At 43.3% G+C, this 144179-nt stretch overlaps 1 protein-coding gene across 2 annotated transcripts; it reads left to right on the plus strand.

The window, feature by feature from the left end:
• Positions 1–4792: 4792 nt before the first annotated feature.
• Positions 4793–108566, plus strand: fat4 (FAT atypical cadherin 4). 2 transcript variants are annotated; one of them, XM_076738995.1, is made up of 17 exons: positions 4793–10251; positions 58359–58490; positions 64868–65129; positions 65844–66194; positions 68490–69412; positions 71396–71570; positions 82940–83120; positions 85060–85310; positions 86001–90350; positions 91893–91997; positions 92291–92598; positions 96102–96187; positions 97304–97483; positions 97927–98051; positions 99540–99757; positions 102515–102776; positions 105381–108566. In XM_076738995.1, exons 1-17 carry the CDS (start codon positions 5149–5151, stop codon positions 107288–107290), a joined length of 14922 nt encoding a protein of 4973 aa, XP_076595110.1. In that variant the 5' UTR covers positions 4793–5148; the 3' UTR covers positions 107291–108566. The 2 variants fall into 2 exon arrangements, with proteins under 2 accessions (XP_076595110.1, XP_076595111.1); XM_076738996.1 differs by lacking the exon at positions 91893–91997.
• Positions 108567–144179: the final 35613 nt, after the last annotated feature.

The following is a 144179-nucleotide window of genomic DNA, read 5'->3' on the forward strand; positions in this document are numbered from 1 at the left end:
CACTGTCAGCATTAGTGGCTGGCTGTTCGCACACTCATTATTAGAAAAGAGGGCAGTGTTGTTTTGCTGGCTCTCACTTCCCTCGAGGCATACAATAACCTTTTTGTAGCTCACTTTTTAAAAGCCTATTCAGCTAAACTCCTGTTGCCTGAGACTGAAACCAATGACTCGCTTGTAAAAAAATATATATATATATACCAATTTACCCTCCTCTTTAGCATTGTTTCTCCAAGACCCTCCAAGGATGAGACAGGACTGACCCTGAAAGCTGCACTGAAGTGCCGCAGAATGGAAAGCCGGTGATTAGCATCTCATTATCTGTCCTCATATTTAATTTAGCTCAAGTTCAAACCTGATTGTCCTTTTTTGCGTCAGTTCATTCAGGTCAGATCCCATTTCCGCACACTTCACAGAAGACAGAACATGGTGCATGAATGGCTGCTTTGGATTACTGCAGCCCTTCATCTTCTCATTGACTCCTGCATTTGATCTTCATGACCGAGCTTTGACTTTACAATATGTTGATAGATTTTATGAGAGTAGTCACTGTGCTTGAACCGAGCTTTTTCAGACTGGGGGAAGCAGCCTTTGATGGTCTGAACTAATCTTATTGAGGGGATTTCACATTTCTATCTGACATCTGTCTGCTTGGTCCACGTTTGCTTATCAACAGAGCCAAAGAGCATTTCATTTCACTTTCAACATCCTCATAAACTTGTTTTGCTTTCTACATGGCTTCAGAAAAGTCATGTCCCAGTATCATCAACAAAAATCTAAATCTCTCCGTTGGTGCGTGATTGATTTACAAGTCAGTGTGCTGGTATTTCATTCAGCACTGCCTCTGAACTGAAAGCAGAACTGTTTTTATGTCATCGGATGGATTCACAAGGTGGGCTGCAGCGAAGTTGCCTGCACCAAATGTTTGTGGAAGTGACATGACGATGTGTATGAGTGGGCTGCTGTAGCTGAGCGAGAAGAGAAAATCGAACATATATCGTAGAATTAATCCGTGGCTTGTTCAGTACACGTCAAAGTGTTCTTGAGCAAGACACTGAACCCCTAAGCTACGAAAGAGGTCAATCAATGTCAGATCCGTTGACTCTTTTGTTGATAAACCTTCTGTTTGCAGTTTATTGGCCGACTAGCTTCTCTATTAAAGCAGGTGGTGGTGGAATAAAGCTGTGGTCACAACATACAATAACTGCTGGTGATCATCTCACCCTCCAAACAATCGTACTGTGAAGTGTCTAGATGGCTGCTGTTCTCTGTGTTGTCCTCCATACCACTGTGCTAGTAGCAGCATGGATTACGCTCAGCCGCTCTAATGCACTTCCTTCACTCTGGATTAGACGCTGTTGTTGTGTGTCGCGTTGTGAGTGATTGCAAAAGACACTTTGAAAGCTAATTTGAGCAGCCAGAGCTTCCAAGCTGAGCCACATCTGTAGAAATCCCACTGGAATTTCAAACCGCCTCCAAATGTAGCTTGAATTCAAATTGATTTGGACTTTCTGAAATCAATCTGGATGCAGTCTGGAGATGCCAAAAAACGGATTTGAGCTGGCTGTCTGAACGAGGACGTCATGTCTGTCTATTCGTTAAAGAAAGAAGTACAGTATCGTGTGTGCATCGATGATATTTCAGCAGCTTTAAGGAAAAGCTCACAGACTGCCCAGGAGAGAAGCGGTACACCATCAGAGGAGCACGAATCTGAAACTTTGGATTATATATGGAGACTATGCACATCCACGACAACAGATCTAATAGTTATCTCATGATTCAACATACGTTCTCATGGACCAAAGTGTTTGTCAAGTAGACAAACGGTCACGAGTATCACCAGAATTATAGGAATCCTCCTCTAGGGACCTGGGTAGTTGTCAAGATGTTGTGGTTTGGACAGAAGTGCTGAGTGGACGGATTGACCCACTGATTCACTGACAAGCTGACTTTACCATCATTAAGTCCTGGCAGCAGCAAGGAAAAGAGCCTATTATACCAGAGCAGATGCAAAATGGCTGTCACAAAGTGGAAAGTAGAGAATTAGGAATTACATGAATCATTCTTGACAGGTATTTGATGCAGAGCAGCAGCAGGCTAAGATCCATGCCAATCCAAACAATCTCAGCATTTTGATAGTATAATAAGCAAGCGGGCTAAAAACTCATATACAAACAGCTTCACAAGTCGTCTTAACTTTCATTTTGCTACTGTATTTGCAAATGTTTTCAATGTCGGTGCAGACCATGGGATCAGCATCTCATCCACGTCAAAATTAGCGCTCGGATCAGTGACAGCACGTGAAAACATCCGTCAGCATAAGGGAATTAACTCAAACATAACAACAACTTGATATTTATATCAAAAGCATCCTGAGAGCTCCTGGCTTAGCTGGAGTAATCAAGTTAGCGAAACGTCTCCTGTGGGGAAGTAATCTACTTTGATGCTCTGTCTGCTACCAAAACATTGAATCTGTGTCAGGCTGCGCAGGCTGAGCAGCTACCACCCGTCCAGCCCACTCCGTAATTCAATTACATTAGTTGACTCATGTCCTACTTAACGTCCAGGCAGCCAACAGCCTGATTACAGAAGCCACAAATTGTCAAATACCAAACCTGAATAAACATTTATGTCTCTCAAAACCAGGAGGGTTGTAATTATCCTGGGTAATGTTATTTCACAGGACAGATGAAGTGCTGTGCGGAGTTCACTTCCCAGATCAGCGATGTAGAAACTCATACAGTTCTTCTGAGTGTAATTTGACTTTTCGATGAACTCGTTTGACCTGGACCCAACCTCGTCCCACAGCAAGTGGACATTTATCAGAAGTGTGGGTCTGGAAGTTATTAATGCCTTGACTTCCACCTGATCATGTCTGTTTCACATTGCAATAAAATGCTCACATGCAAACACTTCATTTTTAATGTGTATCATTAATGTATTTTAATGTCTTTTGAGGGAAAGTGACTGAAGACAGTACAGCAGAAGTATTTTAATCTGCCTTATTTCCATATTCTCATACTTTCTGTGGAATGTTACCTTATAAAGCAAACAAGGACGTGAACACTGCTGGAAGTTAAAAAGACAATATTTTTAATGAATGAAATAATAAGACTCCAGCAAGGTAAAAACATTCTGTTCATCAAGCAGGAATGGAAAATGACTAATTTAAAGTGACTGTAAAATGTTTGATTGTCACTTCAGGCAGCTTTGTAAATCTAAAATTGCATAAATTAGCACAACAGAAAAACATTTATATGAGCAAAAAAAGTGCAACATGTTGTCACCTGAATGATCAAATTTCTTCTTACACAGTTGCCGGTAATCACAAAATAAGTCATAAAGTTATATTCAATAAGCCTAAAAAAATACACGACTTCTGAGGTTGTCTACAATGTGTTTAATGTAACCTTTAATTTGTCTAAATACTGTTTTTTGACTAATGTATTTTCTGCACAAACAGCTGTGTTACGTGGTTAAAGTTTATTAACATGGAGCCAAGAAAGCTGGATAATATAGTTTTTATATTTTGTGGTTTTTAGGACATTTAATCACTGGTTTTCATTGAAAAAGAACATTTGAGAATGATGAGACATGTTGTTTGCCTCAAAAGTTCTTAATAGCTGTAATTTCGTGTTAGCCTTTGTTTACCAAGCTGAAGATCTGATGCCTCTGCAGAGAAAACAATGACGCTTCCAGGATGTAAATTAGGATTCAGTTTTAGATTCAGACAGATTGTTGCTGCAGTTCATCTCACATTTCATCACATGCAGGGTGAACTAATACTTTTGCATGTGTATAATTTTACATTAAATAAACTTAACAGCACCAAATGTTTAAATGTGTGCCTCCTGCTCTCTGACTGAAATGTATTTTGGTTGGAATTACCACCATTCGGCCACTAGATGGAGCCACTTAACCACGTTTATTAGGCTTCCTGCAGCTTCATTATATGCAAATTTCTCACAGCTGTAATGAATCCTGGAAACGACACTAAACACTGAGCTTTATTAGACAGCTAATTATGATTGGAGAGTCTTAATTTTAACAGCATTTGCCTCTGAAATACCCGAGGAAACCACACTGGCATATACAGAAGACACTAAGTTTCAGTGAGCAGTTTACAGAGCAAAGAATTAAAATTACCTAACCCAAAACACGGTTTTATTTTTAGAAAGGGTTGTTCCTGCAGCAAATGTGGCGCAGAGAAGTCACATTTTTCTACTTTAAGGGGATCATTATAACACTTCTACAACATTTCTAATAGGACTTTGTGTTACTCTAATATGCTTTTAAACTCGTTTTTTTCCACATTTTATTTCCATATTTATTTCTCTGATTTTCCTTTATTGTGAGTACACTTTGATTTTGTGGGAAGTATTTCTATCATAGACTCTGCGCGTTTTCTTGCTGGTTTTTGAGTAAATTTCATATCCCACACTAATATTTAAAGTAATCTGGACCCTTTTATCTTACATTAATCTGTTATTGAGGTAATTAAGGGCATCGTTACCTGTCTTATTTGACTGACAGCCTTCCACGGGCGGGGACAGCGGGCTGCGCTGCACAATAGAGGGAGGAGGGTGGCGGGAGGCGGGCAGGAGCGCCGCTATCCAATGGGATCAGTGATGGGAGGGAGTTTGCCGAACTCCAGCTTTGTCCCAACTTACTGGGACTCCTGAGCACAATATGACTGAAGCGCCTGCACCGTTATTCCACGGGACGGTGCGGAGGCTCAGCCGCCTGCACACACTCAGCGCCGCTCACTTGCGCCCTAACTTTGGATAAACTTTTCTCCGCGCGTCTTTAAGGAGCCAGGAACTTTTGTTTTGTTTTGTCTTGTCTGTGGAGGGATGGACAGATTCCGCTCTGAAAATGCAGTTTGAGGAGTTGAAACGAAACTAGGGATCATTCTCTCCATTCAGAGGATTTGGCTGCAGTGAAACGCAGCGCTGCGCAGGATAAAACGGCACTTCTGGAGTACTTTTGGACACCGAATAAGTGCGCAAAGAGTCGTTGCTGGGTTTCTCTTTTGAGTTTTCTCTGCACATTTGCTGGAATACAATGCTTTAGTGACTCGTCCAACCTCACTAAAGTTGATGCATCATAGGCATGGACTCTGTCTGAGAAAGGTGGACTGGCTAACTGACCATGGCGCTCACAGGTAGGGGCTTAGGCCGGTTTCATTTGATTTTACTGATGTTATGGACTCTGTCGCAGTACTCAGCATCCAGCCAAGTCCGTCAAGAGTTTCAGGTCCTGGAGGAGCAGCCCATCGGTACCTACGTGGGCACGATAGAGACCAAGCCCAGCTTCACGTACCGCTTCAGCGAGAGCCACAAACTTTTCTCAATTAACGGCACCACTGGAGTCATTTACACCTCCTCCGTGATTGACAGAGAGGTTTTGCAAAGTGATGTCATCAACGTCGTGGTGCTGTCCAGTCAACCAACCTACCCGACGGAGGTCAGGATAGTAGTTTTGGATATCAATGATAACTCCCCGGTGTTTCCAGACGCGTCGATTGTCGTGTCTTTCAAGGAGGACGCCAGCAGCGGCAGGCAGGTGATTCTGGACACCGCCACAGACTCAGACATTGGAAGTAACGGAGTTGATCACACCACCTACAGAATAGTGAAAGGCAACGAGCAGAGGAAATTCCGCTTGGATATTACAGTCAATCCTAGTGGAGAGGGGGCATTCTTGCACCTTGTTTCAACTGGAGGCTTGGACAGGGAAGTTACTCCTTTCTACCAGCTCATGATTGAAGTGGAGGACAAAGGAGACCCGAAAAAGTTTGGCTACCTGCAAGTAAACGTCACCATTCAAGACATAAATGACAACCCCCCTATTTTTGATCAAGATCAGTATCAAACCAGTGTTTTTGAGGATGCGGCAGTAGGCTCAAGTATTCTGCAGATCACAGCATCAGATCTTGATGAGGGAGCCAATGCTGAGATCAGGTACTTCTTAGATGAAGGGACACCTTTCCAAATTGACCCTAAAGCTGGTATTATTATTATAAAAGAGGGTTTGGATTATGAGAGTAAGAAAGAGTACTCCCTGACTATTCATGCAGTAGACAACGGCGTGCCCTCGCTGTCAGGCAGAACAGAAGCCACAATCAAACTTTTAGATGTGAATGATAACGACCCAGTGGTCAAGTTTAGGTATTTTCCCACAACTTCTAAATTTGCTTCTGTTGATGAGAATGCACAGATTGGCACTGTTGTGGCTTTGCTCACTGTTTCAGATTCAGACTCCCCCACAGCTAACGGTAACATATCTGTTTCAATCTTAGGAGGTAACGAGCAGAGGCACTTTGAAGTGCACACGTCTCCTGTGCCCAATTTAAGTCTGATCAAAGTGGCCAGTGTATTAGACAGAGAGAGAATCTCCTCGTACAACCTGACTGTGTCTGTGTCAGACAATGGCAAGCCTATCGCTAGGTCCTCCTTTGCCAGTCTGGTTATTTTTGTGAATGATATCAATGATCACCCACCCATATTCCAGGAAACACTGTACAGAGTAGATATCAGTGAAGACATACCAAAAGGCAGCTACATTAAAGGGGTTTCTGCAACAGATGGTGACTCTGGGCAGAATGCCAACCTGCGCTACTCCCTGGTGTCTGGAAATGCTTTGGGCTGGTTCTCCATCAGTGAAAACAGTGGTCTGGTTACTAGCGCCGCTTTGCTGGATAGGGAAATAGCATCTGAAATTGTGCTAAACATTAGTGCCAAAGACCAGGGGCTGCAGCCCAAGATTTCTTACACTAAACTTATAGTCAACATCACTGATGTGAATGACCAAGTGCCCACATTTACCCAGAGCACATTTCATGTTTCCCTGATGGAGCACGCTCCTGCCGGCACTGAGCTGGTGGTGCTGTCTGCCTCAGATGACGACCTCGGGGCCAATGGAACTATCCGGTTCTCATTTGATGCAGAGACTCCAGCCGCAGTCCAGGAGCTGTTTCGCCTGGATGCCGTGTCAGGGCGATTAAGCACAGCCGTGGAGCTAGACAGGGAGGATCAGGCCTCCTACTTACTGCACATCCAGGCAGCAGACGCAGGCAGCCCTCAGCTGCACTCTGTAGGAAAAGTCAACATCACTCTGAGGGATATCAATGACAATAGGCCAGTTTTCTACCCTGTGCAGTATTTTGCCAATGTTAAAGAGAACGAGCCCTCGGGTTCTTATGTAACCACCGTTTCAGCCACAGATCCTGATTTGGGTCGAAATGGCACAATCAAATATATAATTACAGCTGGAGACGCTTCCAAATTTCGCATTAATAGCAACACGGGGAGGATTACCACGCTTGTTCCCCTGGATAGAGAGGAGAAAACTGCTTACCAGCTGCAGGTGACAGCAGCAGATGGTAGCGGCCTGCGCTCACACACCCAGGCCATAGTGACTGTAACTGTCATAGACACACAGGATAACCCACCGGTCTTTAGCCAGAAAGGGTACAGCTTTGTCATGTTTGAAAATGTGGGTGTCGGGACAGTTATAGGGACCGTGTCAGCCACCACTGTGGATTTAAACACAAACATTTCATATCTAATCACTTCGGGGGACCAGAGGGGGGTTTTTGCTGTGAACAGCGCAGGTCAGATCACAGCGTTGAGCCAGATAGACAGAGAGGAGCAGGGTTTTTATCAGCTGAAAGTTGTAGCCAGAGCTGGGGAGATCACAGGAGAGGCCTTTGTTAACATCACTGTGAAGGACTTAAACGATAATGCCCCTCATTTCATTCACGCTGTGGAGCATGTGAGTGCGGTGGAAAACTGGAGCACAGGTCATGTCATATTCCAGGCCAAAGCTTCAGATCCCGATGAAGGCACAAATGGAATGGTGGTTTACAGCCTCAAACAAAACCCCAAAGGCCTTTTTCATATTCATGAGAAGCATGGCCTCATCACACTGACCGGGCCGCTGGAGGTCACCACAAGCTCTTATGAGGTCGAGGTCATTGCAGCAGACATGGGGGTCCCCAAGCACACCTCCAGCCTCATCCTCATTGTCAGCGTTTATGACGTCAACGACAACTCGCCAGTGTTTGACCAGCTTTCCTATGAGGTCATCATCCTGGAGTCTGAGCCTGTCAACAGCCGCTTTTTCAAAGTGGAGGCCACCGACAAAGACTCTGGTCTTAATGGGGAGATTATGTATGACATCGCTGGTGGCAACACAGGTGATGTGTTTGGCATTTTTCCAGATGGGCATTTGTATATCAAAGCAGAGCTGGACCGAGAGATTCAGGACAGATATAACTTAGTGGTTGTGGCCAAAGACCGGGCTGTGGAACCACTTAGCGCCACCGTCAATGTCAGCGTGATCCTCGATGACGTAAACGACAACCGTCCCCTCTTTAACAGCACCAATTATGTGTTTCATTTTGAGGAAGAGCAGAAGAGGGGGTCGCTGGTGGGGCGTGTTTTTGCCGAGGATAAGGACTTTGGCCCAAACAGTGAGGTCAGATATACATTTGAGACTCCACAGCCCAACTTTGAGCTGAACGCCATCACAGGGGAGTTGACCAGCACGCTGCAGTTCGATCGCGAGTCACTCATGAGACAAAGAGGCGCCGCCGTCTTCAGCTTTGTGGTCGTCTCGTCAGACCAGGGACTCCCCAAGCCCCTCAGAGACCAGGCGAAAGTGCAAGTTTACATTCAAGACATCAACGACAACCCGCCTAAATTCACTAAAGACATTTACCAGGCTTCCATCTCTGAGTCAGCCCAGAACATGACACAACTGCTGCGGGTCTCCGCCTCCGATGTGGATGAGAACAAAAATGGACTGGTTCATTATCACATCCCTGAAGGCAACGAGGAACGACAGTTCACCATTGATAGCAGCTCTGGACAGGTTACTTTAGTAGGAAAGCTGGACTATGAATCCACATCCTCCTATTCATTGAAAATAATAGCTGTTGATGCTGGAGCTGTGCCCTTGTCCTCCTCCTGTATGCTTAGTATCAGCATCCTGGATGAGAATGACAACTCCCCCTCCTTCCCTAAATCCTCACTGTCTGTGGATGTCCTGGAAAACATGAGGATAGGGGAGCTGGTGGCCTCTGTGACCGCCACAGATGCAGATTCTGGTCAGAACGCAGACATAACGTACAGCATCACAGCCACAAATAACCACGGCACTTTCAGTATCAGCCCCAACACCGGCAGCATCTTTTTGGTTAAAAAGCTGGACTATGAAACTCAGTCATTTTACAAACTCAACATCACTGCTAAGGATAATGGCAGACCACCCCGCTCCTCATCCATTCCTGTGGTCATTCATGTCAGGGATTTTAACGACAACCCTCCCATATTTACCCCTGGTGACATTTTCAAATCCATCCCAGAAAATCTCCCCATCTCAGCCTCAGTCATGACAATTACAGCTCATGACACAGACGCAGACATAAATGGGCTGCTGGAATACTCCATTGTTCAACAGATTCCCCGGGGAAACCACTTCAGCATTGACCCAATCACCGGGCTCATATTCACCAACAAGGAAGTTGACAGGGAGTTTTCAAATCTGTTCGAACTGACAATCAAAGCGACTGACCAGGCTGTTCCAGTTGAATTCCGCCGCTTTGCCCTGAAAAATGTCACAATATGGGTCACAGACCAGAATGATAACATTCCCAGTTTTGTGTCCCAGAACGCCCTTGTGGCTGAGCCCAACATCGTCATCGGCTCTATCCTGACAACAGTGGTGGCCTTTGACCCTGATGAGGGCGCAAACGGGGAAGTGGAGTACGAGCTCGTGGAAGGGGACGCTAACACTTTCATCATGGACAGGTACAGTGGAGATATTCGCCTGGCCTCCCAGCTGGTACCGTCCCGGCTCATGTACACCCTCACTGTGTCAGCCACAGACCACGGCACAGACCGCAAGACCTCCAGAACTGAGCTGACCATCATCCTTCAAGGGATGGACGGGCCTGTTTTCTCCCAGCCGAAATACATCACTATCCTCAAAGAGGGCCAGCCGCCAGGCACCAACGTCATCTCCCTGGATGCCTCCAGCCCGCGGGGCTCAGCGACCAAAGTGGAGTATTTCATCGTGGCGGTTCGCAGTGGCGGAAAAGCCGTGGGACGCCTTTTCACCATCGGCCGCCACACTGGAGTGATACAGACGGCAGCAGAGCTGGACCGAGAACAAGGCTCCGACCTGTACCTGGTGGATGTGTATGCCATCGAGACAGACGCCAGCCAGCCCAGAACACAGCGTGCTGAGGTTAGTACACTGCTGACTTCTCTATTCTCTACAGGTACTGGAAAGCCACCTTATATTTTGCTCTATTGGTCTATTTGATCTGTTTGGCAGGGGGAGGGCATGAACTCACATGCTGGCATTTGCTATAGACATTTGGATGGAATAAGTGTAATGAGATCAAGCTTTGAACTGGAAAAAAATGGGGAGCGAGACTGTCCAAGTCACACATAAAACAGAGCCACCTATTGCATTTGTCTGCTCATTAATTAAATTCCTTTTTTACGCATAGCTCTGCGTTATATTAAATCATAATTTTCTTGGACACGGGTAAGAGGGCCTTGTTCGTTGGCATGATAACTTTATTGTTCCCGTTTCCAAAAACATACTAGCCATAACAATTCATCATGAATGTGCCTCCTCTAATATTTGAGCAGTCTGGCAAAGGGAAATGAGTGTTGCATGAATTCTGCACAAGCTCTTCTCCTGCTCTCATGAACTGAGATATTCTTATCAGCGGATATGAACTGCACAAATCAAAAAAAGGACCCCTTTTTAATTTCCCCACTGTAGACATAAATCATTCAGGGCTGCTGTTTCAGGTTCAAGGCCAGTGATGGCTTCTACAGTGCCTCAAGCAGAAATGAAAAAAGAGTAACTCATAAGGTCTTGTAGTGCAGGTATGCATCATCAGTGTCAGTATTACTTTGAGCCCCTGAGGCTGTTTGGGCACTGGGGTGGTCTTGGGGTACCTTTATACCACCGGGAACTGCTCCACAGGCAATAAGTGACCATTAAAATTGGGTGACCCTTTAAGACTCTGTGAAAAGACACTGAGGGCAGGGGGAGTGAAACTTAAGCTATCCACTGAGTTTGCATTCTGCGATGCACCTTTTTCAGTCTCTCCTTAAAGAAAGAGGGGGTTAAATTCTCTGTAGTGTAATGCGGGAACCCTAAACCCAGTTATGGGTGGCTAAGTCTTAGCCGCTAGTCAAATGAAAAACAAATGTGAGGCTATATATGTTTTTGGAATTTTTTAACCGGGACTTGAAATGCCATGTTATTACAGACTTGATGACACACATACTGCATTTAAGTTGTACTTTTCAGAGAAAAAACAAAAAGGTGTAAGCTTCTCCTCCTCTTCAATATGTTTCGTGTTAGTGATGCCTGATGTGAAATGATTTAACAGTTTAAGATTAGCAGGATGCCTTTTGACAGTTGTTATTGATGCCTTTTCAACCTCTGCAAATATTGAAGCTGAAATCCAATACAGCAATCAGTTATTTGGAGACACGCTCACATATTATTGAAATCAAGGATTACTTGGCAAAATCGTGTTAGCTAAGTTAACTTAAAGGTTTGCCTGGGCCAAATGGGAATATCAAATGTTCTCTCACTTTGCCTGCAGCGAAGATGGCAATCTGCTTTCCTGCAGACTCTACTGTCGGGCTAATGAGAGAATATAGTGCCTCAGTGCTCCATTCCCAAACCTTAAACTAGATTGGTTTCATGCTAAGCTTGAACTTTCTCACCCCTTGGAGAGATGACTTTACCATACCACCTGGCTGAATAGTCAATCTCTCCATTTTGAGAAGCGTGAGATCTAATAACTTGGAGGAATTCAAATGACCTTCCACATTTGGAAATAAGGGCTGCTTTTGAGCTGAAATGCGATGGGCAGTGGTCTTTATGGCTTTATTTTTAATAGCAGAACTCAACAGGTCGTATTAATGCTACGTGTGTCTACTCTTTCAGTGGGATCTCAAAGGACAGCGTGATACAATAGTGTAAACTTTCAGACTTAGACTAATGTTTTTCCAGTGCAGTGTTTATATACCAGATACCCAGTAGCAACTGGGGGATTATATCCACCCCTGGGGTTGTGACCCTTTCACATTCTCCATTTCCCATTTTCCCCATTGATTGGATGCATGAGGGAAAGCTGGCATTTCTTTCCCTCTGCTATGCACCGTGTGTGATGTTTTGGAAACGCTCAAACAAAGAGAATTTGGCTGGACATGCTTTATCGACAGTCGTGATCTTAAACAACTCAGGACCCTGCTGGGCCCGCAGTGGAAAGAGTGGAGAGAGGGGATTCTGGGGGTTTTTCCTGACCTTCTTGGCATCTCATAAAGTTTCATTGTCAGTGATTGTTGATCACGTCTGTCATTGCAGGACTGTATGTGCCCTTTGCCTCACATCTGGCTCTTGTATGATGTGCATTGGTCGTGAGTTGACTTAGAGAAATTTAGATGATCGTGTTTGGTCGTTCTGCTTCAGCAGCTTCTAAGTGTCAGTTTGAAATGCCATGGGAATGACTTCATTACCCAGAAGTCTTTGTGTTGCTTCCTCTCAGTAGCTGCACAGATAAAGATGCTGATATAAAATCTCTTGGCAGCAGATTCATTCATTGTTAGCGAACCCAGATTCCATTCATAGTGTTCAGGAGGATGTTTTTTATTTCACTCCAAGTTTTGATTCATCACATCCTGCGATGTCCTCGTTTAGAGGTGGAGAGAAGCCCCCCTCCCCTAACTTACACTGACTAAATTCACAATCAAACACCTATGACAGGTTTCTCAGTATCGATTCCACTTGTGGCCACAACTTGATCAGTGAAGCGAAGCACCTGCATCATCACTAATTAGGGTGTTTGTTAGAGAGAAGCACAGATCTGCCCTTGAGATGTTTTTTTTATTGCTTGTGTTTTTATATGCTCGACATCTTGCAACTGGGACTGCAACTAACGATTTTTTATAATCAACTCTTCATTTACATCATAAACGACGTGGAAAAGCTGCAAATTCTCACATTTAAGAAGCAGCAGCAGCAAGTTTGACATTTTTGCTTGAAAATAACTTGAACCAGTAATTGATTATCAAAATACTCTGCGATTAATTTTTTCCATTAATAAGCTAATTGTTGCAGTTCTACTTGCAGTTACTGCAACTTTATTTGACTTTATAATTTTGACACTGTCCAGTTCATATGTTGATTTTTAAGAGCAGAATAAGGGAACGGGCGCACCTATTACGTACGATGGGTGAGTCTTAAGGAAATCATCGTTTAGTATCTGAACTCTTCAGAGTCGTTGGCTTTGGCTCGTCAGATTGTGGCAGGTTGAGTCAGATCAGATTCATCACAGACAGTTAGTTAAATGTTGATATGTTGATTTTTTTGGCTGGTATCAGTAAATCCATAGAAACTTCTCAAGTCCACCAGTAGGTCAGGCTGTTTCCAACACACATTTTTAACAAAATATGTACAAATATGGCCTTTTGCTCCTTGTGTTTTACTAGTTTGACCTCTGGAGATCAGGTGTGTTACACTGCTGACAGTATGTTTGTGCTTAAATGAATCTAATGGCTGCAGATTTTTTGTGATCCACTTTCAAAACCTATTTTAATTTTTTTGTTGGAGTACTTGTTAAAAGAAAGAAATGTATCCTTGTGATTTGAAAGAAATCGCAGAGAACAAGTAGAAAAGATTTCTCTCTCTGGTTGACGTCCTCTGGACTCTTTCCCTTCATCTGCCTCCTCACATTCAGACCCTGCAGCCCCTATAGACCGGACGGCTACAACTGTTTTCTTAAACTCACTGTGAATCAAAATGAAGTGTGTTTTTTTTTTTTTTTTTTTTTTTTTTTGGAGGGGCCCTCGAGTGCCACATCAGTCCTTGCCCCCTCCCCTTAAAGCCATTGTTCCCCCTTGAAAGTAAACACAGCCGGAGTGTTCAACAGGCCTTCCTTTGTTTTGCCTTCGCAGATAAAGTGTTGCGCTGCCCCGGCCGCGGATCGGGAGCCTTTTGTTATTTTTTTTGTCTGTGCCAGCGTCTTGCCTTGGCAGATTTAGGAGTGCGTATGGACGCTCCCGTCAGCCAGCTTTCCTCCCTTCTCCTCACCCGTGAGCGACGTACGGCGGAGCTGTTTGGAGTGGTGAGATTGAAGAAAGAAGTGTTTTTGGGAGGGTTCAGGACATGTCAGGCGGTGTTATCGGGAGCTGTGGGAATGAAGGAAGAGGAGGGGTGGAGGGAGACATTTTTGTTTTTTGGAAGTAGCAGCATTGCAAGGAATCATGGGAAGGAAGAGGCAAGGCCAGGGCTCCTCATCATGTCCTAAGCAGGTGGGAGCAGGAGCGTCTGGACGTCACCGTGCAGACATAGAAATGAGTGTTGGGCTGGTGCTGCGTTAGCTTGAGCTCTGTCATATTCATCCTCCTCTTTGATCGGCTGCGTGTCTTCATGCCTTTGCATCTCTTTCTGTGCCTGCCTGCCTGTTTAGCGTCTCTGGGAATCTGTTTGTGTCTCTCTGTGTTGTGGATCAGCCTGATTCATAAATCTCGTTGGCACTTCAAAGTCGCTTTGCTTTTCTTTCCGTCCCTCTTTCATTCCCTCTTTTGCTTTCTCCGTGTTTTGGTGATGGTGAACCTCCTCTAACATGGACTCTGAGGGGAATGTGATTACGGCGTCAGAGGCGGGGTTGAGGTTGTCGAGGAAAGGAGGGAAAAAAGCCTCTCTGAAAATATGTAAAACCCGTCAAGCCAGCCAGGCCAGCGAGGCAGGGAGGAGAAGGTCATGTGCGGCTGGACGATGCGATGCGAGTTCTGCTTTTTGATTGTGTTTCTGTGTCTGCGTGTGAGAGTATTAATAAAAACTGAAATGTTGATGAGTGCAGTTTCCAGAGAAAGGTCGAACAGCGATACTGATATCCCCCCGAGCGGAGCATTTATTGTTCTTTGTCGAATCAAACTGAACAGAAAAAACCCCAAAAACACTGTGATTACATTCAAAACATACACAAGCTTAATATTAAAATTTCATGTTCCTCAGAAGAGATATTTTACAACAACTGGAAGAGGAATGACGCAGAACAAATTGGCTCCTCGTGTATTGTAATTCATGGTCTAATTGGGATTTTTTTGAGTGTCTCTTTGCTTGTGCACGTGTGCTGGAGACGCAGTGCTGACGGTCCAGTCCAGTCGTAACTGACCTTGTAATTCACGCCGTGATCTGGCTGGTCACGCGTTCGAGGAGATGCGCATCTGCCGGGCCCTCCTGGTAGGTGGTCGCTCCAGGTGGACCTGTGGGCGAGCCGGGGCCCGGGAGGCCAGGTCGTCCCAGAGCGCCTGTCCGTTTTTACGACGAGACCGTCGCCATAAATACTGGATAAATATTCGCTCATGCATAGATGCATGCAAGCAAATGCTGCCAGATGCACACACACACGCGCACACACACAGTGACCACACTCCCTCTCCACTGCAGGGGAACTTTAAATGGTAGCCACAGTCAAAATAATTCAGTTTCATGTAGATTATTATGATTACATTACTGTCAAATAAGATCATTGGGGTACTTTGTGACGTCTTCTCTGCAGATTTAAAGTGAGCCTAAATGAAGCTGGTGGTTTCTGTCTTCTCCTTTTATTACATGAGACTGTTTGTTAGTGTTTGCCTTGTTTCATTTATTTTGTGGCACAGTTTCACTTTGTTTGGATAAGTGTTGAGCAGTTACGGCTGCTCTCCAGCTAGTTTGACCACTTCAGATGAATATTAAAGTGGCGGTGCTTTGTGCTTTTCTATAGCGCCCTTATAGCTTTCAGTCTCTGAAGTTTTAACCGGAGCTGTATAAGCAGCGACTGGCACCGCTCGTAATGCACAGTTTGTCAAACTCTGGGCCGAGAGGTTGGGACTGGGGTCATATTGTTCTGCTGTGTCATGTTCTATAAAGTGAAGCCAAGCATCATGTTAGTAATGAAAGAGCAAAACTAACTTTTTGGCCACAAGCCCCAAAGGCTGTTAAACTGCACAGTTCAGCAGGATTTTCAGAAGAGATTCAGACCTTTATACAAATTCATGATCGGTTGCACAGTTTTTCACCAGCATGACGTCACCTTAATGTGTTTCTTGCTTGTTTGTCATGTTTAGCATTCAATTCTAACATTATATTCCATGATACTTGATGATATTTCATCTAACATCAGTGGTGCCCAACATTTTTGTATTGTGATGTCTTGTCACAGGTTGCATTTGTTAAACATTTGCAGCTAACGATAGCTTTCATTACCGATTAATCTGATTTTTGTGACGACTAATTGAGTTACCATTTAGTCGATAACCTGTCACAGTTTCTTAGAGCCCCATGTGAAGTCTTCATCTTTCTTCTTTTGTCAAACCAACAGCTCAAAACCCCAAAACTCTTCATTTACTGTCATAAACGGCAAAGAAACGTGTCAAAATCTGTCAGAATTTGGTTTAAATCTGCAATGATCTGATCAAAAGAGTGGGAAAACAACATCATGTGGCATTTTTCTGTCCATGTCACATTAACTGTTCAGCACCCAGCACTGGATCTGGGTCAGTTTTACTGCATGAGGAAACTCTCAATATTGTTAGTAAAAGTAAACTGATGTAAAAGTACACTAAATTAACTTTTTCAGTGGCATTGTCTTAACTTTTTAGCACTCATTGTATTGTCTGCTGTGGCAAACTGAATTGTCCTGGTGTGGTAACTCCACCCAGCTGCTACTCTAAACAGGTTAAAACACAAATTATTCACAAACTCTATTTTTCAACTCGGTTTGCCGCTAAATCATGTTTATAAAGGGAATGTGCATATACGTATATTAAAAGAAAACTCTCTCAGCTCTGCGGTTGCGCATGCAAAGTCAATGCAGGACCTGAGGTTAGAATAATAAGTGAATGCGGCCCGAGCTGTGCACGCTCTGCAGAGTTTTGCATCATCAGGTTTATTTTCACATCAGAGATACATTTCTCTTGTTCTGTGACTTTGATTGTCACGCCTCATTTGGGAGGGGTCACTCCTCTGTCTCAGGCACACATGCTCGGACCAAATGTGCGACTGAAATAGCATTAACATCCGCTGGGAGTGCTTTCCTCCTGCAGACTCAGGCGTGATCAAAAGGGAGCCGTTTACCGTTTGGTACCGACGGGGAGGTGCAATCAGAGGGGTCCATCAGAAGCTGAGATCTTAAGTTTCCAAGCTTTAGGCTCACTCGACCGCAGCAAGGTTGATTGGGAGCAGTCGAAGTGGGGATGATCAGGTATAGCTGTGATCTGGGTCGTGCATTTTCCCTCAGCAAGTGCTACACCGGGAAGTAAATCTTTCCCTGAGTATGACTACATCCTGGAGATTTCTTCATCACTTTTCTCTGCTCTCCTCTGACAGTGAAGGGACCATAAAATATACCCAAGTCTGTCCAGGTTTAAAAAAAAAAAATTGTTCCACTACTTTCACTTGTAAAACGAAGGGAGTAAGAGAGAAAGAGGGAGAGTGAAGGGTTGATTTTGGCACATATTCTCTGCGGTAATAATGGATCCCAGCCACAGAATGATTTGTTCGTACACGTGACTTACCGAGCTCTCTAGCATCAACAAACACTCGAACACATCCACATGCAGAGAAACACACAGCAAAGTTCCATTGTTTCCAGAGCTCAAGCTTCACCGTGCTGCCTCGCTGACCTGCTCCTCCATGCTTTCTGCTTTAAAACAAAAAAAAGGAAAAAGAGCTCGCTCCTGCTCTTTTGCACATCTCACTTCCCGCTGGCCGTCCATCAGCGGCACCTCCAAAGTGACATTTAGTGCAGTCGCCTCCTTCACAGATCCTCCCGCCTCCAGGGACATCAAACGAGAAGGGGAGAGAGGATGTGCATTTTCTGCATCGCATGCACTGTTCTCACGTGCACGCACACACCTCATCTCCGCAGTCTGCGGTAAGACAAGCGACCCCGTGCAGGAAGGGGTATCTCCTGCAGCCCGGCCAGATAATTTAGGAGCTAGATGGGAGGAGGAGGGAGGAAAGGAAGGAGGGAGGAGGGCAGTGAGGTTTGAGCTGGGAGCAAAGGGAGGGAGGGCTGGAGCAGGGCTTTAGTGTCAGAGGCAGGAGACAAGCAAAGATAGACTGGCACCAGAGAGCGAGAGCCTGTGTTATTGTTATCTCCCCTCTTATTTTATGAGTTTTCCATCAAGAGATCCACTGCAGCTCCTGCTCTGTGTGCAGCACACACTCCAGCTTTATTAAGAGGCTTACCATATTGTGATTTAGCATTTGTCCAGAACTTATTTTTTAGGTTTTCTAGTTGTGTTGTTGTGATTATATGACTTTTCAGCCTTGCAAAATCTTGCTTTGTCTTGCTTGCTCTGCTGTGCAGGTCTTAACTCAAAAAATAAGCCAAGCCACAGTCGATTTGCAGCTGTTTTCAATTTTGAATTGAAATATTTCAGCTTTCAAAATGTCCCTGCATGACTTTTCCGGCACTCAAATTCTGTGCAAGTTGTTAGATTTTCAAAATCACGAAGAGAGTGTTAGTCGTAATTCTGTTCATGCTCTTCACTTGACAGCGAGTTGGCCTCACCTCGAGCCTTGAAAATCCACTGGCCTATCTAATGTAATCTAATGGGTTTTCCCCTTGTTATAGCAGTTTTTAAAGTGTTGTCCCTTTTTTTTTGTTCAAATCCCTTTTCACCCTTTTTTTGTAAAGAGGTAATTGTGTGGTGTTATGTACCTCTAAAACCAGTAGTGGGCAAAGTCATGCTGTGCAGACAAACATTACTCAAACCCACAGAGCTTTATTTTAACTTCTAGTGGAGATCCCAGAGTTTCCAAAAATACCAAACATATCAGGCACAATTTGTAGTGTTTGAAATGATGTTCTAATCGTCTCAAATGTTCCCATGTAAAGCACTGATGCAGCCATAAAAAACATGTAGTCCTGGTTTGAAATATTTCACTCAATGTAAACATAGTGCATCACACAGTATTTATTGAATTTACAGAATATAAATGATACACTATTGTTTTTAAAACTTTAAAGCAACCAAAGCGGGAATAAGAAGACAAACTTAAGGTTAAAGGGTCACTTCGCTTAAATTTCTGTGTCCAGTTGAATTCAAATGAATGCAGAGTTCTCAAAAACTGGCCAAATGATGCCAAACCAGGTATCATTAGAGGTGACAATGAGAGGTTTTCTTTTGTCGTTTGGGTGAACTGACCTTTTAAACTTTTCTTGAACAGGCAGGTGCTTCTTATCAGGTGTTTCTGTGCAGCCCTGTTGACTCTGAAGCACCTTACAAACCCTCCTCAACACAAAGGCTTCCCTACTTGTTAAATTGCCTGTACACATCATCCTCCCATGGGTCGTTTTGCAGAAAGGTTGCGGTTGTTTGAGCAAGAAGCTGAGTGGAACGTCTCAGGAAAATAGCTTGTGGTCACCGAGACAATAACTGCAGAGCATGAGCCTCACTTTGGAGGATTATTATCTCATTCAAGGAGATTCTTGGATCAGAGTCGGCTCGGTGTTGGCGCGGCTGCTCTGTGTTTCCAAAGCAATAATCCTGAAGCATCTTTTTCAGAATATCATAGAGCACACTGGATGCAAGCTTTGCGTTCAAACATTTCCATCTTGCACGGTATACTGTGTGGCTCTCGCATGGCAGCAAAGCAAAGGCTGGCCCTCGATAGCAAACAAAACACTGTGTTTACACGAAGTTTCGAACAACTGATCTGCTGTCAGAAACGAAGAGCAGAAAGAACTCCTGGCTTGAAATAGCTAGCCATTTTGGTGAATGCGGCCTTCCTCTCCCCTCTCCAGTCGGGCCTGTTTAATTGAAACCAGCTGGCGAGGGTTCTGGGCAGAGATGTGCGGATCCAGCCAACGTGACTCAGGCTCTCGCTCGCGATCGGGGTACCTGAGCTGCCCTCCCCGCCTCTGCTGTCAGACAAAAGTTATGTTTTTATTAAAGTTGGTGATATCTCAAGCTGCAAACGAAAGGAAAGTCTGACTGTTTTGAGCTCTCGGAGGGCAGAAGAGAAAGCTGTGGCTCTGGTTTCGATTACATTCGTTGACAATGTGCTATTTTTACCCTTTACTTCTTCTCCTTTTTGCCCACTCTGTGATTTTCCTATGCAAATGGATGAAGTGGCCTAATTTCACCAGGCTCTATTGTGTGTGGATGTTGAGGTGTAATTTAACAAAGTGCTGTTCTGAAGGTTGACTTTATGGTCTTTCCTTTCAAACACTGGGCTATTTTGACTCTGTGTACATTGCTTGCATTGTGTGTGTGTGTGTGTGTGTGTGTGTGCGTGTGTGTTTTTCCTCACATGTATATCTCTTTGTACATGCCTTCAGCTTTTAACAGTACTCTTCTTGCATACTTTTTGCACAATCTACCAAATCTTGGCGCCCTCTCCTCATTTTTCTGCAGTTATCCTGCTCGGCGTCTCTGGCACTGACACGTAGCTCCCTGAGATGAAGGAGAAAAAAAAAAAAAAAAAAGCCCACTGAAAAAATGAATCACCCAAAACTTTGTCTAAACTTGGCTGGCCTGCTGTTGACGGACAGATCGTAATGAAGTCTCCCTCCCAGGACATTGTGTTCTTATGGTATTACATGGAGGGTGATCAGATATTACATTATGTCTCTATCTCCTCCAGGGGGCCGCTGATATTGGGGCTTCACTTGCACTGAGGTCTGCAGACTGAGTGTAGATGCCTGTGGGTAGAGAGAGGGGTGTGCAGCAGCAGCAGCACAGTGCATGAAACTCGCCCTCAAAATCTGCCTCAAAATGCTTTGCACACGGCAAAAGGGCAGTAAGTATAAAGGGCAGTAAGAACAATTTCATCCTGTTTCAAATACAAATGAACCTGTTTCACGACTTTTCCATAAAATAATATTGGCATCTGTTAGAGAAGAAAAACTGAGGAGCTTCTCTAGAATCTTGTTTTGAGAAAACACTTGAAACCAGTTGGTTTGCTTTGGAAACATGCTGGAATATTTTCAGCGCACTGGCAGATTTTTTCTGTTGTTTTAATGAAATGAGATCTTAAAGGGAAACCCCACTGACTGTACGCATCGAGATCAGAACACTCATCATGGGGAGTACTGCTCAGTCCATGAAAACTGTTATCTCTGATGACATTAATATGTCCTCTGTGGCTCCGGTGGAGCTTTGCATGGCTGAGTCTTTCATTCAGGGTAATTAAGTCTAAATTTAAGGGATGTATTGCTGTATTGTGTGCACGGTGTAGTATTTTAACCCTTACACTGCCAAACTCTTCATCCCACATGAACGTTTCTTAATGAAAAATGCTCTCAACTTCCATTTTGGGAAGAAAATTTATCATTGCACCATATTATGCAGCAGCCTGCATGTATGGGTGCCCACAGGAGGAGTTATAGTTGTTGACAGATGCATTAATAAAGGCTTATATCTCCTTACAATGACATTCATTATACAGGTCATTGCAGACCTTGATTAACCTGCGCTGGCAGTAATGTGCTGAACGACTTCTCCCAGCTAAGGTGGATTTGAGTTTGAGAGTGAGAGCAGCAGAGGAGGAATCCCTGACATCTGCACGAGGGAGCGAGCAGGCATGTGTTTGTGTTTGTTCATACTCGGTGTGTGTGTGTTTGCATCTTACCCTAAAACCGCTGCAGTCCTCCAGCCCGCCAGCTGCCTCCGTGCTTATCCCTCCTCCTGCAGATTTACACATGATCTCGCAGAGGCTTCGTGCCATTTGATGCGGTTATTTGATAATGAGTGAGTGATCCAATGGAGAGCAGCACTCTCAGGACCTTCCCAGTGAATCATGTGACCTTTGACCTAACTTGGCAGAACTCAGGCGGAAACACTGCCTCTTGTCTTGGCAGCTAAACAACCAGCTGTGTGTCTCCAAGTGTGTGTTTGTGCATAAACTCTTTCAGAAAGTGCAATTGTGTTTCATCAGGCCGATAAATGTTTGCGCATATGTGTGAATGAGCATGTGCATATGTGTGACAGGGTCCTACAGCGCGGTAGACTGGCAGACCAAGAGTGAACTCTGCATGCTTCCTTTATTCCTCTGACGTCTGACAAGGCTGAGGCGCTGTTGGTAATGATGTGGTTATTACTTCCCATCATGCCTCGCTGCAGGCTGGGCCGTAAAACAGTGCGGTATATTCTCTTTGTCCCTCATCTACTGCCCATGGAGGCCAGTGCTTTGCTGCTCTTTTATGAGGCGTTCTCACTCTTTTGCGACACTGACACACTCATAGCAGCATATTCACATGTGATTTCACCATTTTATCCTGTCAAACATGACGATATAACCCCGTTTCTCTCCGGTCTCTCATGTGTTGGGACAGTGGTACCGTTTTCAACATTTTGATATTTGTTTGTCAATTCTGTTTTCTCCATCAGCAAAAAAGAATATTTTTTATTTATGTTTTGTTATTTAAGGCTAAACCTGCATGAAGTGAAGGAAAGCGTACCTCTTCAAACACTAACCTGGAAGTATGCGAACAAACAAAAACACCAGTGATTCAGTACTTTCCAAAACGCATAAAATCATAAGGTCTTGTCATTCATGGCTAATGCTAACATCTGTGCTGCCAAATTACCAGAAACACGACTCTGAATGAATGCAAATGTTGCTTCATGTCTGCCTGTAAAGAGGCAACTGTTTGCTAACATGTTAGCCTTGTTAAGGTGACCCCATGTGCCAAAGCAAATACATTAATGCTGCTTTAAATAGCCTGTGCATATTGGAAAAACATTTCTTTTAAAGCCAACTGCTTTCAGAGAGTATATTTACTGGTTCAATCGAGCATGCTTTAGTGTAGAAATCCCATCTTTAAAGCCATTAACTAACTAACTTTGGCACCCCCCAATGGCACCATGAAAAAAGACACTGTGGCAGAGAACAATTTACACTCAGACACTGAGAATAAAGAGCTAAAAGCAGCACAAAGACAGGACCTATTTTCTCCAAGTCCACCAATTCAAAAACAAAACAACACTTAAGCCATCAGAGTACTTGAAGAATGCCACAATCACATAGAAACTCCACACATAGTAGCTTTTATTGTTGGAGATCAAGACTTTTTTACACTAAGAGGTTTTTCCTTTTGAATTCGGAGTATCCTCTGTGGGAATTAAACTCGCCTCATGGAAATCAATCAGTTGTAGGGCAAGGGCATCAGATTTCAAATCGTCTTTGAAACTCAAGATTTATTCTCAGGCTTTATGCTCGACACCCGCTGTTGAGTTTGCACGAGCCCTCAGCTCGGGCTGTGAGGCAGGCGTAGTTGCCCCAGGCCTGGATGAATGCCAGCTGTGGTCATATGGAAACAGTTTGATCTCCTGACTGTCAAAATGCCCCGTCTGCTCCCACTGTACGGCTCCACATGGAGGCTGCGTGGACATGGTGCTGTTTGGTATTAACACAACAACGGCTCCAGTCTCTCACAAGACCTGGAATTGTATATCTACCTCCCTTTTCCCTACTTGGGGGGGTTGGATGACTGAGAGGGCAAATGTTGAAGCATGAAGTGGATTTAACATTGATGCCAAGTAAATATACAGATCTTAAAGTTCTTGAATTTACTGTGGATGTCTGTTGGTGTAGCTATGGTCATTTAAATAGTCTTTTACTGAAATAATTTAACGCAATTTGACCTAGAAACAGTTTATTAGCCATTGATTTCCATTCATATGATACAAAAATCTATTAGTAGACTCTTAGAGTGACACAAATTATTGTGAAGAGGTATGAAAATGCTGCTAAATTTCATTGCAGTCATGTAACATTGGCAGAAATCAAAGCAGAACTGATGGATTACCCCACTCAAATCAATGGAAGTCAATGGCTACGTGGAATTGAAGGAAAAATAATCCAAAAATCAAAACCGTGCAGCAACCTTTTGAAAATGCTTTGCAAAAACTAAACCCAGTATTAGGAAAACTTGTAAATACGAAAAAAATTGTGATATCGGTTGTCAAATTTTCCTACTAGAAGTGTTCACAGCGGCAAAGTTCAGTAATTCTTGCACAATGTCGAGTGCATTATTCAGGATTCACGCCACGAAGCTGAAATAAGTACCAACATCCCTTCCACACCGTTTGGAAACCCCTCATCTTCAAAAAAGCATTTTTGTTTCCCCTCATTAATCCTGCTCACTTCACAAAATCAAATTCAAATCATTATGACACAAATTAGCCCCCTGCAATCATTACCCCATTGTTGGGGTTGTTTACATTGTTGTTTTTCCGCCGCTCTGCATACATCACTTCGCTCTCGCGTTAATTAATTCTTGCACTGAAATTAACTCGGGAGAAGTCCCAGGATGATTCATTTAGGGTGTATATGATTAGGACCAGCCTGGAAGATCAGAGGCTCTTTTTAATCTGTAGCACTAATGCTAATTCATCTATCTACCCCCCACCCCACCCCCCAAACTCCCCTCCTCCTCTCAATCCTTTCCTGTCTTGTTGCGGTTTTATTCTTTCCGATCATAAGACCCCCAACCCTTTCAGGCAGTGTGTGTCGGATGGAAATGAGGTCTGTCCATTTCTTTAGGGATGGGATGGATGGGTCAGCGGATGGATGGATGGAGGGGACAGAGACCCCCGTGTGGAGGCTCTCTCTCCAGGTCTCCATTGAGTGGAGATTACATCGCCGGTTGGTGGCTGTAAAACGCAGCTCTCCCCTGGCAGACACCAAACAGGACTCACAGGAGTCTTTTCAAACCTCACCATTGTTAGCGAGGGATTATTCTTTGGGTTGTTATCCCATTACGCTGTAATGGTAGCAATTTTCTGCTTTGGAATTTGGCTTTTTCTGGGGGGAAATACATGCCAGAAAGTTTTTAAATCAAGCATATATCATCGGTAAGAGGTGTTAGATTACATTTCTACTGCTGGTGACCTTTTAGATGGATTTCAATTGGGCAAAAAGTCCGTGCTGCACTTATAAAATCACAAAATGAGACGAGAGGCAGGTATTAAGTGGTTGTTTTTATAACTCTGTTGGCCGGATGTCAGAATTCCTCAACACAATGCTCAGGTCAAATTCTTGGAATATTTTCTGTATTAATTTTTTCCCGACGTGAGCAACGGTACCTTCTTTATTATGGAACGGGACATCAACAAGGCTTTTCAAAGTAATGCTCTTAACAGGTCATTAAGCTTTTTTTTTAGTTTTTCTGTAAGTTTGCCCAAACACTAAAACCTTGTGTCTTTCACGTCTGATTAGTGACACTTTAATAAAGTCGTTTAAAGTTCAGCGGACTGAATTTTCCACCTTTTCTAGTGTTTCTATGGTCACGGGGAAACGACCCGCATTCAGGCCTGTACGCAATCTTTTAAATGCAAATCCTTTAAAAGTAACTGTGTAATTCTGTCTATGGAGACTCTCCCGACTTGGCTGTGAGAGAAAGTGTTTTTTTATATAAGGCAACCACGGCTGTTTTCCTTTCTGTCTTCTTGATCTGACAGCAATTGACTAAGCCAGTCCTTAAGGCGTGACAAAAGCTTGGCAAAATCTTTACATTTCTTTTCCTCCTCTCTCCCCCCTCCCTCGGCCGACTTTTCTTGGATGGGCCAAGGTGGACAAAGCCTGTCTTCTCTTCCACTTGATTGGGTCAGAAGGCTGAAGTTAGATGTTTGGTTCAAAATTGTCTTAGCATTCCCAGCATCATGTTTTTTCTTTCTTTTTTTTATGGTGCTCAGGGAAGCTCGGAAAACTATGTCGAATCGGCCACAATCAAATCATTTACGGTGAGCTCACAGCGAAGGAATTAATGCATTTTATATGAGGATGCCGAGTCTGAGGCGAAGTCCCCTCAGCAACATGTGAGAAAACTCCCTCTCTCTCTCCATTACTGGCCTTGCTCTCTCTCTCCCTCCCTCTGTTTTACTTATTGAAATTATAGCTGTCACCCACTTCACAAGGAGGAGAGCCAGGGGAAGCAGGTCATTGACTTGATTTTCATGGGAAGGCTGATTCGGCCATTCAGGGTCTGATAGGTCCAGTATTGACAGCCCTTTGCGCGAGGGGAGGGGAGCATGCCGCCTTCATTGTACCCACGGTTTGCTGAGGAAAAACAAGAGAGCGCCTGGGAGACAAAGACCTCAATGGGAACAGTAGCCCCTGTGTCCCCTTGCCTCTGACTGCTGCTGCTGGGAGGCTTGTGTCTTCCATTCTGGCCTCAAGTGCTACTCCCACCCTCTCTCAAACACCCCGCCACCCCTGTCTCCCGCTCTTTTTTCATCCTGTCAAGTGGCTGCAGAGGTGTTGCCGTTTCATTCTCTGACCCCTGACACCCTCCCTCTGAGTCCCATCGCCTCTGAGTGCAGAGGTTGTTTGTCATCTTCATTTGCAGGAGAGGGCTCTTCACTTGTATCTGTCGTGGAGAATACAGGGAGCCTCGCTGGTGTTCTCAAGTAGCTGTTTGCCTTTTGCGGTAATACAACATATCCGGTCATTTCTTCACCACTAAGGATGCACTAATCCCACTCTTTTCTCATAGATCTCAGTATAGATCTGCAGTGAGTACAGTTTCATCCATGAAGTGCAGTTTGCACACAGTGTTAGCCTGAAACCAGCCTCTTTTTACCACCTTTCATGAGTTTGATTGTCTTATAATGCTGTTTGAAAGGCTTCATTCTGCAAAGAAGAAAGTTCTGGATCAACTCTCTGAATATCTGCTATTTGTTAAATTTCTATCACATGCATAGGTGGCGCTAGGGTGGTGCTAAATGGGTTATGGCCCCACCAAGAATCACATTAGCTGCACCAAGGCATTACCAGATGTTTGACAAACAAAATCCAGTGTGATTCCCTTTGTTTGGCTGCTGTTTCTCACGTTCTCCTTTGTACTGTGTCATTCCACATCTCCCAGATCTCTGCTGTCGGCTATGTAATGCATAAAATGCCCCAAAACATTTTTAAAGCCTTTGTAGTTGGCACATGATACTTGAAATTAAGTATCTAACAACTGAGCCCAGGCCTGTTTATTCCTGTGATTTAACTACACGTTTCATAGCCTCAAAAATAAATAAAAGGACCTAACAACCCCCTGCAAGACAATCTCTGGCATCACCTGTGATCACATAAAAAATGTCAATTAGAAATGCTGCAGGAGGCGAATAAAATATATATAAATTCTGAATCACGGCTGAAAACATTAGCAGCTGTTGTCCAGAAACATTTGTATAAAACCCAAATTCAATACTGGTCAACTACTGCCCTTAAGCACTTGCACTTGTGTTAACAAGTTCATGTCAAGGAGCTCTGGCTACTCATCGGTGTGTAGTAGACCAGTCCAGGTTTAAGGTTATCGGGTCACTCTTATCAAGGCCTCTCTTTGAAGTGAGCTCTGGCTCCGTTTCTCCCCTGATAAATGCTGTATGTGGGTTTAGTCTGGGCAGGCGTCCAGCATGTGTGAAGGATGGAATAATTTCTGGTGGAGCGTGTTCCAAAACACCAACTAATATATTGCCAAGGATTGCCAAAAATAATTTTGACCCTGATTTGATGCTGAAGAATGCAGCGCTGCCTCGCTGGATGCAACCTTGGTCCACTTCTTGACCTCAGAGCGTCATTGTTCTGCCGTTTCTACACCAACACATACAGAACTCAAGGTGAAAATGACATAAACAGACATTTGTCAGCATCTCAAACCCTTTCACGGCTCAATTTGTAATCTTAAGAGAGAAGGAATTGCATGTGATATGAAAGGCAATCCCGCTGGTTTTTGCTGGGAGTGTTTTTAACAGAAAAGGGGGGTTGACCCTGTGGTTTTATGAGCAGGAAAAGAAATACAACTGTGACGGCTGAACTCTAACCCCTCCTGACTTGGCTTCCAACCTTTCTGAGCACTTTTTGACCTCTAACCCTCAGGCTCTTTGGCTAACCCTGGAAATTGCTGCGGCCGCCTTGACGTCCAGTCAACGCTGCCTTTAGCACCATCTTTCCGACATTTGGTGAAAGGGCCGTAATGAGAACACAATGGAGAGTCTAACGCTCATGCAGTGTTGACAGTGGGACATCACAGTCCATGAATTTTAGTTTTAAGACATCAAAATGATGATAAGCCAACTGGTAACCATTAGGCTGTTTGAAACTCGGGCCTGCATCCTTCAAAGAATTTCACGAACACGAACATTAACATCTTGGTTCCCTTCAGATTTTTTCCTTTGCTTTCTCTTCTCTTGGTGACCACAGTGGATTGGCATGGCAGACTTTACAGAGGGACTCTATCCTCCTCACACACCCCTCCTCCTCCTCCTCTTTCTCCCCCCCTCGATCTAATGCTGGCTTCGTTTGAAGTGTGGATTTTCTGGAGAAGTGCTTCGCAGCCCCTCCCTGCCGCCCCACACCCAAATCTGTCTATTGATGTATCAGGGCCCCGGCTTTCATACGGGGATATGGTCCCTCGATTTTGGGTCGTGAGCTCTTTATCGTAATTTACTGTATCAGGGAGTGCTTCTCTCCTGGTATGTGGGGATTGAAAGGAATGGTCATGTGCTGAACTGATTAAGAAGTTGGTGGTGACCCGAGGTTAAACCCTTGGGGAGGAGGCGGGGGTGGTAAAAATACAAAAGCAGTCGGAGCGAGCGTATAGTGGATGGATAGAGGTGGTAAAAATGGGTCGCACAAAAGGAAAAGACATCTTGTCCCACTTGAGAAGAAGTGAAACTTTGCAGAAACCGAGGTCAAGGATTCATCTCACCCGCTGCTGCCAAGGCCTCCGCCCTTCAGGAGGTTGAGATAACGCCGTTAAAACCAACCTTTCAATTGTCATCTTGACTTGTTTTTGTAAAGACACTTTTTCCTTATCGTACTCCATTAACTGGAGATTACCTCAGCCAGTCTCTCCCCTCTCTGTACCCTCACTCCTTCTCATGATTCAAGGCACCACCAGACTGTTTTTGTAGCTGGCTTGTCTCTTTGGAGGACTGGAGTAAACTGAATGGTGACAGCTTTGCCTGCCAGGCGAGTTGTGTGGTGCAGTGTCTGTATTGAGTCTGGGCTTGAGTTTTTCCCCCCTCAGTCTCTCCCCCCTCGGCGTTTGATGAGAATCAGACAGATTTAGCCGAGGTTTGAGCAAGCACAGGGGCCGGCCGGCTCTCCGCTGCTGCCATGCTAATAGTGGCACAGCCTGGGACCGCTGAGATTACGTGTTACCAGGCGGAGATGTCACAAGCCCAGGAGGCTTTTGTTGCCTTCAAAGGGACGCCTGGTCAGTCTTTTCCACCATTAGTTATCACACTGGCTCAGATGAAACAATACAGGGCAGAAATGGGGGAAGGAGTCATGAACTGTGACACATCTGCTCACCCAAAATTTTCCATCTTTCTTTTTCCATCCCATTTTATAGCCTATTGACCGTCCTAGAAACTCTTATTGCAGGATTTCCGCTTTTCCTTTTACAATTAATTGAGGGCTGCTGTCCTTCCTGGCAGCACAGTTACATTAAAAAGCACTGACCCGGTGTGATGGCTAACTTAACCCAGCTGAGCAAAGCTCACTCCAGCAATCAGATGTAACGGCATATTGCGTTTAATTTGGAAAAAGTGTGTAAAGGACTCCTTCCTTTGAGCCGAAGTTGTCGTAAGGGGAGGCGGATCGGAAACTCTCCTCTGCCAAATTGGTGGTCAAAGTCTCTGTTTTTTCAGCTCCAGCAGCGTGACAGTAGCCTTATCGAACGCTAACGATTTTCACCACAGCAGTGAAGATGTCTCAATGCTGTCTTTGTAGGAAACTCTGTCACTCAATGCTCAGTGAAAACCATGCAAAATCGAGCTAAGTGGAATTAATGAGCGAATTTTGCCCTCGAGACCTGAGCTGCCTCTGTCTTTGTTTGTTAAACTGAGTGTTTTCACTGCAGCCCTTTTGCCCTGGCATGGGGCTTGCCAAGATCTCTTGGGTCCAACAGGTAATTCCCAGGCATTTCCCCTTGTTTGGCTAAGGGAAAAAAGAAGTGTCTACCCATTCTACCCATCCGTGTATGTTAAAGTCATCAGCCAGTCGGAAAAAAAAAAAAAGAAAAAACATTGAAAAAATGGAGGTCGATGTGCGCAGGAGCGTGCTTAATGCTCATTACTTCATTCAGAAAAGATGTGTCCCGTCCTGGGAAATGTTTTAAAAGCGAGACATGAAGAAAAGGGAAGAGGAAGAGGCTTGTCATCTGACTGGTGCATTCTTTTTTACATCTGTCACGATGCATTTAGCCTCCAGAAATGGGAATAAAGTTTACTCAAGGAGGAGACGTGTATGTATTAATTGCAAGCGTTTCCATTCGGTTCTGTGTACATCTGAAGGATAAACAGCACTTTTGGTTGCGCTCAGATCTATTTCAGCTCAAAGATGACCCCTCTTAAAATGAAATTGTGCCATCAATTTTAGCTGTCGTCTCCACAGACGTATCAGAGTTTTGTTTGTATGAAGCTTTGATGGTTTGGCTTGTTACAAAAGTTCTGGATGTCTGCAGCAATTATGTTTGTAACTAAACATCCTTTTCCCATTGTGAAGTCAGAGAAAAGACAGAAGTTGTGTCTTAATCCTGTAGTACATTGGACAACATATGGTGTGTGATGGTATACAGAATGTGTATGTACAAATGTTCACCCTCTCTTTTTGATATTAAAAAAAAATCTTTTGAACACTGCTGACAATTAAACAGACTGAAATAAAAATGGTTTCCAATCGTCCTCGAGCTTCAGCTAAGCATTATTTTGATTATTATTTAATCTGCCAGTTATTCTCTTTTTGGTCTGATGAATGTAAGAAAATAGTAAAACAAACACACGCCACAGTTTCCCAAAGCTCAACGCTACTATCATTATCAAACGTAACCAGTTTGCTGTAACATAAGATAAAGAAAAGCAGCATAATCTTTGAATTTTAGGCACTGTAAATAGAATATGTTTTGCTTGAAAAATTACTCTTAAAATAGGTGGCAGTTAGTTTTCTGGCAGTCGACGTATCAATTAATCATCTAATCTTTTTGGCTCTAAACACACCACAAACTGAAAACCTTTGCAGAATTTGTACGTAGTATGAAGGCCGTCAGTAATCACCAGATACGGTAAATATGTGGATTCTCGCGTGTGTGCCGTGAATGTGTGAGTGTGCGTGCATGCGCGTGCACGAGGTTGGTGTGGTGCTTTGTGGGTCTTAGTGGGGATCGTCCCGGGCCCCTGTGGGATAACGATAAAAAAGCCTTGTGTGACACTGAATCACTGGCCTTTAGAGGATTTCCACGGCCCTGAAAGGCAACTGTGATAATTCAGGGACAATCCTACTCCGGTGGTCTCCCCATTGGCGTCCCTAAACAACTGTATTAGCAATTAAGGGACGAGGCCGAGCCACAATCGGAGCCCACAGCCGCCCTCGCAAATTGCCCCGGCTTCGCCCGTCTCGTCCGCTTGCGGCCGCGCTTAATGGGCTGCGAGACGACATCATCTGTGTACTCTTTAACCCTCATTCATTATGGTCTTACCATAATAGATAACAGGCTGGAGATAATGTCACTTGACGATATAACACCATAAGCGGTGTTTATTTTCAGTCGCCGTCCCTCGACAGTTGTGTAAGATAATAAATGAGCAGATCGAGGAACAGCTGAGGTTACAGATATGGGAATTTAACCCCCAATTTCAGCACCTTCAGGCACGGTGAGTGATGTGGGGCCCGGGCTCCTGAAGGATTCTGGGTAGCATTCTTTCAGACAGGCATTAACACAATTTAATTTTTACTAATTCACCAGGAGGATCACCCAGCTTTCGTTCCTTAATCACAGTAAACCTGACATGCAGGTTTTCTTCAGGCTGAATTAAAATCCGCCCTCACGGCTGCGATGATCTGTCAGCTTACGTCCTCTTGAGTCTTCCCTCGGGGTTCTTAGTATGTTGGATGTTGTTGGATGAAATCCACATGTACTGCATAGTACTGGGCACTATCATTTACAGTGTGTGTTCAGTACATATTTAGAAGTAATGTCTACTGGCGAACCTTCGTCACATGTGTGTTACACTCCAGTGGTAAAATCCTGATGACATTGTTGAAAAGGTGTATGTCCAGTTAATAGTTTGGCTTGATAACAGTTGCTGAGTGGCAGCTTTTTCACATTCAACTGGACTTTTAACACTGGTGCATATCTTAATTTAGCCTCCCTTTACAGACATTCATTAAAGTTTTATATAACATGTTCGGCGTTGTTTTAAAGGCACATTCTTGGCTTTCATTTAAGCTCTGTCAAAGAAACAGGTTGATTTATCTGCTATAAATTACTATTTTCTCTCTTTTTCTAATAATTCTGTACAAACTTTTAATTTCTGGCTTTGAAACATCTCAGACACAAGGAAATATATATTTATCCTTATTATCATATTGTGAGGGATAATTTGGGGCCTTCAGTTACATAATTATGTTTTGCAACAATCTTTAAGCACTTCAGTGTAAAATAAAGCATGCAGGAGGAGAAGATCTTACATTTAGCCTTAAATTGACTGAAGGTTATCTAATATTTCACAAGAAAAAGAAGCAAAGATTAGAGAAATATTCATTTTTGCCTTTTTTTCCCCCTCTTCTGTTAATGACTTTGTGACCCCTTAAAGGGTCCTGACCGTCAGGCTGAGGCCTGGCTTTAGTTCAGTCTCTGTTTTCAGATGTTAGTTGATTATTTATGGTATTCTGTTTTCTCGCCTTTGTCTTTTTGTGTTGCTTTTGTATTTTGAAATCAATACCGTGACTTTAGTTTCAAGCGTCATTAATCTCAGCGACATATCAACAACCTTAAATTCAAGTAATAAAAAGTTCAGTAGTCAATATTACCCTTCTTCCTAAAGCATGCGGCCTGTAATCAGCTCTATCTGTGGAGAATCGTCTAAATGAGCTTGTGCTGTTGAATTTTTCACAGGCTGTAAATTTCTTTTGGACAGAGCTCTGCTTGTTTCACTGCTCCTGGAAGAGAAAACACCCTCTGAATCATTTAGCCACAAAAACATAGCAAAATACGCCACAAAAGTTTGGATGATTTGGCGCATTGCTGTTTTTTTGCCTCTTTCTTTTTGGCGCTCGCCACCCCGACTCTCCTCCTCCTCCTCTCCCAGCGTCTCAAACCCTGTGGTCAGCGAACGTTAAGAAGTTATGGATGAGCATACTGATTCCTCTGATGAGTGAACCCCCCCTCCTCTGTGCTGTCCTAATAGGAAACAGTGGAGATTCATCCTCCAATCCGCCGTCCACCCCCGGAGGCCCATGATTGGGATGTGTATGGTGGGGAGAAACCAGGGATGACAAATAAAGGCTGAACTCTTGAATGGCAAGGTTCTGCTTCCCGTGGCTCTGTTTGCAGCGTGGACCCCGGAGGCCATAGCCCCTCCGCCCGGGGGGTTGTCAGTTACTGATGGCACTGTTGTTGGTTCCAGTGTGAAGGGGGCCGAAGAAGCCCCACCACAATCCCGCTTGTTAAATAGCATGAATTAATGAAGTGGCGGAGCTGGGAACTTCCTACCCCTGAGCGACTTGGGGGGAGAAAAAGAGGGCCACTTCCTTAGCATTTCTATGGGCCCCCAACTTCTTTTCATCCTGTCGGCTTCTTCCCCCCCCCCCCCCCTTTCACCCCCCCATCCTCCTACACCCTCAAAAACTTCTTTTTTTGAAGTCCTTTAATCCTCGGGATTTATGCCGGGTTGGCAACGGCAACTGATAAGCGGCCTCAATAAGCAAAAAATAAGATGGCTTTTGCAGAGTCGTATATGTAAATGCAAATGTGAACGGCGGTCATGGCTAACGGCACGGAAAGTTGAGATGAAAGAAAGTTGCAGACGTGAATGTTTGTGTTTCGGCTTCTTTTTTTTTGCACCCTCACTGAAACACATCCTGCAAACTTTTTTTTCCTCATACCTCAGTTTACTTTGTCTTAAACTTTGTTCTCAAACTGGGACTCACCTGGGAGAGCGTGTCCCGTGTGTTAGGGCTGAGTCATTGCCCCTGCCCTGGACCGTTTGCTGCATCGTCCCCCCTGCCTGTCTCCAGCTGTCACCATCGAAGTAATAAAGCAGAAATGACAAATAAAAATCTTAAAAAAAAAAAATTCCAACTAAATGCAGGACAAACCTTTGTGCTCCTCTTCATCCTTTCCACAGAGACAGGGAACTAAAACATATCCTCAGCAGCAGGACAGCATTCCCATGGTGCATCAGTCTCCATTTTTATTGCCACCTTCCCTTTTTCATATACATTATTTATGAAACTCCTTCAGATTTAGTCGCTGCTTTATTAGTCTTATGTTACTTATGATGTCAGTCTTCTGCACACCTGATTTACAGATAGGCAAAGACACAGTAACACTTTTATAGAACTGTAAACTGCTCTGGGGATGCTGATGGATGGCAGCAGCGGTACAGTACCTCTAGTGTTGCACATGAGCACACGGAGGGGTCGATTTAAAATCCCCTTCAATACCAAACCCACGAGAATATTTATCAGCCCTTAAAGGAAGCTGCTCAGAGACAAATGCCACCTGAGGGAAATTCAGTCTTTTTCGGTATGTCTTGCCGTTTCATGGGAACGCCGCAGTCTCAGTGGTCTGTGAGGCTCATACTCGTTGATTTAATGCACACTTAAAACGCAGAGTTCACACGTAGCAGGTCTAGGATGGCTTTTAGAGAGCATACACATGGATTCAAACATGCTGACACCCCTTGTTCTTTCATTTCGAGTGAACAAGTCAATTTTATGGAGACAGATTAGCCGCAAGGCCGCGGCTGCACCTAGACCTGGCTCGTCTCAAAGTCCTCCGCAGCGGTCCCAGCAGTGAATCACTCGGACGTAGACCGAGGCCGCTTTGCAGATAACACAGATCCCTTTGAGGTAAAGGCTGGTTGGCCGCCAGTTCCCTAATGGGAGCGTGTTTATACTTTGAGTTTTTATCTGCTGTGAAGGGCCCTCCGCCGTACAAAGGCTGGAATTCCTCTCGTTAAAGCGCGATACTGCAGTGCAAAATCATGTAAATAAATAAATGAAAGGAATAATCAGTCGAGCTGGGTGGAAAGGCAGCGCTACGCCCGTCACATGCAACAGAAAGAGGCTTCGATGGTATCTCCTCCCTGGACCAGACGTGCATGCAGGGTCCACCTTGCCGTGGAGGGGGGGTGTAAACACGGCCCCGGAGCCTCGGCTCGCGTGCTCGTTTTAGGGGCGAAACACTTTAAAGACTCTGATCCCGAGCTTTGATAGGGAGGTTTCCATAATGCCTTTCTCGCAAAAGAGCAACATTTGCGTGGCGACTCCTGCTTGCAGAGTAACTGATGTAGACGTTTGAATGTCTGGCTGCACCAATTTCACAGGCGGCCATTTAATACAGTTATTATTGAGTGATTATAGTTGGCTGTTTTGGTAATGCACAATTATGCTTCATTCATTGAATGTTACTTCAAGCGTATCAAATCTATTTTCAGCCTCATGTAGAAGAAAAAACTTCCCTGGTCGGTTGGCAAACAAACATTAACACTTTTTGTGCATGAAGCCAAATGACTCCCTGGCATGAAAATAATGTAGCTGGGCCAAAATTAAAATCTGAGTCACTTCGGTTACCAAGTGAAACAGACAGACAGACATTTACTGTGGCGACAGTGGAGCATGGACACGTAGTCACTAAGATGTGCATGTTAAATCCTGCACTGGGTTGCACTACTTATTTATCACAGTTTGTGTGTGAAGCTCTTTAGTTTCAAGCTAATGATTTATAAAATTAGGATGCACCAATAGAACCGGCTAGTGGCAGTTTTAGGAGTTCCAGAGATACATTACACATAACTGCTAATCCTTTAGAAATGTAGGTATGACTTTATTTTATTGATTTATAGAAGACACGCGTGGAGAAATAGGTCTGTGTAGTTGTGTAGTTTCAGGTATACTTTGTTATTGTTGGCTTTTCTTCCACTTTGCCTCATTATTAAACAGCTTTTTGTTGAAGGTCAGATATGGTGACCCCATGTCACAGCGCCTCTCTTCAGTCTGAAAGGTTCACAGTATAATAGCAAGCTAAAGTTAGCTTTGTTCACTTAGCTCTGCCGCCATAATTGGATATATTTAACTCATCTCTGCATAACAACTGTTTTTCTGTGGTGCACCCCGTTTTAATTCACTGATGTGGAACTGTTTGAACTCATGAGGAGCTAACGCAGCCAGACCTGAACTCAGCTCAATGAAACTGAGTATACACGAACTGAACACGTTTCAGAACAGTCAGTGTGGCGTTCAAAGGCGCCTTGCAAGGCGCCGCATCTGATTTGCTCAATTCCCCGGCCGGCTTGTTAGCTATGATATCAAGGCAGCACCCCAGAACGCAATAATGAGCAGGTCATAGACTCTTCCCATGGACAAAACACTGGGAAGTGACCAGCCTGTCCTCCCTCCCCGTCTGGCCCGAGCGACGTGCCCATTATCTCCCTGCTGTATTTCCCTGTGAAGGAACCCCGCGGCCGCCGTCTCACTCTCGCCCCCTTCGGCAACAAAGAGCGGAGGAGCTGCAGGTAGCGATGCTGAACCGGTCCTGTTTTTCCAGCCAGAGGGAGGGAGGACTTCAGCGAGCTCCCCTTTGAGAAGTTTATGAAATTAACCAATTAGGGCCTGCAGGGTAGTGAGATAGAGACGAGAAAGGAAAATAAAGACCCTTCTCTTTTTCTCTCTCTCTGTCTGTCTTTCACACACACACACACATGCCCACTCTCCCAAAGCCCAGCATGGATTAATCACTCTGTCTGGGCGAATGAATGGTCGTTCACATCGCCGAGGCCTGTTATTTACAATTAAGTAGTTAGACAATAAAACTCACGCCGTGGAGTCTGCTCAGTCCTCCACGGCTCGCTCTCACTGCACTGCTTTGTTTTATTTTTCCCTCGTCTTCTGTCTGCTTTTTGTAATTTTGTTCCTTTGTCACTTTTAGTTCTTTACCTCCTTTTTGTGATTGTTTGTTGTTGGTTTTCCGTAGTTGTTTTCCTCTTCCATTTCTCGTGTCCATCTCTTTAAAATTCGTTCCCCCCTTTCTATCTTACTTTGCCGAGAAGCAGCAGAAGCAGATAATGAGGCGAGGAAAGGTCTCGGCCCATTAGCTTTCGATGGAGGGGAGCAGCAGATTTGTACGACTGTTACGTTTTTATGGTGTGGAGTCAGTCGAGTCAAACTGGTAAACATATTGATATGCTGGCTCATGCAGCCACATGCACACAAGAATATGGACCTGCATTCATTTCATGTAAGGTTGTTTGCTTCTCTTTAGGCCTGTTTACATACTGTTATTTTGCAGTGCACACTGTAGATGCTTTTATTTTTAATCTATTGTTTTCACATTCCTACAATCCAGATATTTTGGGAAAACATCTTAATACAGAGGTATAATTGAGAAAGTGTCGTGAAGGCATGTTTACTCTGATCGGATTTTTTTTCCCTGTGGTTGTTGTTTTTTGTTTTTCCAGAAGAATAAATGCCAGTAAATGGCTTCTTCTGAAGGGAAGGAAACATGCTCTTAAGTCTCCAACTGTGCCGTCTCTGTGACAACAGCAGCGGGAAAGAAAAGGGAAAAATTAGGCTTTGGATGACTGGCATCAAATAAAAGACATTGTTATCCACTGATACTTCAGAATCTGTGCAATACCACAGTACAGAAGACAGAAACAGCACAAAATATGTTATGACAGTTGACCTTTGGCACTTTTTCCAGTGTTAGTACACTGGCTTAAACAATCCACCATGTAGGTGCGGTTATGTAGTTTTGGTTTTGTTTCAAAAACACCATGAGAGGACTGTAAGACCAGAGGTGCAGCGCTGTCGAAAACACTTTTCTCTGACCTCCGTGGAAAATGTCGTGTCAAGCAAAGTGCTCGGAGAATCAGACTAGACTGATGGATGTTATTGATGTAGTCTTGACCTCTGTCATCGTGAGTTGAAGCCCATTAACTCTCTCACATTCTTAGATTTGTGCCATTTTTGCAGAAAGTGCCATTCATTGACCTCTTCTGCGTCTGCGTATACAAGCTGGAGTTTGGAGGTCAGACTGAGGGAAAGCAGCATGATCACATCACTTAAAATTCAGTATTAACTTTATTCTCACAACTCAGAAGCATGAAATAAATGACGTGGAAAAAATCAACACATCCAGTCACGCACACAGTAAACTCACATTCAGACCCATGCAGTCACACTCAAAGGCGTGCAAACAACGGCGGTCAGAGGACAGACGGCGACTTGTGTCCAGCACTTTGGTCAGTCGTGTCCCCCCGAGACTCAGCATTTACTACAAAACAAATAACAGGAAGCTGTGCTGGCTGCGCCGGGAGAGTTCCAACAATCCCCACCCTTGTGTTTCGCTCCTTCCCTTCTTCTGCTGACTTAACTTTACGACCTCCTCCAGCCTCGTGTCGCCTCGGTCAGATGTGGCCTGAAGTGGTTTGACACTAAGCAGTACCACTGGGTATTGTTTCGCTGGCGTGGTGACTCAGGGGTTGTCTGTCTGTCCACCTTTTTCCTGATTTAGAAGCAATGACCAAAGAAGGAGAAGTATTGAAGTATTGGTTTCCACAAGTTCTTCTTACAAAGGACAATTAAAAAAGAGAGAAAACATAACTGCGCTGTGCAGGTTTGTGGTTTATTTCGCGGCGTTTCAGCCCAGCTGCTCTTTGTCAGGCTCTTTTTTTCTGCGCTCTTTATTCCTGCTGCAGAAGTGCTGTAGACTCTGACTTGGAAACTCTTGGTGCCATCTCAGATCTTCCTCACTTGAGTCAGAAGCATATTTTTTTCCACGTCGAGCTCGTCCAAGTAATTTGTAAAAAAGTGGTCTGCTAAAAGCTTTTCTTCCTTTGAAGCGTTTTGGCCTGAAATGGAGAAAGACGGCATTTGAAAACTGTCACATTTCCTCTGAAGAAATTGCTCTTGACATGTCAGTAAACGGATGAGTTAGTAGGTTATTTTGTCTATCAAAAACATTCCTCTGTTTGAGCTCTTGCCATGAATTTCAAATAATATTTTCTTAAAAGGTTAAGTGTGGTGTTGCAGCATTTAAGCCTTTCTTCTCTGCTGTCAGTCTTCACACATATAGCATGTCTTCTATGAGCGTATAGCTTCCAGTGGTGAGTAGCATTGGTTAGGTAGTAAATCCCACATACTGGTTGTAAAGCTGATTTACAGCCATGATGGCCACAGTCGATTACAGTTTGAACTAAATCTGGCTCAGCTCTGTTTATCTTCTAAATCTGGATGCTGGAGAACGTTTAATTAGTGTCAATAGTGGTTTAATTATCCCATTCGTTTTCATGTCATAGGTTATGGGCAGCATGCTGCGCAGCATAAATGCGCTTGTGTTACACTTGTGGAATGTGTGGAAAATAACCAAGATGTGGTACCCTTAAACCTGACAACCCCATACTCAGTGAATAGATCTTGATCATGCTGAGAGAGAAAGTTAATTTTTATGCTCTGTATTTATGCTGCGTTATGTTTAATCTGTACAAAAGGCAGGCCTGTTCTGACATTGTTTTTAAGCAGAATGCAGCAGCGTGCATATGGAAGTCCTGACGTTTCGTACTTAAGCATGAACCAACTTTGGACAATGTCATCAAGATAGAAATAAACAGCCTGGCCGGGCGAAGGCGGGGAGGTTTGGAAAACTGATTACAGGCCTTCGATTTCTAGCCCACACTTGACCAAAGAATCAACATATTTACTGTATAACATTTCAGGAATAGATGAGACGAGAGACCAAACAAAAAAAAAGAAAAGAGAAAAGGAAAAGAAAGAAAGAGGAGAGTGTTTAACAGAAAATAGCATCACTCTTTTCGATTGCCAGCTCCAGGGCGTTTGCCAATAACAACATCGAGGGGAGTCTGCTGCAAAGAGGAGCGCACTCCTTTTTGGATGGATTACATTAACAACCTTTGTTGAACTCTGCCCAAGAAAAAGAGAAAAAAATGGATTGCTGTCACTCTCTTGGAAGTCATGGCAGCTCGGTGCAAACACTCGGCAGCTCATCGCTCTCAGTATCTCCTAAAAGCAGACTTAACCACATTTAGGGTATTTGGGGTAAAGGTTTTTATCATCTGTACATACTCTGCCCTCAGTTTGACTTATGGAGGATAAATGGCATCTGTAATCTGTGTTTGTTTTTATATGTGTGTGTGTGTGTGTGCGCGCATGCTGGTGTGTGAGTGTAGGTGAGATAATGCAGAATACGTCAGCCCGGGCTTAGATTAGCTTTAGCCCATGTTGAGTGATTCACTTCTGGGTTATCTTAATTCTTGAAGATAAGGTGGACGCTTCTCAGACTCCCACACTCTCACTATTTCACCCCACTCTCTTGCTTGGATCCTACCTGTAGTCTGCCCAAATTAATTTAAGTGATGGGAACTTGGTATCGACGCAGATAATTGGGCTCCAAAGTGCAAGCGGCCACACACGCTGTAACGCGACCCATTTAGTGATTTAAATGATCCGAAGCGAGCCTGAAAGCTCGCAAAGTACACAGTCTTCATCAGGCCAACATTACGTCCACATTTGGGTTTGCATACACTACAGTGGCCTCAAATAGCTCATAGTGAAAGCCTCAGCCAGTGATCTATTCTCCAAAGACAAATGGCAGAACTGTAATACCACTTATTTTCTTAACCCTGGCCAAAGCGTAATGAACATCTGCAAAAATTACACATCTTAATAAGATTTTCCAAGCTGCTCTCCACAGTTTTTTTTACGTCACTTCAACCCCCTTCCCTGCCATTTTTACCCCAAAATTCACATCGTGCCCCTGAAAACTTTCCCACCCAGGCGTCCCTACTCACAATGACAGACACCATTCATTAGTGTCTCCATATTTGTCCGTGCAGTTCAGCTTTTTCTAAACAATGGAGATGAAGCAAACACCCAGGAGTGTCTAATGGTCTCCCCAGCTGTTGATGCACTAATTGCAGAGGCCTCGGAGCGCTGCGTATCTGTCTTTGAGGCCATGATGGATCTCAGAGAACAGTTGCAGATGAAACCGGTCGCATATGAAACGACGCAGGCAGAGCTGGGGTTCGCGCGGAGAGGCTAACATATATCACTCCCAGTTTTTGATAAATTGTTTCCTTTCCCAAACACAGCTGCTTAGTCAAATTTGGGTCCTTTTTCCCCTCCTCTTCACTGCTGCCCCAAGAAAACCGAAGACATTGTGGATAAATGTTAGTGTCCGGTCCCACCTGAAATCACTCAGTGGCGTTCGGGGAAGTGCTGCATGGGACACAGTGCGGGATGTATTATCCATATCCGCCTCTGGAACACTGTTTGACCATCCTCAACTGTAAATTATCAGGCAGTAGTCCCATCTGTCGACATGCCTTAAAGCCTTAAATTATTATCCGAGAGAGACGTGAAAACATGCACAGATGTCTCAGCTAAATACATAATTTTGCAGTTGTAGCTTGTGGTTAAATCTTATTGTGTTATGGATCAGTACACCAAAAAGTGTCATGTTAACTAACTCGGAAAAACTCTAAACTTATATTTAAAGGCATATATTTAGTATAGGATCCCTCTGTATTATGTTAATGTAGGTTTGCCTCCATATACTTTACATTCTGTGGCTATTACTGCATACCAGAGGGGGCCAACTAGCAAAAGAGTTAACATACAGCACTTGATGCCATTTGTCATTGTTCAAGAGATTAATCCAAAGCGCTTCACAGCGCCACGGGACATTTATAAACCTGGCAGTGTGCATGATATCCTCTAATCACTGAACTGTGATGGACCACAGTGATTTAAACTGACACAACAAGGCAGTAAAGCAAGTTTATTCATTAATAACATGAACATCAGACCATTCATCCACATACAACCCGATTCTAACAATATATTTAATGTTTGAGCTTCATTGATTTTTGTAAATATCTGCTTTTTCTGGACAATTTACCTCAATAAGGAAGTTACATTTTCGAAGGTGATCAACAGCGATTATTGATCAACACCTTCATCCTATTTTGTGGATTTTTCTTTGTCTTCAAGCTGATGTGTATAAGAATGTCCCAGCTGTATTAAAGCATTCACTTGTTATACTTTCTCACACTTTATCGGTATTCAGTGAACATTGTGTGAGCCGACCAAATGTCCCGCTGTTGCATTGATGTGTTGAACAGAAATGACACAATCTTGCAATTTTCTCTGAGAATGGGATTGTCACCAGAGCAACGGAGAACTATTTACAAGTTTTGCCTGTCAGCGCTGCTCATAAAGATATGTTTCTGGCCCTGAGTGAGAGAAGATAAGAGGGAGGTGAAAGAGAGATGGTGAAATGCAGCTACACTTTGGATTTGTGTGTTTAAGACAAAGTACTGAGTGAGAAAGTGTGTTTGCGTGTTTACAAAAGATAAGACAGTGAATTAGTGTGTTAGCAGTGAAAACCTTTGCCATCAAATAACCCTCCGTGCGCTCGCCTCTCACACATAGCAAGCCTCTTGTTAAAATTCCATTCATGGATCAGTCCATTCACATATTTCTCACACTGATCTTTTCCTGATTTGGATCCTTAGTTTAGCAGACAACAAACAAACAGTTGTTGTGTCATTCATGTGAGATTATGTCAAAATCTTCTCACGCCGCGACAAAACCCCTCCGGTCCGTTCGGCGTTTGTTTCACGTGACCATGTTTGGCTTTCTAGTAATGAGCCCGATCTTAAAGGTACCCAGAAGGCCAGGGAGTGCTTTCGACAATTCCATTCCCCGTCTGCCTGACCTTAATCTGGATTAGTTGATTTTCTTTCCTTGGATTAACAGCTTGTGGTTCAATTAAACATCATGCAGCCCAATGAGTTTGAATCATGGTGTTACAGAGTGCAGCACGGAGCTCAGAGTGTAACTGAAAAAGCTCCAACTCCAGTGTTTCCTCTGTGGACGGCCTCCACTGTCCGGCCAAACCATCTGGCCTGGAGAGATTTTTTTGGCCTACCAAGACTTAGGGCTACCGTGCTTTGCAAAGACATTCTTAGACAATGTGGAGACATGCAGAGAGGTGATGGCTAAAGGGTTAGAAAGACTCTGAAAGGCAGTTAGGAGTCTCAACTATGAAAACATTCCTCAGAAGTGCTTTTTTTCCCCTTGATTTAAAGCTTTATGGATAGAGACAAAGAAGCATTTTACACTGGATAGGCGAAGTAATGTTAGACCAGAGCCCTGCGAAAAGGCAAAACAGGAGAGCTCGCACTGTTTTTAGGTAGTTTTGCCAGCTCAATAAATGTCCAGAGTTCAAAAAGGGCCAATCTAGCCCACCGCTGTCAAAGTAAAGTATGTAGTTAGCTTGCTTTTATTCCAAAATCATCAATCCCATGGTTACAGATGCCTTGATGTTCACATTTTCAGTTTATTTTTGACTTGACTTCTACAGTATCATATGAGATTAAGTTCCCAGTCAGCAGTGACAGGAACAAAACATCATAACTTCTATTAATTTTTCACTGTTTTAATTGTTTTAGCCAATCCAGCGCTATTACTAAGCCTACCAGAGCAGCTTAAAACTTGAGCAACCAGAAAGTCTACTGTGGGCAGGCTGGGAAAACATGGAGAGAAGAACTTGAATGAGAAAGTCCTCCTCAATAAATAACATTTAGGTGCCCTTGAGAAAGGTACTTACCCACTCATTCAAGCCACAACCGCTCAAATAGAGCCAACGGTCGATGGCTGTGCTTGCACTGAGCAGCTCCCAGGTGTGAATGTGCGTAATTGCATGAATGTGAAGCAGACTGCTTTAATGCCTGCTCAGCAAAACCCTTCCCTGGGTAGAAAGATGAGAATGCAGCGGTCCACTGATGAACCGAGCCTCATGTCAGATGGAAATTATATCATCGTAATGGAAAATAAACCCCTTGCTGTGCGACAGTCTGGTGTGCTGAACTTCACAGAATGGGGACATGTAGTCACATTTATTTTGTTAGAAATATCTCATTATTTTTCTTAACTTGTGAGCTATTGTTTAAACAGGTAGGAATAAACAGTGATGGCCCAGAGCTGGAAATCTGAGCCACATGTCAGAGGAATCTCAAATGAAAGAGGAGCTCGCGGGTGCAGTGGAAAAATAGAAACAGGAATTAAGACCCAGAGAGCGAGAGACTAGAGGGATGTGCATGTGGATGGGATTTGACTGACAGTGTATATTGAAGGCTGATATTGTTGAGGCATTTCGGTCTTTCATTAACGTGCCCAAGTTTGGGACTCATTAAGAATTAAATTTCTGTCATGCATCTGAAACAGCATCTTGACCACCGCAGAGCTCTGAAATAGTATTTCTTCCTACTGTTTAAACAGGGTGTGCAGGCAGGACTCAAAACAATGAAGGATCAGTCTGATGAATAAACCAGTCAGTTTGATCGAAGGCAGGGAAGGTGGGATTGTTTATACGTGAGCAGTGTGGCTGTAAAAATGGCACTGTTGGTCTGTTGGTTGGTCCGTCAGCCTCTTCGGTCCCCACTGAAATATCTCAGCAAACTGTTTGATGGATTGCCATGAAATTTGGTCCAAACATTCGTGGTCCCCAGAGGAATACACCACTCTGACTGTAGCGATCCCCTCACTTTTCCTTGAGGTTGACATTTTTGTTTTTAGCGAAATACAACTTTGGGATGGATTGCCTGTGGGATGTACTCGACTTTTCATTGATCGTTGTCGTCAGGTCAAAATTGCAATTTGTTCTTTAAATTATTCCCAAATACGTTTGTTTATTGGTAATACGCCAATGATGGCATGCTAATGTGCTGAGCTAAGATGGTGAACACAGGAAACATTATACCTGCCAGCAACATCAACATTAGCATTGTTAGCATTGTTAGCATCCTGGCATTGCCAACTAGAAGAGAGCGGCTGGCGTGACTGGAGACTCCTGAGTCACCTGTCATGATTTTTCATGAGGCTAGCATTTTCCAGACAGCTCACAGGACCTTTAAACTGTTCCTGCAAATTCTTTGAGAGTGAACAGATATTTTAGCTGTTTAGATTGAGGAGAAACACACTGAATCATTTCTGTCGCTGTAAATTATAAAGGACATCCGTCATATCAGCACTGGAGCGCTGATATCTGGTATTTATTGAAAGGCCAACAAACTGTATCAGTCTAACACCTGGAGACACTGTAGAACCAAACCAGTAGCAGCTGAGAGAGGGACTCAAAAAAAGTGTGCAGGAGGGGTTCATGACAAAAGGAGGGGGAGGACAAGAGGAGGGGAGGGCAAAGAAAGAAAAGGAGCAGAGAGGAGAGACAAGAGGCCCAATTGACTTTAGGGCCTCACGTGTCTTTTTCTGGTGTCTCAATTGCTGCCCTCATTCCCCTTTTCCACTCCCTCGCCCCCCTCCTCTCTCTGTCTGTCCCTCCATGCCAAACGGTTGGTTTCGTCCATGCATACCGGGCCGTGGCGGTGGGTGTGTGTGGGGGTGTCGGACGGGTGGAGGTGGAGGTGGTGACTGTTCCTGTCGGTGACTAGATCATATGTGACACTGTAAGCCCTTTTACCCCGGCGCAGCCCTTCTTAAATCCTCTTCTCTGCACTGACTGACAGCAGCCAGACGTCCTCCAGCTTAGACATTAAAAGCTTTTTCCCCCTCGTGTCCTCGATGACGTGCAAACTGTCAAACCAATGTTTTGATTTTCTGACTTAGCATCCGCGACCGGTCGTATGGTAGTGATACTGGCACGGTTTGCGGTCGTACGGATGTTTTTCCTGAATCCACAAAAAGTCATGAAAGTGGAACTGACTGTTTGTGGGTAAATATTGTTTTCATTACGAAGTCTCATCGTTGACATCCTCTTAAAAGTGCCCCAAACATTAACAGGAAAATAAAAGCAGATCTGATGTTATAACGTCGTACATGCTCGGGGTAACATCTTGCCCCTCTGCTTTTTTTCCCCAACAAGAAATTTGCGTATTTGTGTTCTCCGAAACGGTTCAGTCTAAACATATCTCATAAAGATTTGGTTTCCGAACATAATGCGCCTTCCCCTCGACATATTGTTTAAAATGTTGTGTAAATGTTGAATTAATATGTCACTTGTCAGGGATCTGTTTGTGTGTTTGCTTGGGTGTGGAGTGAGTTTGGGTTACACTGCCCATGTTTCATCCCTGCGTTGTTTGCTACAGATACTGATAATGACTTTTGATTTTTTTGTTGTTGCTATTGCTGCTAGACTAAACAATTTCCTGGCGAGTAAACATCAACTTTGTCGGACTTTGGTGTTCACCGTTTTAAGAAGCCCTTTGTTTGAGAGTTTGCTGATTGCTGGTTTCATTTCCCAAGTCAGAAGGGGAGAAGGACAGCATTGCTCTTTTGTTGTCTGAGTATTTCTTTCTGTCAAATTCCCACATGCCCACAAGTCTTGTTGTCTGGGCGGTCTGTCTCTTTTTTTATTGGTAAAAGTCTGGAGGATTTATTTAAAAAAGAAGTGATAGAAATTAAGTACAGAAGTTGGCTCCCTCCTTCTTTCCTTCGCCAGATCCACAAAATACATGTCAGGGCTGCAGGAAAGGTCAGCTAACAAATGACACCCTTGTGCTAAACTGGGGTTTTGACCCCAGAGTAACCAAGAGCTCCCACAATGCAACTGCTCCGAGGAATTAATCATCACCTTCTGACCTCGCACGCTGACCCTCTAAACCCTGGAGAAAACCTAAAGGTGTTATGGATGATAGTAGAGACGCAGAGAAAGGAGGAGGAGAGTGAGAAAAAACGTCTTCGAATATGAGCTGCTTCCTCTGTCATGGGGCGTCTATGGGGCCTTTATGAGTTGACAATTAATAGTCTCTGTAGGTTTCCTGAATGCTGAATTGAGACGAATTGTCTCTTGGCTATTCAGCTGCGTTCAAGCGTGCCGCCAGACAAAAAGAAAAAAAAGAAAAAAGCCTCGGCTGTGAAGGCGAATTACCCATAAGGCTGTTTTTGAAACATTTCCCTTCTGTTTTGCAGACACAGGCCCGATGGGAAGACCTCCATACCCTCATGTGCACTCACACACAATAACACGCCACCCAGTGAAGTGACCATTTCCAAAAGCCAGAAATCTGCCAAAACAGAGCCACTTGAAAATAGTGATCTTTCAGTAGCTCTTCTTATTGCAATCCATTTAGCAACGGGGCTGGTGAAAGAAAACAGATCATATTGAGCCTGACGTTTGTTTGTTCGTTCTTGATGTCTGAGGGCAGAAATTATATTCACTCATTTCAGTAGCCACAGAACGACATGCTATACGTCAGCCGCTTTTCCTATACAGACAGTGAGGCATTGATGTTACGGCCGGATCGTAAATCACGAAGAGAGTGCCTCAAATTATGTAGAACTCCAAAGGAATGAGAGGCGAGGCTCTTCCTCCATGGAGAAGGTTTTGGATCGCGTCCGTAAAATGCAAAGGATGAAGCTGGGAAGTGCCGTGAACAGTGGGAGATAATGAAATGTGCAGGCAACATGGGAAGACCATTGAAGTTTCTTTAATCCACTAATGATGTCTTAGAGGCCTAGAATTCGTCTTTGGCCACAGGATTTCTTCCCATGCTATTTTGTCTTGGTGGCTGAAGTGCATACAAATGGCTTGTTAATTAAGATGGATGGTACTTCCAAAAGGCCCATCTTCATGATAATAAGAGAGAGTTAAACGTGAAGCCTTTTAAGAACTCCTTGTGGTGTGGAAGTGCCTGTAGAGGTATGTGTGCAGCAGGATGGGGGAGGGGTGGATTTACCATCACACATGTATGAATGAGCATGTCATAGCCTACCGTGTGAGTGCTGCACAGTTTGCATTTTCATCCATTTGTGTGTGAGAAGAAGGAGAAAGAGAGCCAGAGCTATCACAAGGCCCTCCAGTCTGTTTCCATGAATGGCCTCAGCAGGGGAAACTGTCCCTCATTGTCGAGTTATTTGGCAGAAGTCTTTTTTACGCCACCTCATGTTAAATTCATCAACATTTCTCCGTCATTTTTTTTTTTTTTTGCCCCTCAGAATGTCTTCAGATCAGGTTTTCTTGCCAAGCTGGTTCCTGCTGAGGCCTAAATGACCGCGGCAGATGTATGGTGCACCGAAAAGAGCCGATAGCTTTTAGGATGGTGAAGAGGTTGTTTCTTGGATGAGAATTAACCAAGATGGTGTGAAATAGTATATTTAATAACTTGATTAGGCCAGCCGCTGTGTTTACTATATAAAACTGCATCATGCAGTCAAGAAGCAGACTGATAGATGTTTCCTAATGAAACTGTTACAGCTAATGAATTAGCATCAAGCCTACTGGCATAGAGCAGCAGTATAATTCATATGGAGTTGTGTTATTCTGTTATTCACACACCTATCAGGTCTGGTTCAGTCTGCTTTGACTTCTGGGAAAAATATCTGGCTCTTAAGCTTGCTAACATATTAGCTGTGGCTAGTCGCTAACTTTGCCTAACTGGCAGGTAGCATACAGTGGGGTCATGCTGCTGCAGGTGATGACTGGTGAGGCTAAACCAAACTGTAAATGTGGCAACTATGCCATGAAAAAAGCAGTAGGTGGATGTATAAACAGTTGTGGGTCAAGATGTAGTTGTAGCACATAACTCCCTTTAAAACCCCAGATAGCCTTTTTATGCTAAGATAAGCTAAGAGCTTCTTGCGGCTCATGAGATTGGTCTGTAGTTTATTTAATTTCAAGGAAGTAATTTTGATCTTTGCACTAGCAGATAGTAAATTGGGCAAAATTGTGGCATCATGGGAGCTGATTTTTTTTTATATGAACAGAAACACTTAACTTCATCAAAATGCAGCAAACTGAAATCACTTAAGCTACTGTGCTGTTTTTAATCTGATGAGCAGGAGCTTGTGGGTGGCAGTTGGGAGCACAGGTCAGCCACTAGCTCGACTACTGCATGACCTCCACCCCCACCTCCACCCTCTGTCACTCCGCTGCTACTCCCACCGTTAATGTTTGCAGGGGTCTCTCATATAAACAGGGGCTGCAGGGGGTGCCTGGAGCTTTTCACACAACAATCCCAGTCCTGTTTTGGATTAAAGCTGGTCTCCACACAGACAGGCAGACCATACACACATGTACGTACATTCCAGTCCTCCACTCCTCCACTCATGCTTGTTTAAATGAAGTAAACAGCAGTTAAGTATCATCTTTTTTCAATTCTCACCTCAGCCTTTTTTTTTCCACTGAGAGCTCTGCCAGCCAGTGATGTGTTCAGTTCAACTGAAGTTCAAAAGTTAAATGTAAAACTAATTTTTATGACCTGGATGGAAACTGGCATTCTTTTGTGATTTGCAGTACGTTCTTTCTTAATAATGTGCAAATATAGTACCTATAATACCCTCCAAAGCCAAGTTTTTGTGTTTTTCCTGAATTGTTAGAAACAAAAGGGGGCAGATTTCAACCCTGAACCCTGTCACTTACTAACAAGAAGGCAGGAAAAGTCTGGGAACAACATTTCCTTTGATGCTATCTGAAGTCCTAAACACGATGGAAACCAGATCTAATGAAGTGATAATAAAATCAGTCGCTAACATCATTACAGTCGGCTAATTGTGTAACCTAGATTTCTACATTAAGGAACTAGCTTACTGCAGGGGGGAGATGTCATCACAGACATGACTTGTTAATAATTAGGGCAAATCCAGACAGAGATCTTTCGCTAATGCTTTCTTCGTCCCCTCAGCTCCTGTAAATCTCCTGCATTTATCATTGGTTGACAGGAACTATGAAATGGATGCCCTAATAGTCTTTAAAGCCTCTTGCAGCCCTTCCAGAAGTCTTGGAAACCAACTTTGGCTTCAGAGAAAAATGCCTGATATCTACTGTATATCACTGCGATCTAGTCTTTATCTGTTGGAATCCCGCTGACATTACGTACTGGGCCATTTGGAACAATCCCTCCGTCTTATGTATATTTATGATGGCTCCAGACAAATCAAATTTGCATCAGCCGAAGACAATTATATTACTTTTTTGGACACCACCGTTGGATGAAGAAGTACTCAAATCTCTTATTTAAGTAGGTAGCTATACTGCTTTGGAAAAATACCCCATTATATGTAAGATCTTAATCATGAGTATATTTCATCAAAGTACAAGTATGATGAAGAATGGTCCTTTCAGTGTGTTAAATTAATGATTTATTAGCCTGTAAGCTGTATTTTTAATGTTGTAAGTGGTCCAGGTGGCGCTGACTCTGAGCACTCCATTCCACTCCTGGGGAGTTTATGCTGCGGCAGTGTGTTATATTGCAGCTGTCGGATGAAAGCTGAATCTTGTATCTCCAATTTTGGGGATTTTCCTTCCTTGTTGTATCAGTTGATGGATTACATGCTTCACTACAGGCTGGAAAACATCCTCTTACCTCTTATCCTTTGTGAAAATGCCATCAAGTTTAACACTAGGCAGCTCTTGAAAAGTTGACATCGTTATCTGAAAACTGCAAATGAGCTTATCTAATGTTGAATGTAAAATATTTTTCAGTAAAGAAAGTGGTAACTGCAGCCGTCAGAAGAAGAAAAAGAATAAAGAGTACAATATTTCAGTCTGAAACAGCCTCCAAAAATGGTAATACCCATGTGAACTATTTAGTGGTGTAACGCAGTCACTAGTAATTACACGTAATTACTTGTTCTGTCGTGGATGTTGTATTTCAGCTCAAATCTGTAGGTTTTTCTTACCAGAAATGGTTAAAAATCACAAAATCTTGTGTGTTTTTGATCTATTTCGATCGTTTTTATGAGCAGTTACAAAGTGCTGTGTTTCTCACTTACTCTCCTTTCCATGGTCTGCGTGGTTTGAAAGCCGTAATTGGAGGTAATTGTGGAGAGAGCGGAGTGATAAGGCCGTAGAGTCACGCAGAGTCAGTGGCACCAACACGGATCCTGATAGACGACTGATTCCAGTTATGGTCTCCCTCCATTTTTTAAGAAGTCCTTAAAAAAGACAGACAACTGATAAAAAGAAAATACATTTCTTTTCTTACCTCTTCAAAGCATACTTCTCACAAATTGGCTAATTATTTTGTTTTTTACCTTTCATCTTGCAAGCAGGAGAAAATGCTTGTTTTGATGTTCTTCTAACCTTTTAATCCAGGGATACAGAACGTGCTGCATTTAATAGGCTATGGCAATTTCGATGATGGCTTTGAATTGTGCTCCAGCTTCAAGGAGAGCTAAATCTTGTCTCGCCTCCATTAGCTCTGCTCTGATCTTGCACAAGGTCTAATTAAACCTTCCATCTAACTCTCCCAGGTAGGAATAATAGGGAAAGAGTTATGGCTGTTTATGGTGAAGAAGAACCGCAGTTTGCAGCACTCATGGCCGGATACAGGACCATTAAAAATTGCAATCCATCACGATTTGTTTCCACTCTCTTGTGTGCAGAGATGTAGATGAGCCCAGAACCTCTGTGAAACAATACACTGGTCCAGATGACCTGGTGGGTTATTCATTCTGTCGGATTATGTGTCCCACCAGAAATGCTCAGAGGGAACCTCGCTTGGCAAAGGTTTGCAGGGGGCTTGAAGGGGCCTGCTGTAGACAAACAATCTTTTAACAGTTGGTGAAGTGGTCCACCGAGAGGACAGTGATCCCCTTTATTAAAACCACTTGTCCAACATTGTCTCTCCTCTCTCTCCCCTTGTTGGTTACATAAGGCCAAGGTGCTTTGTGATCGTTTGCAGACTCTCCTGTTTTGTTTTGTTTTGTCTGTCTCTTTCTCTTACTCACTCATGCTTTTTTTTTTTCTTTCCATGGGACTGCAGTGGATTTTTGGGGGGACTTGAGGGGGATATGATCGTATCCTGACTTCTCTCTTGCACAGTGCGTTGAGGTTTGGCCGACGTCCAGCTTTGTCTGCTTTTTCCCGGGCACATTCCCATCTCCGGCACGCTCAAATTCCTGTCTCCGGAGCGCGCTTGCACTTTGCCGAGCCTGATGACTGCGGTTGGAAGATGAATTACTCTGCAGGCATTTGTTTGACAGATCGAGCCAGTTGCGATTGTACACGTGTTAAAGAAGCCGTACGGAAGAGATCCGTTTGACCTTGTCTTAATTATTTAGTTGTGTTTCCTTTTGTTGTTAAAAGACAGAGCCAAGATGGCACTTCTACCAGCGTCCTTGACCCACAAAATCCATGAGTTCTTACACTCCCCATAAATCTGGAGCCAAGAGTCTATGACGTTCCATCTAAACAGCTGAAACAACCACAAGGAGAGGTAGAGAAGGAAGTGAAGATAAAGTAAAATAATGATGGTCTTTGTCTGCATATCTACAGAGTTGCAGGAAATGAATTATGTTGAATGTGGCGTTTTATCACTCAGGTCCCACTTTTACAATTTCTCTTGCACAGCAGGACGTTCATCAGATGGATCACGCCATACGGTTTTCAGATTAAGCAAGGCAAACACAGACCTGGGTTTTTTCTAGATGGTCGGTAATCCATTTTCAAAGTTGGAGGATGACAGATTCCTCTGTACAACGCAGTGGCTCTTAAATAGAGCAGGGACTTTGGGGAAAGTATGATTTTCCGATGTGCAGGAAGCTCCAGGGAGTTTAACGCTTTGGTGAAGCGGTTGTTGGAATCAGCGAGGACGCCCTTACTGACCTGCATGGGTGCGGTTCTTCGAAGGTTTCTTAGTCAGCGCATGGAAGGGATGTAAGCACTCTGTCTGAGTATGAGAAGGCTCAGTGACGACTCTCCTGCTCCTTTTGAGGAGCGTGGCAATGGGAGCCTTTGTATTTTTCTGCTTCTGTTGGAATACTCTGCTGACCAGCCCAAGCTGTACCAGCCTTTGACTCTTCTCAGTCTCAAAGCACTGTCCTCACGTTACACAAGGCCTGGCAGAGGCCTCGCACCAATGTAACCTTAGATAACCATCATGTCATTGTCAACAAACAGTGCATTACACCTCAGATTGGATTGGTTGGGGTTATTTATTTATTACATGTCAATGGAATCAACACGTTTCAAAGGCTTTTAGTGTTGACTCTTTTTTATGGCATTGCAAAAATTCCTTTGTGCCGTTTAGCTGTTTATACTGCGCCAAAGCCTGAGTAATTTCTTTTAACAGCATATGATTCTGGCTCTGGCTCTCTGATGAAGTGTTATATTTGGAATTGCTTTGTGATCCCAGTTTTTTGTCATCAGTAAAAAATGGATGATGCAAAGTGGAATCATTCAATCTCAGAGGCCAAGTATAATGAGAGCTGGAAGTCGGTGCTTCCCCCAACCCTTGACCCCAACTCGTCAACAGCATCTAATCAGACATTCAATCATTTTGAAATGATTATTTCCTGCAGGAGGCGCACCCTGCTCCAGTTTTTATGATCAGATGAGCTCAACATTTACAGGCCAACTGTTGCATCAGTTGCACTCAGAGGTTACATTTTCTCTGCAAGGTCTGCTTTGGAAGAACTGTTTGTGCTAATGATGTGAATTTTAACCTTTTAACTCAGAGGTTCATGGTGTTCAACGGAGCAAGCATGCACTGTATCACTCATCTGTAATACAAACCATTCCTCACCTAATTAATCAGACCCTCTACTGGTTATTAAGAATTACAGAGTCGGTAACTGACAAAATATGTGCACAGCCTACACGGAACTGTGCTCAAATCATAGATCTCTTGCTCCTGCAGTGACTTTTCCACCTGTCTGTCTGTCTGTCTGCAAAGGACTTGGCAGAACTGCAACTATGAGGCATTTTAAGTGGGAAACATATGAAAACCTGTGCTACCTCCAGTTTTTAGATGATGGGAAAGTGGTTGTTTGCTCTCAGGGATGCAGGTGATGCTTTTACCTTCAGCTGTAACCAGAACTGTTTCTTCTCACTTTGGATATTACAATGTGGTGGGATGGGAGAATTATTTTAGTATATTCTGTTACTCTTGAGGTAAATGTCTGTACTTTGATGTCTGCTGTCTGCTTGGCTTCCACAAGCAAGTCTTTTTAAAGATGGCTGAAAGTGGAGTGTCACTGTTACAAAAGGTGAATGAACGATGTGCCCACACTTTGATCATTCAGACTACAAATGGACATGCAGTATTTCTCAACTCGCCCTGGCCACACAGATAGTTTTAGTATTTGAAATGCCTGCCTCCACGCCAATACAATGGAAGTTAATGGGATTTCATTTGTGCTCCTCAAAGCACTGAAATATGGATTTGAAAAACTCGACAGCGGCACATCTTTCCAGAATCAGTGCTTTGGTAACTGTGAATAACCCTGGCCGACTTCTCCTTCGGCAGTTTTCATGCAGACTATTTCTTTGTTTGAAAGTAGTTCCAGTGAAATCTGTGATTTATTCAAAATAACGGGGACATTTTTACTGGAAAGACAAGTTGTTGTTGAATTTTTAATGCGTATTTTTTCCATGCTTTGAGCACAAAAAAAAAAACCCATTCCCCCATTTGTATCAGGGTCGCCACAGAAATTCCAGATATCTCAAAATCTCCGCTCATAAAAACAAAGCTATCTGCATGGCTAGATGTTATTAGAGGTTAGTGGAAAAATCTGTCTTTTTGTAATATAGGCGAACTGATGCTTTAAATTTAAGTTCTATGAGTGAGAATGGAGACCAGATTACATAACATAAGCTCAGACATCTAAATTATCCCACCTGTCATTCCCGCGTATGTCATATAAGCTCTGGGAATTTTGCAACAAGATGAATTTATCACTGCTGAGTACGAGCTCTGGTCTCAACCTCTTGGACAAATATATTCCATCACTTAAGGTCTCATAATCGACAGTGCTCAGGAACCACTTGACACGTGAATCATTCATACCGCCCTATAAATAATAAAACCCTGGCAGCCAGTTAGCAGCACCTGCAACTTGAAACAGTAGTTCGTGAAACACAATCTTTTACCTTGTAAACTAATGTGTTTCACCTGCCTCGGCTGGGGCGTCTGGGTCTGCGGCAGACAGGTAGAGGGAACAAAACCCCTCTTCCTGCATCTCCCAGCCTCCTGACCTTGCTTCCTCTTCCTCCAATGAATTTTTCACCAAAGCTCTTTGATATATTCCTGTCCCGTGGGAATCTGGATAATGCAAACTGGAAGCGTGCGGCGTAATTATTTCTCAAAACTGCACTTCTACCCTAATTAGTTCACTCCTCAGAAGTGGGCCTTGCATTATTTACACATCAAGGGGACACACAGGGCGGGAGATAAATATTCATTGTTTGTTGACTTTGCCCCGGTCCCTCGGCTCAGGCGCAAGTTGAGTCGAGAGTCGCTGTCATTGTGGCTTGTTTATGCGGCTTCTGCATCGCTGGTGCCCAGGACATAATCTGTCTTGTTCTTCTGTAATTATCTCCACTCATGCAGACACACAGACACCAATTCAGGGTCGGTTTAATAAGTGGACAACAACCTCATCCTGGCATAAGCAGATCAGATGAGTAAGTGCTCAGTGATGAGATATGTGTGTAATTGTGACCTTGCGCAGATTTGCTCGTCTGTGGTCGGTGTCATGGCAGTAAACAGCAAGAAGCATATTTTATTCAGCCAGACTCTGACACCATTTCAGCCGTGTCTCCCTCAAGCTTTTTGTTGTGGATCATCTTTAATGAACTAAGTTTTTTCCCGAAAGGACTCAGTGGAAGCTGGTACAAAGAGTTTCCTGCTACTGTTGGTTGCAAAGCAGATTTGTGGGACATATGAAGTCTGTTTTCCTGTCCGTAGCCTGGTATGAATAGGCGGCTGTATCTGACCCCCCACCTCGGTGGTCATACGGCCTTGAGGCCCATTGTCCTCTCTTTAAATGCCTGCTGGGAAACTCTTGTTGCCTCAAAAAGCTGCACCCATTGTTGACTTTTGACAACTGTTCTTTTCCCATTTCCTATTTCATCTCACTAATGCGTAGCTTCATCTGTGTGTGTTTCAGGGGGTTGTGAAAGAGAGGTGGGGGCATCTTGTGATGCCTAGCACAAGAATTACCATAATCACTGTCAACATTAATGGAGATCCTATCACTGGAGAATTTAAACATGGCTTTTCCATATTTATAGAGGCAATAAACAGAGAATGCGCAGCAAAATGTCTGTTATGATTCAAAAGCGAGCAGTGTTTACTGGCTTTGAAATGCATATTTGGGTTAGTGGATGAGGTGGAGGGGATCGCAGTTTAAGTTGTGGGATATGAGTGGAAATGTAATATCGCCACACTAGACAGAGAACATCTGAAACCATAAATGTCTCACTCTCACTGTCTCCAGGGTTTCCACTTTCCCTCAGACATTTGCATAGCTGAGCTTGTGTAACTGCTTCTCTGTCGTCCTATAGGTGGTTGTTTGTATTTGATTCCCGCTGGCACTGTAGCAGTAGATGTATTTTGAAGTACAAACTACTGCTCTTATATTGCTTTTAATTCTAGTGCTCTTGTGGTAAGCTGGTCTTTATTTGTTTGTCAAACATTTATGAGCCACTAATGTTGGGTGTTAAGGTCTGGGCTCACAGTGTTGCAGTTCAACCCAAAGGTGTTGGATATTGTGGAGGTCAGGGGTCTGTGCAGGCCAGTCAAGCTCTGCCACACCAAACCGGGGAAGCCGTCCCCTCATGGACCTGGTGTTGTGCATGGAGGCATTGTCATCACATTCTCCAAATTGTCACAAAAAAAGGTGTCTAAAACACAAAACATCAATATTTCCCTGGATTGAAATTAATCCACTCGTGCAAAACCATGAAAAACAAAAGCACAAAATGCATGTGGACAGGGCCGTCCATATACTTTTGTCTGCGGAACGTGTTACCCGCAAGATAGGACTGCGATGGAGGGTTCTCCAAGTGTGGTGGGGAACCATTGGGCTCACATGGTCTTTTGTAAGATGAGGAAAAGTTAAATGTCACTTTGATTTACTTGAAATCACTTCATTTATATAAACAATTGATCTAATCATAGGTTTCACTCTCACCACTGCTGCATCTGTATTAAATTTGGATTATCGGAGCAAGTCTCACTACATGGGACCAAGTTTATCCACATGGGGGGTCTGTGGTCTACAGTAATGTGTGTTTATTTTGGTTTCTAAGACATGAAAGTGAAAATCCCTTAGCTGCAGTTAGTTTGCTCTCCTGTTACACTCACTGTAAGTCTCTATGGAAAAGAGCCTCCAGTCAATTTGTATATTGTACACTTTCCATGAGCTCCAGTGACAGTGGGGTACATGAGGTCTACCGTAGACCCACAATGCAGTTCTCCAAATATGCTAGTTTACGGTAGTTGAACATGAGTGAGTATTTTATCTGGAGAGGTACTAACACTTTTTTTTTTTTTTTTTACCACTGCTGCTACCATACTGCTAAAACTAATGCTACATGTGTGATTTAAAGGTAGCTTAAACACCTCAGGTCACATGAATTCAATAGTCGAGGCAGAGACGGCAGTGACTGCTGCGCTGCTAAGCTAATGCTAGTTGCCTTTTAGTTTGTGTTACTTTTTGATAGTATGATTGTTTAACTACTGCTTTATGCATGTGGTATAACAAACCCAATTACTTAGATGTTTGAGCATCAAAATTGATTATTCAATAAGAGAAAACAGTTAGGAAATAGTGCGTAAATTATCTTGAGCTAAGGCAGTTTCACCAGCTAATGTTAGCTTAAAGATAACTTGCCCGAATGCAGTCACTGCAGTTTGGTTTTTACACCTGTTTTTTAGTTTTACAAATGTTATGTGCTTTTTCACCCCCAAATTAGAATATGGAATAATGATTTTAGACGATATACTTTTTCCTCTAATGTGATCGCGTTTGTCTACTGCTTTATTAGTGTGCTAAAACTCAGTTACTTTGGCATTGGATCATCAAAATTTTATTTCCAATTACAGGAAGCAGAAAAAAATGTGTGAATTAGCTTGAGCTAAGTCAGTCTCACTAGCTAGCCATGAGTCCAGTCACAACATTTTGGTTTTTGCCTGTTTTTTAGGAATTTCACAAGCTGTTTGTCGCAAAACCGTCGCATGTCAATGGCATGATAATTTGCATAGATTAAAAAATGTCAAAAAAAAAAAATGGTTTTAATTCATTGTTGACCAAATATATCAATAGTCTTTGAACGGAAGACTATTACATCTAGATAAATGATCTTTGGTTAGTACAAAAAGTCTCTTTACTTTCTGACCTTTCAAGTCAATATACTACACTTCATCAGTTCACACTTTTCCATTGGTGCCTCGCTGGAGTCGGAGAATGATAACTTTCCCCTGCTTCTGCAGCGTCTTCATCATCTGAAACCCAAGAAGATGGACGTGTTTTTTTCTCTGCAGCGAGGATAACAGCTGTAGCAGCCCCAGTTTGGCAGAGCTTTAACGGAAACTGTGGTGTTTATTCTTCCTCTGCAGGTGGAGATCACGCTGCAGGACGTCAATGACAACCCTCCTGTTTTCCCTAATGATATTCTTGATGTGACCATTGAGGAGAACGTTGGAGATGGCTTCAAGATAATGCAGCTAACAGCCACGGATGCAGACGAGGTAATGGCTCCCCAAGTTTCTATTCTGTCTGACAGTGTTTTTGTACTTTTCTCTGCCCGTTTTCCACTCCACTGCTTTCAGAATAGATATCCTGGGAATGATTTGAATTAAAAATATGCTCTAAATTTTTGTTCCTACAGCGTAGAAAACCACTATAGATTCAAATGGGCTTTTGAGGCCAACACAGCTGTCAGTGTTGAAATGGAGTTAAGCCGACATTTAGTATCTTTACATTGGACCATTTTCATGCCAAAAAAAATTGCAGATATTCAGGGCAGAAAAGCAGTTGAAACAACATTAAGTCTGTGGTAGGAAACTGTAAGGCCCCGGGGAAACTTAACAAACCAGTAATATTTATTACGAAGGTGAGAGTGGTAGCTCATTTATCATGATTCTGATAAAGTTACCAAGCAAAGATGTATTTCACAGCACTTTCCAAACCAAAGTTACATAGTATTTCACGATTATAACATTTTAGTTCAAACAGACAAGTTAGTCAGAGCCACAACAACAGCAAAATAGAATTAAAATAGAAATAACATAAAAGTTAAGAGGAAATTCATCAATCAAGTTAATGTAAGGGGTGTCTTTATAAAAATGTCATTTCAATTAGCCGATCTGTTGGTAAAGAGTAAATTATCCAGAAATTTATGGGTAAAGACAGCAAACTAGTTTTATGTCTCACTCTGGAGACTTCAGGTCTTGATATGGACCCAAAAATTTGAAGTTTTTACTGTGTAGTGCCTGATAGGTGATAACTGAAGGCTCGTTAGCCAATACGCTGCAGTCTGACGACAAATTTTTAGATTAGAAAACGTGACACTGATTTCACAGGATTTTAGGATCATAGGAGGATCATTTACATTTAATAAAAGGCCATCCAGCAAAATGATATGTGCATTCACCCTGATTTTGAAGTAGTAAAAAATACATCTTTGTGGGAATTACATGCATTTGAGAAGTCGAGTGAACAATAGATAAAGTCTGAAACTACTGGAGCCACAGAAGGAGTTTTAGAGGTTTTTAGCTGGACTAAAGATATGGTGTTAAACATGTTATACATTAAACACACTGAAATGATGAATTACTTGATTAGTCAATGGATAGAAAATAATCAGCAACCTTTGTGAGACATCTTGCAATCTAAACAATTAATCAGTTAATTGAAAAAAGTAACCAACATTGCTTTAGAGCGCCGTGTGATGAGCTTAACCCTGAACCTCTTCAACACACCTGACAACACACGGTGACGCAAAGTGGCCAAGACAGATTGTGCTCCTTCACCTTTACACAGTAACGCAAACATATAGACCACCACTCAATCTGTCCTACACACACACACACACACACACACACACACACACACACACACACACACACAGAATCGTCCTTTTCTCTCTCATGTGTTGACGTTATCTGAGACGTGTTGAGGCCACCGGTGTCACAGAGCCTGAAGCAGAGCGGCCAGCGATTGATTTTTCAGCCTGCTGCTCTGATAGTCCCTCCGCAGTCCCCATAGTTCACATTACATCACTGGCTTCACTCTCAATTAGTTAAAGGCTCCATCTTTAGCTGCTTTAGGCAGGATATGGACATTAAATCCTGCAGTGAGCGAAACGCAGGCCCTGCAGGCATCTCCAAGGTCTGCAGTCCCTCGCCAAAGGACACAGTTGAAGTGAATGGAAAAAGTCAGGCCATCGAGGGGAGAGAGATTAGAAAGAGAGAATATGGACTCAAATTTAATGTTAAGTTATGAGGCCACACGTCTTTTATTGCACAGCTGTTACCTCACCCCCTTCGCTTCACTCTGAATGTGAGAAAAGTCGTACAAAGTCTCACTTCTGGCCATTTTTCTTTTATCGGTGGTCTATATTGACTGTAAATCTCAGACCTGGAGGCAGGTCAGTCTTTTCAGTTGGGGGGTTTTAAGGACATTATTTGATTATTTTCTTTTTTCAGCGCCAGAGTACTCACAGCTTTGATCTCGAAAGGTTTAGCATATGTTATTGAAATCAAACTGTGCAGTTGTTCACTTTTTCCTCGGATCTGAATTGAAGAAGCGCGTCAGCCTGAGCTGTGGCCGTGAGATGAAATTTAAGCTGTAAGTCATTTGTAGAAAATGATTCATCTTTACATGCACATATATGCATATAAGTCTTCCAAAATGATCAATTTAAAGGGCTTCCATTGAAGAGAAGGCACATTTCTGCTTCCAGGCAGGGATTTTAAATGAGAGAGAAAACATAGACACTTAAAGAGAATGTAGAGGAGCCTTTTTAGGAATTACAGATTCTGGAGATGTTTACTCCAAACTTCAGTGCTGCCATGAATAGGTTGCTAAATAGAAGCCTGTGCTTCATTCCAGCTCTCACTTGGAGCCAGATACAAGGCCAGCCAAGTCTTTGCCCACATCCTTACGCAGGAAACTTAAGTTGCGCTGACACTAAGCGTACGGAACGTATTTGGAGCCCATGTTGAGAAAGCCACATGTGTGAGCCAGTTCAGAGTAGCCAAGAGTGCAAGCTGTTGGCCAGCTGACGGGCTGAATTCAGACATCATAATGATCCCATCCAATTTAACAGTGCTACATGTGGGATTCATGTGTGAGGGTATTAAAACGCTGTTTCTATGCATCCGTTTTTCACTACGCCCATTTCCACCCCAAAAAGAAGGAAGAGGTTGCATTTGGGCTGAAAGAAAATCAATATAAAACTTTGCTCTTTTGTTAAATGCAGGCTAGGCCTCTCTGAAAATGTTTCTCACCTCATTTGAAAGAAATATGCTGCCTTTTGTGCCTTTGGAAAGCCTGTGAATGTTTTATTAGAATTCTGACCTTATGTGGAAAATATGTCACAGGTAAAAACCTTTTCTTAATGAAGAAAAAAGTGCAACAATGGGTGTTTTAGGAGAGGACTCCGAGAGTAAGTGTAGCCTCAAAATGAACAGTAATGTGTTCCAGAGGCCTGCACGCCCACTGCAAGCATATTTCTGGACACGTTTTGCAGTTGTGAATGCATTCAAGACAGATTTCCTAAGCAGCAGTGCAGCCGGTTGGACCTTTATCTTTGAACTCTCAGTGACAACACGTTGCTTGTTTTTCAGGAGTCTGTGTTATGATTGGCTTGCTCGTTCGGTGCTGTTGCATACAGGAAGCTCGCTATCCCCGCCGGCGCTGTCTGCTTCACACCTCTCACTTCTCATAGGAACTGCGTGCTCCCAAAAACCACTCATCTGCTAAATGAGTTTCCTTCTGCTCCAGTCTGGTACACTTTGCTCCCTGGAATTAATTGGTCAGCTCCCCGCCCCCCCTTCCCAACCCCAACAACCCACAGTGTCTTTGGAGAGCTGTAAAGTAGTCAAACCCTTGAGTGAAGGTCAAGAGGGCGAGCATTGTGTGAGTGTGTGTTTGTGTGTGTAAGATCTTAACAACTTATGCTAGTTTAATAAAGAGAGATGGGACTAGTCAGAAGAATTACTGCGATAAAATGAGAGTTTTTTATGTGTATAAATGCTTTCCCCCGTTCTTAAGTTGTATACGTATGTGTGTGTGTTGGACTGTGGCCTAGATGGACCCCCTGCTCGGCCTCTCCCACCTCCCTCGCTCTGCCTTTGAACCCTATCAGAAAATTAATTGGCAGACCGCGGGTGTTGGGTTCCGGACTGCAGCCCAGGTGGCTGATGGGATTGCCAGATCTGGAGCCACTGATTGATGACAGCAGGGTCCTTAGATGAGTAGAGCCTCACTCCGTCCTCCTCGTCTCCCTCATTTTTTACTGGGTTTGGATCCCTGACCAGTTCTCTGGTAATGCAATGAGAGACGAGGTCAAGAAGACGGAGGTTTTATCCGTCATAAAAACAGGCCACGGGAAAGAGATAAGAGCAAGTCATGAACTTGGCCTGAAGATATTGACTCCGTCTGAAACTTTTGGCAAACGACAGCCATGTCCAGACTTGTTGGAGCATTAACATTAATGCATAAAGTCTGTTAAAGTTAGAAGGGAAAGAGAATATTTGTTTGTTTGTTTTGTACTCTGGTCTGTTCCATCATCACAATGAGTGAAATACAGAAATATGTAATGTTTTCCTCACCCGCTGCCTGGCACTGGGTAAAACTTTCACATATTGGTAATTCTATCAAAACTTCATGAATATGAACCTACAATATCTCTATCTATAAATTGGACTTTGCCATCTCAGACATTGGGTCATTTTTAGAAAAAAGCCTCGACGTAATCCAATATTACCTCACCTTTTGGTCTCCACCATCTCCTCAAGGAAATAATTATCCTGTCCTCTGAGCAGTTTTAGGCTGCACAGGGGCCATACAGTGAGTTTATAAGAGCTTTTCAGCTAAAAACAACTGCAACTGTAAACAAGGCAAATGAGAATGAGACAAAACAATGAGCTGAAAGACGCTAAAACGCTCCGTAGAGCAGAGAGGAACTGCAGAGTCTGTGGGTTTTAGATTGCACATTTTTTTTCCAGTTTCAATGTTAATTAGTGCATCTTCATGCAGCAGCAAAGACACAAGAAGCTGAGGGATCTTAGTCATCTTCACTGGAAACCTTTTACATGAGGAAGCACAAGCGTCAGAGGGGCAAAGATGCTGAACAGCAGCGATCAGCACAACAACAGGGAGCTGAGAAAAGTTTGACTTTATGCTAATATCCTAAAAATAGCGCTTGTGTTCCCACAGAAAACTGCTTAATTGCTCAGGAGGGGTTGAATATGTAACTTACGTGCTCAGCAAGTGCGCTGCCTGAAAGCTGCAGATTAGGCGAGAGGTGAGAGACGGCGTGCCTCTTTGTATCGCAGCGCACAGCTCGCATACTCTGCAGCAGCTAATGTTACCCTCCAGCATTGTTGCATGCTTAAGTTAATGCAAAATATAGTTTGTCATGTGAGCACCATTGTCCACCGAGGCAGTAAATGTGTCAATATGCAGATACAGCAACAGCTTAATGCAACGCCTCCTCACATAAGCCTTTCCATTGTCCTGGCGAGATCAAAAAGCATCACGCAAACATCAGACATAGCTGCGAGAGTCTCTTTTAGCTTCGCTCTTAACCAGCTGTAACCAGAGCTTCGTCTCACTGAATAGCAGTAGCTTTTTGATGTTGCTTTTTCTTTTTGGCAGAAGACACAGAGTGAGACAGTTGTCTGATCTCTTATTGTCCCCGGCACAAAAATAAATGTCAAGCTCTGTCGTCAGGCCCATTCAGTTGTCATATCGCATTCAGTCCTCCTCTCCTATTCCAAAGCCTCTTGCTAAAGCTATCACATGTGTCATGGTGCTTGTACTTGTCCAAGGTAACAGGGGATCTATTAGTTGCATTTATAGAGGAACACTATAGCCCCAGAAGTTCAAAGACTGAGAGGGAATCCCACTACAACGTCGCCATTCAACTTCTGTGTTTCTTTTTCTTCTTCTCTGTCTAGTGTGGCCTGACCTCGTCCTTAAAGGTCCTGCGAACGCTACATTTTATAACTGATTAAAAATTGCTAAAATCTCTATTATTTCAAGTATTTTTCTGTTCCTTGAGTGCTAAAAGACATTTTCCTCAAAACAAGCCGAGACATCTGTCCCTGTACAAAAGTATTTAAACAAGTTTGTTGAATCCATCATTTGTACTTCTGCAGCAAGTTTTTTCATACTGTCTTCTTTCAAGATAATGATAGAAAATTCTTCAGTTGTGCAAACAGGTTGATTTTCTTTTTGGCAAAGAAATAATGTTACTACACCGACAGATTTTCTTCACTTGTTTAAAGAAAACAAGACTTTGAGGGCTGAATGATTGAAAATGACATTAAGGTTAAAGTTTTCTCCCTTTGTGACTTTGTGTTTCACCAGAGGATTCTTGCTAATCAAAGGCTTTCATAAAGTTTGGAGGTTGTCTCGTGTTTGCACTGGGCAGCTGTGTAGAGCCCCTTCCGTTGTCTTCTTCCGTCAATGTCTCCATCTTGATTCGTGATCTATTGAACAGTCTCTTTGAAACCACAAGCCTTTGCTTTATGTCGTGTCTCCACGAAGAAGCCTCTCATTCATGCCAGACGAGTAGGTAGTTTGATCTGGAGACGTGACACGCTAACGTGTGGTAAACAATCTGATTTCCTCCCGGCTAGAGTCGCTTTGATGCTTGTAATCATGATGCTCTTCCTCTCCCGTGGCCTGAGAACTCACAGAGTTGAGCAAAGAACATCTGACCTGCTCGTCCTGAGAGAGTTGGAACAATCTTATAGAAATCATAGCTATCAAATACTGACTTCATAGTAGAAGAACATGCACAAACATTGCAAACAATGCACAAATCCGTTAAAGTTCAGGTTACTGTATTTGCAAGTCAGAAAGTTGCATTAATTCTCTGTCTTCTCCTCAGGGTCCCAACGCTCTTGTGACCTACACCATCATCAGTGGGGCCGATGACAGCTTTCGGATCGACCCAGAATCCGGTGATCTGATCGCCACAAAGAAGCTGGATCGGGAGCGCCGTTCAAAATACTCCCTGCTGGTGCGTGCAGACGATGGAAAACAGTCATCCGACATGAGGCTGAACATCACCGTCAAGGACGTCAACGACCACACGCCCAAGTTCTCCCGTGTCACGTATTCGTTTGATATCCCTGAAGACATGGCGCCAGGTAAGGCCTCAGTGTCACTCAGTGAAGCATCCAAGTGCAAACTGATGATTGTAGACGTAAAGTAGAAGATTGTAGACTCAGACAGGCGATGTTTTGTCTTCTGCAAAAGCCCTTAGACTGAGCTGAGACAGCTCTGTTAAGGTCATCAAGAGCCTCAAATTATTAGGAGCTGCTTCTTTGTAGCAGTTTATAAAAGTATTTTTACTTTTTTTGAACATTTTTATGTGACCGTTGTAGCTCTCCAAAATCCTCCGTATCTTCCTTAAGGGGAAAATTAAGAGTTTAATAGGTCAAAGGGACGGTAACTGATATTTGATTTATGTGGAAATCTATCAGCAACCAGCAAGATTTATAACAACACTGACAAATGTCTGGCACGGCTCCCTCACCCCTCTCAGTCACAAGAAAGAGACAAATGAGGTTATCCAGTGAGGATTTACATTTCTCATGTACAGCACTAAAAAAAAGCACTTAATAATTAGCTTCATCCCTAAGTGATCGGTTTAAACACCAATGAATTCAGGAGTTTTGGTTCCATAAGACTACAGGCCAAGTGAGTCTGTTATTTTAGCTCCTGGCCGGGCCGTCACTGACTCACTGTGATTAATAAACAGCCCTAATAACCCCCTGCAGATAAATTAAAGGCATTTTCTTCTATAAGGCTGTAAAGTCTAACTTCTCGCCTCCGTGTTGAAACCCGTCTGATTCTCGCAGGCTCCATCGTGGCGGCGATCCTGGCCAGCGACTCTGACTCAGGGGCGAACGGAGAGGTCACCTACTCGCTGGAGGAGGACGACGAGGACGAGACGTTCCTCCTGAACCCGGTGACGGGGGTTTTCAACGTGACGCGCCCGCTGGACTACGAGACTCAGCAGTACTTTATTCTGACAGCGAAGGCCCAGGATGGAGGGGGGCAGGCCAGCACAGTCCGAGTCTATTTCAACGTCCTGGACGTGAATGACAACCCGCCCATCTTTAACACCAGCGTGTACAGCACGTCTGTCTCAGAGAGTCTGCCGCCTGGATCCAGTATCGTCACTGTTGGGGCCAGTGATGCTGACGACGGTATGTACATGCAGTAAAATACATGGAAGGTGGAAGAAATACATGAGAAGTACTGCCTGTATACTAGGTCTGTATTTGATCAGACAAATAAATGATAATGATGATGCTTTGCATAAAATGATATATATGACAAACAAAGATCGTAATATTTGGCAGAATAACATGCAGTTGGACTGTCAGTTGTTTTCATAGATGACAGGCGTCATAATTACAAGAAAACAACAGCATTAAACTCAACTGAAAACTGAGACAAAAACATATTCAACAGCAACGTAAGACACTTAGATTGTGTAAAATGCTTCATATGTAGATAAAAAAAAACATCTAAACCAGTTACTGGCAGTTCATGTTAGATGTATAAATTGTCATTTATCATTTTCTCAACATCAGAGACAAAACCACAAATAGCATTTTGGCACCAATTTGACACTTTAACCAGATTCTCAGTTCATTGATTCAGGTGATGATTTTTCTAGTGATTTTACCACTGATCACAGAAGTTTTTTAGCAAAATACTATATTTAGAAATACTTGGCAGTACTGCCAAGGATGTATTAGCGGAAGAGAATTGCATTTATCACAAGACAGATATTCTAAACTGTACTTAAATCCTAGTTAAGTCAAAAGTATCCCAGAGATTTCAATATGTTTAAACAGTTCTGTGGGAAAGTTTAAATGTAATTTCATTCTGTATAAATCAAGTGTGAGTTAGCCATAGCAGCTTAATTTAATGTAGGCCTGTCATTTTGTTATGACAGTTGGTTACACAGAAGCTCTCAAACCTCCTTTTTATTTTTCATTTTTATTTTGCGTCATGCTCGAGTGATTTGGTGAAATACGTCTTCACCGTGTGATTAAGTGGCTTGAGTTATTTCTGCGTTTCAGGTGGTGGCTTTCGTGTCTGTGAAGTGCCGTGTGGTATTTGAACAGCCACCGCTACTCTCCTCTGCTGTAATTACCGCTTCACCCAGGCCTAGTGTGGTTATAGTGACCTACATTCCTGGGAAATACGCTGCCTAGTTCTCAACCAGAGTCTGGCTTCTTTCTCCGCTGTCCACATAATCTGACCGCGTCGTCCTCTCAGATATATAGCTGCCGCTTTCCACTGTCAAAATAAAACACCGCCATTGTTAGCACTTCCTAAGCCCTGACCCCCGACCCCCAGACTTTGTCTCGAGACGGCGTAGCCTAAACTCGGATGGAAGTAGCACTCAAGCTTTTGATAAGGGATTACTTGTGTACTGTAAATACACGCTGGAGTGTGGGAAGGTGCCGGCACTTTCCACATGAATACCCCGTTGAGTTGAATTACAGACGCTCAATTTAAGCTCATTTTAACCCCCAGTTCTAGGGGAGGCTGCAGATTAGGCCAGATTTCAAGGTTAGATAGTTTACTGCACCCATCCACTGGGTCATATAGTAGGTATCTCATTTGAATTTAAATGTTTGAGTTGGGAGGAATTTTCCTAAATGGCACAACCACGTTATCAGTTTCGGAAGTGGTTTTCAGTGTTTCTGTTTTGATAGCCATCTGTCATTCGACATGAACGCATCGTCAGCTTGGAGGACTGGAGTAGCAGCCAGAGCTCAAGCTGTTGCACATGCACAATTTGTGGAAATGGATGTTGATAATGCATGTAAGTGCCTAAGTCAAACATGTACAGAATATTTAACAGACATATCTGAAACAATGGATGTCAAAAATATCATCATTCGACCTTTGTGTTATCTGGTTATTTTTTTGATTCAAGGTCATATTGAAAAGTTCCTTGCAGATTAATTTATTTTTGGCACTGTGCCTGTCAGTTGACAAGATTTTGAGTTAAAAATACACCCTAACTTTTGTTGATTCCTCACTCTGGGAAAATAACCTTGCGAGCAAAATGCACTTAAAGATCTTTCGTCCGTCTCATTGTTGTTCACTATCTGCTGATTGCATTTTCTTTGTTTTACCTGATAATAAACACAAGGTTTTGGAGTGTTATTCAGACAAAACAAGACTTTTGAAGATGTCACCTTGGACTGGTGGGAAAGAACAGGAAGTTATTGCTAATTCCTGACATTTTCTAGACAAAATTAATTGAGAATACAATCTGCATATCAGTCCATAATCAATAAAATTGTAAATTTGTGGGTGAGGAAGATCAAAATTTTCTATTTGTTACTTTTTATTGACATTTGGAACAAAGCCAGCATGTGTAGATACTCTGTATAGCTTTAAGAGATCACCTTGAAAGAAATCAAAACAGTAATCGTCATCATTGTCTTCTGATTCCCTCTTGTTATGTCTTCCAGGCCCAAACGCCCAGCTCCTCTACAGAATTGCATCTGGTGATCCCCAGGGCCACTTTGTCATCACCAAAGGAGGAGTCCTCCAAACCAAGAGGGGCTTGGACAGAGAAACCCAATCCTTCTACAACCTGGTGATCACAGTCAACGACCTGGCTCTGCCTCCCGCGACCCGCTTCACCAGCACTGCCCAGGTGTCCGTCATTCTTCTGGACGTCAACGACTGCCCTCCGACCTTCACCTCTCAGAAGATGACCTACATCCAAGAGAACACTCCGGTGGACACGGTGGTGTTCACTGCCCACGCCGCAGACGCTGACAGTGGACCCAACAGCTACGTTGAGTACTCCCTCAGAGGACCCTTTGGTAACAAGTTCAGCATCGGTACAATCGACGGAGACGTCAGGTTGGTTGGGGAACTCGACCGTGAGGAGCTTTCCAACTACACCCTCACAGTGGTAGCTACAGATAAAGGCGAACCGCCTCTGTCTTCAACAATGGAGGTGACTATGATGGTCCTGGACGTCAACGACAACACGCCAAGCTTCTCACAGAATATCTACGACATTGAGATCGAGGAGAACACCTTGACTGGGACTGATGTCATCCAGGTGTTTGCCAGTGATGCGGACGAGGGCACCAACGGGCAGATCCGGTTTTCTATCTCCGGAGGCAACACCAACTCTGATTTCAGGATTGATTCGGTTACAGGGGTGATTTCAGTGGCCAAGCAGCTGGACCGTGAAGCGCGGTCTTCCTATTCGCTGGTGGTCCAAGCCGCGGACCGAGGCAGCAGCCCCAGGGTGGACCGAGCAACAGTCAACATCGTGTTGCTTGACGTCAACGACTGCTCGCCTGTCTTTGAGCTCTCTCCTTACACTGTCAATGTTCAGGAGAACGTGGAGAACCTACCAAAAAACATTCTGCAGGTCAGTATGTTTGTTTTTTCTCTTGTGAAGACATTCATTGAAATTTAAGCCGATGTCATGAACATTCACAGACAGGACTTACTGAATGAAAAGAAGCCAGTGTTTTGAATGACAGTTCTAAGGCCTTAAATAAGCTAATGACTTAACCACATTTGTAGTAATACTAACTTAATCAGTGCAGGTATGTGAGCAGTATCAGTGCACTGAACCAATAACCACGGCGGTCTTATTTTGCTAAATGCCATGACAAATATCTGACTGAAATGATAAAGAAATGATATATGACTGCAATTTGCTCTGCACAATTAGGGCTTTATGGGATTTCACTGAAATATGAAACTGGGCTAAATTGCATGACAAGGCCATTAACATCCCAACTACCCTGATGACTAAATGAACCATATATAAAAAATGGAGGGGAAGGACTGATTTCCAGTGACGGCACAGTTTCATTTTCTTTCGCTTGTGTACCTTGTGAGGAAATGAGGGTACAGTTATGTGGTGGGAAGGGGTCCAGACGTGGTGGGTTTTGCCACACAAGAACACACATCTGTACACTAACCATGCACGGCAGGGAGGGCTGGGGAACCCGCAATGCATTGTGGTAGTTAAATGCAGCAACATGAGGGGAAAAATCAAACCGACTAATAGTTTCATACTCAGAAACTATTAAATGTATATCTGTCCTTAATCCTCACAGCAGCCCGGTGGAGGCTTTTCTGGCTCGGCTTGTCTTTTTGCGGACTCCCTGGAAAAGTCAGATTAGACAAAGTGAAGTAGTAATGATCTTCCTTCCCTCAACAATTACCTTCATGGTGTCGCTCAGCACCGTGATGGTAATTAACAATCAGCTGCTTCAGTGGAAAGACTGAGGGTGGTGGTTATACTGGGTTACTCCCAGCTATATTTGGTTGTGTGAATCGAGCTTCTTTGAGAAAAACAACAGTGAAATGTGCAAGAATAAGGTTTTTTGATTTGGGAAATATGACACCTGGCTTACTGCTGTGGTGTTTCTGCAGTGCTCTTCCCAGACATCACTAGTCAGCTAACGTATTGTTTCGATACACTGGAATATCAAGTTTATTTATATAACCCAAAAGCACACGTTTGTCTCCAGTGATGGAAAGTAAATAACTATGTTGATTCAAGAACTGCACTTAAACATCATTTTGAGCTACTTTTCTTAAAGTAGGACCAAGGTCACCTATAAAACATATGATCCACAGCTCTAATATGATGTGCTGGTATAGATTTAACTACCTAACGGTATGCAAAGCAGTTAGAATTAGCACCACCTTGACAAGCTGCAACATTAAAAAGTTGATCACACTTTAATGCATCATTAATGTAACCCAATTATTTAATATATATGATGATAATACTCTTGAAGGCCCATTCTGTTAGTATTTTGATGTTTGATATTGTTGATTAGCTGTTTGTACAGAAAATGATAACTCCTATCCTGAGGGTTTTATGAGAGTATGAATGAAATATACTTAAATTATTAAAGTAAAAGTACTCATTAAGGAGTTCTGTCAGTATCACATTACTAGTTATTACATTATTTGATTATTATCGTTGATGCATTAACATGTAAGCACTAATTTAATGATGCATTGTAATGTGCTGTATTTTATGTGCTGATTATAGTTTTTTAAATCTTTATCTACAAAGTAAATTTAAGCTTAAGCTGCCAAATGAACGTAGTTGAGTAAAAAGTACATTTCCCCTGAAACGCTGTGGAGAAGGAGTGTGAAGTTGCATAAAATTGAAACATGGCTTGACAGTGTTTGAGTAAATGTACTTAGTTACTTTCCATCACTGCTGCCATGACATTAAAGCTCCCTCTGACATTCCAGTTCTTCTATTTATTCCAGACAAACTGTTGTTCATCTGCTGGAAATGAGAAACACATTTCTTGTACAAGAAGAAGAAGTTTGATCCCCAGAAATCTCCTCAAGAGCTTGTTTCTGTGTTTTCCAGGTTGTCGCCAGAGATGACGACCAAGGTGCCAACGGCCAGCTGAGCTATATGCTCAGTGGTGGGAACGATGAGGGCGCGTTCAGCCTGTCGTCCAGCGGTCAGCTGAGCCTGACCCAGACTCTGGACCGCGAGGCTCAGGGGAAATATATCCTGCTGATTACAGCCACCGACTCAGGTAAGACCGCAGTGGAAGTTTGGAGCTGTGAGGGCGGCTGATACCATCTTGAAATGTTTGAAAGATGATTTTATGCTGGCCTTGCAGTATTATGTTTCAGTTTATAGTGTTCCAAAATCAGTTGTTTATGTCTGAACTCGTACCACATTCAACTTGTTAAACTTTATCATCCATGATCTGGTGTATTTGGTGAGGACTGAGCAATGTGTTACACTGCATGTCCTTACACGGACATTGTTGAATTTCAGCAAAGCTCGAAACATGTTTTGTAATCAGCCAGCAAAACCGAGCTGCGAAAGAATATTTTCAAAAACTAACAGCAATGTCAACAAACAGCATTTTGATTTCATAGTGTGCACACTGCTCTTTTTGTGTGGCACAATAACCTAAACATTCGAGAGTTTTTAGCTTGCAAAATAGTGGGTGTTTTTTGACCTATTCTCCAGAAGTCCCTTCCGCGGGTTCAATTGAACAGCATCCCCTGTTTATTTGGATACGGCGGTAGAGCTTGTTATAGCCAGATAAAAGGTTAACTTGTTATTGCATAGAGGCCAGTTAATGTGCAGTTAAAGGAGTACATGCGTATCCCTGTTGCAGCCAAATCACATGGTATCCCAGTTAAGTATATGTTTCCCCGAGCTGCTCTGGCACAGCCGTCATGGTCTGAGGGTGGTTCTGTTTCATTCCTGGACTGACCATGTGACCATTCATAATGCTGTGTATTTTTGACTGTGCGCAGGCTTTGGTGAGAATTGGAGCCATGTTGCATGGAGCGTCTTGTTTTTGAAAAATAGAAACACTTTTGAGCACTGCATCCGTTTACTAGTCAGCGAATCATTTGCATATTTGTGGGATTGTATTTGTTGCAGTTTGGGCAACATTTTCAGTACAAGTGCAGGTTAATCAAAAACTGTGCAGCGTCACATCTTCATATAATCACGTCTGAGTAACAAAACATGTTTTCTTCCTGCTGTGTTGAGATTTTCTTGCTTCATACAGTGTTCAGAGGTTTGTGCCACATGGACAAAGTTGCCCAACAAGCGAACATACTAATTAGGATTCGATCCCTTTTTGTACGCTTCACAAGGAGTCCATATTTAGAGCCCTGACAACAATTCCAAAATATTTTGACAGGACTTTTCAGTACAATGTCGGTAAGAGGCAGAAAGAGGGATTTTGGGGTAGAATATCAAAATATGAAAAACCCCATAATCATAGTACCGGCCAAATTACCCAGAAGCATTTTCTCACATTTTTGAGGCCTCGGCTGAGACAGTGGGGGGAAATGGTTCTCCCAGGCGCTATCTGGCAGGAAATGTTGAAGGTGGATGGTGCAGACATGTCTCCAAGTCTGCTGTCTACCATGACCCATTTTCAACCACAGACATTTATCTTAACATGTTACAGTCTGCCTTTATACTCCTGTACTGCTGTATTTGACTAGTTCTACTCCAAAACACTGTGTAAGAGAGAGGAAAAAAGACTCAGGAGGATTTATCACCCTCAGCCTTCAGTCTGTGAAAGTATTATTCTGCTAGACAAGGACTTCAGCTATCTGTCAAAAAATTATGTTGTGTTGTCAAATTTGAGTCCATGAGTCCTGCAGCTGCCACTGTGCCCCACACACACACACATCATCATCTCAAGTGTTACGTGACTTGATCAGACAAAGCTTGTCTTGTGAACGAATCATCGGCTGGCTTCCATGTATTTCGCGTAGGACTGCGTGCCTGTGCATTGTGCTATAGTCCGTGCTCCTGGGACGCTTTCAGTCATTTCAGTCAAGGTAAACTCATTAATCGCAGCCTGAGCAGAGCTTCAGGACGCTCTGTGCTGACTGAAATCTGTCATGAAATGGATGGAAACAAAGGAGCTCACCGGGTGCTGGTTCCCATAATGGCTTCTGGCTCGGGAGAACAGCAGAATTTGGCAAACGTCTGCCATTATTTGAAAATCTGAGCGCAGCCCCCTGAAATGTGGCATCCATACAAGCTGCTTAAATGTGTTTTACAAGACGTCTTGTTGAGAGGAAACTTGAAGATCAGACCTGGGATATTTCACTCTTTTTTCTCTCTCTCTCTTCCTTGTTTATGGAAAGTTGTATGCAGCATTTCTGAGTTAACTAGTTATGCAGATAGCTGGAGACAGTAGAGGCTGCAGGGTCTGAGGCCGATCTTAACGCTGGGCCAACATCTGGGATCAGCTGCAGGCAAATCAGATTTGTAAGCCATTGCTTACCAACATGCCCCCATGGAGGAATGTTAGACAATAAGATTTCCGGCAGAGCCGCACAGTAAAATACTTTTGCCACTCAGTGTTTATGGGGTGGCTTTCAGTGAGCATCTGTGATTGAAGAAAACACATTTTTATGCATCTGGCAGCTGATCAGGTGTAGGATTTTGCAGCTGATTGGTCTTTTTGTAGAAATCTGTTCCATCCTTTTCCTGTCAGTGTTCATGAGCTTCACCACTTTACATCATATGAAGATGCTGGTTTCACCTAGTAAGTAAATAATGTTGCCAGAAGCTTTTTTATATTAGCGTCCTAATACAGAACAGTTTGTTATTGTTGCATTTACATGAACAATCATCTCTTTCATTTGTGGGTTAGTTTGCGCTTTTCCTTTTAAGGATTTCACTCTTTAATTTCTCATTTCAGGTTCTGTCTCTGAGTTTTTGACATTAAGGGTCATGTTGAAAATAAATGCACCCATTTCTCACCCTTGTTTTCAATGTGTTTTGTAAATCCTCAGATAAATCAAATAGGAAGGGAAGTATTCAAGCTAAGTTAGAGAAGCCTGTGATAAGTTACATTGTGGGACTTAGCTAAAATTAACCATAATTGATGGAAAATGTAGATTAAACCACTTTGTGTGACAGTGGTGTGTATGCACATGCTCGTGTTTGCATGTATTCTTTGTTTTGTTGCGTGTGCTTGTGTTGTGTGTTTTGTCTCTTGCCTCTGAGTTCGTGTGAGTCTGCATGTGGTGGTGAGAGCATCCTCGGGGCGCATTGACATGCACCGTGTTTGGTCACATTTATTAAAGAGAAGGCACAGTAAATCCCTTGGCCCATGCCTATTATGGCGGATACGGTCGCATAGAAATCCCGTGTCTTTCACATGCCTCCAGCACATCGCTCCATAGTGCCGCACTGTTTGTATATGGTCTTTTGGCTGGTGGGTGAGGGGAAGTTTTTAGGGGCTAAACGACCGCTTAGCAGATAAAGAATTTTAATGACCATCCCTCTTTAAAAGCAGGAGCTTTTATTCTCCTGAATGGCTCCCATGAATCGGGTGTATAAACCCTCCAGTCTTCTTGAGTTTTTTCCCCCTGACTTGATTAATTGATTGAATAATGATCTGTCAGTCTCCAGTCCGTCATCAGAACAACAAAGAAAATTGGAGCTGAGCATGTATCTATCCATCTCTGGCACCTCCAGCAAATAGCATAACACTGTGGAGCAGAAGAAGTGCTGTACGAACACTGATAACGGTGTTAAAACAGGGCCGTTGCGAGATCACTGTCCAACGCTTGCCACAATAAATCTTTAATGGGGTCCATTTCTGAAGGTTTCAGCCAGTCTGCAGTCTAGTGGCAACACAAGACTTAGCCAAATAAAATATCAGGTTCCTCAAATGAACTTTAACAGAGCAGTAACATTCTGGATCAGCTCTTAAAAAACTTTGCAGTAACAATGTGGTCTTGCAGAGTTTTTTCCTATCGCCTGTTTTCTCTTTTCCACTCCCTGGTACACTTTAACAATTGCTGGATTTGAATGTTTGTGTAAATAGCTTTGGTAAGAAATGGAAGGGGGGCGTTTAAAAAGGTGGTGTTGGTTGGATGATTAGTGCTTCAGCCTGGCAAGATCCACTTTTTAATGATGTTTATTTGCTTTGTTTCTCTTAGGAGTCTGGTTAGCACATCACGTTCTCACACAGCTAATTATATCATAACTAGTTGTAGCTGTTCATGACTTGCTTTTCTGTTATGAATAACTTGCAGTGTGTGATGTGTGTGCATGCTTTCACTCATAAACACTTATCCAAAGTCATATTTCAGATTTATATGGCCCATGTATGAACATTATAGAGTTGTATTATGAGCGAGTTACACTGCCAGTGTATGCTTTCCACCTCTCACACTGGTTATGATCTGTTGGTATTGCTGTGTCACCATAAAACGAGGAAACAGTCACTAAATGGTCCGCAGATGCACTGCTAAATAGGGATTTCCAAACATTCAACAACACAGCAAATAAAAGCGCAATTGTAGTAAAAACACAAAAGGCGAATCACTTTATTAAATTTCACCACAGGCCCTAAAATATGAGGAAAAGCAGCACTTTGTGTCTGTCGATATGCTTTCCTTCACTGCCTGCAAACCGCCAAACCCTATCCGTAACATATGGTGAAGAAATTATGCAAAAGCATTCAGACGCAGCACTCCATAAATAACTGGCGAGCTGTATAAGATTTTAGGTTTAATTTGACGAATGCCTCTGAGATCGCTGTATTATTAGAAATATTCTTTCCCCCTTATCCCGTGTAGCTGCTTTCTCCGACTGAGATATCCCTTTCACTCTGTTGCTTGTTAGCTGTGAGAAAACCTCTGTTTACTCTGTTATGTTTGGCAAACTGTGCAGTGGGACAGCTCGCACCCTGCACTCAGCTCCTCCGACGCCATTCATGGGTGCCGGACGGGGTCGCATTAAAAGAAGCTTTGTCGCAAAGCAACAGGTTCTCAGAGGCAGAAAAATGTCAATTTTGTCTTGATGGCAGCCAGTTCTCTCCCCGCCCCCCCCTCCAAGGTAATGATGTGTCTTATTTACGCTGTCCCTTAAGAGCATAAACCGCAATTAACCGTTTAGCCTTAAGCTTCAGGCTACAGATGGGCTGTCTCATAAATTTACACATTCATCCGTCTTCCCTAAGTCAACCTGTCCTGGACTTCTCACTTTAATGAACCCGGCTGTTTGGACATCTCAGCCTTATCCTTGTTTGTCTGTTTATCAATGAAACATCAGTCAATATCTATTGAAGGAAGAGATTAGCTCTTGTGCCAGCAAAGACACTCAAACCTGCTTCTTAGCACGGCTTAGACTGAGCAACTCAGGGCAACTCGCAGCCTTTCCCAGGAGGTGGGTGCTGCTGTTCCCTTCAAATCAGCCCCCCGCTAGGCTCTCGCAGCAGAGCGCGCCCTCGTAGCAGCTGCAGCGGTCAAAAAACACATAGCTTAATCATCATTAACACATGTATTTGTACCCCCTCCAGTTCAGAAAGTATGGCCACGGCACCTTCCTGGAGGTTAATGTGATTTGTCTGGTGGTAATGTACACTAATAAGGTGCTTAGACCCTGCCATATGTTTATGCTAGACAATACTTTCTGGGTTGAGAGGCTTACAGAGAAAACTGTCTGTGGAACTGTAGGATGGACGAGGAGGCAACAGATGGTCAGCTGGTCCTGGTTTAGTCTCAGGGTCCTGAAAGCTTGTTATTTTGGACACAGATTCTTTGGGGTTACTCTGGGCTCTCGCATTTTCTCCAGGCGTGATCCACACAGAAACAAAGCACTTAGATCTGAGCTCAGATGCAGCAGTGAAAAATGAGCAGACAGAGTTAAATGTCGCCCCCACCGCCAGTTTAACAGGCACTTTAAGTTCTTTGGGATTATTGTGAAATATCAAACAGAGGGCTGTGTTTTGGTTGTCACTGCCCCAACTGTGTCATTCCCAGATCTGAAGGGAATGTGCTGCGTTTAATTAAATGGTAATGGTGTTTCTATATTCAATTAAAGCAGGGAGGAATCCTCATGTGGTTCGAGCGCTTTGAGCTCCCCGACGGATTCAGTCGCTTTGTGTGAAATGAGGTGCACTGACGCCAGCTACTTTATCCCACAGTGTAATGGCTGCTCATTGGATAAAAAGCAGTTATCTGAATACCATCAGTCTGATGTGTTCCCATGGAGAATACCCTCAGTCCTGGAGACAGGGTTATCACCAGGACTTAGCTCGGACTTATCTTTTATGATATCCATACCGCTTCAGAGCTCAGTGACTGCAGCACATCTCTCCAGGGCAAAACCACCTCATGGAAACATGGTGCCACAAGGTCCAGTGTTTTCTTCACCGGCTGAGGGAGCATGCCTCTCTGGAACCAAACCCCATTTCCTGGTGTGCGATAATAACCGAGATGAATTTGGATCAAATGTACACACAAGCACTCGCCTGGGCTGTAAGCGATGAGTGGCATTTGCTTCCAAAACAGTTTTCTAGCCACAGTAAAATTGCTCGTGTAAAAGTACACAGTTTATCTTGGGTCTTGAGCAATGATGTTGATAACTTCTCGGCGTGAGGTAAATACAGATGATGTGAGGCTGTAATCTCCAGGAGAGTAGTGTCGGGTCATGGCGGTTCGCTTTCCTAGCTGGCCTAAGATTAACCCCTGAAATAAGATTACGCTCACAACACAAGACGGAAGTGAGGTAGTGTCTTGATTGCCTTATCTGTTTTTTTTTTTTTTCAAAAAAGATCTACAAATTAGAGGTCTTTAAGCAGAGTGGTAATAAGAATGCAAACACAAGCAGTGACCTGGACATGTTTTGGTCTTGTTCAGTGATCCTTTCAGTTAATTGTACGTCCTTTGCACGCGTTTATTTCATGGAGTCCAATGACATAAGTGCTGGATCAGCTGATACAACAGGCAAATAAAACAGACTCAGGTTGTATGCAGTGTAAAATTTGCAAAACTACAGCAGAAAGAAAAAGAATAAAGGGTCTGGGGACGGATTTGCCAATGGAAAAAATACTTTTGCAACCACAGTGCATGGCAGCCTCCGGTAGGTAGCTGACTTCCCGCAGCAAATTTCCACCAGCTCTCTTTCCATGGCAAAATGATGTCATTTGTCGTATAGCGGTGGGCCAAATCGTGCACTGCCAGATTTAGGCATATTTCCCTGCCGTATCCCCGCCGTCACCCCTCCCCCTCCTCGGATTGAGCCACGGTGCATGAGGTGACACCCTCCGCGGCGGCAGTCGTCTAAATCATTGACCCTGACACTCTTCCCCGAGCTTTTGCCAGATTCCAGCGCAGACTGTTTGGAGGAGATGCTGGCATTTCTCAGCACTCTTGGAGAGCATTCCTCTCCTGTTGAGTCACTCCCAGCTAAAAAAAAAAAAAAAAAAAAAAGAAGAAGGGGATGGAGGCTATTTGTACCTAATAAACTGACCTGGGTTTGTTTTTCTTACTATTAAAAGTACAGTATTCAGAGGAAACTTAAGAATCGGAAACAGACGACATGCTCAGCTGCGACGTCGACCCCGTTGTTTAGCAGCCGCCATCGTATGAATCCTAAGAATGTCTCGCCCTGACCCTAACTATTTGAAACAACTGTCATTTACATATATTTGCATACCTGCCAAGATATAGTGTTCCTTGATGACTAAATCTGTCAGCCCACGTGATGTAACAAGATAGAGCTGAACTATTAACACATTGGACAGCAGGTTTGGAGGGAAACAGCTGCCAGGGGTTATGTGATATCAGTGAGCCCCAGGAGGCTGAGAAGGCACGTCCTGAGGCTGCACGGTGGCACATGATGCTGTGGAGAAGTGATACGCCAAGAAAGATGTGAAAAATGCTCCGTTTGAAGCCACACTTGTCAGCGAAGGCGGGGTCAGCACAGGTTCAGGGTCGCAGAGGGGAGCATCAGGGGGCTTTGGGAGTATTTGAGCAGTTTAGGTCCTCACTGATGGGGGTGGGGTGTCTTTGTGCTTTGCGTACGTAGGATTAGCTTGGGTAAGTGTGTCCTGTGCCTCAGAGTCCCCGGTGCAGTTGGTGACAGAGGCAATGCAGGTCAAAGGTCACACAAGCGGCATTGGAGCAGTTTGTTCGTTCTCCTGAGGCAGTAAACAGGTTGTGATGTCACATCCTGTTCAAAAGTGAAACGCCTGGAAGGAGGGCAGTGTGCTCTACACACACACACTTACACACAAACACACACACACACACACACACAGGGCTAGCCTTGTAGCTTGGCTTGGATCCGCTCTGAGTGGGGAAACAATGCTATTGAAAAGCAGCAACCGCACTCGCTTGTAACAGAAGTCACTTTGAGTTCATAAAAATGTAGCAGCTGGCTCGATATTCAAAACCAAATATTTTCTTCATTCACTCAGTCTCTGGGCAGGAGCTAAAGACAAAGCCACTGAGCTCCCAGAGCCACTAATCAGCCCAGAATCAGCTCCTGCACAGAACATCTTTGATCAACAGCCGTCTTAGCGAGTTGCTGACGGTCAAACACAATTCGCCTGGAAACAGCAGCTGCACGCCGTTTAACTTAAAGTGACACCTTGCTGACTTGGAGCGCTCCTCAATTAAGAGGATCAGCTGAGGAGGAGCTGCTCTAATCTGTTGCCATGACAACCCCCCAAACGATGACTCACCCACGTCATGCACTCGAAGGTGTGACACCGCAGGCTCGAGCGAAGGCGGATTAGAAAGCCGCAATCATGTATGATATTGATGAAGTAATCCTGCTGACTGCATCTGTTTGGCCACTTAGCCGCATGCTGTGGTCCTTTGATTACATAACAGCCTTGTGATGATATCGTATAGACTGCATGCATAAAACAATTTACATTTTCCGCTTGGAGCGCGTTTCTGCTGCTGTTAATTTGTGCATTTGACACCAAACGTGTCGTCGGCTCTCTGTATGAAGTGCCAGTGATTTCATACTATTTTGTTTATGTGCAGGATTCTCTTAATCGCAAATATTTGAAAAGGTGGAAATACATAATCACCTCAAAATTCAACATTGCCTATATTTGGTTATAAACACGAGATACTTAAAAAGCCAGTGAAGTCTTAGTTGGAGCTGCAGAGGACATGACTCATTTTGGTAATGAGTCAGTAAAGATTAGTGTTGTATGGTTTCTGGGCCTCTTTTGGGATAAAAAATGTTTACTGTTACCTCTGTTTGTATCATTTATTTTGCTCCTGGAATTCAGCTCTGTTTATTCTGAACGCGCATGTTAGCCACTTCTGTTCTGACCAGAAAACCTGGATACGTGACAAGCTTAAGGTCGAATGTCTGTTTATTATCATAAAGCCATGATGTTACAGTAAACCATCTCAAATCTCATTTTGTGAGGAATCCCCTGCCCTCCTGAAAGAAGCCGCGGTGGTCTCCAAACTCCACAATAATGTTCAAATTTGTTGATCTTCGTAAGGAAATTTCTCCTCTCTACCCACAGGGAGGTCACAGTTGAGTGTCAGCACTTTAACAGCAGCTGCGCAGCTTGTAGGGAATTTCATTTCTTTCCCAAGGACACTTCAGTCGGTTGGACACTGTGTAACCGCTGCTTTAAATATGGCAGCGTCTTAACCTGCTGGCAAATATGCATGGATCTCTTCACCTCGTTTTCCTCAATATTTTTTGGGTACCAACCAAAATCTGTCCGAGCACTGCATTTTGTAAATTGTCAAGTACCAATATTTTGTATCTTTTGAGTCTATAGCAATGCTAGCAGCTCTTTATGGCTTATGTGTCTCTTTAGCTGCTAAATGCTCCGCTTCACCAGCTAGTCGCTATCTGTGTCTGTCACTGCGGTTTGGTGCTGAGCAGGTGCTGTACGAAGGGTTTTTAGAGTTTTTCACTGAAAACATCTGCACCAAATATCACCGCTGTCCATCCAGTTAATTCACTCAAAACCAAACATTGTGAACCTTAAAGGTAGATTGAGGAAAAGTCAATAGATTCATCCTCTGGGGACCATGAATGCTTGTAGTAAAGTTCATGGAAATACATCCAGCAGATGCTGAGATAATTCAGTCTGGACCACAGTGGTGGACTGACACTGCCGTCCATACAGTCATGCCACCAGCTTGGCTAAAATACTGCAGATCTGAACCTGGAACCTCGACAGGTCTAAAAGCAAAAGGTTCTCGGCCGTGCTCCTGCTCCTCTTTCTCTTTGGTATATTTTGGTGGCATACAGTGTGACAGAAAGGAGTCATTGTGTCAGCAGCATTCGTGTGTCCTCTGCTGAGGGAAAGATAATTCATCTGACTTTCAAATGAGAAGACTTGGCATAAAATATAATCAGCATGTTGCCCTGATTTTATCATATTTTCTCAGATAATCCTCACAGGCTGAGCCACAGTGTCCCTCAAGCGTTCTTTCCTGACCCTCCACCACTCGACGCTCTTCTCTCAGATTCCTTATGTTTTGATTCTGCACAGCTCTGCATTAAGAGAGAATTTTGGTGGCCACCGTCCAAATGTTTTTTATTATCTCTTATTAATCCAGGCCCCTACGGTACGCAAGTTCAAGCATCTGATGTTTTCAACAGCTGAGTACACAGGCACAGGAGACACAAGCTCTGAATTGTGTATGTTTTTATTTGGATGTATTATAGTTGACACATTCGCATAGATTCCTGAAGGGAGCTACAGGAGGGAACAGCTACATGTTAGAGGTGGGAAAAGTGCCTCATACAGCACGCTCATCTCAGCTTTTATCAATCCTCAGGTGCTCTCTGTCCCTATACACAACGTCAACATCTGCAACATACCTCCAGGCCCTTAAAGACGTCCCCAAATCCCATATTGTGACGTTCAATAACAAGGCTGAACCTGTGTTTATGTTTGGAGTATATATCAGGCCGTTCGGCGTGCCATTTAAGGAAGGATTAGAAAGGCCAGCTCAAGCGAGGCAGATGTCTGATTTTTTTTTCTCCTCAGGTTTTTCTGCATTGCGGCTCGTTTTCATCTGCTATTGATTTAAATCCATCCCCCGGGGCCCAGCAAGCCCTGTTTCGTCACCCGCTCTGGGAGGAAAAACGGTCAGATTTTTGCTGAAAATAGCACTTCTTCTCGCTCAAATTCCACAGACTAACTCGCTCAGTGCCGCGCACCTTAAAATAGATACCTCGCTGTGGAAATTAAATCTATGAGTGTCCAGGACCCCAGGAAGGACGCCTGAAAGATTTGGTTTCAGAGACACGGAGCCCTTTTGATGTGTTCCGTGCTGGTGTGTGTGGATGTGGCAGTACGGCGGATGATGGAAATCCAAACCGATGGCCAGAGAAATTTGCTCGATTAAATGCAGCAGGAATATTGTGGCTGAGTCCTCACAGGAGCATGAATGGTTCAGTGTAAACCTCCCCGCAAATGACAAGTCATGTACAATAACTCACCATGTGTCTAATGGGGTTCTTAATGGTGCTCACATGTGACTGACCAGCTCGCTGTGGCACAAAACGGAGGTCTGTCACGTGAATGGAAAGTGTAATGAGCTGCTTCTGTCCAGGACATGGAGACAGTTTCACTGCTGCTGTCGCTCATAGATATTTTTCTCTTTCTTCCTTCAGGTTCTCCGTCTCTGAGCGGAACGGGGACGGTGACGGTTCTGGTCAGCGACGTGAACGACAACGTCCCTGTGTTCACTTCCTCCACCTTCCACACCACCATCATGGAGGACGCCCCGACAGGGACAGATGTGCTACTGGTCAACAGCTCTGATGCAGATGTTGGCGTCAATGGTGTCATAAGGTATCCTTCAGTCCTCTGGTTCCTTTTCGCACATTGTCTCATTTTGTCCGAAGTCTTTTCTCCTAAAAGATGTGCTTCATTTCTGCACATTTGTTGCCTCATTTCTATTGTTAGAGGTTTTTTTTCTTTTTTTACTTTATTTCTATGTCTTTATAACTGAGCTTTTCCAGGATGTGTCTTTGTGCTGTTTTCAGTTGATCATATGTCAAAAAGGATTAGCAAATGATCACATTCTGTTATATTTATGTATTATACAGCTTTCCAGTTTTTTTTTTTGGTTTTTTTTTTTTAATTGGGGTTGTACACCAGTAACAGATTATAGAAATTACCTCACACTTTAACAAATTTTTTCCAGGAACTTCTGAAGGAAATTTACTTAATTACAGACAGATTAATGCAAGAATAAAATCTTTTGTGTTCATAAGACTAATGAAGCCATTTTTAATAATCCAGAGGAGATCTATGTCGTTCTGAACAGTTCCAGTAACGACTGCGAGTAATCAGGTCAGTCTTAGTTTGCCTTGATTCCCTGGTGTGAAAATACCCTTTCAGGGCCATATAGGACTGGGTTTTGGCTTTCCTCACGCCTTCAATCAAACGTTTTACCTCATCACCGGCTTTGTGAAATTCCAGACTGATGTTGCAATTGAGTGTAGAGTTTTAGTCAACACCCGAAGTCATTGTTAGGCCGCGATTTCTCAAGCTGGACGACAGCTTATTCACACTCACAGCCCCCTCCGTGGGGGAGCTTGTAAGAGCTTCTGACCGGCCTCTCTCAAGCCGGACACTGACTCAAGTCCGACCCCTCCTCTCTCCTCAGTAACCCCACTGGTTGCGCATTGGGGGGTACCGCAGTGCGCTCCAGTTTCCCAAAACACAGTAATGAGGATGTTAATTGTCTATGACAGTGCAAGTTGTGCCCATCAGGGGCTCGAGGGGGTTCGGGGCCCTTAATGGAGACCAGAACCGGTTCCCCTCAGTTATTAGTTTTGAGTCTCACAGCCCATTGCATGTAAGTCCCAAACCTGAACTTGTTTCTGGACTGTGTTGAGACCAGAAGCATCTGTGGACAGTTTACATTGATGATGTCCAAATAAGCTTCGCATCCACTCTGCTTTCACGCGTTGTTCTGTGATTTGTCGCCCCATCTCTGGAGGGGGATGCTTCTTCTGAAGCCTTTTCAAAATATGCACTGGTGTGTACATGTATGTGTCAGTTTACATTTATGTCTGGGTCCTGCTGGAGGCTTGTGAGATACAGACGGAAACGTGATATTAGTCTGAAAGCCGAGGACTGCGGCCCCTCAGACCTGAAGAGCTTTATGTTATGTGATGATATTCAGGCGTGTATTTTATGTTTTCTTCAATTGTACTGAGAGTGACATTTTTTAAAGCTGTTGAATCTTCTATCTCCTATAAATACAATGTTCCACAGTAACATAAATTAAATTGAATAAGATAAATCAAATAAAGGCTCCTGGAGCTCTCCAGCTTCGACAGCCTGAACCACAGAGACTCTGTGAGCAGTGAAGCAGAAAACAGTGGCTGCATTTGATGGAATATGAAGCCGGATGCCTCAATCAGTTAACTGATTTGATGTCTCGCCAGTACAATGTGGTGACCATTATTGACCATATTTTTCTATTGAATGTGCATTGGTGATGCTTGAAACAGTGCCCTCTATAGACCACATTGTGACAGTACTTAACAACATCCAGTCATTGAAACAATATGTAGAGACTTATAACACCTCACAGTCAGTATTTAGAAAAACCTGTAATGGCACAGTTAGCTCACTGTTACATAAGATGAGCTCATGATGCAGGAAGTGAAGTAGCTCCATACCCACTGAGTAGGCCAGAAACACCAAAACCTCTAAATATGTGCAGGTGTAGTACAAATGACAAAGTTTTCACTGCCCTTGTTTATCTTTCCCACAGCTACAGCCTGACCGGAGGACACGGCCAGTTCTCCATCAACCCGGCTACAGGACAGATTATCACCAGCTCCCTGCTGGATCGGGAGGACAGGGCCAATTACCAGCTGCTGGTTGTGGCAACAGATGGAGGGCAGCCCCAGGGCTTGTCCAGCTCCGCCACCGTGTCTGTGACGGTGGCTGACATCAACGATAACCCTCCTCGCTTCCACCACCACCCTTACGTCACACATATACCTGCCTCTACTGCAGCAGGTTAGTACGTGCCTCAAAGGTGCTGAAATAATGGGATGCTTTGCACCTGTTCTCACTGTCACTGCACTTTTGTTCAGATCTTTAACTTTAGTGTCAGATTCAAGAAGAACACATTAAACATTTTGAAATTAGACTTTATGATTCGGGGAAATTATTGTTAAAGCTCCTTGTTTTTTATGTTTTTTTCATTTCCACTTTTATACTCTCAGTATGTTCACTCACCACCCACTTCATTAAGCACACATGTACAATCTAATGTGATCCAGTACAACAGCTCTGCCCTCAATTCTGCCTCTACAAAGACAATAATGTTCAGTTGTGATATTGTCAGTGATGGATTTATTTCATATGTTTATTATTGAAGTTGTTTTTCAGCTGGATTATATTGAATATATTGAAAGATGTTTCTAATATTTTGTCCACCCCATTTACATATGAGAGGAGCAGAATATGACAAACAACATTCAATGTAATGCAGTCCAGTACAACACTGTGACCTCAATATTAAATAGAAAGTAAACAAAATCTAGAATCATGGCAGAGCTGCATTGGATCACAGTAGATTACAAATGTACCTACTGAAGTGGGTGGTGAGTGTCTATGTTTATGTGCAGGTTTATGCATTGTTAGCATCTTTAAAATAAAACCTCACTCAAAAACTTGAACAGAAAAACTCTTTTATGTCTTCAGGCTCCCTGGTCTTTGCTGTTACTGTCACTGATGAAGACTCAGGCTCCAACGCCCAGCTGCACTACTCCCTGATTGGACGCAACTCGGAGAAGTTCAAGATCGACCCCGTCAGAGGGGCCATCACCGCCAATGAGAAGCTAACAGGAAGCTCAGAGGTTACCCTCACAGTGCGAGTAAAAGACGGCGGCGCTAACCCCAAAACGGATACGACCACCGTGACTGTGCGCTTTGTTACGGGGGGAAACTTCCCCGTCATCAAACTGAAGGAACGTGCATTCACCTTCCCTGAGAGCCAGCCAACCAATCACGTTGTTACAACAGTGACTGGGTCTTCTATGAGGGGTGGGCCATTGTCATACTACATCGCCAGCGGCAACCTGGATTACGCCTTTCATGTTGACCAGCTATCAGGCGAGTTATCCATCAGACATCCCCTAGATTATGAACACATTCAGAAGTATGTCCTCTGGATTGAGGCCAGAGATCAGGGCTTCCCACCTTATTCCTCTTATGAGAAAGTGGAAGTAACAGTACTGGACGTGAATGACAATCACCCAGTCTTTGATAAGGATCCCTTCCATGCTGAGATACTGGAGAACCTTTCACCTCAGCGGGTGCTGATGGTCTCCGCTGTTGATCTGGACAGCGGGCCTAATGGACAGCTTGAATACGCCATCATTGATGGCAACAAGGAGAACAGCTTCAGCATTAATAGAGCCACTGGTGAAATACGAACCACCAGACCACTGGACCGGGAGAAGGTGGCTCAGTACGCTTTGAAAGTCAAAGCCACTGACCGGGGTTTGCCACCCAAAAACACAGCAGTGAAAGTGCTTATCAACGTACTGGATGTGAATGACAATGCTCCGAGGTTCTCCAAGATCTTTAGTGCTACAGTGGCTGAAAATGCCCCAGTGGGTTACACTGTCACCAGAGTCACCACCACAGACGAGGATGCTGGTTCAAACGCCATCAGCCGATATTCAATTACAGACACCAGCCTTCCATTCAGTATTAATCCAAGCACAGGAGATATAACAATAAGCAGGCCACTCAATAGAGAAGACACAGATCATTACATCGTCAAAGTGTCTGCCCATGACTCTGGTTGGACAGTAAGCACAGATGTCACCATATTTATAACAGATATTAATGATAATGCCCCCAGATTTAGCCGTCCCTCTTACTATCTGGACTACCCTGAGCTCACTGAGGTGGGCTCCCTGGTCACAAAGGTGTCTGCCACAGATCCCGACGAGGGTTTCAATGGCAAAATTTTCTACTTCATTCGCTCCCAGTCTGAGTATTTCAGAATTAACGCCAGCTCTGGAGAGATATTTGTGAAGCAGCAGTTAAAATATCAGAACTCAACAGCTGCTAGCAGTATAAATATAAATCGCCACAGCTTCATTGTCACAGCCTCAGACCGGGCAGTCAAGCCTTTGATGAGTGAGACGACAGTAATTGTAAACGTTGTAGACAGCAATGATAATCCCCCTGAGTTTGATTCACCTAGCTATTTCACTCCTGTCACGAAGAGTGTCAAGGTTGGCACCAGACTGATTAGGGTTGCAGCTCATGACAAAAAAGACTTTGGCCTTAATTCAGAGGTAGAGTATTTAATAACAGGTGGAAACAGCTCTAGTAAATTCAAACTAGATAAAACAAGTGGATGGATTACTGTTGCCTCTTCCCTTACATCTGATATGAACAAAATCTTCCTCATTGACACCACAGCGAACGACAAAGGAAACCCTCCTTTGTCGTCACGAACGTCAGTGCGAATTGCAGTCACGGAGGAAAACCACCACACGCCTGAGTTCTCACAAAGCCAAATCTCAGCTACTGTACCTGAAAGCCTTGCTGTGGGCACAGCAATAAGGACTCTGTCTGCCAGAGACAAAGATAAAGGAATGAATGGCCTTATCGCATACAATATTACGTCAGGCAATGACAAGGGTCTGTTTGCACTTAATAGTAAAACCGGAGTGTTATCCCTCGCTCACCCTCTGGACTTTGAAGAGAAGCAACAACATGAGCTTAGAGTTTCAGCCATTGATGGCGGTTGGATTGCAAAAACAAGCTATGTCTCCGTCACAGTACATGTGAATGATGTGAATGACAACCCTCCTGTGTTTGATCCCGATGAGTACTTCCCCATTGTTCAGGAGAACGTTCCCAGTGGCACCACTGTGGTCAAAATGAACGCCACAGACCGTGATTCAGGAGCTAACGCAGTCATGGCTTATGTGATACAGTCATCAGACAGTGACCTCTTTGTTATTGACCCGAACACGGGCACCATCACCACCCAGGGCTTCTTGGATTACGAGGCTAAGCAAGTCTACCATTTAACAGTAAAGGCCTTTAATGTCCCAGACGAGGAGCGCTGCAGCTTCGCCAATGTCAACATTCAGCTAAAGGGAGCCAATGAATACGTACCCCGCTTTGTCTCCAAACAGTACTACTTTGAAATCTCTGAAGCTGCTCCAAAAGGCACAGTGGTCGGGGAAGTGTTCGCCAGTGATCGAGACCAAGGAGATGATGGAGTGGTTTACTACCTCATTTTTGGGAAGAGCAGAAAGAAGGGCTTTGGCATCAACAAGAAAACAGGTCAGATTTATGTCACAGGTACTCTAGACCGTGAGAAAGAGGAAAAGGTTTCATTGAAGGTGTTGGCAAAGAACGCAGGGAGCATCCGCGGGGCAGACATTGATGAGGTGTTTGTGAATATTACAATTCTTGATGCAAACGACCCTCCTGTTTTTACACAAGAACTGTATGATGTGCAGGTCAGTGAAGGTCTCTCACCTGGCGGTCTGGTTACATTTGTGAGTGCTGAGGACTCAGACTCTGTCCCAAGCTGGAGCAGATTTTCATACTCCATTGCTCCTGAATTTGATAAAAATGTTTTTACTATCAACCCAAAAACCGGCCAAGTGTCTGTGGCTGCAGAGCTAGACAGAGAAACAACTCCTGTGTATAATCTGACCGTTCTCGCTGTGGATACTGGCACACCTCCTGCAACCGGAAGCACCACTGTGATTGTGAATCTGGAAGATATCAATGATAACGGTCCAACTTTGACAACCGCCTATGCTGAGGTAATGGAGAATCAGAGAGCTGGCACTGCAGTTACAACACTAACAGCATCTGACCCAGATCTACCACCCAACCAAGGCCCGTTCTTATTCAGCCTTCTCAGTTCTGGATCTGCCAACAGCTACTTCAGCCTTAGTCCAGCTGGAGTGTTAACGACCAGTCGGGAGATCGACAGAGAACAGATTAGCGACTTCTACCTCTCTGTTGTGATCAAGGACTCTGGTGTGCCTCAAATGTCCTCAACAGGAACAATTCACATCAAAATAAATGATCAGAATGACAATCCTTCAGCCCCGAGAACAATGGAAATCTTTGTCCACTACTTTGGGAACATGTATCCTGGAGGTTCCTTGGGAGATGTCAAACCTCAAGACCCTGACATTCAGGACAGGTTCCACTGCTCCCTCATTCCTCCCTCCTCCGGTCTTTTTAGTATCCCAACTGGAACATGCAACCTGAACTCTAAAGCCCGCTCAACAGATGGAACTTTTGAAATAACCATCCGCAGCAGTGATGGTGTCCACGGCTCCGTCAGCAACACAGCCCGAGTCCTTTTCATGGGTTTCACAAATGCCACAGTGGACAACAGCATACTTATTCGACTCCAGTCTCAAGGAGTCAAAAGCTTCCTTACCAACCACTACCTCAGCTTCCTACGCATTGCCAACTCTCAGCTAGCAGGACTAGGCACAGGGGTGCTGCTTTATGGAGCATTTGAACTCAACAATCAGACTTTCCTAATGGCAGCTGTGAAACGGGGCCACGGACAATATGTCAACCCCAGCGGCGTGGCCACATTCTTCCAGAGTATCAAAGACATTTTATATAGACAGAGCGGGGTGCAAATAGATGCGGTGGACCATGATCCTTGCACACGTAACCCGTGCCAGAATGGAGGCAGCTGCAAGAGGCGTCTCAGTGTCGGGCCTGATATGAAGACAGAAGAAAGCGTCCCAGTGATCCTTGTTTCCAACCACCCCCTGCAGCCCTACGCCTGCAGCTGTAGGCCAGGGTACACAGGAGCTCTGTGTGAGACAGACATCGACGAGTGCCAGCCATCACCGTGCCACAATGGCGGCACCTGCCACAATCTGGTGGGGGGTTTCTCCTGCACCTGTCCTGAAGGTTTCACCGGGATGGCCTGTGAGAGGGATGTCAACGAATGCCTTTCCAATCCATGCAAGAACGGGGCGCTGTGCCAGAACTTCCCTGGCGGCTTCAACTGCCTCTGCAAATCCGGCTTTGCAGGTACTGTACACGCAGGAGTCACATTTTATGTCAGACCACGGAGTCACGCGTGTGTTAGGCTTGGACAAAAACATGATGGGACACACATATACGCACACAATAAAGCACTCACACACATAGCTTTGGTTCCAAGGAAAATATTTGCTTCTGAATGTTTCCAAGAGGTGTTGTAGCCATAGCATACAAGCACGTCTGCCAAAAACAGTTTGGTTTTCAGATTACTAGTTGGGGGGTGTCAGCTATGATGCGTATCAGCCTGCCATGTTTGCTTTAATAAATAGGATGATGCGAAGCTGACCCTGTCAAGGCTTGAGAGTAGACTCCACACACAGTTCACCAGTATCACATTTCACTGTGTGCCTTCATGTGCATGCAGCTATGACCACACACAGACACGTTTCTAATCCGAATGTGGGATTTCTTAATCTCAAAGATGTTTCATTTGGCTCTGTTTTGAGATGTGTGGCTAATGAGCAGAATTATAAAAGATCCAATCAGGCCTTTTCATTTGGAAATGTAATGAATATGCTGCATTATTACCCTTGATAAAAAGGGAGTGGATTTTAAGTGGAATTACTTGGAACGCTCATTTGAATCGTGCATGTTGTGCAGCCGCTGTCTACTGCATCTGAAACACATTTTCAAAGTGGGCTGTAGCAGCCGATTTGCCTCAGGTCAAGTCATTACTGTCCCTTTTTATTATGACGATAAAAAATGACCACAAATCCTTAGGTTTCATCGAGATAAATGACCCCCCTGATGAAATGCACCTATTGACTTACAGTAGTTTGCATGCACTCACAGTGAACTCTCAACTTCCTGTTTTTTCCGCCTGGTTTTTGGCAGAAGAATTTATCTCCATTAAGCAACTTGTTGCAGGATTTACAGCCTATTTGCAGAAGTTCATTGTCAGTCTTTTTGCATTGTGTTGTCCCTGAATCATTTGCCCAAGCACATTATTTGTATTATCAGTGTCACATTCCTTTCAACTCATTTATTATAGATGTTTACCAACATGTGTGGCAGCAATTTGTGTGCATGTCAACTGTTTTTCTGCACTGCAAAAAACCATATCCAAAAGTTTTTTTATTTTGCAGCGAATTTGAAAATCTGATTACTCGTAGTGCGAATAATCTGCCAGTTGAGTGAGATCATTTCTTTTTTCCTATGAAAGGTTCAAGATGTTGTTTTGGATCAAATGATGTCATCTTGGACAAGTGATGTTCATTTCAAAATAACATCACATTTTTCAAGAAAATATGTAAAATAAGGGAAATTTCACTAAGACAGGAGAAATTACATCTTCCTATTATATTTATTTTGTGGTTATTTTAACAAAAATTAGATTTTAGGACACGTTGAAATGGCTTGTTGGAGTCCAGATTTATTTTTTCTTTTTTTTGCAGTGCATTACTCAGCTGTGAGGTGATGAAAGGCCTGCATGACTTGGCCTGCGGGGAAAGTGAACTGTGTTCCCCTCTGGGCTTTCCTGTGTTGTCTGCCACCTCATCCATTTTAATTTGTGTTGTTCTGTGAACCCAGGCAAAACGTGTGATTCCATCATCAATCACTGTGAGTGTAACCCTTGTTTTAATGGCGGCTCCTGTCAGAATCGGGTGGATGGATATTACTGTCATTGTCCGTTTGGTAAGTAATAGTAGGAAAGTTTTTAGGGTATTAGTGAGTCCGGGTAAAGTGAAAAGCAAGATGGACAATTTCATGCAATCTTCCTAAAGAAAAGAAAGTTATGCCGTTATTAATCTATGATTTCTTAAACAAATGTGCACTGCCATTTCATTTTGTGTCTCCATTTTTCACGCTTTGTATTTCTTGCTCGGTAAAGATGATGTTTTATCTGTGGATAATTTTATCACAGCAGCACCGTGAATCATTCATTGGCTTCCTCTCTGAGTCCTCGCTTGGTCTGTTTTTGTCCTCAGGGGTTTTCGGCAAACACTGTGAACTGAACAGCTATGGCTTTGAGGAGCTCTCCTACATGGAGTTTCCGTCTCTGGATCCCAACAATAACTACATATATATCAAGTTTGCTACCCTGAAGAGCAACGCGCTGCTTATGTACAACCACGATAACCAGACCGGAGACAAGGCGGAGTTCCTGGCTCTGGAGATCTTCGAGGGACGGATGCGCTTCTCCTTCAACTTGGGAAGTGGAACTTATAAACTGATGACCATGATAAAAGTTTCCGACGGGCAGTTCCACACAGTCATCGCCAGGAGAGCTGGAATGGTAAGAATCTGGCCTGTTTTATGATAGGAGTTAGCTCACATGTTGAACATTTTTCACCAGGCATTCTTGAAAAACTTTTCAGTTAGTGGTTTAATAGCTCTTATGGGTCTAGTAGCATAAACATTGCGGAAAATCTGAGAAATGCTGCACTGTGTGGACTTAAAACGTGGGCTGCACTATCAATAGCATTTATGTCCTGGGCTTTTATAGCTGAAACCTGCATCCAAATTTGGCCTCATATTCTTTTTTGCACCATCAGATGATAATTAAACTCCCTCAAACCACGGGTAGCTCTGCTTATGGTTTTCATGGTTTGTAATTATATTTTATTGCTCGTTGTGATTTACAATACGAGGATCCAAAATGACCCTGAAGGTTGAAATTCTGTCTCCTGTGCTCTGAATGAGAGGCTTCTCTCTGCCAGCAATGCAGTGGCAAAGAAAGAGGGAGAAAAAAATCCAACCAGGCCCTGTCAACCTTCTATAATGTAGCTCTCCTGCTGGACTTCAAATCTGTCATTTCCCACCGTGCACTGAGAGTTTCATAGGAAGCTGGTAAAATCGTTAAATTGTCAGTTTTGAGTTGGTGCAGAGTGACGGGATGGAAAGGAATACAGCACACATTGAAAACTGCGATTGTGTCTGCGTGTAGTGCCCTGTGAATATTATGCAGAAGTGGCCATGTTAGGGCTCCTGAAGGCTGACAGAGAAATGTGCGTCATGCCTCAAGTGCCAACTCCCTCAGGTGGTGTAAAGTGAACCCGATCGCGATGTTTTCTAAAGGTGCTGTGGGTCATTTCAGTGGTCAGGCTTGAGGTCTGTTCTCAGTTCCTGCCTCCTGAATTCTGAGCCAAAGCCTAAAGGAGACAGAAACCGTGGGCACGATCATGCACTACTTCTGTAATCCAAGTAATCCAAGAAAGCTCCAGGTGATCAGAGGGAGCAGAAGGTTCAAATCCCTTTCATTGTCAAATACAATAAATGACACTTTGAGCACAATGAGTTTCAGACCAGATTTGATGTTAGTGTCACACCAGTATAGAATACTGATTTAATGTTTTTTGGTCATGCACTTGGGAGAAGTGGAACAAGCAGTGAGACTGATTTATTATCGGAATGTGTTAGCAAACGGTTGCTTATTTACACGTCCAGCAGACATGGTGCATCATTATTCATCATCTGGAGTCAGTTTTCCTTCCACCTGATCAATGAAATGCAAGTTTTAGGTCTGGTTTAGTCTCCACCATGTGACTCTAGCTGCTAAATGCTGTGCTATGTTCACCAGCTGGACAGTAACTTCGTCTGTGTGACATTTGGCTCTGAGCAGGTAACGTTTATTTCAATGTTTTGCTGAAGAAACCTGCTTGCTATTAATGGAAATGATAATTCCCGTGGGTAAATCAGTAGAAGTGACCCCATTCACACACTCCTCTGACCGTCCTAACTGCACAGACTTGCCATGAATTGATCACTTTAACTCAACAAAGGCCACTTTTACAGGAGTCATTTGTGAGATATAATTATTAAGATAATCAATGCCTCCACATTGCTATATAAGGCTACCTGTCCTGCTCCATTTGTGTGAAATGACATGTCATTAACAATTAGTGTGATTACAGCTGGGAACAAGAGCTCAGCTGGTTTATTTTAAATCAGAACAAACAACAGGATCTTCTGTGAATGTGGTTTGCAAATGTAGTTTGACAGATTAGGACTCGCTGTAGCCGAGGAGCACCAGCAGCTAATCATCAAGGTTTTGATTAGCTAAATTATTTGTCTTAGAAACAAGCTCAAAACAAATGCATAACAGCAGTTACTGCCTGCACCACAACAGAGAGCAATGCTATGGTCCCTCCGATATTAGTCATGGGGAAAGCAATGGTCTCCAGTGGCGCTTTCTGCACATTTCCTTCAGCCAAACAACACGCTACTCATCTTTTCGTGTTACATTCGGTATTCATTTCCAGAGGGTTTCTTGAGATACATATTTTCTCCACCACAGTGTGAGATGCCTGACAGTGAGTGCAGAGGACTGTGTTTAAGGCACGGCTGTGTTGCCTTTGATCGCAGGAAAAGGCATTAATAAAATGTTCATGTGGTTCTGACGTTCTTTACGGCGCTTCAGAGAGTCACGAATGAGAGTCCTGTTGGTCTTCGCCTCGCCGTTGTCACCGTGTTGGTGTGTTTGAGTGTGTGTTTTACTCTGGCTCGGTTCTGTGTACGTGTCCATGTGTCTGACTCATGTGTTACTCAGTGTGTGTGGGTGTGTGTGTGCGCTCGGTGGGGTCGTGCTCTCCTGGATGATTTGTGTCAGAGATCTGGATCAGTGTGGTCCGTGTTTACTTAAGGCCCTGGAGAGGTGGAGCATGATTGCCCTGGTTTTTCAACACTTTCACACACTTTTCCGGACAGTTTCCCCACCAGCCCATTTCTTTTCTTCCTCGTCGGGTCGTTCAACAACCCACATCTGGTCAAAAGCTTTCGTACCATTAACGGGAAACAGGAATTGTTTCCTCTAATGTATGGCTTTTTTATGCCACTCTGATGGCTCTGAATTGATGAAAAATAGCAGGCCTACATGCCAGCTGGTGAACAAAGCTCACACTAACCATTTAACAGAACTTAGCTACACAAATAACCCTGCAGTGAGCGTTATGCTGCAGTGCATGAAAAGATATTTAGTTTGACATACTCCCATGCGATTTCAGGATATGAACATAAAAAAAGTCATGTTTAAGCAGGGAATCACACATGTGGTGTTAACACACAGACGATGCAGCGTGCGCTGGACTGCTGTGTCTTTGTCACAGTCACAGAATGTGGTTTAACACACACGTCGCCCTCTTCACTTGAGGTTTCTCAAGCTTTAAAGGAACAGGTCTGTATGCTAAACATGAAGCAGCTCACTTAGCTTAGCACAAAGACTGGAAACAAGGGGAAGCTGCTAGCCTGGCTCTGTCCAGAAGCAACAGAATCCACCAACCAGCAGTCTTCCCTTGCATGTATGAATGTTTTACATGGTTAAGATGAGATTGAGATAAGTAGACCCAAAATAAAATCATTGTATAATTATTTTGATCAATATTTGGCTGTTTAACTACTTCACCTGGACGAGATGGTAGAAATACAGCACCTCCACCATGAGGCTGCTTTCCCAATGACTCCTCCTACTGACATTGAATTAACCAATGAAATCATTCATGCCTGTAAAGACTTCTGAACTGAAAGTGAACCCTGACAGTATGCAGAACCAGCTCAAGGGACAGTCTCACTCCCACATATTATACTGTAAGGAGGAGGAAGCAGAGTGGCTGATATTGACTGAGCGTTTGATTGGTCACCATCTGCCACAAAACAACAGAGACTGAAACATCTTGTTGGTGTTTGAGCTCTGCAACCAGGGTGTCCTCCAGGAACAATAACTCAGTGTGATTTAACAGCTGTTCGACTTAAAGACAATCACACATGACATGCACGTGTGTGTGTGTTTCATGCATCATGTAGGCTGCATCCCTGACTGTGGATCTGTGTGGTGATGACCAGGAACCGGGCTACTGTGCTGTGAGCAATGTGGCAGTACACACTGACTGGTAAGAAAACCGCACACACACACACACACACACACACACACACACACACACACACACAGATGTTGTGTTTCTTTGATCCCACTGTGTGCATTAAAATAGTGGCGACAGTTTCAGTTCCAAAGCTCACGAAACTCAGTGTGTGACGATATTTTCCGTGTCTGGCAAAATAATGGAAAATAATAGCAAAAGTTTCTCTGCACCTGATCTGATTTGCTGAATTCTTTCCAGTTGTTTCATGGGTTTTTTATACTGACAGTAGGTTTCTTCATCAGCATGGTCATCCTCAGCATTCTGTGACATTCAGGTCAGCCCTTTAGGTAACCTGAGGAATGTGTCTAAAAACCAAAATCTAATTTAAAGGCATTCACACACCAACTCTACCGACCTGAAACGTTCACAGGAGGTCTCCCTTCTTTCTTTCCATTTTTAATAATGGATGTGATCCCTCACAATTAGCTGTTCCACAGAGAAAGGCCTGCAGAATCTAAATTCCTGATAGACATTTCAAGCTTTTATTTTTCATCTTTGCTTTTGCTTTTTACTGCCATGCTGTGTAAGTATCTGGGGGAAACCAAATTGCATGTGATATGCAGTTGTCATACATATTTGTGCAGTGATAATCCAAAAATGACTCAAAGTCAAAGTGAAATCATCTGTTGTAAATATACAAAATATGATGTAAACCTTCGTTAAATTACTGGATGATCATTGCCTTTACACGCAAACACGTCTGCGCCAGGCCTTGTGGGGTGAAAACATGAGACTGTACGTGTGTGTGTGTGTGTGTGTGTGTGTGTGTGTATGTGTGTGTGTGTGTGCGTGTGTGTGTGTCAGTGTGAATGACAGAGAGAGCGATCGGTTTGGCAGATGAGGAAAGGCCAAGAGGTCTGCAGAAGGTTTATTTTGTAAGGGTCTCGGGATCATGTTGTTGTGAAACTCGCTGACCCGCAGTGTCTTTCTGTGTAAGTGTATGTGTGATTGTGTGTGCGTGTGTATGTGTGTGCATACCCTTGAACTTGAATGCTTTTGGGTTTCTGTGCATATGTTCTTTTGTGTCTGTGTGCATTTATGTCTTTGTGTGTTTCTGTTCTCGTGTGTACTCGTGTGTGCGTGCAGGATCCTGGACGTGCAGCCCAACAGGCTCTCGGTTGGAGGCGTCAGGTCAATAGAACCCGTCCTTCATCGGCGCGGTCAGGTCGCCACCCACGACTTTGTCGGCTGCATCATGGAGTTCGCCGTCAACGGCCGCCCGCTGGAGCCCAGTCAGGCGCTGGCATCGCGTGGCATCCTTGACAGGTCCACACAACTCCTCCCCCCGACTCCCGCTTTCACCCTCTCTCCATCATCTCCTTCTTCTTCCCATCTGTCCATCTTCTCCAGCCTCCTCGACTCTCGCTGTGGGACATCTGTTCACGCTCTCAAACCCTCTCGAGAGATTTTAAAAAGATGTTTTTTTTTTAATACAAACGGCAGATTTTTGATGGGGGAAACCAATTGCAGAATTCCGGAGAATTTTTTTCTTTTCTGCTCTGCTGGTGAATAGTGAGGCGAGAACAGATCTTTTAATATGCTAATTCTCTTGGGGTTCTTTATGGGTTTTTGTATTGCAGCATGGGGAGAGAAATCACAGCTCATCTGCCCCTTTTTTGGGGGTTTCTTTTTCGGCGGACCCCCCGGCTGCCGACTGCGCGGCTGACTTGTCAAACTGATTGTCTGATTGTCGGTTTGTGTGTCTGTAGATGTCCGAGACTTGAAGGAGCCTGCACCGCCAGCCCCTGCAGACACGGGGGCACCTGTTTGGACCACTGGTCTTGGCAGCAATGCCAGTGCGTGGACGGCTTCACTGGCAAATTCTGTGAGAAATGTAAGTATACGCCTTTGAAGTGTCACTTTATTGCTGAGGCTGCACTTTCTAAGGAATATTCTATCATGACTATTTATGATTCTTCCCTCATGAGTCATCAAACTGCACCGTGGAGCTTAATATAGGCCACATCACTGCATTCTGAGCTTTGCTTCAAAGCATTTGTGTATTTCATTGTATAAATACTCAGCCTGTACACCAGAGAACTAAAACAGACTGAAAAACCTTTGAGGCCCACAAAAACTGCCAGCTACTGTGTGAGGTGCTACAGTGTGTTTAGGAATGTTACCAATAATCATTACCGCATTTATTTTGAAATGTTCGCATTGTTGCTGAGAACAAACATCACATGTTGAGAAGTCTGGGAACCTCCACGCTGGATTTTTCTCTGTCATTGGGTTTGATTTTGTGGGAAATGTGCTGGTTGGTTTCATGGCACGAAACAGGATCACAGAACTTTTCTTCTAATACAAATGAAGCGTGCTCGCTCAGAGTCCTGCGTATCATCTCCAGGAAAGAGGAAGAGAAAATGCCAGAAAGTTCCGTGGATGACAAGAAGGAACAGCCTCTTAGCAGAATGAAGCAATGAGGTTTATGAGAAATGTCCACTTTTTGAGTAAACTCTGACAGTAATGATACCACTGGTGCTGTGATATCTTGACTGCGGTTGTGTGGTTAAAGTCATTTTAGTACATTACTGGTGACTGTTGTGACTTTTTGCATTGCTGACTGGTGAGGCACCAGCTAGTTCACACAGTTCAGCCACATCAACGTCTGTCTCCGGCTGTCTTCGAACCATACGTCTTTAGTAGAGCAATGTATACTCCAGCAGAGCAGACAGGCTCGTGGTGCAGCACAGCTGATCAGCTGCAGTAGTTTGACCTTTTTTTGACTCCCTGCTTCTATAGTTCCTCTGAATTCATTGTTGTTTCTCTTTAAAGAAGTTTTCTATTTAACAACAGCATGAATTTGCATGTCAGCATTGGCAAAAGTTGATGTAAAATACATACTGATCCCTCTTCACACTTTTACACAATTAACATTTTAATGGCCGCGTGATGTACTTAATTACTGAAATGTATCTTTAAAAACTTAGATCATATTCTGTATTAGCAAAACCTATTATTTACACAGCTAATGACCCATAATAGATCCACTCTCTTTGTATTAGATGAAGCATTTCCCAGAAATCTTGGTGGTTACATTCCAAATATTTAGGTGAAGCTCTGAAGAGTCTAGTTATGGGCTCATGGGCACATGGGCTGTTTGACCGTCTGGAATGACCGACATCTTTAACTCATGGGAAGGTATTTGTAACCGCTGGTGAGAATCGAGGAACTGATTTGTGGTTATGGCAGTTGGATCAGGAAAATAATTTGAGCCTGAGTGTCCGCCAGCTCCGAAGTGGAAATATAAGTTTTACAGCCGCCTGTGAAACGTGGGTGAAGTCAGACAGAGCTGAGGATATTCTCTGTCTCTCTCCCACAGACATGACAGCAGACACCGCCCTGTCCCTGGATGGTACCGGCCGTCTGGACTACTCCCTGAAGCAGGGCCCTAAACGTGACGTCCTCCTGAGACAATCACTGCAGGGCGTGACCTCTGACCCCGCCAGTCCCAGCAGCGTGGAGGTCAAGTTCAGGACACGCAGCAAGAGCGGCACTCTGCTGCATGTGCAGGAGAGCAGCAACTACACTACTGTTAAGGTTCGTAAAAGAGAGGAAGTGAAGGTTATGTGAGAGTCAGTGATAAAAGCATAATAGAAATTCTCTAATAAAAGTTGGCATGAAAAGCAGTTTGTATGAACAAAGGAAGGTTAGTCCAGAGAGAGAAATGGGGGAAAATTATTTATGTCTATGCACTGCCTCCATCAAAAAAGCCACGAAGTCGCATCTGTTGATGAGAACACATGGAGGCTTTTAGCTAAAATATGATAAAAAGCACATAAAACAGGGGAAATTGGAAGACAGGTCTATCTCTAATAATAGTGTGTCTCAAATAAAGGCTGGGATCTCTTTTAGTTCATGTAAAAAAGGCCCTGCCTCCTGGTTTAAGAATATATTGTAATAAAAGCTTGGATTGAGACCTCAATAATCATTCATATATACAGTTGGTTTTGCATTTGCATCACAAATTTCCTTTAAACCACATTCATCAGTGAATTAGCTTCAAGCAGGCCCCAAGTACTCATTACACATTAAAATCTTCCTAGCAGCGGAATCAACTCTTTTGTCATTTTTTAAGGTAATTTCTGGCTAACTTTGCAAAGCAGCCACTGCTGATGTGAGCGTCAGCCACATGCTGCAGCCTCACAAGGCTCGTTAGCTAACGATCATGATCATGATTCACTCCTCCATTCGTTTGAGGTGACAGAGCTGAGGTCCAGCAATATGGCTGCCAGATGATATGTTGCATCACCAAAAGCATATTTGCAGTCATGAGCATGTGTTGGTTTGTGTGTCTGCAAACATCTTGACACTGACGCTGAAAGCTCCCCTGAATATTTGGACTTCAGGATCCCAACATTTTGTACGTACACTGTGTAAGCTGTAATGGATGGCATACAAACATGTCCACATATCTGTACACCATCTCCTTACTTTGATTCACCCCTTACAACACCAATCACCCCCCCACACGCTCTCCCTTAGTCTAACTCCTCTTTTTTTCCTCTCATACTGTTTGCCCCCCCCCCCCCCCAGCCTGATCCTGGGCAGCTGCCCAAAGAGGCCGGAGCGCTCATTCATCCTCTTCCATTTTTCTTTCATACCCCCTCCACCCTCGCCACCACCAGTCCCTTCCCACTTTAGTATCTGACTTTTCTCTCTTATGATTTGGTTTTCCGGCTCCGAGCAGCTTCTGGTGCTCATCGAATCACCATCGCAGCTTCTTAAACAACACAGAAAAGTATTAGAAGTACCGTGACGCCTAGAACAGTAGAGCAGCAGGGGAATACATGCTGTATATGTACATGTTGAGAGTCCGAACTATATATACTGAGGTATAAAAAACAAGATGTTTAATAGATAAACTTGATGATTGGTTTTCCAGGTTTGGAGCGCTCAGTATTCTTTGGCTTGGGGGACTTTCCGCTTCTCCCATTTTAAATCAATTCCTCCGGAAGCTACTTATCATTGCTGATTTTTAGGGTCTTTGAAAGGAGGAGAACGGGATTACTTTTCCATGGAAGCAGGGAGTACACATATGAGATTACCATACACAGTGTAAACCACAAATTTGTTGCCCATGCCAAAATGAGCTTGATTAATTTCTTTTAAAGACGCACTCTGTCCTCTGTTTTCTGGAAAGCGCCCTCAACCAGTGGGCGTTTGAATGAGCTTGTTTTCTCTGAATTTGTTGTTAGCAAGCTTCTGATCATCGTCTGGCTGAGTAACAGCGACACACACAAGTCGTGAGAACATGATTAACTGCAGTGAGTCCCGCCGGCAGAGAGATTTATGAGCGTCAAGCTGCATTTTTGTTTTCGATCTCCGACCTCAGCATCAGATTGTGAAGGCAGTGTGGTGGTAGTTTTGTGGAGACTAAGAGAAGACTTCCTCTCGTCATTCATGATTCATGCCGACACGACAATTGGGTTGCATTAATCAGAAAAACTGCATTTTTAACCCTAGTTTATCCGACTCCCTTCAGAAGAATTATAACAGTGTGCAGATTCAGGGACTGAGCAATTTATCAAGCCACAACATTTGGTTCAGAGATTCATGTTCCCATCAGGATCAAGTGTAATCACTTCTAATGATCCCCTGAATCTTCCTCTAAACCTTCCTCCAGTACTTCCCAGTACATGCAAATCTAATGACATTCCCACCAGTCCATTGTGTTAAGTGTTAGTAAGCAAATAATAGCATGGCAACACATTAGACTCATGGTAGAAGGTGACATAAACATTATACCTGCCTTAAATGCGCATGTTAGCATGCTGACCTTAGCATTTAGCTCAAAACACTGCGGAGCCACTAGCATGGTATCGACTCTAAGTCTTCTTTGTGTGGAAGAAGGGCTGTGTTTCAGTTGTCATGTATGGTCTCCTTGTACAATTACATGGCGATAAACTTCTCATATCAAGATGGTGTGATTTACAGTTTCCACAGTTCTTGTATTAACATGAATTATCAGTAAGATCTGTCAGAGCATGTGATCTTAAACCCTTCAGCACAAATGTGATTTTGAACGCTTTGGTAACGTAGTATCAAGATAAGGCTGTTTATTAAATCCCATAAAATGGATCAAACCCTTTTCCATGCATTTAAATGGTGATTCAAAGCTGTTGTTTGTCTCTTTCACCCTGGAAAATATGCTTTTAGAGTAGCAAACAAATCAAAGCGTTGACTGATCTGCTTTGATATTTTCTGTGTGATCAATTACCCAGTAACGTATCTTCAGCTCAGCCTAAGTGCAGCATCACAGTTCCACTCAACCTCCCTCTCTGTTCCCTCTCTCAGCTGAGGAACGGCAACATCCACTACATCTCAGATGCAGGCGTCGGCGGGAAGGTGGAGCGGACTGTGGGAGACGTGGTGCTGTCGGACGGCCAGTGGCACACGCTCCAGCTGCGCAAGAACGGCTCAGCCACGGTGCTCCAGGTGGATGGCAGCCACCCCAGGGTCATCCAGCATCCCACCCAGAACTTTGGGGGTCTCAGCGTTTTAACCTTTTCCCTTGGAGGGATCCCACCTGGACCTGCTCAGCAGAAAACAGCAGCAGGTGAGGCTCAACGGTGTATTAATAATGTGTTTGGGTTGAGGAGGAATGACACACTTGGTCGTCAGATCAAGTCATTCTGTCCAGAACTGAGTGCTAAAAAACTCACTTTCTGGCTCTCTCCCTCCCTCATTACTGCAACTGAGGTCCCCTCGACACCCCTAACCCCCACCTGGTTCTGACACAATGAACTGACCACAGAGATTTTTGCAGTGCCTGAAGAGTTCATATACTCTGTGACATTTTTCAATCTACTTTCAATTTGGACTAGCTAATGTATGTGGTGAGATGGGTCAGGTTCCTTTTAAGAAGCTGCTAGCTGCTGCCAACCTTAAAGACTTTCATTATTCTGAGATTTACCTGACAGTTGTAGACTCCTGTGACGATATATAAGCTGTCTCAGAGCAGACCTATCATCCCTCCCGTGTTTCCTGGGATTCTTCGTATTTAACCGTCCCTCCCGCTGTCCTCCCATGTAAATATTTTCCCCTTAAACCTCCTTTATTTTTAACCTCTCTAAAAAAGGTTGGCTGTAACATTGACAGGAGTCATAACGGCCTATCTGATATGTTTGCTACCTTCCCCTCTGGTACGTTAGCTGTAAGAATCTAGTGACATTCATTCAAACAGCAGCCGCCAATAAAACAAGAAGAATAATGATCATGACAGATGAGGTACCTGCCAAAAAGTCTAAAAATTTGCATCTCACCAACTGGGAGGAGGCTTATCTGTGGTTAATGAAGAGCATTGTCAAAGGCATGCTTTTAGTGGATCATACAAAGGGAAAAGCAACAAATCTGCCAAGGATAAGAAACATGTCAGTGACTGCATTCATACTATCATAATCAGCCTCTGCTACCTATTGTCTCACTTGCCTCTCGTCTCTCAAATGCACAGTTGAAGCATAATGTGTAAGCTATGTGTCCTTCAAGGTATCTGATTCTGACCACCTAGTGTGTTTGCCTGGTGGTGATTTTAGGATTCACTATGTCCCCTTGTCTAAATGTAAGGGGGTTGTGGACAGTAGTGAGGGCGGTGGGACAGCCCAGGGCGGGGTGTTGGAAAATTTCCCATATCTCCAAATCCCACTGTTGACAGACATGTCTCAGAGGCTTGTCTGCCCTTCATAAAAAAACATTTCATAGGAAAACACACAAGAAATTTGTCATATTTAAAGTCTTAAAATCTAAGTTTAGATATCGCCCTCTCAGAAACAGTCCAACCATTGTTGCATGTACATGCTATTACATGCATGCGTGTGAATGTACACGCATATTTACGTTCGGTGTCAAACACACATGCTAAATCCCTCAACTCAGCCACTCTTATCCACTGTAAATTACTAACGCAGCAGTGTTTTTGCATGTTATGGCAACCTCCTCTACATACTGTAAGTAGGTGCACATGCATATACGCAGTGCTTATAAGCTTGTGAGCCCTTATAAATCCAGTACAAACTTTTTTGTCAAATGAATTAATAGTCTGCTGTGCAAACCGCTGACCATTTTTGGTGGCCGTCCAACAAGACTCTGTGAAACTGCCCTGAAATCTGTTTCTGTTTGACACTGCTGAGATTTACCTGCAATGAATTTACCGTGGCCAAATAAATGTTTCCTTATCAGAGTATCATTTATGGACAAAATAACTAATATTGATTTAATTTGACTTTCTCTCGGAGCACCAGCCTCTGAGAACTTTCTGTGTTTTTTCTCATTTCCATAGACTCTCATCTTAGCTCAGACTTAAATCACGTATCAGATGTCCTCGAGTATGAGTTAAGAACAGTTTGTAAAAGGTGAAAGAGAGGGTTTCCAGAGGGAGGTAATGCAACAGTAAATTTCAGAATTTCATGGGAGGGAAAAACTAACCTAATACTATGGACTAATATGGTAAAAATGAGCAATTTGAATGATTTGTTGACCATTTTTACACAAGGACCAGTGCACGTGTAAAACAAGCACATTCTGAGCACGCAGGTCTGTGGCAGGCTGCCTGTTCGCTGACCCTCACCTCAATGTGTGCCTGAGCAGTCCTGTTCTGTAGTGTACTTTTCAAGAGCTAATGAAAAGACACAAATGGATTTAATCTGCACTGGGATAAATTCAATAAAAATCTATTTACATCGGTGAGGCAGTGCTGTTAGGCAACACACGAAGCAAAAGATTGAATTAGACACAGAGGCATTCATCTAACCCAGATGTATGTCCTGAAGCTATAACAGCTCTGACGATGGATTCTCTGATTGTTTCATATTTCCTTCAAATTGGCCAGTGATTGATTCAGACCTTTTTTCATTTCTTAGGAGGTGCTTTCCACAAGGAAATTCACTGTTTGTTGTTGTTTTTGTTGTTGTTGTTGTTGTTGTTGTTGTTTTTGTCCTAAGCTTGAACCAATTACCCATCTAAACAAAATTCCTTAAGCTCTGATTATGGCTTCAAGTTCCTGTTATTTACAAGGAAGCAATCTAGCATCAGCAGACGTTTTGAAAACCCATCAGTCTGGTGGCAATCGGAAATGATTCCCCTCCAGGCCACTGTTATGTCCTTGTTAGCTGTTGATGGCTGTTTCCTGTTATCTGAACCAGTTTTCTCTCTTATTCATTTACAGGTTTTGACGGCTGCTTGGCCTATGTGAAGTACAATGGGGAGAACCTGCCATTTACTGGAGAACACAGCCTCGTCACCTTGACCAAGACCAGCTCGTCTGTCAAGATTGGTTGCAGAGGTCCCAACCTGTGTGAGAGCAACCCATGCTGGGACGGCTTGATGTGCGTCAACCAGTGGTACACGTACCAGTGTGTCCCGCCCGGTGACTGCGCCTCTAATCCCTGCCAGAACCATGGCAGCTGTGTGCCGGACTCCCACTCAGGTTTCACCTGTGTCTGCTCCGAGTTCTACACAGGCAAGACTTGTGAGACCTTGGTGGCCTGTCTGGGTGTCCAGTGCCCGGAGGGTACTGTCTGCAAGACAGCCAACAATGGAGCATTTGTCTGCAGCCCGAGCCCCACAGCGGAGACCATGGTCCTCCCCATTTGGGCGGTTCCCGCTATTGTTGGCAGCTGTGCCACTGTCCTTGCCTTGGTGGTACTCAGCCTGATCCTGTGCAACCATTGCAAGGGCCGCAACAAGACCAAAGTGCCAAAAGAAAGCAAGGAGAAGAAACCCAAGGAGAAGAAGAAGAAGAAAAAGAAGAAGGGTAGTGAGAACGTAGCGTTTGATGACCCAGATAATATCCCACCATATGGAGATGACATGACGGTACGGAAACAACCAGAAGGGAACCCCAAACCAGACATCATTGAGAGGGAGAACCCTTATCTGATCTATGATGAAACAGACATTCCCCACAACAATGAGACCGTCCCCAGTGCACCCTGTGCCCCCTGTAGTGGCCCAGAGGCAGACATTGAACACTATGATATAGACAATGCCAGTAGTATCGCCCCTTCAGATGCAGACATCATCCAACACTACAAACAGTTCCGCAGCCACACGCCCAAGTTCTCCATCCAGAGACACAGCCCGCTGGGCTTCGCCAGACAGTCTCCCTTACCCCTTGGAGCAACAAGCTACACCTACCAGCCACAGTACACCCAAGCACTGAGGTCCACCCCGCTCAGCCACTCCCACTCAGCTTGCCCCACCCCGAACCCCCTGTCCAGACACTCCCCAGCCCCATTCACCAAGCCCTCCTCCTTTTACAGAAACACTCCAACCAGAGAACTCAACCTGGCTCGCCGTGAGGGCAGCCCGCTGGACCTGCACAATGACATGTGCCAGCCGCCACCCATGTTCAATTACGCTACCCGGCTGGGGAGGCGCAGCAAGAGTCCGCAGACCATGGCCAGCCACGGGCACACCTCAAGGCCCGGCAGTCGGCTCAAGCAGCCGATCGAGCAGATTCCCCTAGAGACGGGGCCTCCTGTGGGGCTGTCCATCGAGGAAGTGGAGCGGCTGAACACCCCACGGCCACGCAACCCCAGCATCTGCAGCGCTGACCACGGGCGCTCCAGCTCAGAAGAGGACTGCCGCAGGCCACTGTCAAGGGTCCGCAACCCCGCTGACGGCATCCCTGCCCCAGAGTCCTCTTCAGAAAGTGACTCTCATGACTCCTTCACCTGCTCAGAGATGGAGTACGACCGGGACAAGCCGGTGTCTTACAGCTCCAGAGTCCCCAAGCTCTCGCAAGTCAACGAGTCAGACGCTGACGATGAGGACTACGGCGGGAGACTCAAGCAGAGGCGATACTCGAGCCGAAGGGCAGAAGGAGGGCCTGGCATTGCCCAGATGCCCCCTACTGACCAGCACTACACCCTGCCCCACAAACTGGGCCAACAAGCTGGGGGCTTCAACTGGGACAATCTGTTGAACTGGGGCCCCGGTTTTGGACATTATGTAGACGTGTTCAAGGACTTAGCTTTGCTTCCCGAGAATGCGGCAGCAAAAGACATTGAAATGAACAGTGGGGATGGCTCAGTGACCATTCTAAACGAAGGAGAAGCTGAGCAATATGTATGAGACTATTTATTACGATGTTGTAGAATATGGTGATGTTCTCCACTTAAAAAAAAGAAAAGAAAGACTGTATATTTCGAGAACATTGGACTACATGTGGTTTTTTTTTTTTTTTTACATTATTCAAAACTGTAAGACGACTTTCAATGCAGTAAGGCAGAAAAACGGCACCTGTAACATGACAGATTCTGTCATTATCCACCTTGGAATAGTTTACCAGTCTTTTCTAGCTCCAGACTGTACAATCGTGCATTCATCTCTCTGGGGCCTCGTTACAGCGTATCCATTGACACTGAATGGCTCAAAAAAAGAGAAAAAAAGAGATCCATGTCTGAATTCCATTTAGCGACTGCAAAGCCCCATTCATGTTATCGTGATCAAACATTTCTGTTCTTTATTACCAATATTGCCTCTCCTTTCCAAAAACGTCTACAACTTCACAGCTGAGAGATAAGAGGGTAGATAATATTAACACTCACAGGAAGAGAATTCCAATGGGCCGTGGAGCAAAAGAAAATCCCGGTTTCTGTCTTTTTAGGGGTCAATTTTTAATTCACTTAAAAGGAAGCATGTGTGTTTGATCTGACTGCACCTGTGGGTGACAGGACACAGCCCTCGGTGTCAAAGTAAGTCCACCGTTTTGCTCGCACGGTATGGCGGACCCCACCAATGTTTTGATCCCTTTTCTCAGTGTCTATCTGTACCCTGGTGTGTTTTCTCACAGATGACTGGCCAAACGCTCCAAGAGTGAGGATTAATCGAGTCCCCTGCCTTACAGACATTTGAGGATTTCAGCACGGGGAGGACTTTTCCTCTCCTGTTTTTCTGGCCTAAGTTCAGTAGGAGAGGAGGTTTTGGGGGGGGGGGGGGGGTGTTGTTTGTCACAAATTTCTGACCTGCCAAGTGTTTTTCAGGCAACGATGATGATGATGATGATGGTGATGATGATGGTGATTATGATGTATGGATCCTATAAACATGACCCCAACTAAAACACTATGAACTTGTGTACATTTTTTTTAATTCATGAGAAATCATGGAGTCATTTGTTGTTGGTGTCCTTGTCCATTATTTTGACATGTATGGTTTCTACATTTTTGTACTGTTTATTAACTTAAATTACTTAAGCTGTGTTTTTATGGATATTTTCATATGCTGAAATGTATGTTCTTACTTTCGGGGAAAGTAAGATTGAAGACTTATTTTTTACATTTGTTACATATGTAACATCAGTATTTTCCACTTTTGATAAAACTATAACATGCTGTATGCTTTGTACCTGTAAAAAGCCAATAACAGAATAAAAAAGTATTTATTTAAAAGTCGCTTTAGGAGCTTTTTCTTTCCTGCAGTGGTAAGCAACTGATTTAGATGCATGTGAGCATCAGCAGTTTTTAAAAATTGCCACCTTAAAATGAGATTACCTCCCATCCCAAATCATTTGGATGGTAAATTATTCTATGTTCAAGGCTCGCTTGGTGCAGTCTGTAAATAATACTGGGTATGAACAAAACATTTAAAAAGGCATTTCAGGACCCGAATGAAACTGAGCCACCTCGCTCACAGCCAAGCAAAACACCAAGCAGACTCCGTGATGCTGGGCCCTATATTGCTTTCAACAATTATTTACATCTGGCTTATTGAGCAGAACCCCTTTTTTTTTGTCATAGCTCAGTGATTCGGTATGCAACATGCTTATCTTCTCCATCATCGAGGGGAGAGAGGCCACGGGAGAAAAAGCAGGGAGCCGTGAACCCGGCGAAGAGTGACAGCCCGAATCTGGGTAAATTACTGCGGGCTCGCGGAGGGGCTCGGCCCTGCAGAGAGCTCTGTTGACCAAGCGTCTTAGGAAAGGCTGTACCACGCTGATGCTGAGATAATAATAACACTCGCAATGATAATGAGAGCGTGGGAGGTAAATAGGAGATGAATTCAAATAAACCTCACAGCATCTCCTCTGGTGTGACATGGCAGGGTCTGAAAGATAGAAGACAGGGGCAAGTTCAGGAGCAAACCCCCCACCTCCTCCCTATAGGTAAGCAGAAGAGGCTTGTATCCACAAAGGGCACATTGTTCTACAGTATGGTGGGATGTAAAACACTCATGAGGACTGACATGAATCTGTCTTCCTGATTTTCTTGGGGGCAGGGTTGGGGGGTGTTCCTCTTTTTTTCCACAAGTGCTGTTTTTGGATGTTATCCAGATGGCTGCTGGACTTCAGCGAATGGCAGAGGAGCTTATGATGTGTTTAAGGATTAATTGCTGTATATATCTTAAGTGTGAACATTACATGTTACATTATAGGACATGGCCCTTACAGAAATACAACATATGCTTCTCCTGTCAGCTCAAATGAACACGGGTGCTGTTCCAGTAAGAAATAAGTTATTTATGTTAGTAATGACATAAGATACATGCTGCCATGCTCAACCACACGATTACAGTTCTCATTTTGGAGAGCCGTGCAGCAAAGTAATCTTGTGTGCATCATAAAATCATGACGGTGCAGAGCTCGGATTGGAACAAAATGATTTCCAAAAGTGTCGCGCCAACATTTCAGCCATAATGCGTTTTGCAGATCTCCACACTAAACGTATTCATCCTGAATGAAGGTGCGAAAAAGCCGCCGTTCAATTTTCCCATGCAGCTCTTACAGACTACTGGCTTTTTTTTTTTTTTCCCACCCTTGAAACAACAAATGTCATCAAAACATAATTCCCATTAAGATGATTTCCATGTTGACTTAAGTGTTGCTCCAGTATTTATACAAGGATGTGGCATTGAGCTGTGATTGACTTCCTGAAACAGAGTTCCTCCCCAAAAATCCTCCCAAAAGCTTATGTATAAAGATTGATTATTGTGAGCCTCAGTGTCCTCGTACAGCTACAGCGCCTCCCTCAGTTTGATTTAAAAGGGTTGTAATTAAAAACACATTCGCCGCTGGAACGAGTTTCACTCTTACTGTCACTGGTTGGTGTTGAGTGACTTTTGATTTGACTGTGAATGTGTATAAATCAGTCAGTGACTGAACTTATTTTAATCCTCACAACAAATGTAAAAACACATTGTAAAAAGTCAGATATTCTATAAAAAGCTGGGTGCTTCTTCAATGGTAGCAAATGGGCTTTGGTTGCATGCAGGTCAGCAGTTCATATGGAGAGCAAAAGAGGCAGAACACATTGATCTCAGCAATCTCAGAGCCCACTGGTTGATGACAGTTTAGCTTTTAATTAGCTTTTCATATTTATCAGCATTCATATGCAGATATCTGTTTATAGAGATTAACCAAGATGTTGAGCTACTGTCGAGCTTGAAAGTCAAGTTGCATAAGGAGCCATGGATGGAAGGTCAGATATCCGGCTACACCAGAAACCCCAAAAATATAATGTGGAAAAAACAAGCAGCAACCTCCAGGACTGAAAAATGAAGCCAACACAAAATGGCCAAAAAAACGCAGTTCCTCGAATGGCCACTTGAGGCTGGTTCCAAAAGTGAGGCAATCTCCATAGACTTCCATGTTAAAATGCCCATTTTTACGGCAGAGATAAACATTTTTACAGCCTGGTACAATAAAAGTTTTGGTCTCTACAGCTAAGTTCACGACAACTGTACGAGGAGTGAATTTTTATATAACTCGCTTATTTAAATTATACTAAAGTCATGCAGACTCATGACTTAAATGACTTAATAAAATAAAGTTCCACTCCTTCACTTGTCCTGGAGCTCTCGGCCATGTTGCACAGAGGACAGTAGATGATCACAACGTTCACTGTAGAACTTCTTGTTAATGTTCACCTTAAAAGTTAGATTATACAGTATGAATACATACATATGCGTTTACACAGAGCAAGCTTGAGCTGAGATCGCTTAGTCAACCTGGGGCCCGTTTCACAAAGCAGGTTTAGTGAAAACTCCGAGTTTGTTAAGCCTGAAATGAAGGAAACTCTGAGTTTTCCGTTTCACAAAGGGAGGTAACTCAAACCAGAGAAAGAGGGGTAACTCTAGCCTGTTTCACAGAGAGAGGTAACTTAAGCTCTCGTTCAGTTACCATAGTAACAGACTCTATGAACCTAACCTGGTCAGGACCAGGTTTTTCTCAATGAACCTCGAGTTTCTCTCTGTCTCCGCCCTCTCCGCACACGGTATTTGATTTCCTCATTCATTCGTCAGCAGGCGAGTTTTGGGATAACATAGTTCTGCCGTCTGTTATTTAAAAAAATCAGTCAGTAGGCACTTTTTTTCACTAACATGGCATGTCTTTTTGACAACGATCCCGTGGATGAAGGCGCAGCATTACTGCGCAGGGAATTAAATATTCGTTGGGAGATGGTTATCAGACCGCGCATAGATGTTCTGGCATTTCCAGACAATTATGTTTTTGAACGGTACCGTTTCACGTCACAGTCCATCATCTACATACACAACCTAATCCGTCTTTACATTTGCAACATTACCAGCCGGAGTCATGCTCTCACATCCCAGCAGATATTGTGTGTTGCGCTGCGTTTCTTCGCGCAGCATTATGTTGGTGATAAAACAACTACACAGTCAAACAGCCACTTAATATTTACTTAGTAATATAACACATGATCAAAATGAGGTACCCCCATTAAATTGTGCCGTGTCTTACCTGTTTGAACAATGTTTTTATGTTTCATCTTGAGCTGCTACCAAGTGCACTTCTCCCCCGCTGGATTGCACCTACATGAAATAAATTAATGAGCTACCATTCAAGCAGTTTTCCCCTGTAATATTATTGTGATTGCAAAGGACTACATTTAAACTTACGCATTGACCCGAGCAGCAATGTTCCCCCACGCGGCCTCCCTCTCTTTTGCAGCTGCAGCGGTGTTACACTTTTTTCTAAAAACATGCTCAAATTCGCCGTATGAGCGCATTAAGATTTCGAGTTCCAGTGTGGTAAAAAACGCAGCCCTCCTCTTCCCCGTCGCCATGGTGACTCGTCGAATCGGGGCTCCATTGATGTTGGCTTTTTATAGTCGTGGTGCACGCGCTTAACTCTGAGTTAACCTACTCTGAGTTGACTGAACTAACTCAAATCACCTGTTCTGAAACCGGAAACTCGGAGTTTCCTATCTCAGGCTAGATCAACTCAAGGTTCAGGATTAGACTCGGAGTTTGTTGAACCTCCTTTGTGAAACGGGCCCCTGGTGACTATCAAAACCGATGTTTAATTGACTGAACTGTTCATGTCAACTTGTTAGATGTCGAGGTCACAGTAGTCACACCTCTTGCCCCCAAACAGTATGTCAGACCACTCACTATGTCTCCCTTTCATTAGCAGAGTCGTCATACAGCTCTGCGTCATCATCTGAGGGCTTACATGTGAAACAACATTAACGCTCCACAAATTATCACCCGACCTTAGTGGCACTCTCCATTTCACATCTGCATCAAAGCTGCGAGGCTCGCCTTCGATAAGTGTTCTTCAATGCTGTGTGTACTGCAGCCAAACGATGCCTTTCAACACACATGAAAGCGTCAGCGAGTCAAAGCTGTTGGGAAATGAAACAGAGAGATAGATGTGTGTGTGTGTGTGTGTGTGTGTGTGTGTGTGTGTGTGTGTGTGTGTGTGTGTGTGTGTGTGTGAGGAAGACGATGGCTGTCCCATCTTTGGAAAAGCGTCTTTCTTCCTCTTCGACTCTGAAACTGTGGTTTTTAGCATGGAGGGGCTTGGATTAGGGGTGCTCTGGTTGCCACCAGCTTGCGATCATTTCTAGAAGTGCATGATGGATGCTAAACAGACAGCATCGCCATCATGAGACCCCTGGCTCGAGTGTCACTGTCAGGGAGTCGCTCTGTCAGGCTCCGCAGAGGCAACACATCTGTTTCTGATCCCATGTGTGACATTCTGCTGCTTCAGCGATTTCAGGCTTTTGTTTTGTTTTCTAATTCGGGGAGATGCTGCTGACTTAAGTGCCGGTTAACTCGCTGTGTGTTTGGCGACCGGCAGAGCACTCACTCTGCTGGGAACGAGATTCTCCCAGCAGGTCCCACTGGTTTCTTTTGCTTTGACACAGCAGATGTTGGTGCTGTTTACATTGACTTTGGTTAAAATGAAACACGATCAACACATTCTGTTTGCAGAAGTCTGAACTCTGTAGGCGGGTTGTACCAGCCGGCATCAACTTTAAGTTTGGAGTCATGTTTTCTTTTACAACAGAGCTTTAAGTTAGTAGTAGTGACCTGATAATCCCATTCTGCACTTCCTCTCAGTTCTGCAGAGCATTTCAGCGTCTTTTCACTCATCGTTTCAGTTACATGACTTGAAGTTTCAGTGTTTTATTTCAGTCTCATCAATCGATCACCCTGTTTTCATCCAAAAAGGCCATTAAATCCCACTGGTGAACACAGGGAAGGATTTAGCTGCTAAGGAGTCAGATATTTCCCCCAGGGATGTGTTGAGACCAAAGCAGAGCTAAAAGGAGAGAGTGAATACTGGATTCAGGTGACTAGAAACTGCAGCTAAGTGCTAATGTTGCTCCATGTCTGCTTGTAACACATGGAAAAACAACAAAGTAAACGAATTTAACTTTACCAGCTAAACTACAATTATACCAAAATCAAGCCCTCATGATCCAACCCACCCTGTCAGTTTCATCATATTTATCTTCGTCACACTATGACTCCCCTGATCACTCTCCTCTCCTGTCACTTTAATGATTGCTATTCCTCACCTGACCACCAGTTGTCCCCACTGTACTAACTCATCACCTGAACACTCACCTGTCTGCACACCTGCTCCAGATTGGTCATCAGCCTCTGCACATTTCCTCCCCAGCCAGCGCTCGCTACTTTGCGGTGCTGTCTGTGATGCTTTGTCATTAGTCTGCTCTCTGTGATCGCTGTTTTTTAATTTCATTTTGACCAAGTAAAGAATTGCTTTTGCCTCTCAACAGCTGCCTCATGGGTCCATATTCCAGTCTCACTCTTCACCCTTAAACGAAACACAGAACCCCTGAATCAAAATGCCCAGACTTTCCCTCACTTGCAGACAAGTCTGAAGTACCCGCGTCTGCCCAAACCCTCAATTTATCAAGTTCACACGGGCCCCAGGTGCATTCTGCAGTGGTGGAAATGAACTAACCGGTTCAATTCAGCCCAGTTTTGAAGAGCTCGTATTGTATTTGTACTCTGTGTTGCTTTATACTTTAGCTTCGTTACAGCTCAGATGGAAACATGGTACTTTTCACTCATTTGACACTTATTTGACAGGTACAGTTACAGATGAAGACTTTACATCAAAACATATGATACACTTATCAAAGAAAATACACAGATCAAACCAACAGTTTCCAACCTTTAGTTCTTGTGTCCACTCACAGAAAAGCAGGGTTAGGGTTAAGTTTCATCTGTTCTCTGTCTGATCTGAAATCTGCAATATAAATAAAGGTTATTATTATTATATCCATGATAAGGATTTGGCTTTAAACTCCCATCTTGCAGACCTGACATGAGGACTGTGTACACTTCAGGCACGTCAGAGCAGGGATGTCTGGAGGTGGGAGAGCATTTGGATTGGGTCCTTATCGAGGCTTTAAACTCTGGCTGCAGTTCTTTCATCGTAGAGTTCAGCTGAACCAAAACTCCATCTAACATCTTCAAGAGGGGTCATGATCACTCATGATCGGCGGCTTACACACAAAAACAACAGTCAACAAGCAAATTGTGCAGGCAGGGCCAAAACCTCAAGGCCAGAATACACACACACACGCAGAAGTCTCCATGTGGCCAGTGTGTGTGGGTGGACTGGCTATCTAAATGTTTACTGTTCCTCCAGCCACTGCCTCGCTGTAACAGCCACTCCGAAGGCCTCAGCTGCACTTTAACGGGCAAAATGGTGAAATAGTTTTTCTTCAATGTATAAAACTTGATTTGAAAACTTTGAGGCAATTATGTCGAAAAACTTTAAGCTGCATGATTATCTATTAATCCTGATTAACGTGCGAGATGTTGTAATCATGATTAGCCATGATTGGTCTTTGATTGGGTGGATTAATGAATTGTGCTTCTGCAATATCTTGATTATTTTCAACTGCTGCCTTAACTCAGGAAATGGAACTGAATGATATTATATTTCTGCCATTTTAATAACATAACAAGTAACGTTAGCGCCATATGATCCTCCATGATCAACTGTATTCTCTGCATTAGAGGTGAGTGAGGGATTTTGGCACATTTCCTGTGGATGTCTGCAGCTTATCGTCGACTCGTGTGCCACAGGTTTGGTCAGGACGGTAGCATTTCTCTTATTGTGCTGAGTTAGGGTGAAGATTACTGAGAACTGAAAACAATGCTGGTCCTGCTGCCAAGATCTTACTTCAGCAAAACAAACATCCGTGATGAACTGAGGGAGGTTGTTGTTGTTCAGTCCAAACCGCAATCAGAAACCATGAGCAGAGGAGGAAAAAAACCTTTGGTTTTCATGCACATGTGCAGCAGTTCAGGGATACCTCGCCTCAAGTTTAGATGATATTAAAACAATTCAGCTGTAATGTCAGAAACACTGTAGATAGGAATCTGCTTTATCAGGCTTTATTTCATCTGAATGTGATTCCTCCATCGGAGAAGTTTAACTGTGTCAGGAATGTTTTTATTTTTGTGACAAGGTAGTTAGAAGGACATTCTTAATACTTTTCGCTTTAATGCTGCTTTATGGATGATCAACAGAGGAATTTATGAGTCTTGAGTCGGTGTGCTTCGCCTTGTGTATTTGTGTTCTATGCTTTTATGCATCTGGCTACAAGGAGAATTTCCCCGCAGGGACAATAAAGATGAATTGAAGTTGAGAGGATCAGAGCGCAGAAAGAAGCAGCGGTGAGCAGGGATTCAGCTCCTCGTTAAAGGTACCCAGCGGAGTTTTCACTGTAAACAAACAACTTTCAGTGCGTCTCACCAAACCGCACTCTGTGTATTCTGTCCTGTGCTGCACTTCCTACCTGATAAACATCTGCTAAGCTCTTTTATGGTCTGGTCATGTTTAACACTGGCTTGCACCGACATCCTCATATTATTACTTCTTATTTGCAGATTGTTACCCCCCTGGTGCACTTAGCATTAACATATAGAGCACAACAAAACGACACTGGCAGCTGAAACTGAAGTAACCGCTTTATGTTGCTGTTGTTTGTTTTATGCCTTCAGACCAATAAACAAGGTTGGAAAAAAAAACGTGCTGCCCAGAAAGCATTTTTCCAGACTGAAACATTTCAACAGCTATTGGAATGTTGTTTAGATATTCATGATCCTAAGAGGATGGATCCTGAAGACTTCAGCATCCTCTGACTTCTCTGATGGCATCAAGACTTTCACATCTGCTAACCTTTGCTAATTAGCTTTAAACATTTGGTATGCGAAACCAAGATGTTGAATATTATACCTGAATTGTTGGCATGTTAGCATTTTTCTTATGAGCATTTACCTCAGAGCCATTAGCATGGCGTTAGCACTCCACAAAAAGGTCACATGGTGAACCTATGAGTTGAGGAAGTGAGTCAGAATAAAAGTCTGTTGTTTGCTTGTCAGAATTGTCTTCATTCTTTGCTTTTTCTTGTGAAATACTGAACAGGTTCATTCCAGCCTGTGAGTTCACAAGGAGACGTTTCTTCAGATTAAGGTGTCTGAAAACAAAACACAACAAAATAAAAGTGCCACTATCAAAAACTTCAGAGAAAACCTTTCAAAATGTGAGTCTAACCTGTAAGTTTAGCTCAGTCTGAAGATCAAATATCTTGTCCCACGATTTTCTTCTTCAAGCTGATCTTTTCGGTAAAAACACAAACAAACAGTCCAAACAGAAAGTCTTCCTCTCCCTGGAGAAGCCACACGGAGCTGCACATTTAATAACTGTTAAGCACACTGTCTTTTCCCACTTATTTTACAACCTGAGCTCGACAACCTGCACTAATCTAACATTGATGTCTTCTCTCAGCGACGGTACATTATGAGACTCAGAAACAGCTGCTCTGCTCAATATGCAATTACCACATATTTCTCCACAGCCGACCTGTTGTGATGTTTATGAAGCCCCGGTGTGTTTCTGCCTACGAGCTGGTGCGAATGTGTGTGAAGCACGTACATAAACTCTCTCTCTCACACACACACACACACACACACAGGTGTCTGCACACACTGTAAACAGCGTTCATACTGTACACACAAACTGCTTCGGGTGACCCTTCTGCTGCTTCTCGTGTGCTGGTTTCCAGCTCTAACCCTGGATGGTTATTAGTTATGATGCCTGTAGGAAATGGCAAAAGGCTAAATGTCAGAATCCACAACAACAGCGTGGATAATCTGTTTCCTGAGTTTAAAATTGGCTGCGCTGGGTGGTTTGAGAGTTGGCAGCGTTTCGATGTAGCTGCGGCCGTTATTATACTACAGAGCTATACAGATTGAATGTATCTGTCCCACCAAAATGCAGCAGCATCTGAAAGGGCGTCTCATTAAAACCATTAGCACAATATGGGCTTCTCACGGGCAAATGACAGCCATTTAGCCGCAATCGCATAACAGATCCCCGGTTTTGCTAACACCTGGTGGAATTCTGTAGTTGAATAGTTTGCAATAGCCTCCACTTCGCCCGTCTTTCACCCTCCTGACAGACTCGCACGTACATGCGACGGGAAACAAAAGTCACGTACAAACAAATGGCACTTTTTAGGTATGGAGGAATGCGCGCACACTTGGCAGCTGACAGGAGCACATTAATTTTCACCCCCCCGAAAAAAGAAAGAAAAAAACGTTTGTTGCCTCATTGTCCCTCCTTTGCTCATTGGCCACTTCAGTCGCCCTGTTCCCTTTGGATTTTCCCATGCCCTGCTATCTTTTCTCAAGTCTTAATCTTTTCATTCTGTCAGGGCCGCTCTCGGCAGCCTCCGCGCTATTTCCAAAGGTCTGGGCTTCATGCTAATTGTCTCTCAATGGCACGGTTACCTCCCACCTACATAATGCACCTTGTTTCCTCTGCTCAGGCTGGGCTGCACCATTTTGGCTCATTCAAATTCAGGAGGGAGACGGACTGTAAAAGCAATGCCTCAGGCTACGGCCCTGCAAAGCAGCTACCAGAAGAAGAAGAAGAAGAAGAAAAAAATGATTTGCTTCCCTGTTTTTGGCGGAAAATTTCTGTGGGTGGGCCGACCGGTGGGACGGTTTGAAGGATGAGTTGCATGTGATTGCTGTTGTGTTAGACAAAACATCATTTCTCAACTACAAGTTCTCCGTGCCAGCATTTATCACACAGTTCATCATGTCGCACAGCAGCGCTACCGAATCGTACATGTTACTTTTGAATTAGCTTCACTCTCAATTCGTGTGCTTTTTCTCCATCTGCCAGCACTTTGATCTACAGTTCTCAGATGCAGCAAAAAGGCAAAGGGAGGTAAAGGTTATAAAAATCATATTCAGGACCTGAATGCAGAGCCCCTCTCGCAGGTTAAACGGGACCGCTGTCGTGAAAGGCGCACATAAATTGTGCTAATTGTGTCCACGTAGAGCCCAAATTGGCTGTTTTTCTTTGGCTGGAGAGATCTCAGCCACTCAGGACTAAGACGACAGCCATGCACCATTAACATCTATTCAAGTGCACATGCTTTGATCTTCGCTGTGAGAGAGAGGGAGAGCAATGAGGGAACACAGGGGGAGAAAAATAAGGAGAAAAAACATCATCAACAATTCAAATGCACCCAATTATTGGACCATAAATAAAAGTCTAATTAGCATAAATTGCTTCCACATTGTTGCTATTTTTACATCATTTCTTCTTCCCGATTTTGTGGATGTTTTTTTTTGCTATATTGTGTGTGTAGGCTTCTGCATTAGAGAGCTTGAGTTATGATGGAGATGCTTAATTTCATCGTGAAATTGCTGCGCTAATTAAAACTGCTGGATAAATATTTGCTTTTTGCACAGGACCCACATGTGTTTTTGTTTGGAAACACACACACGCAAAAGACTTTTGTTATCTCAGAAACGAGCTGATCCTGATATCATCACAGCATCATTTTGATCCGTATCACAGAACTGTCAACGCAGCATCTGTGACATTTCAAACTAATGGCTTCGGTTTCCCTCTGACGTCCCGGTCATCAGCATCAGCATTTATTTAGCCGTGGAATATTTTGGCTTGTAGTTGGCAATTAAATTAAAGCTCAATTGATTTTGCTTTTTCTAAAATTAGGAGCAGAGCGAGGGAAAGTACTGAAACACCGCAACCAGAATGAGTTTCACACGTCTGCCTGAAGGTTTGTTTTCCAGTCATCCTCTGTGATGGTGCTTATAAAGGGCAGCCTGTCTGCTCTGTCTGGTTTGGGTTATGAAGTCACTTTTGAATACAGAAACAAGACGGCGAGGATCAGGTCGGATCACCGTTCTTTCCCAGCGTCTTCTGAAACATTGTTTTTGATCAGAGGAACCAGGATCTCCAGAAATGGAAACAAGATCTCAGCGCTCGTTTCCCCCATTAACCCTTAATCGACATTTAGACATCATATATCCATCTGCGTGTGTTGGGATTTAGTGCAGCGCCTGCCGGGAATCAAACCTGCACTGACTGTTTGTAGTTTTATCTGTCTGACCAGTCGACTGTGAACATAATGAGGTTTAAAGATGGCATTCTCAAGCATCGTGAAAACTAGCTTTCCTGCGTTCTTCCTGCAGGGTTAAAACCCTCAACACGCAGCGATGCTCGGCTGTCCTCTCCCACACACTTTCAACACGTCGGGCCAGAGGTTCGCCTGCCATTTGACTTCGAGACATCTTTTGTTCTCTTGTGGTTTTTAGTTTAGTTTTTATTACACGCTCTGATTCATCTAATTCCAATTTATAATTGCCAGTTTGAGGCGCCGAAGGTTACAATAATAAGCCATAACTTCTCTCGGGTTTGAATGTTTTCCTTGGTCACTGTTGATGTCATTCGGCCATTAAAATGCCAAAAAATGACTTAATTGTAATTTCCATCCAAGTTGCAGAGGGAAAGACCACTGATTTCCAATAAGTGTCCCTATAGATTACTGCAAGGGGTTGTTTTGGGCGGTGTAGATTGTCTTTTTGGCAGAGTTGGACAATAAAAGGAAAAAATATGATGAAATTATTCATTTTTCAAAACTTTTCTCAGAGTTTATTTTGACTCGCTTTGACTGTGAAGTGGAAAATCTGCTCATCTAATAACTGTACAAACCTTCTGTTTGGCTGTTTGATGCTCGTCAGAACCAAATTCTCAATACTTCTATTTTTCAGATACACAGTAAAGCAGCAACGCTGATGGACGACAGGTGTGAAGAGAATTTTCACTTTTGCTCATGTGATAATAAATAATAGAAGAGAATAAATTACATTATTGCATTAAGATGTGTCCCGCAGGACTGAGGATGTGACTGCTGGAGTCCACTATCAATATACTATAATGTCAATATGGTGTCAGGGTTGATGCCCTTGTTAGAGAACCCTTCTGGGAACCCTTCTTCTTCACAGTGTGTGATGAAAAAAGGTGGCAGAGAGTCGTCTTTGTCTGCCTAACGACGCTGAAGTCAGCGCGGGTTTGCGTGGAGGTCAGCTGTGTCTGCGTCTGGCACTCCGAATCCAGACCACCTCTCCATGTTGATCAATCAAAGAAAACCAAACATCGCATCTCCTTTCTCATCAGCCACCGTGAAATCATGCATAAAGTGGAAAAGATTGTCCGCTCTCCTCCAATGCTGAAGTTCAGCCTGCTTTTCAGAGAGCTCCTATCATGGCTGACCCGCCACTGAACCTCTCGGCTCTGTCTCGCAGTCACTGCCAATGTAAGCAGATGCCTCTTCAGGGCTCGCTTTCAGTCTCTTATTTATGCATGGGATGATAATGCTATCCTGCATGTGATACTTCAAGAGAGGGAAGAGTCAATAACTAATGGAATTCATGCTAAACAAGCACTCCTCTTCCCTCTTAGTGAACCACCCAGGTTTTCCGCTGATACGCTCACCTCTGCTGAGCGTCGACTGCGAGCCCACACAGTTTGCCACAACAGCTTTAGCTCAATTACTGCAGGTCCTGCTGGATTGAGCCCTTTATATCTCCAGCTGGGAAAGCTCACTCCTCTAAACTGCAAGAGCGGGGAAGCTTTTGGAAAGATCTATAAAATGACATCCAGAACACAAAACCTCCCTCCCTGCCTCTCCCCCTCTCTCTCCGTGGCTCCATAATACAAGGTTTTACAGTCTGAAAGAAGGTATCAGTCTCTTGTAAGTCCTGCAACTGGATACGTTTCATCCGCAGAAGTTCAGCAAGCCATAAATCAAAAGTTGCACTTCAGGAGTAATGTTATAATCAAAGGATACGTGCACACTTGAGAGTCAGCAGAGTCATTCAGAGGAGCTGTAAACACAATCAGGATACAGAGTGTGACGCGGCGAGTGAAGCAGAGTTGAACATGTGAAATATCTGACGAGCTGTGAGACGTTTTCTCACAAACCTGCGGTCCAGGATCTCACTTTAGCATCTGTTGGCAGGTGAAGGAGACATATTAGGATATACTGTATCAGCCTATGTCATCAATAATACAGTAATGTTGTACTGCTTGTATGTAGGAAAACATGATTTTCACTTTTGCATTTTCTTTATTGTTTTTTTTTTTTTTTTGCTTACTGTTCATGCGTATATAATCTGAATATAGTTCATTGCATGCTGTTTGCATTAGAAGTGCAAGACAGCTCCTTCAAATCACTTTTATATACCAATAATTTGCAATAGCAAATATATTTTGGACCAACATAAAGTCCCATTATGCATCTATTTCCAGTTATTTGCTTTATGTCTCTGTTATTCTATCAGCTTTATTGTCCAGATCACATCTGCTTTGTTGATCCTTGATTGTTTTCTGCATATGTAATCTGTTATATGTCATGTTTTATGTGCTGCTGTCTTGGCAAGGACCGTCCTTTAAAAGAGATTGTTTTGATCTCAGTGAGGCACGTTCCTGGTTACATACAATCATCGTTATTTTTTCCTGAATATATATTGTTTTGTCTATTTGATAGAGAAAATCAATCACCAATCTTACTGTCAAAAGCTTCCAAATAATATAACTTAACCGTCCCACCGCGCTGGATAGTGGATAGGAACAAACACATACAAATACAAAAACTGGAAACAGGATATTTTGTATATCCAGATTCGGTTAACAGTGTTTCAGTGACAACACACTGAGCAATCACTGCTCTCATGTTGCTTCTATTTTCCCATTGTAACATTTGACAGTGTTTTACTTTTGATGGCTTGTTTATGAGCAAGTAACATCAAAAATGTGTTATCTTGGCTCACAGTAGCCACCTACTGGAGCTGATTTAAAAATGCCCGAACTGAAATGTGGGAAAACATTAAATAAGCTTTGATTTCTGACAGTCTTCACAGACGCAGGTATGCTACAGAGCTGGTAATAAATCAAAACACATGGCGTTTAGGAGAGGGTCATAGCCTACCTGAAAAGTGCGTTCTGGTGTGTTTGGCTGAATTCTGCAAATGCGCTGTGCATGTGTTCAAAGGTAAAAGTTATTTCTAGCTCCAGTTTCTATGATGGGCAGTTATTAACATCTAAAACCACGACTCAGCACATTTTTCTTCAACAGCAGCTGAGCATATGTGTTCAGCGATTGATTTTAAATTAGGTGCGCAAACATACAGGCTTAGTAATGATATGATTTTATCCCACTGTACAGAATGGAAGTCAAACAGGCTGATAAGTGCTCTCAGAGTAGAGCGTAAGAGGCTGCATCTGAGAGTTCAGCAGGTCAGCTAAGACGGCTTTGCCTGAATATTTCCAGGCGATTAAATTCAGTGGTGAGAGTCTTGTGAAGACCCTCCAAACTCTGCACCTGGTTCATATTCCGTCCTCACAACCTGCTTTCTTTGGACACTACATCTTCCTCTTATTTGATTTCAGCTCTTTGAGATATAAAATACACGCAGATACTTAAAAACTGTCTTTGGGGATGGTGAGGTGAGGTGGAGAGAACCTTCTGAGCCATTTGGAAAATAGATTTATTGAGATTTGGCAGCAGGGCGTGGACTGTCAAAAGAGCTCGGAATGAAACAGAAAGCCATACAGTCTATATAGCAACAATTATGGGATCTATTAATGCTTTCTTTGTACCCACCACTTGAACAAGTCGATCTTGGATTCTGTTCAGGTATTTTTATGAGATGGTTCAAAGGCCTTATGGCACCAAAGTTTCCTCACATGGTTCCTGTCTTTGCTGAACAGTGTCAGCAAACACTTTATCTGATCAGATGGATGCCTTAGATGCAGAAAGCCACACAAGCCTGAGTTTCCATCTGTCCCACAGTCAGGATGGTCTACATTTAGGTTTTTACGACTTAGCAAACGGAGGTGGCTCTGAGGTTATTAGATAGCAGTAAATTCCTATGCTTCGTGCCATTATCTTGAGTAAGGGCATATATAATGGAACGTGATAGGTTTACTGGTCCTCCAAAGTCCTCTCTGGCTATAAGCATGGAAAGCTACTTTTGCTGGCAAAAACAAAATAATTCATCAGAGACATGAAGATATTTAAGTAATCAAAGTTTGAGACAGGAGATGCCGCTGTCAGCATTACTGCTTCAAGCTTTGCAGAACAAGGAGCTGAATGAGCCGTTTTTTAATCTTCATTGATCCAAAAAGGGTTTTGCTTAGCACGCATGACCTTTATTCAGCAAGAAGCCCGACTCCATCCGTTTCCAACCTGGACCCTGTTCACCGTTTTCCATCAAGCCAACCTTGGTAAACTTTTCTGTCTATAAAAGGCTCGAATAACAGCGGATAAGAAGTCATTCAGGGCACTTCCCATGGTTCAAAGTCCTCATGAGCAAACCACGTTTTCATGTCGCAGCCAAGCTCAGGGGCTGTCTATCTGCTGGTAGGTGAAGTTGCCACCAGGACTGCTGTCCTCTCGTCTTCTGGGAACTCTGCACACATACGTCTTTGACCAAGAACACCTGGATAACACAGACAAAACTGTCTGAAAACACTTCATGCACTCCAGTAATTGTACAGCACCAATGATTAAACTGTGCTTTGAATAAAGAATCGTCCAATTCTAAGCAACAAAAATGAATTTGACACATCCAGATAAGCTTTAATATGATGTAGTGTAGGTCTATGATCCACATCAGATGTACACATCTGCTGAGGTTAAGTGACCAGCTGTCCTTTCAAGAGCTGCTAGTCCAAACTGTTTGGAGGTAATGCAGACTTAAACCCAACTGAACAGCTTTTCGGATGAAAGGCAGCACTTTAATGTCAGTTATTGTTTCATTTCAAGTCCACAACAACAGAAATGTGCCCCGAGATAAATATGCAGAGCATGTGTAGCCTGTGCAAATATTTGTTTTAATGTTTTCATATGTAATCTAACCTCAGAAGAAGCATCATGGAGTTGTTTACGTTCAGTGTGGACAGCAAGAGCAAAGTCTATGAATCTGAGAATGATTATATGTAAAATCTTATGATGATGTAAAAAACGCTGTATTGTGCTGTATGTTGTGTTGAATCATGTTTTCTTATTGTAGTTTGTACTGTTAGCTTATTTCACTGGATGCCTGCATGTTGGTTCATTTAGCTTAGCTCTTTCCTCATTAGCTAACTCCTTTTCTAAAAAAACATGACTCCACCCACACGGCAGACCTGACCATCTCCCACACAAACCCAAACATCTTCCCAGTTACTCTTAGCCTTAGTGCCCTGCAGTACCTGCAGTACCTGCTGCTCATTTGCTAGCTCTTGCTGCTAGTGGCATTAGCTGCTGCTGCCACTTCCTCTGTGTCACATTTCATTAACAAGCTAGCTAACCAACACACCCAGAGGACAGACAGAGTGTTTGTCAGCCATGCTGTGGACTAATGGTTGACATTTTCTCTTCCTGAAGGAATTACTCTCCGGCTGAATCACTGCTGCTTCACTTCATCAAGGTAAGCTAGCTGTTTTATGCTAACATGTGTGCTATGAGCTGCTGTGTTTGTGTGCTTGGCTACCACTGAATCTTAATGAGTCTCCATTAGAGGAACATATGGGCTTGTTACCAGCTAATTTCCGCCCTTATGTGCAATATTGGCCTTTATATTAACTGTGTGTGTCTTGTGTTAATGTGGTTGAGCTCGTTTTCTTATGCTTGTTGGTTGGGACTTGCTTTGAGGTGCTTTTAGGGTGTTCATTAGTGGCTGCTGCTGCTGTTGTTTTGGAGCGTTTCTAAAAGCTAAATACAAACAAGGTCTCTAGTTGTGGTTAATATTGTACAGTATGGTGGATTTGGAGATGTTTACATGACTGTTGTTTACATAATAGTTAGGGTCTTCTTTGGAAACTCAACATTGCTGAAATGGCTGAATAGTTCACTGTTGTTTGCACACAGTTTACATTCTGCTAAACATGAGGGAAATATTTCACCTGAAAGCAGTGGGTTTGCTATAAATCAATCTGCTGATGGTCTTCTTGTGCTGAACATCATTTTATCGAAGAGATTATACTCATATAATCACAGTTGACTGGACAGAACACCGTATGTGTTGCAGTAGTTGGAGGTGTTCTGTTGGGAAATGGCCACATGGCGGCTGGGACGTGCTCACATTATGGTCCAGTACTGTAATGTACACACTCTTTATATGTACATGCTGGTTGTGATCTGGATGCCGACCAGGGAAATGGTCATATTGTGGTTGGTGCTGCCGTCCCACATTATACTACATAATAGCTGGCATCTGACTTTGTGTGTAATGAGGTTTTGGGCAGAGAAGCTGTGCTGACCTTGATACGCTTGAGATGCAAAATATCAACTTTTTAAATGCTCACATATTCCAGATGAGTTGGCCGACTGGAGCAACTGAAATCTAACAATGCTCTATTATATCGCTTCTGACGGCTCGTGTGCTTTGTTTTGTTTGACCCGTTAAACAGGACATTTAAAGATTTTCTGCTCCTACAGTGCAACGCTGACTTTAAGCATTCCTTTATACATTTTTTGCAGTTGTTGAGGTGGATACTGATGGTTTTGAATTGAGAAAAACAAAACTGTAGGCCATCCTTGGCATTCCAGCTTTCTGTGGCTTTGCGATACCACAGTAAAGATGTTTTGCTGCATTAGCAGTTCTCATCTGTGTCCCAAAATGTATCTGAAAAGACTAAAATAAAGATGCGACAGTGGCTGTAAAGCTGTGTGTGTAGTTTCCTATAATAAGACATTTTATACAGGCACGTACTTTACTGGCATTGGCTCTGCAGTTAGACATGTACACCTATACTTACACATGCTTACTTGCAACTATGAGATGATCTCCCGTCTGCTACTCTATTGCATCACTACCAGATGTACAGTATACAGTTTGTCTGTCAAGGGACTGCTTTTGCATTTCATGATATATGGCTCTGTGCAGGGGCAAAAATGACACAATGACTAAAGAAACGGGTCAAAACTGTCCCAGAGCAGCTTCAATTTTTGCTTTTTAAGTAGTGGTGGCAAATAAAACTGCAGTAAAGCTCATGATAAGAACTGAGTCAGAAACAGACTGATTGCAAAACGTTAAAAATAAATTGACAACAGCTGGACAAATAATGAAATAGTTGATCGACAGAAAATTAATTGGTACCTATTTTAAATTGATTGATTTCAGTAACTTTTCAAGCAAAAGTGAAACCTCACAATGTCATCTGCTGCTTTTCTTTAAGTTTTGGACTGATTGTGCAACTAAACAAGCAATGTAAATATGGGCTCTGGCAAATTATGAAAAATAAAAATGGGACTTTACAGAGCGAAAATGAGTCATCGACAATAATTGTGTGCCTTGCTAGAAGTGGTGGTGTTGGATGAAGGAGTCTGGGATTTAGGACTGCATCTATTTCATTATTTTCTCCATTAAATTAATTCTTTGGTCAATAAACCTCTAGAAAATAGCGAAAAATGTTCATTACATTTTCCTGAAGCTGAAGGAAACCAAGATTTTCATTATACCATCACAAAGGCCAAAGTGAGAAGCTTGAACCAGGGAAAATTTGGCATTTTTGCTTTAAAAATGACTCATTTCTGTCAGTCAACTAATTCATTTATCGCCCGTTTGTTTCAGCTGTACTTTCCTCACCTTTCAGTCTGGGAGTTGATTGTCAAGCAACACCAGCGAACTGTCTTCATGGTCGTCTCAGCCTCTGTGCCTCATTCTGCATCAGCAGTCCGAGAAAGTCGTTAGATCATCTCCAAAAACCTTCCACTTCGAGATGAAAGAGATGTTAAAAGACGTGTACAGTTAGAGGTCGACCACAGCTGTGATCCACAGCAATGTGGTCCAGTAATTGAGGATGCTTTGGCTGACACTCAGCCCCCGAGATGATTTACAGTGTCCTGATGGTTTTCCCAACTCCAGGACCTTGGCATCAGAGACAAAAGGAGTCTGTGCTGCCATTCGCTCAGATGGGCGAGACGTGAATGAAGCTGAAAAGGAGTGAAGCCTGCAGTCTAAATCTGTAATCCACGCTCAGCGCAGCTCATTGATGAGGTGCAGCAATGAAATGTTTCCTCTATAGTGTGTCTGACAGCGCTGGCTGTTTGTGATATCCAGAGCCAGGAGTTTTCCCAATTGCAACACTTTCCAGTCCCAATTATAGTCTCAAGTGACTTTGGGGATCCAGAACCTTCCTGGTCGAGGACCTCTGGCCGCTGCTTTGATTTTGAGTAGTTCAGCATCAGTTTTTATCGACTTGAGAAAGCACTTTGTTAGCTGTGTCCAAGCAAGAGCCCTCTTCAGTAATCTGGTTAGTGGTGAGAGGCACTCTACCAAGAGAGCTCACTGTGTGTGTGGTTGTGCTGGTCTGTATTTGTGTGATTTTTCTACGTCTGTGTGGAGTTTCAGGCTGGATAAGAGAGGCAGGACATTAGAGAGCAGCCAAGAGGCCTGGGTTTTCCTGGCACACAATCGCAGGAAGTGCTGCCACACTATAAATGGAAGCTGAAATAGTGGCAAAATTCAGTCAGCAAGGCCTCTCTGCCTCCAGCCAATAGGATTTATGTGCTCCGTCTACTCTTTTTCCAACTTTCAAACTGTGATAATGAAACTAAATCGAAAAGAGTACAGGGAAAGTTACACACTCGGGCCAGGCTGAGTAATCGTTTAACCCAAAGATTTTTAAAGCTGATGCTGATAGTGATAGTTCAAGACCGAAGCTGCCAAAGCTTTAAATCTGTGCCCAAATTCTGTATAATTTTAACCACTTTCTGCCATAAACTTTCAAAAAACTTCTGGGGATTCATTGTTTCCTCCAGAATTGTATTGTAGGGAGGGTGGAAAAGTGATTTCCACTCCAAACTAATGAAATTTCTTGTGTAAGCAGGCAGGGCCTCGCTGTTTACAACAAAAACGATAACTCAGAAAGTAAAATCTCGCCTCTTCATCATACTGCATTGTATTTACTAATAGCTACTTCTGCCAATAATATCTGGCCTTGAGTAATATGTAAAAATCACATCACATCCACTGCTGGTTGCCATAATGGCCAGTTCACTCACTGCTGCTTCACTTTCATGGCGTATTCTCTGATGCTGTTAGTGCCCCATGAATAATAATATCACCTGGAAATGCTGGAGGGCTTGAAAAGCTGTCTGTTTCCACTTTAAATCACAAAAACACAGAATTTAGAAAAAAAAATTAAAACAGAAAACATAGAATTTGTAAAAAATAAACATGCAAAATATGCCTAAAAATCAAGACAGGTTTCATCGCGCTCTAGCTGTCCTGCTCTATTTTCATAAGTTGACGTCATTAGAGAGTAACTTTGACCTCCTGACCTCCACTGGTTTAACGTCTCACCCAGGACTCTGTGACATCACCAGTGGGTGAGATCAGAGGTCAAACTCTCTCTCTAAATGTACTTTTCTTGTCCAACAATTCAAAGTATTGAATTTACTATGAGACCAAAAACAAACCAAATTCTCTCATTTTGAGAATAAAATGTTTAAAAAGTATCTTTCTTGCACTTGATTGGTCGACTGCTGCTGCTGTTCAAACAGCCTTTTAAAAACCTCCACCTCCACCACAGCATCCACCTGTAGGCTCCGAGTGCACAGTCCTCCAGTAGGGAAGTCATGGTCGTCCCTCCCTGTTCCTCGCTGTGCTGAGCTTCATGCTTCCTCGTGGGGAATGATGAGGTTAGAGCCTGGAAGCCAAACGTCAGCGCTGTACATATTCTACATTCACATAATGATCTTTTCCATGTGAGCTGGCTGCACTGAATCTGGACAGACTTTGAAACTGTAATTGCATGTTTAAAGTTTGCTTTTATTTGGGAGTTTTGAGAGGCAGCGAGTCGACAGCGGCCAATCTGCTGCCTGTGTGAGTATGGCAGAACGCTGAGCTGCTGCCTCATCCGTGGTTTGTTACCACTAAAGTTTATTACAGGACTTAACAATAAAAAGTGTTGTGTGTTCACTCTCAAACAGAAAAATGCTCTCTACTGGCGGACGCAGGACAAACCGTTTCAGAGGTTAAAGTCTTTGTGCAGCAGATCTCTGGAAGCTCCAGAAAATTCTTTTATCTCATAGAGAAAATGGAAATGTGGCTTTTGCAAGACCGCTGATGTCTTAAATGTGCTGTAACTGGATTCAGACGTTATCATTTCAGGCTTACAATGACACTAAAAGCCTGGTGAATGTGCAGCATTGTTTCAGCCAGATCTGCAGATATGCTCAGAGTCAACAAAACTTAAATGATCTCTGAGGGAAAACTGGGTCACTGCAGCAGCAAAGATTGTACTTGAAGGAAGAAAACCCAAAATACAACACATTAAAGATCAAAGACGGTACAGATCCAGCGTCACTGCAGTGCGGCTGCTAAAAGAAGACACTACAAAGTTAGCTGCTGGTACTTTATTTACCTTCTTATGCATGTCAGCGCCTCTGTTTTACAGTTTAAGGTTCATCACTTCTGGAAAACACATTACATCCCTCACCTTGGAGAACCCTCCCCGTCTTGTGCTGTGTGGCTCTTCCCCTGGAGTCCATGAAAAACTTGACGACCTCGCTGAAATGTCAAGGGTAGCCTTAGTGAGAAGAGCAGGCAGGAGGCGAAAGGAGGGAACCAAGCAAAACGTCGTTTGCCTTAAGATCTGTGCAGAAATGGAGCAGATACAGTAGAAGTTCACCATGATTGGTCAAATTTGTGAGCATTAATGTGGTTTGCGATTTAGATAATCCTACCCAAAATCCTCTTGTGGCACAGAGCGTACGTCTTTGCACAGTGCCTTTTAAGATTGATTTAGTTTTCGGGAGGATCGGAGAATGTGGGCAGAGATACCTGGAGATAAAAAGCAAACAACAGTTGAAGAGCCTAATGTTTGGACAGCGATCTTTAAAACTCCATCATGTGGCTTAACCTCCTGGCCTCCGTGAACCTGACAGCAGAGATAACAGATCATTTGCAGTCTCTGGCTTCAAACTTGGACTCGCTTTTGACACTGAACTCTTTGGCATTCCTCAGTGATGGCTCCGCCTCAGTCTTTGTCACAGTAAATCATTATTACTTCCTCATTTTTTTTGTAATTCACTTCTCTCCCCTGTGAAGTCAAATAGCATGTTTGTGATACCAAATTATTACAAGCAGCTTGCCAGAAGACTTTCACAATGTAGTTATGAAAGTGCTGCTTTTTGCATTCCTGCGCAGCAGAAGAATCCTGTCAATTTGCTGTATGACAACCGAGTAATTGTGCATTAAAACCCAAATCCTTCCGTTAGTTTTCTCACTTCAGAGGAAAAAGTGATACTCGACTAGATCTCCGGGGAATCTGTAGAGATTCACGCAGTGCAAACGGCTTCACCAGCTGCGCACAAGTGAATTAAGATGTTGGCGTGACAGATAAGGTCAAAGGTGAGTGAAAGGACGCATGGCTGCCGTCTTCTGCTGCCTGTATGCTTTACATTGGGATGGATATTCAAGCGTCCATACATTATGTTTGGAATCTGCTGAAACACCAGCTGGGGTTCTTGTGGTTTTCTTGTCTGAATTTAAAGTTCGCTTGTTGAATATGCAGTGACCCCGCGGCTTTCAGGTCCTCCTTAAAAATCAACGTGAGCATGTATGATTTCAAAAACTTTTTCAGATACTCATCATTTGGCTGGAACTCAGAGGCATTTATCTGCTGCTCAGGGAGTTGTGATTTCTTCTCTTAGCTGAGAGCTCTGGCCAGTTTCTGGCTGGAGTAAATCTCACCAGTAGCTTAGAGTTGAGCCAAGGGCGGGTCTGGGTTAGTGGGTCAGCCTGCCAAGCAGCAGCTCAGCTGGCATGTCAGCCTGCTCTGAGATAATGTCAGCGCATGAGAATGCTAATGATAACAAACTGGAAATAGGAGACTGTGATAGCATTGCTTAAATGACAACTGCTTTGTGAAAATTAAGCTTTTTTAACGTTTTTTTTCTGCTGGATCGTGAAGTCGTCATGAACACATTGGCAGAGCAAGAGAGACTGAATGAAAGCAAAAGATGCCAGGATCAGGAAATGCTGTTTATTCATCTTTCCACTCCAAATCAAGGAGCTCAATAGCTTGATTGATTGGGTTTCAAGACAGCTCATAAATAATGAATAGAATACCTGATCTGTGCCGTAGCATGTAGTATTGATTTATTGACGTTCTTTGATCAGTCCTCATTAGTTAAGGCTTTTCTGTCGTATTACATGTTAGCATCCGACCTGGTTTGTTCGGGCTGGTTTGAAAGATGTCATTTGAAGTATGTTGTGGACTAAACAGGTGAATGTGATTAGAGATATGTTTTTTAAATGTTTTTTTCTTGGTTCAGACCAGTTTTGGCCACTTTGGGGCAGCAGAACAAGCTGTGAAAGCAACATAAATACATCACTTAAAGACAAAAATCTTATGGAAAATGTGTTCGCGGACAGTTCTATGCTAACACATCCAGCAGATATGAAGCAACATTATTACTCATCTGGAGTCGTTTCTCTGTCCTGATGAATTTAAGTCCAGTATTGCTCACAAGATGAGTTTGCTTTACATAGACAAAAGAGGTTCTGTTGCAAATACTGTTAAAAACAACCACCTGGTTTCTATTACGAAACATGTTTTGACCCACACTCTCCGGAGGCTTAAAGATCAGAAATGAAAAATTGACAAATGGTGCTTAGTTTCCCCTCTCTGCATCGGGGATCAACACATCTTGATGCTATTCAAGCGAGCTGATTGGATGTCAACACGGGGCGTGACATCGTGATTGGTGTTGCTAATACAGTATGAGAAACTTAGCACAGGGTGTGGAGTGATAATCATTTTGCCCAGTGTGACTCAATTACAATAAACATTAGCTTAGCCGCTGTGTATTTCTAGCCGCGTGCACCTGTTTGCATGTCACAGGCTAATTCATAACTCCCTGAGCGCTGCACTATGTAAGGAACACATTTCAGCCTTAAACAGGGCCATATGGACAAATACACTCGTTGAGAAGATTTAAGTCGACTTCTTACTCGCCATGCAAAATTAGCTCCATACCACTCAGGCTGTAATAAGATGTGGATCTAATTTGAGCCATAAATTTGCCTTGCAACAGCTTGTGCAGAGGATGGACATTCAACTAAGGACTTAATAACTTAATTACTGCAACACCACATGCTGCACGGCCTGTGGAGAGACATCTCCAGTGTTTCACAGGCCTTGTAAACCTTGTGTTTAATCAGCTTGTAAGGCGCGCAGGACATCAAAAGCTACCACAGTTACTCCACCATGTGTGAGCACTCTGGTCTCATTTTGATGTGTTACTACATCATCATTATGTTACTTAACCTGAGCTTGTGCTTGTGTAAAAGTTGATTGGGCCCACAGCGTTTCATTATGCCCGAGTCCTTTGGCACAAAATGAAACAATAGAAGAAATGACACAAATATTTCTATCATAAAACCCAAATAAAAAAAACCTTCTCTGACTTTATTTGCAGCCCAAATCGCTGTTCTCACTGTTTTCATGAAGGCTTCACTTGACCGAGTGGAAAGAGTTTGACACAGTTACAGAGGCGTCAACCTGAATATCCTGTTGTGTAACATCCAATAAGATGACACATTAACACCTTATGTCAAACAAGTCCAAATCTCCTTTTCCATATAAAGATCAGTTGATTGACAGAACATTCATCAGCACTTGTTTTGATAATCAATTAACTGTTTTAAATATTTGCTGGTTGCAGCTTCTTTAATATGAAGATTTGATGCTTTTCATCATTGTAAACTGAATACTTTGGGATTTTGGGCTGTTGACTGGACAAAACAAGACATTTTTCACACAGACTTGCAATTTAATGAGTAATCAGAAATGAATCATCAAGTTAATGGGTAAAGAAAATAAAGCAGGAATAAAATAAACAGACAAAATGTCAGTCCATCAGTGCGTCATGACATGTGGCTACGTGTTCATTATAGTGAAAATACACAGGCACTTATTTTCACAGATGACTGAGCTCGTCATGGTGACGCTTTTCACTCCTTTCAGTCTCTTCAGCGCGATGAAAGGCGACACAAAGCGCCGTCCTCTCTCAATAACTTTGAACTCTGCTCAAAACAACTTTGAAATGCTGGTTCTCACACACGATAGCCCCAGAGGTGAAATTTGTGAATTGAGCTATAGATTGAGAGCCCAAACGCCCCCCCCCCCCACGCCGGAAGAAAGCGCTAATTAGCTCAGATGTCCGTGCGAATACACACCCCGATGCACCCCAGGAGATCTGGAAATAAGATGTTGTTAAAAATCTGAAAGGAAGGATGTTAAGTATTATATCCAATTTAGTGCAAGAACAAGCTTACCTCAGTTAAATGAATTTAATCATTACAGAACATATTACCTCATACACATGAAACAACAGCTGAACAGTTTATAGTTATGAGCTCATAACACATTTTGTGGCAAATAAGGGAATCCCTTGGCCTTCGCAGCAGAGATGAAGCCATGCGGAAGCTTCTGTTCCTGGACTGGATCCGACACAGCGACCGCTGCAGAGTTGATTTTGATTGCACTGATCAAAAGAAGCACCGTGTCTCGATATTCCACCAGAGGCAAAGAACACAAGACTTCAAAGACCTTCATACTAATCCCATTTGGATTATTTAATTAAGGACTCAGGAATATTGGAGACAAAACAAGACGGTGGTTGTCACATTGGTGCTGAGTGACCTGTGGGGAGGCCTTCAGGTGCACTCTGTTCATCTGTGGGACTCAGGAAAACACCAGCGTGTCACTTCAGACTGCAAACACAGCCTTACCATTAAGTTAAACAAAAACATTTTTTTACTGTGCATAAAATGCTGCTGCACAGTTATAGATTTTGGCAACGGCTCGCTCTTCCCATTTGTTTTGGTTCATTGCACAGGTTGCTCTTTGTTCGTTTAATTGTCATTCCAGGGAACATTCCCCAGCTTGGTTTAGATTAGTTCATGATGGCAAAAAACAGTGGAAAAACCAGGAAGATATGATCGTAACCGGGCTGCAGCCACGTTTTATGTTAGATGTGGAAGTGATCTCAAGCTGGGCTATTATTAGATCTGGCCCTGGGGTAACGGCTCCTTAGTTTAAGGGTGACGTTTTTGACCCAAACGTGGTATCGCTTGGCAGGATTAGAGGGGATGAAGGACATACAGTCTGTTTATTTGTGTGTGTAGAGATGTGTAGAAGGTGGCTTTTTGTATATTGTGAAGATGACGACATAGATGAGGTCAGCTCTTAAACACTGCTTCATCGAATTAACCTTTTTTGACCACAAGAGAGTCACATTGCTGAGATGCTGCTTTTAATACAAACTAGCTTCTCTCTCATAGTGACTCACACATTTAGACCCTGTAGATGCTCAGCATAACCATGTGCTCCAAAAACAGCGGTCTGATTGGTCCAGCTAAAAGTTTAAACAGTTATTCATCCAGCCATTATCTGTAACTGCGTATCCTTTGGAGGGTCACCGGAGCCCATCCCAGCTAACGGTGGGTGAGAGGTGAGGTGAGACTGTGGGAGACGGCAGGAAAACCTCTAAATTGCTACAACATCTGATTTATTTCAAATAGGTCTGGTGTTGTGCCTGTTGATGCTTATTTCCACTATTTGGTTCAAGTCTGTAGACAGGGCTAAATATGGAGAGGTCAACTTTCTGCATAGCTAGCTAACTAGCTACATCCATGAAAAAGTGCAAAAACGGCTGCAAAAAATAACGATTGTGGGTAACATGGAGACAGCTGTAAAGGGTTTTGTCTGTCTTAAGTCGGCATATTTCTTTGATCGTCGTGAAAAAAGTTAGCTGCTCCAGCTTCACATCACTTGCTACTGAAAGCAAAATAAGTTCAGCCTCCAAATATAAAACGGGAAACGTGAACATGATGCCAGACTGGATTAACGAGGGGAAATAAATGGTAATTCAGTCTAATTATCAGGCTACTGCTGGTGGCCAGTCAGCAGTTTCATGGCATTGTCTGAAAGGCTAAAAGAAATTGTTCACCCCACAATAAAAATTCTTAATTATCTATTCACCCTCATGGCAGCAGAAGCCCACAGTTCAAACAGTCGGACACAAACTGGAACTTGAGTACATCCCAGTAAATATGCCATTCCACAAGAGTGAAATGGGTTCAGCTGTTTACGGCTTAACAGCATAAAGTCCTGATTAATTTGTTTCTGCATGTTTCAGACTTCACACACCAAGTAACTAAGTGGTTCTGCTGGGTTTCTTAAAGATACCCACCTGCCATTAAGCAGGTTGTGGTAGTGGTTACTATCCCATACTTTATCTATCTGAGTACATTTGGAGCAATTTCAGCACGGGACAATAAAGTACTGTTTCTTTTACCAAGAATAATGCTCGATGAATGCAGTAAGTGTCTGCCAAAGTGAACTCACTTGGACTCAACAAACTTGGATTATCCTGGAGTTGTTGTTTAAAGAAGTTTGATGGTAACTTTATGCTCTTTCTGAAACTCTATACTTCAGATCTCAATCACTTAAATTGTTGGAGAGAAGACTGAGCTCAAACTGTGGTATTTAAATTGCTCTGTACTTGGTAGTTGTTCAAACCTTCCACTGACATGGTGATAAAATAAATAAATTTACTGACTTTTCATCAGGGGTTCTTGCTTAAGGGGGTCAGATGTATCTCTTGCTGTTTCCTTGCCCAGTCGCTCTGAGGATTTAAACCGCTGACCCTAAAGTCACAATCCCACTTCCCCAACCTTTAGGCCTTCATCAAACCTGTCATTAAGAACGTCACTTTTATCAGACAGAGACCTTTGTTTGACTCTTTGTTTTGGATTAAAAACACATTCCAGTGTGAGTGCGGATGCTTGTGGGCACAAAAGAAACACTTAATAGAGTCTGTTGTTGGTTATTGTGGGTTTGGGAGAAGACCAACTGTCTGTGTGTGAGACTAAACAAGAGTACGGGTGATTGAATGTAGAGGTCCAAAAGTTCAGGAGGTTTGAAGTGTGTCTGTCCCCAAAGGCCAGCAGTGAACATGGAGCTCAGGCCATAACGATCAATCTGTGGCCAGACAATAACTTTTCAGGTATTCAACTGATACACATTACTCAAACCAATCTTTTCACAAAGGGTACCTGTACACTTCTTGCTTTCATGGCCGACATCTAACAGACAGGGTCGGAGGCATCAGTGTAGCTGGGAGCTCTGGGGCCGAATGCTTCCTCAAAAATGTCCAATTCCACTATGTGGGAACACTCCATCAATTTAAGAACATTTTTTCTCAACGTACATTTGCAGTGAATTTAGGGATCTACAGTCCCTAATATCATCAAACGATTAAGAGAATCCAGAGAAATCTCTGCATGTAAGGGGTGAGGCTGAAAACCAACACTGAACGCTCATCACCTTCGATCCTTCAGGCAGCACTGCTTTAAAAACCAACATAATTGTATAAAGGATATTACCATATGGCCTTGGAAACACTTCTGAAAACCAAGGTTCATTGCTGCATCTACAAATCAAAGTTCAGACTCTACCAGGCAAAATGAAGCCATACAGCAACAGCATCCAGATTCACTGCTGACTTCTTCAGGCCTGAGCTCATCTGAGATGAGCAGAGTGGAAAAGTGTGCTGTGGTCTGACGAGTCCACGTTTCAGATTGTTTCAGGAAATCATGGACGTCGTGTCCTCCGGGCTGAAGAGGGAAGAACAATCCAGATTGTTACCAGTGCAAAGCTGAAAAGCCAGCATCTGTGATGGTATGGTGGTGTGTTCATGTCCATGGCATGAGTAACCTGCACATCTGTGAAGGCACCATTAATGCTGAAAGGAGCACACAGGTTTTGGAGCAACATATGCTGCCGTCCAGATGATGTTTTCTTCAGGGACGTCCAAGTCAATGCAAGACACATTCTGCAGCGTTACAACAGCGTGGCTTCTTAGTAAAAGAGTGCTGGTACTAGACTGGCTGCCTGCACTCCAGACCTGTCTGCCATTGAAAGTGTGTGGACAATAAAAGACAAAACAATAAAGATTATCTGTTTATGACATTATATATCTTGTCTTTGCACGAGCATCCAAACTTTTTTTGGATTTGGAGTTCACCACTGACTTCATATTACAGAGTTGTGAAATATCTTGGGTGTCCATGATTCCAGATGTAACGGCCTCATTAATTTTCTGTATAAACAATGTAGGTGACTAGCAGCTGGAGCACGTCAAGGCTTGGGTGGACAGTAAACTCTTCCTGTTGAATCATCTGTACAAAAAAAAGTACAGAAAGAAAAAAGTACAGACATTCACTACAACTCCCACAATGCACTTCTGTAACATCTTCTGTAACTATGGAGACTACACGTTCACAGCTGCAGCATTTGAAACGGGTATGATTCATGCTTCTGACTGGCTTCTTCTCCATAGCCATGACAGCCGAGGCTCATGGGTATCGTAGTATTTACGGCCATCTTCCATTCCACAGTTGCCAGGAAAACCAAGATTTCCCAGACACAAAGTTAAACTAATTCAAACCATAACATGAACCTGTGGTATTGTTAGGTCACCATCAAGACATCCATGATTTGAGGAAAATTTAGGATATCATTAAAATAAAACTTTGAAAGGTGAATTGCTGAACCAGCAGTTTTTTTTACCTTTATTATTCTTTGGGAATAAAAGAGTCAGATGTGTTTTCCTCTTTTTTTCCATGGCCAAACAGCTTGGCCTGACAGACAGTGGGATCATCTGGAATTTGGATCATCTCACGCTCGATATTATCCACTGTGAGAGGAATAATCAGTCTTCCTGCGGTGACTCATGCACTCATTTTTGATTGATTTATTGTTAAGCCATGTCAGCAAAAACACTCCACCTCGTCACTTGTATTCAAGATACAGCAAAAACTGAGAGGAACTTGAGTTCAGGAGCTTTTAGAGCGTCAATTTAAAACTCTTTGCAAAGCAACATTTCACCCTCCTCAGACTTTCTGACACACATTATGTTGTATGTGTAGTTTGTATTCTGCGCTGCATGTGAGGTCAGGTTGACTTTAAACATTAAGCATCTACGAGGGAAAAATCTCAGCGTCGACTGTATACGTGTCTGTAAACATTTAGATCATCTATTCAATATTTCATTCCATTAAAACCCAACTGAATATACATACACAGTGTAAATATACTTGAAGTGAAATCCATTCTTTCCAGCTTACAGTTCATTTACCAGCTTCCTTCAGTCCCCACATTTGATGAAACTCTCTTTAATGCAGTTAAGTGTTAGTTCATATCCTAAAGCACAGCTAAGTTTAACAATAAGCTGAATAGCTTTGATGTCTCTAAGAGCTTCAAAGATGAGAAGTTTTCCCTCTTAATCATTAATCATGCCCTTGAAGCCTGAAAGTTTCTCAGCTGAAATACAAAAAGATTTTTTTATAATAAGGATCATAATATAGATTCATCTCGGCCAGGCCCCCGGTGGGATTTCCAACAAATAAAGACTGAACAAGTGGACACTGATTGTAGTCCAGCATCAGCAGAAGAGATGCTTTGGGAGAACTCGGCGGGTAATCGAATCCCAATCGCTACAAACAAACCGGCTGGATATTAAAGATCACATAAACACTGTAACTGCGGCAAACAAGCTTTATCTCAAACATCATCCTGCAATACATCTTCACTTTTACAAAATCTCTACTATCTAAATAAAAGTGCTTACTCATGACATGCACTTCATATGTCCAAGACTAACTCTGACATCCAATCCCCTTCTCGGCACAACAGCTTTTGTTTAGCCTTAAATCTCTGTTAACTAAATAGTTTGAATGGATGTCAGATGTTTGCCATGGCGGACATTTAAAACTATGTAAACTAAGTAATAAAGTGGGAATTCAATAAGTGCTATGAGACATCCTCTCTTTGAGTTTTTGGTCCACATTTTCTACACTTCAGCGACAGTATTCCACTTTCCAAAAGTTTGCTTACTTTTGAATAATTGTAAAACAAACCTGAACACATGAAAGAACATCTAACCGAAAACAGCATTTCTAAAAAGCCCGAGGGGAGCGTATTATCTGTCGTTTTTCATAGGCATTATTAGCATAAGGTCGTTATGTTCCCAACATTGTCAAGAGGAGAATCTGCGCTCCTTCAGGAGTAAATAGAACATTTCTTAATTTGGCTGATAAATTTGGAATCATCCAGAACTCTAATCTGATGAAAACTTTCGGCTTTCTTTTGAAGTCTGTGAAAATGAGGAATCAATTAGAGAGCACACGCCCATTTATTTCTGTGTTCCTGGAGAAGCGCAGTCATTTGCCTCATTTTAACTGTGTCAGTGCTCTGTGATTAATTAGCCACAGTGCAGACGCACACATCCCAGAAAGCCTCCAAACGCTCTCCAGCTTGTTAGCACAACCTGCCAACTGCAGTTAATGTTTCCACCTGTTCGTTTGAGGATGGAAACGGTTCCCTCCTCTTTCATCTGCGTGATGTTCATCATTACAAGTTGACTGCAACGCAGACGGAGCAATCATTTCCCAGCCCCTTCGAATCATTGAATAATAGGCTATTTAGGCTACTTGGCCCCTGAAACAATAGCTGTTATTAAAGTATGAATACAAAGTCTGTGAGAAGGAAGATTTGCTCTATTTCTCTACCATCAGTGTTCCTAATGTGTTCCAGAGACTTATCAAAATGTAATTAATGAGTTTTTATTCCACCTGCTTCAGCTGACAGCTTACAGCGGCTGCTTTTTTCCCTTTTTTGGCAAAACCTTCTCATGTCAATGAACCAAACTTTGTTTTATGTCAGTGTCAGATCACGTCCAGAGCTGCTCATGTTTCGACATGGTTGGCGCCCTGTTGGCCAAAATTGCAGCTGAATCATTTCTAAATGTAAAAGTTAGTTTTATCAAATAAACTGACACGCAAGAAACATGCTAAGTATCGTATTTTGTCTAAATAGCTAAGCTTGACGAGTTTAAATTTGGAAAGATTAGCTTGACGAGCTAAGCTAGGTACTCGATCATGGCAAAGTGGCCTGCTTTGTTTCATTAAATACAAAGTGTAGATTGGTTATTTATATTGTACAGTTGATCTGCACAACACAGCTTCAAATCTTAGGCCCCATTCACACTTGTCATTTCAAGAGTTTCACATTTGGATAAATTCCACATTTGATCTCATAGACTTTTGTGTGCGTCTGCTTTGGCCAGATCAGAAATCTGATTGCATCCATGTGGTTTTCCCAGTTTTCCCCTATTATTCCAGTCCAGACAGTTGTGGTAATGTCCAAAAATGCCCAGATGAGAATAACTTTTGTACATTAAACTTTACATCGCCACAACAGTAATAGCTAAGCTAACTGCTTGGTTAATACCAATCCATAATCTAAGCAATGATCATTTAACTTAAGAAAAGCATTTAGGGACTGTGAGAGAGACTTTTGGAGGTGTTTTCATTTGGCTTTTTGGAAATCTGGTAGCTTTCTGATGCACTGAAGATGCATGAAGAGACCAAATGTAAGTAGGGAGTGTATTGTCATCTTCACTGTACAGTTATTTTTAATTGTATCATCCTAGAAGGTCAAATTTTAGGGTCAGGTCTTTTGATTTATGTCATGTGGTCATGCCCCCTTCTTCAATGGTGTAATGGTTTACAGAATTGGCGCCACCTACTGCTCCTCGATGACCCAGCTCCTAATAATCGCATCCCAGTAGTGGATGGAAACAAGCATTAATTTGCATTTTCTTTTGCAAATTTTCTAAAAATTCAGTTAGTTTGAGATACATTTGGATGGAAACCCAGCTGCAGCCTAGTCTGCATCCAAAAAACATAGCAAAACACAATACACAAATACAGCTCAAAGTCACTTTTACTGTGCTGCATCAAACATACATTCTTTAAAATGCCTTTTTACTCCCTGGACCTCCACTGGAGGAAAATGAAGTATTTCCTGCACGGTCATATCTGGTCTTTGTACACTATTTTTGGCATCCCTGCTCTTTCCTGTTTTCAGACTATTGTTGGTAAAACACAAAAAATTGTCCCACACAGCAACAGGCGCTGTCAAAGGTTTTGAGAGGCTGACCTGTAATTGACTGAGAGCCTCTTATTGTTTTGTTTCAACCATTAACTGCTGACATGTCCCTTAGCCTGTAAACCTCTGCCTGCCCTCCACACACACACACACACACACACACACACACACACACACACACACACACACACACACATAAAAACACTGCCTGTGATGAAAGAACATTAATCCTTGAAATTGACAATGGGATTACAGTGTTAAAGAGCATTGCCATCACTATTCTACTTCCTGCCCCCTCTGTGTCATCTGAACTGTTTCAAATCCTTTCAAAGGCAGGACTCTGTTGTGGCGGTAGCTCTCCCGCGGGGCTCGTCCTCTGAACTGTACGCTGACGTCTAACACGAACAGACAGGTTAACTTGGGCAAAAATTAAAGTCTGCACCACTGGGACTTATAAACGATGCATTTTAGTGCCCTTTCTTCTCCTAATTGGTGATTGTGAGACTAAAAGAAGGGGAGAGGATGACTCATATTTGAATTATTCACATGCACCGGCTCTATTACTTTGCTGTGACACCACCAAGCCCAAGAGGAAGCCGTTAAGACCTGTGGGTTACCACAACACCTGTCTATTACCGAACCATCTGAATTTTAACGCAAGTTGTAAATAAGTCCGGTAATGTTCTGTATTTTTCTCGTCAACAAATCCAATGAAAAGACCCAAACAAACAATGACTGGTTCCTGGTAACAAGTATTGTCTGTGAATACAAAGCCTGACATAACTTAGTTCTTTGTCATAGAGATACTCGCAAACATGAGCCACATTGTTGGACCTGATGACATACTGCCTCATTACGATGAACACACATACTGTAGTTTATTTTCATTCAATCCTGCAGCTGTTTGCACACCAACAAATACACTGTGTACTCATACAGAGCCTAACTGTTTTAGGAAGTTATCTAACCTTTTTAACAATGAAACTATAAGTTTTGACCCATTAATTTTCATTATGAACAAATGGGCTGGGGGCAAAGTGCTGCAGACTGGGTAGCAACGTCAAAATGACAGATGGGCGAACAGTTTTGGTCTTTTCAAGGGATTTGTTGATGACACCAAAAATATAGAATATTTTCAGTTTTATCCTTTGAATTCTCATGAGTCAAAAATGGTTCAGCCTGCAGTAATGGACTTTTTTGGCCATAGGTCGTAAACACAACATTGACATTGTCACCTGTTAAGTTGAACAGCTGCTTCTTTATACAACTAGCTGTTATAGAGCGACATCTTTCAGATGGAGTCACGTTTGTTTCCCTTGATGAATATAAATCCATACATTTTTAGTCTCTACCATCCTCAGAGACAAATATCTGGCTGGCGTCTGCTGTCTGGTGCTGAGCAGGTAGTGTACAGTGGGTTTTTAGAACTTAGAAAATGGTGTTATGAGAGAATGGACCAAAACTGTTAAGTCGAAGCCAGACAACTAAACAATGAGCTCTTTAAAGCTCCATAGAGCCGAGTGGAGCTGCAGATTCAGGTGATAATTCTCTGTAGGGTCAGTGTGAGCAACACCTTTGCCACATTGTGATTTGATGCACTATAGCTGTTTTAAAGCTTTCACTGCAAAGCTCTACAAATGCATTTTGTTGCTGAAATACCAGCTGGCTCGCTTTGCTCACAGCACAGATGACTACATCCTCTGAAATGTTGCTGTTTTGCAAGTCTGCCTCGAGATAACTTTAAATTCATCCTAAAGTTTTACTTTAATTTTCCTACTTACTTGGATTGCCTGCCACACTTTATAATTTAGCTGATGTAATGTCGACAAAGCTGTGGGACACAAATAGTTTCAGCTGGACTGATACGTGAATTAACACCCCAGTGTGAGTAACAAGATACGCAGGGCTGCTTTTGGTCGCCATTTATTTTAGAATTAAGGACAACTCCAGTTTTACTTATGCCTGTATCGTAAACATTCAGAATACAGAATAAACATGGGCGACTATAAATTTGGTTTCAAATCATAAAGAGCCACGATTTGCCTCAGTCTTAGCTCTGCATCTGGAACAGATGTGCTCTAACATGGTCCTGGAACAGCAGATCCGGCAGGACCAAACCCTGGAGGACGGTTCTCTGTGTCTTCTCACGTTGGAAACATGAAATTAAGACGCTACATGAGGAATTTACTCCTGGGGCTGCTCGCATGCTGTGTAATTTTTCATTTATGGTTCCTTCTCTCGCAGGAATCTCATGACATCATCACGGACTCGATTTATGCTGTGTGTCGCTCGGCTGTGTTTGCTACTGCGAGCGTCTCACATGTCTCTTTTTACAGTATATCAGCCTTGAACTGAGACTGGAGAGAAAATTGTTCACATAGCACACAT

The sequence above is a fragment of the Chaetodon auriga genome, chromosome 9, assembly GCF_051107435.1.
Source record: "Chaetodon auriga isolate fChaAug3 chromosome 9, fChaAug3.hap1, whole genome shotgun sequence".
Lineage (NCBI taxonomy): Eukaryota > Metazoa > Chordata > Actinopteri > Chaetodontiformes > Chaetodontidae > Chaetodon > Chaetodon auriga.

What these genes read in the sequence shown, in the direction of transcription:
- fat4 (XM_076738995.1), top strand. Translation starts at nt 5,149, where the DNA reads ATGGCGCTCACAGGTAGGGGCTTAGGCCGGTTTCATTTGATTTTACTG. An exon ending in CCAGAACACAGCGTGCTGAG is followed by an intron (nt 10,252 to 58,358) that starts GTTAGTACACTG and finishes CTTCCTCTGCAG; the next exon opens with GTGGAGATCACGCTGCAGGA. An exon ending in ACCTGCCTCTACTGCAGCAG is followed by an intron (nt 85,311 to 86,000) that starts GTTAGTACGTGC and finishes TTATGTCTTCAG; the next exon opens with GCTCCCTGGTCTTTGCTGTT.